At 46.8% G+C, this 133,739-nt stretch overlaps 3 protein-coding genes and 11 gene segments (V, D, J or C); 1 reads left to right on the top strand and 13 right to left on the bottom strand.

Moving 5' to 3' along the window:
- The first annotated feature begins 10,439 nt into the window (after positions 1 to 10,439).
- On the top strand, positions 10,440 to 11,505 carry LOC102399307. The segment is given in 2 exon segments: positions 10,440 to 10,626; positions 10,953 to 11,505. Coding segments are annotated over 2 exon segments (429 nt in total).
- Positions 11,506 to 26,041: 14,536 nt separating this feature from the next.
- On the bottom strand, positions 26,042 to 31,302 carry LOC102402235. The segment is given in 7 exon segments: positions 26,042 to 26,283; positions 26,558 to 26,664; positions 26,819 to 26,836; positions 27,491 to 27,880; positions 30,536 to 30,756; positions 30,914 to 31,022; positions 31,128 to 31,302. Coding segments are annotated over 7 exon segments (1,041 nt in total).
- Positions 31,303 to 35,060: 3,758 nt separating this feature from the next.
- LOC123466045 lies at positions 35,061 to 41,220 on the bottom strand. The segment is given in 6 exon segments: positions 35,061 to 35,303; positions 35,630 to 35,736; positions 35,898 to 35,915; positions 36,323 to 36,712; positions 40,726 to 40,806; positions 41,058 to 41,220. Coding segments are annotated over 6 exon segments (780 nt in total).
- A 3,412-nt stretch (positions 41,221 to 44,632) lies between these two features.
- On the bottom strand, positions 44,633 to 51,404 carry LOC102401260. The segment is given in 5 exon segments: positions 44,633 to 44,870; positions 45,195 to 45,301; positions 45,458 to 45,475; positions 46,140 to 46,529; positions 51,313 to 51,404. Coding segments are annotated over 5 exon segments (585 nt in total).
- A 7,286-nt stretch (positions 51,405 to 58,690) lies between these two features.
- LOC102400939 (anionic trypsin) lies at positions 58,691 to 63,297 on the bottom strand. 4 transcript variants are annotated; one of them, XM_044946989.1, is made up of 6 exons: positions 63,151 to 63,261; positions 62,837 to 62,924; positions 61,265 to 61,424; positions 59,642 to 59,895; positions 59,128 to 59,264; positions 58,691 to 58,894 (listed from the first exon to the last, which is right to left on the bottom strand). In XM_044946989.1, coding segments are annotated over exons 2-6 (705 nt in total). In that variant the 5' UTR covers positions 62,838 to 62,924; positions 63,151 to 63,261; the 3' UTR covers positions 58,691 to 58,741. The 4 variants fall into 4 exon arrangements, with proteins under 4 accessions (XP_044802924.1, XP_044802922.1, XP_044802923.1 ...); XM_044946987.1 differs by lacking the exon at positions 62,837 to 62,924 and having other exon boundaries at positions 63,151 to 63,297; XM_044946988.1 differs by lacking the exons at positions 62,837 to 62,924; positions 63,151 to 63,261 and adding an exon at positions 62,548 to 62,760.
- Positions 63,298 to 66,932: 3,635 nt separating this feature from the next.
- LOC123334826 lies at positions 66,933 to 82,175 on the bottom strand. The gene is made up of 4 exons (XM_045166472.1): positions 82,015 to 82,175; positions 81,338 to 81,709; positions 78,338 to 78,706; positions 66,933 to 67,370 (listed from the first exon to the last, which is right to left on the bottom strand). Exons 1-4 carry the CDS (start codon positions 82,067 to 82,069, stop codon positions 67,054 to 67,056), a joined length of 1,113 nt encoding a protein of 370 aa, XP_045022407.1. The 5' UTR covers positions 82,070 to 82,175; the 3' UTR covers positions 66,933 to 67,053.
- Positions 70,504 to 76,655, bottom strand: LOC102400615. The gene is made up of 4 exons (XM_045166471.1): positions 76,484 to 76,655; positions 75,852 to 76,223; positions 73,376 to 73,747; positions 70,504 to 71,281 (listed from the first exon to the last, which is right to left on the bottom strand). Exons 1-4 carry the CDS (start codon positions 76,515 to 76,517, stop codon positions 70,824 to 70,826), a joined length of 1,236 nt encoding a protein of 411 aa, XP_045022406.1. The 5' UTR covers positions 76,518 to 76,655; the 3' UTR covers positions 70,504 to 70,823.
- A 4,736-nt stretch (positions 82,176 to 86,911) lies between the features above and the next one.
- Positions 86,912 to 87,827, bottom strand: LOC112586592. The segment is given in 2 exon segments: positions 86,912 to 87,436; positions 87,773 to 87,827. Coding segments are annotated over 2 exon segments (534 nt in total).
- A 4,351-nt stretch (positions 87,828 to 92,178) lies between these two features.
- LOC102404724 lies at positions 92,179 to 93,616 on the bottom strand. The segment is given in 2 exon segments: positions 92,179 to 93,258; positions 93,383 to 93,616. Coding segments are annotated over 2 exon segments (354 nt in total).
- A 9,047-nt stretch (positions 93,617 to 102,663) lies between these two features.
- LOC123466084 lies at positions 102,664 to 103,376 on the bottom strand. The segment is given in 2 exon segments: positions 102,664 to 103,052; positions 103,189 to 103,376. Coding segments are annotated over 2 exon segments (423 nt in total).
- Positions 103,377 to 104,337: 961 nt separating this feature from the next.
- LOC123466044 lies at positions 104,338 to 104,910 on the bottom strand. The segment is given in 2 exon segments: positions 104,338 to 104,734; positions 104,862 to 104,910. Coding segments are annotated over 2 exon segments (446 nt in total).
- Positions 104,911 to 109,962: 5,052 nt separating this feature from the next.
- On the bottom strand, positions 109,963 to 111,000 carry LOC123466073. The segment is given in 3 exon segments: positions 109,963 to 110,532; positions 110,662 to 110,751; positions 110,901 to 111,000. Coding segments are annotated over 3 exon segments (540 nt in total).
- An 8,108-nt stretch (positions 111,001 to 119,108) lies between these two features.
- LOC123466083 lies at positions 119,109 to 119,858 on the bottom strand. The segment is given in 2 exon segments: positions 119,109 to 119,506; positions 119,639 to 119,858. Coding segments are annotated over 2 exon segments (423 nt in total).
- A 3,865-nt stretch (positions 119,859 to 123,723) lies between these two features.
- LOC123466094 lies at positions 123,724 to 124,577 on the bottom strand. The segment is given in 2 exon segments: positions 123,724 to 124,049; positions 124,162 to 124,577. Coding segments are annotated over 2 exon segments (375 nt in total).
- Between the last annotated feature and the right edge of the window lie 9,162 nt (positions 124,578 to 133,739).

The following is a 133,739-nucleotide window of genomic DNA, read 5'->3' as shown; positions in this document are numbered from 1 at the left end:
CTCACTGGGCATCCTTTCTGTCAGTCTGAACTACTCAGGCACCTTTTTTTTGATGTTGTACTCAATAGGTTATTAGTAAGAACGGAAGTAAAAAAAAAAAAAAGATGGAGATTGAACCTAAAGACTGTAATTCACTTAAACTGAGTTGGGCTCAGCTGTTGGTACTCAATACATATCACACAAATATATCTGCCTCCAAAATACAACACTCCCGAGCAAACAAAAACTCTCTTGACACTTCCCTCTCCTGCTTTATTTCTCACAAATAATCATTATTATCAATCCAGTGTGCATTTTTCCAACCCTTTTCCCCACCATACGTTTGAATCCCTTATCACAATAAACCACATGCAAATGTCTAGAGGCACCCAATTACTACTGGTTGGACAAATCAATATGTAGATGTATGTGTGTGTGTGTATACAAATAAATTTGTTTGCATGTGGGATTGTGAATGTGTTTTGATATAAATCATATTGCTTTATACATATTGTTTGGCAGCTTGCTTTTTTTACCGAACATCATATCTTGGGACTACTTCCATGGTACCACATATTGCTCTATTTTATTCAACAATACTGATGTGTAGCATAGTATGTTATGGGTATTTATTTGCCCATTACTATACTGATGGGTATTTACATATTTCCTACATTTTGCCATTTATAACCAATGCTATCCCATAAATCCTGGCAAAATTTTCTGCCTACATGTACATGTATTCTTTTGGAATTGTTTCTTTGAAGGGAATTGTTGAGTAAAATGTTCTGTGCATTTTTAATAAACGTTGCCAAATGGCCCTCCACAAAGACATTTGAGTTTATATTCCAGCTGTGAGGGAGAGTCTGTATTTGCCCACATGCTCACCAGTGTCAGATATTATTGATTCTTTTAATTTTGCCAGTCTGATGAGTGAAATGGTGGTTTTTTAAAATTCACATTTCACTGACCTTTAGTTAGATTAAGCGTTTTTCAGTATTTTACTGGCTTTTTCCACTGCAAATCTATTCTTTATACATTTTTTTTTAATTCTTTTTCTCCCAGTTCAGAGAAAGAAATCCTTTCTCTGTCAGTACCCAAGGATTAATTTCCTTAGGTTTCCCTTGTTTCTCAATTAACTTCTTTCTTTAGCATCTTCAATTTTCCTGTCTTCACAGATCGAATCCTCTTGGTTTTCAAACCTGCTGCTGCTGCTGCTAAGTCGCTTCAGTCGTGTCTGACTCTGTGCGACCCCAAAGACGGCAGCCCACCAGGCCCCGCCGTCCCTGGGATTCTCCAGGCAAGAACACTGGAGTGGGTTGCCATTTCCTTCTCCAACGCATGCAAGTGAAAAGTGAAAGTGAAGTCACTCAGTCGTGTCTGACCCTCAGTGACCCCATGGACTGCAGCCTTCCAGGCTCCTCTGTCCATGGGATTTTCCAGGCAAGAGTACTGGAGTGCCATCACCTTCTCCGTTTCAAACCTAATCAGACGCAATTATCTTGGGATAAAAGGCTGTACCGTCCCCTTTAAGTCCTGTCTTGTTTTCTCCACCCCTTCGCTTGACGGATGAATGCTCCACACCTGTTCCTATAGTCAATGATGCCAGTGAGTTCACTCAGTCCTGATTTAGTTGATGGTTTTATGCTCTTTTAGGTACCAATGCCCAGAGAAGGCGATGGCAGCCCACTCCAGTAGTCTTGCCTGGAGAATCCCATGGATGGGGATCCCGGTGGGCTGCCGTCTATGGGGTCTCACAGAGTCGGACACCACTGAAGCGACTTAGCAGCAGCAGCAAGTACCAATCCCATCGCTTTTTAGTTAGCATCTTCTCTTAGCTCCCATGACACCTTCCCATTCTTTCTTACCCCTAGGATTACCTTCTTTCTTTCTCAAGCATTTTTTTTTCTTTTCTTGGCCAAAAAAAGCATGGATTTTTAGCCATTCCTGTTTTTGTAACTTTGTGCTTTACCTTCACCTGTTACTTTGGAAATCTCACCCATTCCCAAAGTTTTAACTGTTGTCTCCATGTAAATGACTCTCAAATCACTATCCCCAATCCTGAAAGTGTGACTCGGTCATGTCTGACTCTTTGTGACCCCATGGACTATATACAGTCCATGGAACTCTTCAGGCCAGAATACTGGAGTGGGTAGCCTATCCCTTCACCAGGGGATCTTCCTGACCCAGGAATGTGTCATTAAAAATCCACTCTTTCATTGTGCTTTCCCCCTCAAGTCAGACCTTGAAACTTCAAATTCAGAGCACTAAATTACACTTATTATTTCCCTCTCTCCTAAATCAATCCTTGTGATTTTATAAATTATTGTAGGGAACAAGAAGAAGAAAATATTATTATCCAAGTAACAGAATTCTCCCTTCATAGAGATTTATTTTGCCTACTAAACACTTTGATGACTCACATTCCCTGAAGGAGGCTAGATGAGAAGGTAACATCAGAAAAGATCAAGCTTATATTAAAAAAAAGTTGGTCATGAAATTAATTTCTAAGTGAGACTGATCCATCACACTTTTGTTTTGCTGGCTATTCTCTTCAAGAGCTTTGTTTGGGGAAGTTCAGGATGAAACAATTCGGGATGGGAAAGGCCATGGAAAGAAAGAGGAGGGAACAGGCAGCTGGTATCCAGAATGGAAATTTGGCAAAAGAACAGATATGTTTAAGAAGGATTTTATGAAGCTTTTCACTTGGTAGAGAATGATAGATTGACCATATTTTTCCTTCAGCACCCTAAAGATGTAACTCTGCTGTCTTCTCACTTGTACTATTTTAAGAAATAGTACAAGAATTCTTTTGTCTTCCTTACTTTGTTCCACTGTATAAAACATGTCTTTATTCTCTGGCTGCCTTTAAGATCTTCTCTCTAACAACAGTTTTGAGCAATTTGACTGTGGTATTCTTTGGTGCATATGTGTCTTTCTTGTCCTTGGTTTTGTCAGACTTCTTAGATTTATAGTTTCATCCAGTTTGGAAATTCTTTTGTCATGATTTCTTCTGAATTTTTTCTTTCTTCTCATCTCTTTCCTCTTTTTCTAGGACTCCAATTTCAAGTATATTAGGCTACTTGAAGTTGTCCTACCACTCTGGATGGCCTATTTACTTTTCAAAAACTCTATTTCATTATAGCTTATTTTTAATGCTTTACCTTAAAGTTTTATATTTTCTTCTGTATTGTCTAATCTGCCATTAATCTCATATAGTGCACTTTTTTCTGTCTCAGACATTGTAGTTTTCCTCTTTAGAAAACTTGATTTGATGCTTTAAAAAAAATATCTGTGTCTCTACTTAGCATGTTCAGTCTTTCCTCTTGCATCTTGAACATATGGGACACAGTTATAATAGCCATTTTTACATCTTTGTCTTCTAATTCTGGTATCTGTGTCACTTCTGGGTTAGTTTTGATTAATTCATTTTTCTCATTATGAATTATATTTTTCTGCTTTGCATGCCTGGTAATTTTTTTATTGCATACCACACATTGAATTTTACCTTTGTGTTGGAATTTTTATATTCCTATACATATCTTTGGGCTCTGTTTTAGAACACAGTGAAGTCACTTGGAAACAATGTGATTTTTTTTTTTAATTGTCTGGCTTTAAATATTTGTTAGATGGGACCAGAGCAGCATATAGTCTAGGATATTTTCCATTTCTAAGTCAAAACACTTCTGAGTTCTCTACCCAATGCCCCATGAATCTTAATTTCTTTTAGTCTGGCTGACTAAAAAATATAGTCAGGCTTCCCTGGTGGCTCAGGCAGTAAAGAATCCACTTGCAATGTGGGAGATACAGGTTCCATCCCTGGGTCGGGAAGATCCCCTGAAGAAGGGAATGGCAACCTGCTCCAATATTCTTGCCTGGGAAACCTCGTGGACAGAGGAGCCTGGCAGGCTACAGCCCATGGGGTTGCAAAAAGTCAGACATGACTGAGCAACTAATACTTTGGCTAGTATATGCAATATTCTTGGCCCTAAGTTAAATTTAGGTCCTGGTTTCCTTAATCTTTGGGGGGAGTTATTTTCCCAAATTCAGAAAGTTTTCTTACACTTACACTCTGAGAGTACTTTGCTAAATACTAAATGTGTGGATCTTCTGAAGAGGGTCTGATTTTTTTAAAATATTGGATGTCAAATATTTGAACTTTATGTTGCTAGATGCTGGTATATTTACATTTCTTTTAAAAATTGTGAACTTTGTTTTGTGACTCAATTAAATTCTATGGAAACAGTTTGATGTTTCCAAGCCTAGCTTTGAAGCTTTGTAAGTTGTGTCTAGAAAAGCCTTGTTTGTTGTTCAGTCTCTGAGTCATGTACAACTCTTTGCAACCCAGCATGTCAGGCTTCCTTGTCCTTCACTATCTCACAGAGTTTTCTAAGACTTGTGTCCATTGAGTCAGTGATGCCATCCAACCATCTCATCCTCTGTTGCCCCTTTCTCCTCTTGTCCTCAATCTTTCCTAGTATCAGAGTCCTTTCCAATGAGTCAGTACTTTGTATCAGGTGGCCAAAGTATTGGAGCATCAGCATCAGTACTTCTAGTAAATATTCAGGGTTGATTTTCTTGAGAATTGACTGGTTTGATCTCCTTGCAGTCCAAGGGACTGTCAAGAGTCTCCTCACCACAATTCAAAAACGTCAGTTCTTCAGTGCTCAGCCTTCGTTATGGTCCAACTCTCGTATCAGTATATGACTACTGGAAAAATTGTAGCTTTGGTTATACAGACATTTGTCAGCAAAGTGATGTCTCTGCTTTTTAATACACTGTCTAGGTTTGTCATAGCTTTAGAAAAGACTTTAGTCGAAACCTAATTTGCATCTACTACTGAGCAATACTCTTCTGAGAATTCTACTCAATGCCCTCCACCCTTGCTGGCAGAAACATCCTCTATTTCGAGCTCCATGCGAGCTCTGGGACGGTTCTGCCTGATCATTTCCAGTGGCCTTTCCCTGCCTGACAGCGGTTTCCTTAGATGCGTGCACTCATCAAAGCAGCTGAGGAATCACTAAGAGCCCTCTGGGGATTCTGGAGCTCTTTTTCTTTCAGCTTTCCTCTCTCTGTCCTGGGATTTTAGCCACTTTAGATTCTGGCCACTCTTTAAGCTCCAAACTCGAGTCTTCTTAACTCAGAGAGACAGGCACTTTCCAGTTTTCAGCACTGCTACCTGAAATAGTTCTCAAGACAGTCATAGGGTCACCCTATTTATTTCATTTCTCTTAGGGATTCTTGTCTTGTGCCACCTGTTGTCCAATTTCTCAAAACTATTTTACTGTATCCTATCATCTTGCATTATTTTCCACTCTCCCTAAACCAATCTTTTCCTGTTCTTCACCTATGTCCTGTACTTTGAGCCTGTGTATCTTTGTCAACCCTTTCCTCCTTTCCTGTTTTTTGCTCTCTTGTTTTTCTCAGTCTTATGCCGACTCAGTCTGTCTCTTACAGGAAAGTAAGATCATCATAATTGGGAGTAATCTCTTTCTTGCTCAAAGGTTTGGGGCTTAATGACATCAACGATTACATAAAGCACACCTGGATAATCCAAGATAATTCCCCTGTTTTAAACTTAATTGATTAGAAGTCTTAATTCTACCTTCGACCTGAATTCCACTTCACAGTGTAACTCAACATATTTACAGGTTCTGGGAAGTAGGAGGTTGGCATCCTTGGGAGGCATTATTCTCCTTTGATCTCTGGTGCGGCAAACAGGGACCCAGAGTCTTATTCTCCCCACCCTGGATATTAGCATAATTATCTGCCCTCTGAACTTCTGAGCTTCCAATTCTGCCCTCCTCACCTCTCTCCCATCTCTTTCCCTGAGCAAGATGCAGCCAGGGACTCCCCGGTGGTCCAGTGGCTAAGACTCTGCACTCCCGCTGCAGGTGGACTGGGTTCGATCCCTGATAGGGGAATTAGATCCGGCATGCTGCAACTAAGTTTGCATGCTGTAACTAAAGATCCCACATGCTGCAATTAAAAGATTCCACACGCTGCAATGAAGATCGAAGATCCATGTGCCACAACTCAGATCTGGTGCAGACAAATAAAATAAATAAAAATCAATATTAAAAAAGATGTAGCCAGAACATAATTGCACAGTGCTAAGAGAACAGACTCTGTATGATTTCGGTACCTTTAGACCATGAAAGTTTTGCACTTTGTTTTATGTCCTTGTAAATAAAATACTGGATACGTTCCAGTGTGTCATAATTTATGGTCTATGGGAACTTGAATAGAATTTGTATCCTACTGTTGTGTGAAAATTGTATAGATCTTAATTATGTTGAATTGATTCACAGTGCTTTTCGGGTCTACTGTATACTTCTATGGGCTCCCCTGATGGCTCAGCTGGTAAAGAATCCTCCTGTATTGCAGGAGACCCTGTTTTGATTCCTGGGCCGGAAAGATCCCCTAGAGATGTTCTTGGGCTTCCCTTTTGGCTCAGTCAGAAAAGAATCTGCCTGCAATGTGGGAGACCTGGATTCTATCCTTGGGTTGGGAAGATCACCTGGAGGAGGGCATAGATACCCATTCCAGTATACTTGCCTGGAGAATCCCCATAGATAGAGGAGCCTGGCAGGTTCCATGGGGTCACAAAGAGTCAGAAATGACTGTGCGACTAAGAACAGCACAGAATATCCTTCCACTTATCTGTATATTCATTCTATTAATTTTTGAGGGTTTGATATTAAATCTTCAATAAAAAAACTCAATTTATCTACTTAAAAATTAATTGTAGTATGTAATGCAACTATATATAATCTTGTTCTGTATCGTCTACATCTCCTGTCAATGTATTATCATACTTTCATCATTTAAAAGAAATAAAAGTTATCCACACACACACACACACGCACAAACCCAAAACAAAACAAGATACAGCCATGTAGGGGCAGCACAGAGAGAGGACAGAGGTTGGGGAGACTGGCAAACATCTCCTTGGGTGATTCTCCTGTCTTCCCCTCAGCCCATATAATTTTTACCTCTTCTGTACAGGAACAAACAGACCCTCAAAGTATCTTCCAATATCTTCCAACTCTGTTGTTTAGAGACAGATTTCAGTTTTTAAATTAAAAACGGAAGAGTTCAATGTATTACCATTCTCTTCATCTATAGCACTTCGTCCTGTCATTAAGAATTCAGTGTTGGGGAGAGAAACCCAACATGGTAACCAAAGGCTTTGAGGAAGGCTTGCCAGAGAGAAGAACACCCGTCCAAGAAAGTGTCCAGGGGAAGGGCAAGGAGAGACCTGTCAGAGCTCAATGTGACCCTTAGCCCAGCTTCTCAGGCTGACCATCTTCAGGAGCCAGAGATGCGGCTCCCCCCTCTAGGAGATCTCCTGTCAGAGTAGAGGGACCGTATCCTCATCTACATTTCAATATATGAATGACTTGGATAATTTGAATGAATAAGCAGTATTGCAGATGGGAGTGGAGAATGACGAGATATTTTTCTATGGCATCAGCCATATGGAAGGGGCTCCAAGCTACTAAGTTGTGACAACGATTAGGGAGTCAGGAGCCAGCTGGCTACTCTCATCTGACTGATAAGTCTCTTCAATCTGCCGTGCCATCTCGAGGGAGGAAGATCGCAGCACTTTCTATGCTTGGCAGTGGCACTGAGCCAAGGCAGCCCATGAGTTACATCAGCTCTCGTGGGCTCAGCAGGACCCACACAGCTTTTGCTGGAGTGAGAGCTTGCCAGCCGAATGAGGGCATGACGTGGTCCCATCCAAAGCAAGAACAAGTCACTGCTCCCCGTATCTGCTGACACCCTCCGTCTACCCTCCCTCTGCCCACCGCCCCACTCAGGAATAACTCAACAAAAATCCCAGGAGCAAAGATGAAGGGCAGAAGGGGACAGAAAAGGAGAGAAGAAGCTGTGTCTGGGCATGTGGGCACATACCACCTCTTGGGTTCAACCATGCCAACCTGACAAGCACAGAGGCATATTGAGTCCCATTAACAGGCTGATAAAAACTGAGAATGAACAATTGTAGTTGGCTATAGCTATTTTTCATCCTATGTTCCAAGTGTTCATGGAATCCACACTATGCTTATCTCTTGATTGATTATCATGTACGTCAATAGCATTAAAGGACTCATTAAATCTGGAAAAGATCAAAAGCCAAAACACTTTCCCACAAATATGGTGCATTCAAATGCCAACCAAAAACATGTGCTGTGGCCGTAACTCTGTTAGAAGCAAGAACCCCAACATTAATTTTAAATTGTGTTCCTGCAGCTTCAGTGACAATAATACATCTTGTACATCATTGTGCTGAGCTGTGATTAGTCATTCAGTCATGTCTGACTCTTTGCAACTCCATGGACTATAGCCCACCAGACTCCTTTGTCCATTAGGATTCTCCAGGCAAGAGTACTGGAGTGGGATCCCGTGTCTTCCTCCAGGGGATCTTCCCAACCCAGGAACTGAACCAGGTCTCCCACATTGCAAGTGGATTCTTTACCAGCTGAGCCACCAGGGAACTCCATGTATCACTAGACCCTGATGAAATGGGGAAGCGTCACACATGCCTGATTGATTGGCTTCGGGTTTATTCTCCCTGTTAGGCCACTTCCACAGCTCCTTTTCCCAGGGACTCACCTTAAACCATTCCACCACATCCAGCCCAAACTGAGTAAGCGTTTTGAAAATGAATCCTTTGGAGGACAGGCCTGGAAAAGGCAAAGAGAAGTGGAGGTTCCCAGGGACCCGTTAGCTGTCCTCCAGGGATCTTGGGGTCCTATGTCTAGGACCTCAGTAGAATGAGGTTATACCAGCTGCCAAGCAGATTCTCACCCTTAGCTGCTGTGAAATGGTGGCTTGACAATGCTTCTCATGTCTCTGTCATTCTCCCAGCCCCACCCTCCATCCCATCGCATGGTCCATCTCCCACTCTTTACCAAAGGCACTGAGCTACCCCAAACAGCCAACACTTGTAAGAGTGCTTCAGCCAAGATGCATGTTCAACCATTTGTAGGTACAGTAAGTCCCTGACATATGAGCAAGTTCTGTTCCAAGAGCATGTTTGTTAAGTCCAATTTGTTCGTAAGTCCAACAAAGTTACCCTAGGTAGCTGGGTAACACAATGAGCTCTATGATACCGCACTGTAATAGGTGTACAATACTTTTCACACATATAATACATCAAAACAAACAAACACAAAAAATAAGCTGTCTTAAAATTTGAGACTTTATTCTTTAAAAAACCAAATCATCCATATTCAAAAGTTGAAATCAAAAAGGTTGTTGCAGAAGAATAAGAATGAAAACAATAGAAAGAAAAAAGCAAGCCACAAGAAAGAGAATGTAGTTAAAGTAAACATTTTTAATCTTACAGTATAGTACCTTGAAAGGTGCAGTAGGGCAGTACCACACTGGCGTACCTGGGCTGGCATTGAGTGAGCAGGCAGGAAGGAGGGTGTGAACTGGCTGGAGGAGGAAGAGGAGGCGTGAGATGGTAGAGCTGAAGGGCCATCGGCAATAGGAGACAGAGGGCAAGCTGCAGTTTCACTCATGCCTAATGCTGATGGAACACAGGTTCGCATGTTTGAAAGTTCACAACTTGAAGGTTCGGACGTAGGGGACTTTCTGTATTACAGTCCTTTCCATTTTACAGATGAGAGCACTGAGGATGAGTGTTTCCTGAGGGTCCCTAAGAGCCCAGATCTATGTGATTCCAAGGCCTCCATTTTCCTCTACCCCATGTTGCACTTGCTGTTATTTAGTCGCTAAGTCGTGTCCGCCTCTTTGTGACCCCATGGACTGCATCACCAACTCAAAGGACATGAGTTTGCACAGCACACCAGGCTTCCCTATCCTTCACTGTCTCCCTGAGCTTGTTCAAACTCATGTCCATCGAGTTGGTGAGGCCATCCAACCATCTCATCTTTTGTCGTTCGCTTCTCCTCAATCTTTCCCAGCATCAGGGTCTGTTCCAATGAGTCAGCTCTTAGAGGATAGTTCGATCTAGTGAGGCTGTTAGAGGCACATGAAGCAGAGAAGCCAACTTTAATCTGCCCATTCAGGTCTCCAGTCCTGTCTGCTGGAGATGAAGAAGAAGCAGATCCCTTGATTGGCTTTCAGAGCAGCTTCTTCCCTTCAGAGCTGAGCTTTTTTGCTTTGAATACCCTGAAGACCTAAATCTCTAGAGCCTCCATCTGCTTTTATCTACTTTTCAGCTACCCAGGTGACATGTCTTCTAGCTGGCTTCTGGCTTCAGACAGACTAAAATCCCCCTTAATCATCCTGCTGGCATTGTTTCTCTGACGGTTACAGAGACCACCGGTCTCCTGGGGGACCCAGGGAGTCATCTCGTGTTTACAGGTAAATAATGAGTCATGAAATATATTTACATACCAGGACTTCAGCAAGATTTCAATAAAGATAACTAGTGCAGGGTAAAGCTGCTTCCCAGGGAGGATGGATGATTCATCACACGTTTAAGAAAAGACAAGCCTCATTTCCTCCCCAGCTTGAGGGGATACATGCTCTGTACTCTGTGATCTCCAAGTGGGAGGGACTTGGCCACCCCTGGGCCCGGAGAAGGAGTGTCAACCACACTAGTGAACTGAAGGTTGCCTGTAGTTATGCCCTGCTGTCTGCTGGCCCTTCTTCTGGGCACTTTCTTAGGTGGGTTCTCCTCTCAAGAGCTCACTCTCTGAATCCAGAGCCTTAGCTTTTGGTTTGACTCCATTTGGTACATGCCTTCAATGGTCTGGAATGAATATGGGAGTTTAGTCTTAGTGGCTGGTGTGCTGCGTCTTGGTTTTCTCCATCTCCAGGAAGGAGTTTGCTTTCTTGGTCTCTTCTTGCCCATGGACCCTTCCCAGTCTACTCCCCATGATGAGTTCTGCATGCCTGAGCCATGGAAGGGCTTTGAACCATCGCTCTCTCAGGATGGGAAGGTGAGCTGGGTGGGTTTCTTCCACCTAAATGGCCTTTTATGCTTCCCGCAGGTGTCAGAGCTCAGACCATCCATCAATGGCCATCCACCAGGGTGCAGCCTGCAGGCAGCCCGCTCTCTCTGGAGTGCACCGTGAAGGGGACATCAAACCCCAGCCTGTACTGGTACCGGCAGGAGGCAGGGGGGAGCCTCCAGCAGCTCTTCTACTCTGTTAGTGCTGGCCAGATAGAACCTAGGGAGTTCCAGAACTTCAAAGCTTCCAGGCCCCAGGACGGCCAGTTTACCCTGAGTTCTAAGAAGCTGCAGCTCAATAACTCGGGCTTCTACCTCTGCGCCTGGAGTCTCACACTGCACTGGGTGGGGCAGACATCTGTGCAGAAACCCCATCCTCTCCCATGCCCTCCTCACCCACTGCAGCAGCCCTCACTCAGGGTCTAGGCGGAGGATGTCTGTCACTGGGTTTCTGACTGTCAGCCAGCGTGAGGGCAACAGTCTCAAGCCAGGGTCTCCAAAAGAACTTTACTACGTTCTTGCTTTTTGTTTAGTCACCCAGTCGTGTCTGACTCTTTTGTGACCCCATGGACTGCCGCCTGCCAGGCTCCTCTGTCCATGGGATTCTCCAGGCAAGAATACTGGAGTGGGTTGCCATTCCCTTCTCCAGGAGATCTTCCCAAGCCAGGGACTGAACCCGCGTCTCCTGCATTGGCAGGTGGATTCTTCACCATGGAGCCACCAGGGAAGGCCCACCACGTTCATAGGGAGAAGGGAAAAGATTTATGTGTGGAGAAACCTGTGACATGCAGGCACACAGTCACATTCCTGACGTGCGGATGTCTCGTCTAGGCTATCATGCCTCAGCCCTGAAACTGTGCTGTTCCTTGCCCATTGCCCTCTTCTCCCACATTCCTGTGGGTCTACGCTGGGAGCTGAGGCTGTGCCTATGCTGACGAGAGACGAGAGGAATAGCATGCACCCGCACTGGGGTGTGATGTGATGTGGGACCAGTGAGCAACTCTGCAGATGCCAACTCAGGTCACCTAATTAGTTACTTTTCATCACCTGGAAAAGTCTCCTGTCCTTGCTCTTTGTGTGAAAAATAGACATCTTGTGGAGGCTTTGGGCCAGGGAAGGAGCAAGATGTTATTGTAGGGGCTACAAGAGTGATTTTGTTAGTATCAGAAATGTGTACTTAGGAACATTGATTATTGTTTTGAGTTTTAGATTTTTTAAAAAATTCCCATTCTATTGTGTCTCCTGCCTCTCCTTATAGCAATGGAGGGAGCAGAGAACCAGATGGTGATCAAAGAGATGCAAGAGACCGGATAAAGAGAGCATGTGTGTGTAAAGGCAAAACCCTGAAAGAGAGAAATTACTTGCATGGAAATAAAGGAGAAGAAAGGCTCATGGGGATGGCTGGAAAGAGATACCCTAGTTACCTTGGCAACTGAGCCTCCTTCCTCATCCCACAGCCCCGCATCCCTCCCTCCTCCTCCTCATTCCTAAAAAGACTTTCTTTTCTAATGTCCCTTCTGTTCCACGAGGGGGCACAAGAAGTCTTAAAATACTCTGTTCCTGGCATCATTTCATTTAGGACAATTCAGACATGTGTTTGTTTTCAGTACCATTTAAATCTGCAGAATAAAATCAGACAGAGACACAAAGCAATCAAGTCAGTATTGAATAACACTCAAGGGTCCTGTTGCACCTTAGGTCTACCATGTATTAAGCGGATATATATGCTGGACACTCAGAGCCAACACAGGGATTAAAAAGAGAAATGGAATACACTCAAGATGGTGCTGGGTATGGTCACAGCATGGCGTAGTTAAGACCCTCGGGATTTGGATTAGCAGATACATACTACTACATATAAAATAGACAAATGCCAAGGTCCTACTGTACAGCACAGATAACTATATTCAATATTCTATGATAAACCATGATGGAAAAGAATATGAGAAAGGATAAATATATATATGTATAACTGAGTCTCCTTGCTGTAACCAGAAGCTAACACAACATTGTAAATCAACTATACTTCAAGAAAAAGCATAAAACATAGAAGTTGCAGGAAAAAAATCAAGGCACTTTTTTTTTCCTCCCCCATGTGTGAAAATTTAAATTTACTAAGTCAATCAGCAATGCTTACAGCCATAAAAATAATACAGCTTACAACTCAAGTTTGGTTCATATTTAGCAATAAACAGCATCTTAAGCCAATGTTTGGATGTTGGTTGATCATTGACTATAAGCAGAAACAGATCTCTCCCTGAAACAGGTTTAGTTAATAGATTTTAATATGTAGGGCAGTTTTAGATTAATATAAACTGAGCAGATAATAAAGTTCTCGTATATGTCCATTTCCTCCCCAGCCTTCCCCGTTACTAATATCTTATTTATGTGAGTGTGGCATGCTTATTATTGATATATTGATATATTATTATTGACTAAAGTCCATGGTTTACATTAGAACTTACTCTTTGTGTTGTACATTTCTGCGGTATTAGACAAGTACGTCGTGTCTTTTATTAACCATTACCGCTGTCATCAGCCGTCATGCAGAAGAGTTTCACTGCCTGACAAATGCCCTGGGCTTGTCTACTAACTTGTCTCTTCTTTCCCTACAAAGCCCGGTAACCACCGATATTTCACTGTCACTGTATTTTTAAGGCCTTTGGGTTTTGAGTTTAAATTTACCAGCTCTTATGACCTTGTGTCCATTTTCTAATCTCTCTGGAATTCATCTTCCTCTCCTGCGAAAATTTCCTTATTGGATCATTAAGTATGTTGATATAGATGGCATTTATGTTATGAAGCCCTATTATAGGGTCTACATTTCAACAGACATTATTTTTGTCTCTGAGTTTACAAGATATTTGGATTACAGCTTACCCAAAAGAGGGCTTCCCTGATAGCTCAGTTGGTAAAGAATTCACCAGCAATGCAGGAGACCTTGGTTCGATTCCTGGGTTGGGAAGATCCCCTGGAGAAGGGATAGGCTACCTACTTCAGTATTCTTGGGCTGCCCTTGTGGCTCAGCTGGTAAAGGATCTGCCTGCAATGTGGGCAGACCTGGGTTTGATCCCTGGGTTGGGAAGATCCTCTGGAAAAGGGAAAGGCTACCCACTCCAGTATTCTGGCCTGGAGAGTTCCATGGACTACATAGACCATGGGGTTGCAAAGAGTCGGACACGACTGAGTGACTTTCACTTTACCCAAAAGAAAGACTTGCTTTTTTTTAAAATTCTCTGAGTTTTAAAGTCTTTGACTGAGTTTGTTATAATATTGCTTCTATTTTATGTTTTGGTTTTTGGTCATGAGGCATGTCGGATCTCAGGGATGAAACCCACACCCCCTGCATAAGAAGGTAAAGTCTTAACCACTGGACCACCAGGGAAATCCCGAAAGACTTGTTTTTTTTTTTTAAAAAAAACTCTCTTAAATTTAAACTCTGTAGTAATTACTAGTATTTTTAAGGGCTAAATATACTTTAATAGAAAAAATATGAAACTTGTACCATATGCCGTGCTTGTTGGGATATTCATCTTTTCTGCTGGGCCTATATGTAGACCCAGAATGCTTCTTAACAGTGAGGTGTTCCAGGGACTCACTACTATTCAAGGGGTATTGTACTATTCAAGGAGAGTTGGTAGAAAGTTTAAAACAGATTATTTCTGTAAGAAATTCAGAAAAGTTCTGAAAAAGCTTCAGAAGGAGAGAACTTTATCTGGAGGTTGAGTTTGGGGACAGGCTAGTATTTAGATAAGCAAAATGACATTCCCAGCAGGAGAGTCAGTTTGAATAGAAATGCGGAGATCTCCATCAATATTGAAAGTGAGGAAGCAGTCCGGATCACCACACAGGGCAATAGAGAGATAGGACTGCATTCACTGGTAAAGGGAGGCTAGTTAAGGAGAGGCCTACAAGCCATCCAAATTCATCAGGACAAGTTACTATCCGCCATGATATCTGCCCCATTCCTAAAGAAGAGTCCTATTTCCATAACTGCTTCCTGCAGTTATGGGAACTGGGCGTCAGAAATCTACAACCATTGTAATGTCAGGAGACAAATGAAACCAGCGCAGGACAGAGGCTACTACTCAGAAATGCGCTCTCCTGCCCGGAATTCATCAATTTCACTCACCCTTTTGGAGAGATGGGACTGTCTCTTTTGAGCAGACCTTCCAGCACCCCTGACTCTGACTCTGTAGGTGTGTCTGGACAACTCTTCCCATACGTGTCATTCCCCAGCCACTGGCACGTGGAAGATCCAGGGCCACAGGCTGGTGGCCAGAACTCCCTTCACATCTGGATCTTAGCCACTTGTGGGATTCATAGGGAGAGACCCTGGGGGCTCTAAGTGGCTTGGGGAATCTGGGGAAGGCCTAATGAGATAAAATTGGGTGACTTCCTGGTTGCGCCCAGGATTACATGCTATGAGCTGAGGATGCTATGGTTCTTTGAGCTGCTGCAAAGCACATCTACCCTGTTACTTATCCGGTTGTGTCCCGTTCTCTCCTTGGAGGTGTTGTGTATGGCTGTGTGTTTTTCTGTTCTCTCTGGGCTGTGTTCTCCCTCCTCCTCTTGCCCAGATGGGATGGACCTTGCCCATCACACAGACCCACAAGGCCTCAGCAGTAGGGATGATGCTGAGAGAAACCCGGTCACTAGGGCACACAGACACCAGCGCAGAGAGCCAGGGACCGTCCCTTTCTCAGTCTGTTGATGACCTAGGGCTCCCTTTCCTCTGAGTCATTAGCACCCACTCTTGAGATGAGTGGAAGGAAGTGGGAGGGTGTGTGTGGAGGGTGGGGGGAGGGAGTTGCCTGAGAGATGTGGGGCCAGAAGGCACCCCAGTGGGGTCCCAGCAGTTATGGCAGCTGCTCTGCCTCCTTCGGTGTCTCCAAAATGCTCCCTGCAGCCTCTGATGTAGCGCGTAACCTCCAGCAGGTGTGCGAGTTGTGTTGGGGGCGGGGGTCTGCACGTGCAGCTGAGGTGCCTGGATCTCCCTCCAGAGACCCTCCCCTCTCCCACTGTAGTTCTATTTCCACTGCCTGGGTGCTCACCAGAGGCCCAGGCAGAAAGGACCGCATGGGAAGAGGGTGAGGCAGGATGTGGTGAGCGTGGTGTTCGAGAAGCTCAGAAGGTGGGGGGTGGGGGAGGGACTTTCACAGGCGCCCCAGATGCAGGACCTGGTAAATGTCAGACCACATCCTGTTGTGAGTCCCCGGGACAGTGCAGGGGCAGGTGTGTGGCTGTTGCTGCTTATACTGATTTTACTCAGAGATAAACAGCTTGACAGACAGCGCTGGGCTCAGACACCCCATCTCTTCCCTCGCTGTCTTCTAAAAGACCCCAACCTGCTGCTTTTACTTCCTGGCCTTTGATTCAAGCCCGTTCTCCTTTAAACACTATTTTTTTTTTCTCTCCTCATTCAAGGAGCTGGACCTCTTTCCAGGTGCCAGGGCTCCAGGTGCCTTTAGTTAACTCTGGGATTCCTGGGTCAGCACCAACTCCCTGACACCATGGACAGCCTCTGAGACTGTCATGCATGTGAATGGTTTGTGTCTGGGAAGAGCTTTCTGCTGCTAAGTCGCTTCAGTCGTGTCTGACTCTGTGCGACCCCATAGACGGCAGCCTACCAGGCTCCCCTGTCCCTGGGATTCTCCAGGCAAGAACACTGGAGTGGGTTGCCATTTCCTTCTCCAATGCATGAAAGTGAAAAAATAAAGTGAAGTCACTCAGTCGTGTCCGACTCCTAGCGACCCCATGGACTGCAGCCCACCAGGCCCCTCCGTCCATGGGATTTTCCAGGCAAGAGTACTGGAGTGGGGTGCCAATTAGATTGCCTGAGTTACCTTTATCATGGTGATTTGGGGCCTATAAACTTTGAACCACTGAATCTGAAGAGCAGAGCTCCAGATTCCTTAGAGATCACTTTGTCCAGTCTCCTCACTTCACAGAGGAGGCAATTGCAGCCCAGAGAAGAAAAATGAGTTGTCCATGCTATGCAGCTATGGAGAGCCAGAAGCCAAAGCCCTGTGTTTTAGCAGCTCCTGGATCTCAGGCAAAGCTTAGGGGAATGTGAACTGAATGTTAAACAGTGATCTTGTTATGAATTTTATGAACCACTTGTGTAAGAATAAACAAGTTACAATGATCAGATCTGAAGTGGCCTGAGGATGGGGAGGTAACAATGAGGAACTGCAGAGTTAGAATCCTGCAGAAACTAGAGAGTTGCAGAGATGAGCTGAAGAAACATGATAAAGTTAAGCACTCCCTGACACCTTGCCCTCCCCCCCTCCCCCGCCAAAAAAAGAGAGGAATCTGAATACCTGAACACAGGAAAGGGACCATGTGTTCACAAGCAGCACATGTGGTGAAGACTCGGGGTTTGAGTCAAAACTGAGCTCTGTGAGTCAATGGGGTGAGTGGGTGCAGACACTGACGAGTTGCCCTAATGGGACCAAAGTAGAAGGTACAGTGAACAGGAAGTGCAGCTCCCTCTTCCCCTCTGTAGGTCAGAAAAGCACAGTAGGAAGATGGAAACAAATGGAAACATTGCAGAAGAGAGTGGCTGGGTTGTGGAGAGAGTAGGAGTACTCAAAACTGTGCCATATGAGACAAAAAATTGAGAGAACTGGAAATGTTTAGCTTGAAAAATGAAGTTTTAGGCTAATAATTATCATAATAGCAGCTAATATTTATTGACAACTGTGGATAACAGCTATTCCTGTTGTGTGAATTAAATAAGATGAAACCACCTTACGAAGTTGGGATTGTGATTGGGCCCATTTTATAGGCAGGAAAGCTGAGTCTCAGAGGTGGTCATTTGCCCAAGATCACATAGTTTGTAAAAGCAGATCTAAGGCTTGGAACTGTGTCTCTTTGGCTTTAACATTCGTGTTCTTTGTTGTCACAATGTTCTCATCTATCTACTGCATCCTTTTTCCATTCTTCAAAGTCAGACTTTTAAAGGTTCTGCTTGTTCTGTCTCTCATAGATTCGTGGACTCAACTAGAGATGGGCATGCTAGTTGTCTTAAGAAGAACTTTCTTAAGAGTATAATTATGACCAATGCTTGTCACGACAATGGGATTTATGGAAACCTAAAGCGGACACAATTCTTCATAGTGCTGTCCAGTGATCAAGTGACCTATCCAGACAGGTCAAGAGTTCTCTGTCCTGGGACAGATCAAGTATAACCAGGGGGAATTCAAGGCTCTGCAATTTATGCTTCTTTACCACCAGAGTATCTATGATTCCAAGATCCAGTCAAGGTCAAGACCCATGGTGGGAGTGAGGGTACACCAGGCTGAGCAGCAGCTACTGGAGTGGCCTACAGCTTGGGTAGGGGTGTCACTCAGGATCACTATCAAGTCACTATTTAAAAATCCACTCCTTATGTCAGCAAGTCTGGTCATGTTGTGGTGGGGGTGGGTCAATGGGAAGTCCTATAGTACAGTCTTCCTGTTAAGACCTGCCCTCACACTAACGGAGGTCAGCTGAGATAAGTAGAGGAAACTTTCGTGGAAATAGTCACAGCTTTGGCTCTTTTTCAGTTCTATTTGCTGATGTATAGACCCATCCTCATCTCTGGGACCCCATTTCCCCAAGAAGCCCTCCTAGGAGTCCAGGTACAACAATGGATGAGAGGGAGGAGAAAGACACACAGCTGGGACCTTGAGGGAGGGCTATAGTGAGCAAAGAACATGTCGTGTGTTGCAGGGCGGCGATTCAGGACTCAACCAAGCACTGCCACTGTCAGTCCCCAGGAGAGGCAAAGAGCATGGTGGCTAAGCAGCCAGGGACTTCAGATCCACAAGAGAAGAAAGTCCTCAGGATGGGAAGGGAGGATATCCAATGCTAGACTGAGGCAGGAAATGCTTTATTTGGGTGGCCGGGATGGGAAGGATGACATGTCACATGATAGGGTCTCAAGGTCCAGAGATCACCTTTCTGGAAACTGTGGGACTCTGCCACAAGTAGCAAGAATGAGTTGCAGTTACTGTTGTTGCCAGGCTTGGTGGCCTTCTGCACTGTGAGTCTTCCTATATGGCTGCAGGGCCATTTCCATGGACATAGAAAAAGGGAATTTGGTGATGAAAGTTTAAGAAGCAGTCAGTGGGATTTATAGTACCAGATCTCATCATCTTATTTGATCAGATCAGATCAGATCAGTCGCTCAGTCGTGTCCGACTCTTTGCGACCCCATGAATCGCAGCACACCAGGCCTCCCTGTCCATCACCAACTCCCGGAGTTCACTGAGATTCACGTCCATCGAGTCAGTGATGTCATCCAGCCATCTCATCCTCTGTTGTCCCCTTCTCCTCTTGCCCCCAGTCCCTCCCAGCATCAGAGTCTTTTCCAATGAGTCAACTCTTTGCATGAGGTGGCCAAAGTATTGGAGTTTCAGCTTTAGCATCACTCCTTCCAAAGAAATCCCAGGGCTGATCTCCTTCAGAATGGACTGGTTGGATCTCCTTGCAGTCCAAGGGACTCTCAAGAGTCTTCTCCAACACCACAGTTCAAAAGCATCAATTCTTCGGTGCTCAGACTTCTTCACAGTCCAACTCTCAAATCCATATATGACCACAGGAAAAACTATAGCCTTGACTAGATAAACCTTTGTTGGCAAAGTAATGTCTCTGCTTTTGAATATGCTATCTAGGTTGGTCATAACTTTCCCTCCAAGGAGTAAGTGTCTTTTAATTTCATGGCTGCAGTCACCATCTGCAGTGACTTTGGAGCCCAGAAAAATAAAGTCTGACACTGTTTCCACTGTTTCCCCATCTATTTCCCATGAAGTGATGGGACCGGATGCCATGATCTTCGTTTTCTGAACGTTGAGCTTTAAGTCAACTTTTCCACTCTCCACTTTCACTTTCATCAAGAGGCTTTTTAGTTCCTCTTCACTTTCTGCCATAAGGGTGGTGTCATCTGCATATCTGAGGTTATTGATATTTCTCCCGGTAATCTTGATTCCAGCTTGTGCTTCTTCCAGTCCAGCGTTTCTCATGATGTACTCTGCATATAAGTTAAATAAACAGGATGACAATATACAGCCTTGACGTACTCCTTTTCCTATTTGGAACCAGTCTGTTGTTCCATGTCCAGTTCTAACTGTTGCTTCCTGACCTGCATCTAGGTTTCTCAAGAGGCAGCTCAGGTGGTCTGGTATTCCCATCTCTTTCAGAATTTTCCACAGTTGATTGTGATCCACACTGTCAAAGGCTTTAGCATAGTCAATAAAGCAGAAATAGATGTTTTTCTGGAACTCTCTTGCTTTTTCCATGATCCAGTGGATGTTGGCAATTTGATCTCTGGTACCTCTGCCTTTTCTAAAACCAGCTTGAACATCAGGAAGTTCATGGTTTACATATTGCTGAAGCCTGGCTTGGAGAATTTTGAGCATTACTTTACTAGTATGTGAGATGAGTGCAATTGTGCAGTAGTTTGAGCATTCTTTGGCATTGCCTTTCTTTAGGATTGGAATGAAAACTGACCTTTTCCAGTCCTGTGGCCATTGCTGAGTTTTCCAAATTTGCTGGCATATTGAGTGCAGCACTTTCACAGCATCATCTTTCTTATTTGATAAGGATTTACAAAGGGAAAACAGATTTTTTTTTTCAAATTTTTCATCAAAGATTTATTGAGCACTTACTATGTACTATGCATTGTTCAAAGATTCTTATCCTTATGGAGCTTATGTAAAGATGTCTTTCCAGGAAGCAAGACAGTTTCAAGGAAGTAAGGGAGAAGCACTACAAAATGACAAAGGACAAACTGGAGATGGTAATCATCAGAGTAAATTTTACTCAGGATCTAGGTAGTCTAATATCACTGGCTTACATATGGGTGGCTTATGCATGAGATACCAAGATACCAAGTGAACTTGGGGATTACATTAAACAAAAACTTACACTAATTACAGTCTGTATATGGAAATAGGTAGCTTTTGAATATCTATAATTAATATCAATTATCTTTTTCCCTGTATCCTTACAGTAGTAATATGAAGTGGTTTGGGCTCACCTTTATTGTAAATTTATTAAAATAGGAATAAAGATACATTTATTACCTTTCTTAGTGACAAAGTGAAAGTCACTCAGTCGTGTCTGCCTCTTTGCAACCCCATGGAGAGTATACAGTCCATGGAATTCTCTAGGCCAGAATACCAGAGTGGGTAGCCTTTCCCTTCTCCAGGGGATCTTCCCAACCCAGGGATCGAACCCAGGTCTCCCGCATTGCAGGCAGATTCCTTACCAGCTGTGGCACAAGGGAAGCCCAAGAATATAGGAGTGGGTAACCTATCCCTTCTCCAGAGCATCTTCTGGGCCCAGGAATTGAACAGGGGTCTCCTGCATTGCAGGTGGATTCTTTACTAACTGAGGTATCAAAGGCAGAGGAACCATTGTTCAAATCGCCAACATCCGCTGGATCATCAAAAAGGCAAGAGAGTTCCAGAAAAACATCTATTTCTGCTTTATTGACTATGCCAAAGCCTTTGACTGTGTAGATCACAACAAACTGTGGAAAATTCTGAAAGAGATGGGAGTACCAGACCACCTGACCTTCCTCCTGAGAAATCTGTATGAGGGTAAGGAAGCAACAGTTAGAACTGGACATGGAATAACAGACTGGTTCCAAATCAGAAAAGGAGTACGTCAAGGCTGTGTACTGTCATCCTGCTTATTTAACTTCTATGCAGAGTACATCATGTGAAATCCCAGGCTGGATGAAGCACAAGCTGGAATCAAGATTACCGGGAGAAATATCAATAACCTCAGATATGCAGATGACACAACCCTTATGGCAGAAAGCGAAGAAGAACTAAAGAGCCTCTTGATGAAAGTGAAAGAGGAGAGTGGAAAAGTTGGCTTAAAACTCAACATTTAGAAAACTAAGATCATGGCATCCAGTCCCATCACTTCCTGGCAAATAGATGGGGAAACAATGGAAACAGATCACCCACCAAGACAGATTTTATTTTAGGGGGCTCCAAAATCAATGCAGATGGTGACTGCAATCACGAAATTAAGAGATGCTTGCTCCTTGGAAGAAAATCTATGATCAACATAGGCAGCATACTAAAAAGCAGAGACATTACTTTGCCAACAAAGGTCTGTCTAGTCAAGGCTATGGTTTTTCCAATAGTCACGTATGGATGTGAGAGTTGGATTATAAAGAAACCTAAGCACCGAAAAATTGATGCTTTTGAGCTGTGGTGTTGGAGAAGACTGTTGAGAGTCCCTTGGACTGCAAAGAGATCCAACTAGTCCTGAATATTCACTGGATATATTGAAGCTGAAACTCTAATACTTTGGCCACCTGATGGGAAGAAATAACTCCTTGGAAAAGACCCTGATGCTGGGAAAGATTGAAGGCAGGAGGAGAAGGGGACAACAGAGGATGAGATGGTTGGATGGCATCACCAACTCAATGGGCATGAGTTTGAGTAAACTCCTGGAGTTGGTGATGGACAGGGAGGCCTGGTGTGCTGCAGTCCATGGGGTCACAAAAAGTCGGGCAGGACTGAGCGACTGAACTGACTGAACCGAACTGTGCTAATAGGAACATTCTTCTTCCGGGCAAGTGACAGTGACTCAAGCAGCCCTTCCCACAGGATTCCTGTCCCCCACCAGGACGTCACCCACCAGGACCAGCTGGATGCTTTCCTTCCTCACCTAATTTCTGAGTAAATCTCTAAAGGTCACAGGGTTGAGGTTCCTCTCCTTGAGAGTTACCCATGGGAAGTCCAGCTGTGCCCTTGGAATGGCAAAAACCCGGGGAATCATAGGCATTTTTCTACAGACGCTTGGCTTGTAAGTCTCTTCAATCAATAAGCATGCTTTGCCCCTGGGCTGCTGTGTGTGACTTTTGGAGTTTGCCCCTGGTCTACACTCTGCCCACAAATCTCCTTAACGGGATGAGGCTTGGATTAGCTTTGAGATTGGAAACGTTGACAGGCCTAGGTCAATGAGGCATTGCTTTAGTGCTTTCCATTCCAGAAATGACTCTGGTCTCAGAAACTCCCCCTGAGCCCCTTTAATTGGAGCAGCTGTGGGTCCTGGTTTGCCGGGACCATCCTGGCTTACCCCTCCTGTCCCAGCGTCTTATCTTTCACCCTCCGTAGCATCCCCATTTGCACAATAAGCAGTGTGATTGCCCTGTATCTAAGCCATCTTTGCTCAGTTTCACCTGAGGAAGAAAAAGAGGGGTTGACTAAAATTGATCCTGAAGGATCTCTTTAGATTCTAGAGAAAGAGCCAGAGGAGAAAGAGATTAACTTCCCAGTGCCTATGAATTGAATGCTGGGGGCAGGGTTGTCTGAGAGAGATGAGGAAAGGACTGTAAAGATTTGGGAAGAGGGGCCTCCCTGGGTCAAGGGAGGGTGGGGACAAAGTGGAGTTTCTCCATCTCTGTGATGTTTCCAGGAGTGAGAAGGTGACAAGCACCAAGTCATGCATCCTCCAGAGGACATTCGTTCCTCACCTTGACACACCCCAGGTGCCCACCATCAACCCCCCACATCCTCCCACCTGCTAATACCACTGCTTTTAGCACCCCAAAGATGACAGCCACTGAACCCACAGACCCTCCTCTGTCCCCGCTACCCCGATCTTGTCCCTACAGCTGGTCAGGTTTCTCCTCACAGGTCTGTTGCACAAACCCTTGCCTCCAGCACTCTGTTCAGTCCACTACTCCTGATCCACAAAACAGCCTGTTCTCTCCAAGGCATTTGTTTTTTGTGTAGCTGCTCATCTCCCCATCTGACCTTTTTGAGGAACCACCATGTGTCTAAAGCGTGGAAGGTGCTGCTTTTATGGGTGCTGGTCTAGAGACTAAACTCAGTCTCCTTTGTTCTGGGATTTTTTAAGTCACCACCAAAACAAGCAAACAACAATAGCAATGGCAAATTAAAAAAAAAAAAAAATGTCTGTGGTTTGAGAAATCTTGAGATACTCTTGACTGTTGGGAAAGTGTAAGCATGTGATGAGCCTCCTAGGCCCTCCCTCACTTGGGCCATGTCCTTTCCTGCCCTGTGTGTGTCAGGTCCAGAGAACCCCTCATCTCCCATTCCTGATACACAGTGTAGGGGGACGGGTAATTTCACGCCCACCCAGAACTTCAGACTGTGACCTGACTGGGAAATAAGATCTTTACAGATGTAATTTGTTAAGACTCTCGAGGTGAAATCCTTCTGAACTGAGGGTGTGTCCCAGATCCAGGGACTTGTGTCCTGGTAAGTGAAAGGAGGGGACTGCACGCAGACACGGGGAAGAAGGACGTATGCATACCAAGACAGACAGTGGGGTGATGCTGCCTTCAGCCCAGGAGGCCAGGAGCTGTCAGAACTGGGGAGAAGCAGCAACGGATTCTCCCTGAGAGTTTTGGAGGGGAGTGCAGCCCTGCCAACACCTTGATTTTGACTTTTGGCCTCGGGAACTGTGAGAGAATGCATTTCGATTGCTTTAAAGCATCAGGTGTGTGATTTTTAGCAGCGCTAAGGAATAAACATGCTGAGGATTCAAGGTGTCCCCAGTCTGTCGCTGTGGGTTCTGCCCTGGCCTTCAGGAGCACCTGCTCTAGGGACACCCAGAGGTTTTGTGAGCGACCGCATGCTCTTGGTCACCACTTGGGCAAAGCCTCCTGAACTGCCCTCTTTAGAAGAATGTGCTACAGTTTCACAGCCTACCAGTCATTTGACCCATAAACTATAGTTTCTTCACCTATGAAGTTGGGAGAAAAAAAACACCTGCTCTTGAGATGATTATGGGGATTGGCTGGGACAACGCATGTGCCAGGGCCCAGCCTGGAACAAAGCAGGCGATGAGGACTCCATCTTTCCCACCATCCTCCAGATTTCAGAACTTTTCTCGTTCCCGACATTCTGCCTCAGCTAACTTGCCCAGGGCCTCCCACTGGTCTGCCTCTGTCCCCTGATGGCATTCCTCTCCTCCCTCCCCCTCCCTGCCCCATGCCTGGTGCAGTGTTCTACCACAAGGATTGTAACCTGCAGGTCGCACTTGCCCCAGTAAGAGAACTGTCTCCCCAAAGAGCTGTCTGCACTCAACAGGCTCCATTTAGGGTGGCCTGGCCTCCATCCCAATGCAAGAAGGAGCTTCTGTTGGAAGGGCTTCAGGGGATAGGCAGCCCAACCCACACTGGACCTCTCCCCATGTCTGCCCCCATGTGTCCCGCCTCTGTGCAATCTCCAGGTTTCATGCTTCAGTGTTTTCAGCTCTATGCTGTCTTTAGGATTCTAACCCAGACCGGCAGAGTAAAACTAAATCTCAAGCCTAAATTCTGAAACCATATAAGATGGAAATGTTAAGAAACAAAGATAAACCCTAAATGCACAGAAAGTGAAACTTGAATTTGAAATTGAGAAATGACCAGACATTCCAACCCACAGGTGGCCCCGTCCTCTGTCCAGCACTGAGGTGGGGGTTATGGTTCCCCTCCATTCATTCTTGAAAAAAGTGAAAGTGTTAGTTGCTCATTCCTGTCCGACTCTTGGTGACCCCATGGACTGTAGCCTGCCAGGCTCTTCTGTCTGTGGAATTTTCCAGGCAAGAATACTGGAGTGGGCAGCCATTCCCTTCTCCAGGGGATCTTCTTGACCCAGCAGACCCAAACTCAGGTCAGCTGCATTGCAGGCAGATTCTTTACCATCTGAGCCATTATCTGCCCTCAATATGCAGGTTTTCCAGAGCCCAACTTCTTGCCTTCAGACTAGCCCTACCCACGGGGGCCCAGAGTGCCTGGATGTAGACCACAGCGTCCCATGAGGATGAACAAGAGGAAGCGGCATTGATCAGAGGGGAGGATCTATCACTCCATATGCCTGTGTGTGTGTGTGTGTGTGTGTGTGTGTGTGTGAGTCACTCAGTCATGTCCGACTCTTTGTGACCCTGTGGACCATGTAGCCCACCAGGCTTCTCTGTCCTTGGGATTCTCCAGGCAAGAATACTGGAGTGGCTTGCCATTCCCTTCTCCAGGGGATCTTCCCGACCCAGGGATTGAACCTGGGTCTCCTGTACTGCAGGCAGATTCTTTACCGAGCCTGAGGGGTAGTGATTTCCCCAAATCAGAGGTAGATCAATGAAGGGCAGGATACCACAGACACTCCTGGACACAATCAAGCCCATCACGACACTTTTATTGATTCAGTCAATTTCAGGTTCGGAGTACAGCACTCCACCTGCAGGGAAGCTGAGAGAAGGGGCAGACATCTGTAAAGGAAGGACATGAGAGACAGAGAGAGAAACTCTTGAGGAACACAGACTGGAAAGACATTAAGGAGAATCCAGGGCCATGATAAAGAATGACTCGGGATGCACTTTTGGAGCTGGTTTCAGGAATCCTTTTTCTTAACCTGAGGAAGAGAGGATGTCGTCAGGATGCCAGGGGCCATGGAACAGTAGGACTGGGTCAGAGGATGCTGATTCTGGGGTCTGATTTTGGGAGGGTTCTCCCCATCCTTCAAAGCCGTGTTCTGTCTGCGATGATCTCTGTACTTTCTTTCCAGTCTGGCAGCCCCACTGTGACTCCACAGAGATGTCAGGACACAGTTCTGATACTCCTCAGCTCCCCTGCATGATGCTCCACACTTTCCTTTCATCACCCTCTCATCCTTCCCCCCTCCTTACCATGGCCATCAGCACCAGGGCGCTGACCAGCACAGCGTACAGGGTGGCCTTCCCCAGCAGGATCTCATAGAGGAGGGTGGCAGACAGGACCCCTTGCTGATAAGATGCTGTTGGCAGGAAGGGAGAGCAGGTAGGGACCTGTGAGCAGGTATCTCTGGCCTCCTCCCCCTCTACCCCTCAACCAGTGTCCATGGCTTCTCTGTCTCTGGTTCCAGAGCAATGACCATGGAGATGGAGACAAAGAAGCAGAGGGCTACTCACCGGAGGTGACGCCACAGTCTGAAAGAAAAAAGGGGAGGGAAATGGATGAGAGATTGCATCTTCTAAAGCAGATTCAAAGCTAAGCCAGCCTTCCTCAGTCTAATAGCTGGCAAGATGCTAAATCTTGGCAACAACCACTTGAACTTGGGAGTGGATCCTGCCCCAGCTGAGCCTTCAGATAAGACTCCAGCTTTGGCTGACATCTGATTGTAGCATCTTGAGATAAATGAGCCAGCTAAGCTATGCCCAGATTCCTGATACATTAAAACTATGAAAGAATAAATACGTGGTATTTTGAGATGCTTAAAACAAAACAAATAAATGAAAAAGACCTACTAAGCTAGCTTTCAGTCAGCACTGACCCCCAGGCTCAGAGCAGCCTCTGAAGTCCCAGCACTGTCTGTGCCAATGTGGCCACAGCATGCTCATCCCCCTGAAGGGGATGGGGACCCACCACTGGGACCCTGAGCTGTGCAGGCGGGTAGGGAGGGGACCCACCAGCACAGCTGAGCTGGGCTGAGGATCTGGATCCGGGGGAGGACTTCGCCTGAGGAGGTGCCCTGTCCCCCCTCTTGCTAGGCTCCCCCCCACCCCTTCACTCTGTGTGCAGCCTTCCCACTCCTCTCCCTGATCTCTCCTCTGTCGGCTCTGACTCCCTCCCGGCCAGCTCACCTGCTCTGCCCCAGGCCTCAGCGCTGATGTTCTGGGTGACGGGCTTGTCCCTGTCCTGTTCCTCCCACTGGTCCTGGTCCGTGAGCCCATGGAACTGGACTTGGCATCGGAAGTGGTTGCGGGGGTTGTGCCAGAAGGCGGCGGTCACCCTCAGCCGGCTGCTCAGACAGTATCTGGAATCATCCTGTGTGGGGTCCTCCTTATAGGGCTCAGGGTCCGTGCTGACCCCAGTCGTGACCTGCTTCCTGTTCACCCACCAGGTCAGCTCCACATGGTCGGGGTAGAAGCCCGTGGCCAGGCACACGAGTGTGGCCTTCTGGGTCCGGGAGATCTCTGCCTCCGAGGGTTCGAACACAGCCACCTTGGGCGGGTAGACCCGGCTCAGATCATCTGGAAGGACAGGGGTGGGGGCCAGGACGGGCCTAAGAGCTGGCTGGGCGTGGTAGGGGCTGTGTGTGTATGTTTTTGTGAGTATATGAGTATGAGAAGGCAGGGAAGGGAGGCTCAGGGTTATCCTACAATAAAATCAGGTAGCAGTATGTCCTGTTTGTTGGGGAGCCACCACCCCACTCCTCTGTTCTTGTTCTCCCTCTGCCTGCCTGTCCCTTGTACTCACCCTACAACAAGCCCGTCTCGTCTGTCTCTAGCCCCCTAAGGTGGCCTTACAAATGGCACTGCCTGACATCTGAGCAATTTTTCTTCTTTCATGTCATTTGATTTCTTATTCAACAAGAAAAACTTACCTGTCTTTTTTTCTCATCATAATTTGTAGTAGTTGTAATAGAGAGCTGGATTGGAACCAAAATAATAGAAGTCAAAGCTTGACAGTGACTTTGCCCACCAACATGTCTTTAGACAACCCCTGAACATCTCTGCATCATTTTTCCTGCTTGTGAAGGGAGCATCCCAACATTGACTGTCCAGAGTGGGGGTGGAGATGGCCTGACATAAGGATGCAGGAAGCCTCTGCCATCAGCTGGGTTAGTTATATGTTAGCCTGGGGGGCTGAGGAGTAGAGGGGATTTGAGTGTAAGGGGCTCATTATGGGGCTGAGGCTTTTTCTTCAAATGACAACATACAGATGGCATATTTTTGTGCACTCACGTGAAGACAGCCTTTTGTATCAGGATGTACTCATGAGAATAGGAGGCTTTTTTCCTTTCTGGTGTCTCACCAGGTCATCCTAGCCATTCCTCTGCCTCTGGGTACCCCAAGTTGCCTCAGCTCGGACAGATCACAAATTCAAGCATCTTCAACCTCCTTTGCCCCTTTGATTCCACATCTTCTGTTTTTCCCTACCAGCAAGCTTCCTAAATATGCATCTGAGATCATCAAGCAACTTCCGCTCTCAGTTGTCTTGATCCAACTAAGCCTCTAGTATGTGGCATCCTGGAGGGCCCCAGGTGAAGGCATTCCAGTTAAAGCCCCTGTGACCCTCTCATCTGACTGGCTTATTGCTTCTGGACCCTCTCGACATACATTTCATCTTGCTCTTTGCATTATATGGATTTTTTTGTTTGTTTCTGAGCAACTCTGTTAAAGGGACAACATCTCAATCTAAAGAGATCTAGTTTAGGCTGAAAGAAATGAAAAAAAAAAAAGTTCCTGTGACACCACATTTCCATGGATGGGATTCCCCGGTAGCTCAGTGGGAAAGAATCTGCCTGCAATGCAGGAGCCGCAGGAAATATCAGTTCGATCCCTGGGTCAGGAAGATTCCCCGAAGAAGGAAATGGCAACCCACTCCAGTATTCTTGCCTGGGAAATTTCATGGACAGAGGAGCCTGGATGGGGGGTGGAGGTGGGGGCTACAGTCCATTGGGTCGAAAAAGAGTCTGATACAACTTAGCGACTGAACAATGATGACAACAACTTGACTTCAGGGCTGGTTTCCTGGGTGTGTGACCTATGCACACATATTCACTCCCACAAGGTCACCGGCTCATTAAAGGACCAGGGCTCCGGACCCAGATGTACCTGTTCTGAAGTCTCCTGCTCTTCTCCACCCTGGCTGATCACAGGAACCCAGCTGTCACTGGGAACAAACACTTCGAATGGAGCCCCACTGGTTCCAACCTAATGAGCCTAACTACAGACATGCTTGCTGTTGCTGTATCATCCAGTAAACATACCAGTATTGAGGGGTTGTTCCCCTCTGGAAGCTCAGTGCTTCCATCACCAAGAGACATTAAAGATCCCTTTCCAGCACTAAGATCCCTTGGGAATGTTCCCAGCCTCAGAAGAAAAAAATATCTCTATTTGAATGTATGTCCTGCACCATCTAGCTGTTTAACCTAGACAACCTGGTGTGAGGAGGGAGATTTCAGGCTGGGGGGTGGTGAGGGGGCTCCATTTGGTGAGTAAATGCCCCCAGTGGCCCAGGTTCCCACCCAGCCCGCATGTGCTGTACACACAGCCTGGGCAGCAGGGGTCTGGACTTAGGTAGAAAGGAAGAGGTTCGAAACCTAAATTTAAATCCAAACTTTCAAACAGTAAATCGACAAACCCCGCTTGTCTTGATTCTTTCCCTCACTATCTCCGGTGGGTCTGTCTCTTTCATGTCTCTTCTCCACTCCTGCTGGTCATCTTGGTTCTCAATTCAGCAGAAGCCTGCATCTCCACCTCCCAGGAGCTGGGCTCCGCAGTGGGCCCAGCTTCCTGAGCTCATCCTGCCTCACCCCTCTCCATCTCATTTTCCCCTTTGCAGCAGCTACCCCGGCTCCTACCCTTCCCCCAGCCCGGATTGCCCTCCTCAGTCTTTTGCTCCAATCAAGCCAGTCTCAGAGTCCTAATTAATCCTCTCTCCATTGCTCACCCGGTCCCCAAATACCCCAGGAAAAAAGGGACTGAAGCCCCCCTTGCCCTCTGTCCGCGTTCCCGGACTAGAGTACCCCTCCCCAGTACCCCCTACCCAATACTCCCCGCCTCCCCTGCAGAGCGGACCCCCCAGAGGCATAACTGGCCAGGCGCCCCAGCCCCAGCGCAGCCCACCCATCTCCGGGGAAGCAAGGGGCTGCGCCGAAAGGAGGGAAGTGCAGATCTCACCTACGACCGTGAGCTTGGTGCCTGGGCCGAAATACTGCTCATAGGAACACGGAAGAAGAGCCCCGCACTCAAACCCTCCCGCAGCTCCCAGCGGCTCCCGCTCGCTTCCCCTGTCCCAGCGCTCAGCTCCAGGGCAGGGAGGGGACCAAGTGCCCGGATCCAACCCGCCCTGACCCCGCCGCCTCCCGTCCCGCCCGCCGCCCGCGGCCAGCCGGCGGACACTCACCCACCACCGTCAGCCAGCTGCCGGCCCCGAAGGTCAGGGCGGCGCCTGCAAAGCACAGCCCCGGGGCGCCCCACAAAAATCGAGGCGCGCCGCCCGCACTCACCTAGCACCAGGAGCCGCGTGCCTGGCCCGAAGTACTGGATCTGAGTCACGGCCCCCCAGCCTCGCGCAAAAACCCTCCGCGCATCCCCCGGGGTCCCCAGCAGCTTCCCGGCTCACCTAGCACCGTCAGCCGGGTGCCCGCGCCGAAGTACTGCGTGTCTGTGCTCACAGCCTCAGGGCTTAGCACAAAAATATCGGTCCAGCGACCCTACTGACATCTGATCGCCCCAGTTCTCTCCTAGCGCCCCAGAGCACCCCACTTACCTAGCACCAACAGCCGAGTGCCCCCTCCAAAATACAGAGGGTTGTTGCTCACAGCCCGGAGGCTCAGGACAAAAACTAGCGCTACCCTCTCCGGATAGCCCGGACTCAGCCCAGATCCCCACGAACCCTGAGAGCAGCCCCGAAGGGAGATGGGCAGCCTCCCGCCTTTATGCATCCCACCGGAGGGAACACTCAGGGACCCCAGCTGCCCTCCTTACCCAGCACAGTCAGCTTGGAACCAGCTCCAAAGTACAGGGGCTCGGTGTTCACACAGCCCTGGGGACCCAGGCGCAAACTTTGCCTTCCCTGAGTGCATCAGGGACAGGGTAAGGCATCCACTCTCCAAAAGCGAGAGTTCACGGGGTCATCTAGTCTGGACATTCCACCCTCCTTCCCCCTGGAGAAGCATTCTTACCTAGCACAGTGAGCCTGGTCCCTGGCCCGAAGTGCAGCTCCCCATCGGAGCACAGTGGGAAGGGGCTGCCAAGAATTCCTCCCTCTTCCCCTCCTCCCCTGGAACAGTCTGGGGCCACCCTCCTTCTCCTCCCTGGCTTCTCTCTCCCGATCTGCCTCCAGAACTAGTGGACAAGTGGTCTGGACATGAGGTCACCTCTGATTTTGCAGAGAAGGAGCTTGACTTGGGGGCTGACATGGTTGTGAAATTGGAAGAGGCACTAGGGGTGGAGGTTTTGCTGGACTGGGAAGTGTTTCAGGCTAGACTTTGCCTCTTACTACTTTTGTGACCTGTAACCTCCCTGGCCTTAGTTTCTCCATCTGAAAAATGGGATATCTTTCCCGCAGGATTTTTGTGCTTAATGAATTTTACACCTGTGATGCTTTTGAACTGTGCTACCAGAGAAGACTCTTGAGAGTCCCTTGGACAGCAAGGAGATTAAACCAGTCAATCCTAAAGGAAATCAATCCTGAATATTCATTGCAAGGACTGATGCTGAAGCTGAGGCTCCAATACCTTGGACATCTGATGCAAAGAGACAACTCATGGGAAAAGACCCTGATTCTGGGAAAGATTGAGGGCAGGAGGAGAAAGGGGTAACAGAATGAGATGCTTGGAAGGCATCGCTGAGTCAGTGGACGTAAGTCTGAGCAAACTCGGGAAGCTTGGCATGCTGCCGTACATGGGGTTGCAAAGAGTCGGACATGACTTAGCGACTGAACGACAAGTACTTTGTCAAAAAGCAAGTTTTATGGAAAGCACTGGTTCTTGATCCCACTCTGACAGCTTGATTCTTCGTGTTCCTTGGAAGCTGAGTGTGGAGCAGGGAGAGGCAGAGGTGATCAGAGTCCAGGTCCCTGCAAGACCACAGAGGGACCGGCTCCAGGGACTTCTCCCAGCCACTCTCCCCATCTTAAACTGGGAGCTAGGTTCTGGGTGGGCTGCGTGGATCTGTTTTCTGAGGCAGGGCTTTTTGTAAAAGCACTTCCTCTAACTGAATCATCGTGGCCCCCCCCGAAGTCCCACAATGTTAAACTGTGATACAAAAATGTCCTCTCCTCTGGTGCCCCTCCTCCAACTGCGCCGCAGAGGCAGGAAGTGCAGGTGGCAGAGGCTGGTCTGATTGAGTGGGGTGAGAGGAGACAGACTCAGGGTACACTGAGAGTGGGGAGGGGCTTGGGGAAGGGCAGGGTGCTAGTGGTGGGGGAGGGGCACAGAGAGGCCCCTCCTGGAACAGATGCCACCCTGAGGAGCTCTCCTATGTCATCAGGGCTCCCCTCTGGGACTCTCTGTGCTCAGGTGCAGACTGGCATTTATAGAGAGGTGGGTGGGAGGACCATCCACAGAGCAGGTGATGTCAGCTCAGGGCAGGAGGACTCACAGCTCTGCACTTGCCCTTGGCTTCCTGGATGGGGCCCAACTCCTCTCCCTTCACTAGTGCACAGATGTTTAGTGTGTGTCTACTCTATGCCCGCCTCATGCTGCCACAAGGATAGAGTCCACTGTCCAAGCGGGAAGCCCCAACCTGCCTTTACAGACTTATGACTGTCATCTCTGAACCTCGCAGCCAGCTGAGTGCAAGGACCAGAAGTCCCTGACCCTGTACTTTCCTATCCCATTCGTACCTCTGGTTCTCATGAACTCTCTCCCACATGGATAACTGAGCCCAACTCTTCCTGTGAAGAGCTGGCTACCTTCTTAGACTCCCCCCTGATGGTCCCAGTCAGAAACTGAGTGCTAGCCTCTGCCTGCGTTTCAGTACACAACTCACATTGCTGCTGTTCAAGTGTTAAGTGTAGACATTGCTGCTGTATGTTAAGCATTTGTACTCATGAATTATCCCCCTAAAGAATAGGGAAACTTCTTGGGGGCTGTGGCTCAGTAATCTTCGTTTTCCTGAACGTTAATGAAAAGCGTTGCAATGACATGTACTTTATATGTAGTCTACTCTGCTGATGCACACATGCTGACAAATATGTATGCATGTTTGTGGCTATATATGCAAACACTCGTGCTAGAATGCATGCATGCATGCAATAGATTGAGGAGGCTGTGTGCTGCAGGCCTGGGGTGGGGGCCGGGGGCGGTCACTGTCTGTTGTAGAAAGGCCTGAAGGTGATATCTGCTCCTGAATTGGGTCACTTCGGGTGAGCTCTCTGATTTATTCATTTCTTTAAAGATGATTTATTGGGTGCGTCCACTGAACCAAGATACTATGCTACATCCTAAAGATACTGTAATAAAATACTCCTTGGTCCTTAAAAAGGTGACCTTCAAGTGGGGGTGTCAGACAACAAAAGGGGTCGTTTCCATCAAGTGAGGTTAGTAGCAGGAAGGAAGTGGGCACAGGGCACTGTGACAGCAAAACACAGAGGGCATTTCATGCAGTCTCATGGAGTAAGGGGCAAGGATGCTCCAGAGAGGGGTACTAGCTGGGGAACATGTCACCTCTGAGTCTGCAAGGATGAGTGGGAATTTGTGTAGGTGTCGTTCCAGGCACAGGAGTGCAGGATGGCCTGAGAGCCAGTGGTTCAGAAGGCTCAGGAGTACTGGAGTGAGAGTGAGTGGGGACAAAGAGGCGGAGGACAATGGTGGGTCTTTTATACCATCCTGAGGACATTGGGTTGCATCACCATAGTGACCGTGTGACAATAAAGAGCTTTGGAAGGATTTCTAGAAATAGCAAGAGGGCTGACCCTTGTTTTTAGGTGCTTTATTTTCTATCCTCCCAGGTGGCTTCCTCCCAGGTATCCTGCAGGGCTCCCAGGTGGCACAGTGGTAAAGAATCCACCTCCCAATGCAGGAGATGTGAGAGACGTGGGTTCGATCCCTGGGTTGGGAATATCCTCTGGAGTAGGAAATAGCACCCTACTCCAGTATTCTTGCCTGGGAATTACGATGGACAGAGGAGCCTGGCAGGCTACAGTCCATGGGGTCACAAGGAGTCAAACACGACTGAGTGAGCACAGGAGTGATCAGGGACATTTTCACGTCTACGTAATTCACTTGAGTGAAATTTATAACTAGCTTTGTAACTTAACCTGGAGACACATCTGCTACTGAGCAGGGATTTCCAAGTCAGTGATGTTTCTTCTTTCCAGCTGGAAACACTCTTTGGTGGTGAAGGAAGCCTAGTAATGCTCCTGGTGAGAGGGCTGAAATGAGCACTCTAGGGTCATGACCACTTGGCAGTGGGCACACCTGTGTGGTTCAGCTCTTCCTCGGAGCACCTTTGTCCAGGTAGGACAGCAAGTTCCTAGAGGCAACATTGCCATTTTTCTAGACTGCTCCAGAGGAAGCCTCTCTCTTCACCAGTCACCCCCTTTCACACGTCCTTAAGTTTCCCTGACAAGGAGGAGCATGTGACACCTCCCACCTGAAAGGACTGGACTCTCCTTGAAGATCTCCTGTTTGTACCCTGACTGGAGTCACACGGGACTTCAGAGATGGACAGAAGAGGTATCTAGATACTCACAAGGCAGAGTCAAGCCAGAACAGGCCATTTTTATTGGTTCAGGAAGTTCAGTCCCCCTAGGGTCTGCCCTGAGTTAGGGAGATCCTGGTGCTGAGAGTTTGGGGCACCCACACATGGGCGTGGATGCTGGGCTGAGTCCACTGATAAGGGCAGCTCTTCAGAAGCACTGGGTAGGAACGGGAAAAGCAGAATTCCCATCAGGGCAGTAACAGGCTGGAAGCTGGCTTCAGGACTCTTTTCTCTTGACCTGAGGAAGAGAAGGTGTGAGGGTTACAAGGAGCCAGGAGTGCTGGGGACCGAGAGGAAGCAGGGTGTCCCACTGACAAGACAGATAGCAGGTCTCCTCCCAACATCCAGCCATTGGGTTTTCTGGTGACCCCAGTTTCTCCTGCCCAGCACGGCTCTTCCACTTGATCACAGAGGTGCAAGGGGTCTTCTGAGGCATGCGGGTGAACCCCTTCTTCCTCTCTGCCCACCTCTGGTCCTGGTGGGGTCTCTACATTCCTAGGCCTGTGTTGCTGCATTTCAAGTGTCCCCTCCAACCTGCCTGCCCCATCTTGGCCCTCTCCTTACCATGGCCATCAGCACCAGGGCGCTGACCAGCACAGCGTACAGGGTGGCCTTCCCCAGCAGGATCTCATAGAGGAGGGTGGCAGACAGGACCCCTTGCTGATAAGACGCTGTTGGCAGGAAGGGAGAGCAGGTAGGGACCTGTGAGCAGGTATCTCTGGCCTCCACCCCCTTTACACCCTCCCCCCCAACCAGTGTCCATGGCTTCTCTGTCTCTGGTTCCAGAGCAATGACCATAGAGATGGAGACAAAGAAGCAGAGGGCTACTCACCAGAGGTGACGCCACAGTCTGAAAGAAAAAAGGGGAGGGAAATGGATGAGAGACTGCATCTTCTAAACCCGATTCAAAACTAAATCAGTCTTAGTCAGCACTGACCCCCAGGCTCAGAGCAGCCTCTGATCAGAGTCCCAGCACTGTCTGTGCCAATGTGGCCACAGCATCCTCAGGGTCATGGAAGGAGGCAGCACTGGAGGGGATGGAGACCCACCACTGGGACCCTGAGCTGTGCAGGCGGGCAGGGAGGGGACCCACCAGCACAGCTGAGCTGGGTTGAGGATCTGGATCTGGGGGTGGAGTTAGCCCGAAGAGGTGCCCTGTCACCCCTCTTGCTGGGCTCCCCCACCCTTCATTCTGCCTTCCCGCTCCTCTCCCTGATCTGTCCTCCGTCGGCTCTGACTCCCTCCTGGCTGGCTCACCTGCTCTGCCCCAGGCCTCGGCACTGACGTTCTGGGTGACAGGCTTGGCCCTGTCCTGCTCCTCCCACTGGTCCTGGTCCGTGAGCCCGTGGAACTGGACTTGGCATCGGAAGTGGTTGCGGGGGTTGTGCCAGAAGGCGGCGGTCACCCTCAGCCGGCTGCTCAGACAGTATCTGGAGTCATCCCGCGTGGGGTCCTCCTTATAGGGCTCAGGGTCCGTGCTGACCCCAGTCGTGACCTGCTTCCTGTTCACCCACCAGGTCAGCTCCACGTGGTCAGGGTAGAAGCCCGTGGCCAGGCACACGAGCGTGGCCTTCTGGGTCCGGGAGATCTCTGCTTCCGAGGGTTCAAACACAGCCACCTTGGGCGGGTGGACCCGGCTCAGATCATCTGGAAGGACAGGGGTGGGGGCCAGGACGGGCCTAAGAGCTGGCTGGGCGTGGTAGGGGCTGTGTGTGTGAGTGTGTCTCTGTTTTCGTGTATGAGTACATGAGTATGAGAAGGAAGGGAAGGGGGCCACAGGGTCATCGTAAAATAAAATCATGTAGCAATATGGCTACCCCGGTGGCTCAGAGGGAATCCGCCTGCCAATTCAGGAAACGTGGGTTCGATCCCTGGGTTGGGAAGATTCCCTGGAGAAGGAAATGGCAAGCCACTCCAGTGTTCTTGCCTGGGAAATCCCATGGATAGAGGAGCCTGGCAGGCTACTGTCCATGGGGTCGCAAAAGAGTCGGACACGACTGAGCGACTGAGGGTGCATGCAAGCAGTGTGGCCTGTCTGTTTGGGAGTCACCACCCCACGCCTGTGTGCTCAGCCTCCCTCTGCCTGCCTGTGCCCGTCCTCACCCTGCCACAGGCCTGTCTCCTGTGTCTCCAGCCCCAGAAATGGCCTTACAAATGGCATCATCCAACCTCTGAGCAAATTCTCTTCTCTTACGTTATTGTTTTGTTATTCAACATGGGAAGCTTATTTCTCTGCTTCTCACCATAATATATGGTAGTTATTAAGCACCGGATGGAACATGAATAATAGAATTGAAGCTTGGAAGTGGCTTTAGATAGTCTCTGGATGTCTCTGCATCATTTATCCTGCTTGTGAAGGGAGAAGTCAACACTGACTGTCTGGAGCGGGGGTGGACCTGACCTGATTTATGGATGCCGAAAGCCCTGCCCTCTGCTGGGAGTGAGCCTGAGGAGCTGACCACTAAGATGACTTGGGGATAAGGAAGTTATTTGATGGATATTTTTTATTTTTTCAGATGGCAATGTACTGATACTATATTTTTGCATACTCATGTGAAGTCAGCATTTGTCTTAGGGCATACTCATCAGAATGGGAGGTTTTCTTTCTTTCCAGTGCTTCAGGTCAACCTAGCCATTCCTCTGCCTCCAGGTACCTCTGAGTTGCCTCAGCTCAGAGAAATTGCTGTCTCCCCTTGTTTTAAATTCAGGCATCTTCAACTTTCTTTGCCCCTTTGATTCCATATGTTCTACTTTTCCCTACTGGCTAGCTTCCTAAGTATGCATCTGAGGTCAACAGAGCAATCTTGATCCAGCTAAGCCTCTGGTGTGTGGCATCCCGGAGGGTCCCAGGTGAAGGCATTCCAGTTAAAGCCCCTGAGGACTTCTCATCTGACTATCTTATTGCTTCTGGACCCTCTAAACCTTTATTGTATCCTGTTCTTTGCTTTGTATTGATTTGTTTTTGTTTGTTTCTGAGAAATTCTGTTAAATGGAAGACATCTCATTCTAAAGAGATGTAGTTTAGCCTGGAAGATTAAAAAAAAAGTTCTGACACTTGCTATTTCCATGGACGTGACTTAACTTCAGGGCTGGCTTCATGGGCGTGTGAACTGTGTAGTCACACAGGACCCCACGCTTAGAAGCCCCCCTGCTTGATATAATATGCTGGTATCACCACTGTGAAATTCTAAATAACTTTTTAAACAAAAGCCTTAGGTGTTCATTTTGAGGTAGCTCTGGGCTTCTTTGGTACTCATTCAGTAAAGAACCTGCCTGCAGTGCAGGAGATCTGGGTTCTTTCCCTTGATCAGGGAGACCCCCTGGAGAAGGAAATGGCAACCCACTCCAGTGTTCTTGCCTGGAGAATCCCATGGACAGAGGAGCCTGGTGGGCTACAGTCCATGGGGTTGCAAAGAGTCGGACACGACTGAGCAGCTAGCACTTCACTTCACTCTCTGCCTTCAGGCCGGTGGCCCTGTGCTGCACTTCCCACCCTGTGACTGTCCCTCTGTCCCGAGGGCTTTACTGGCGGACCGGAGCTGAAATGGAAATGTCCTGCCTTGTTGCATTGACTCCATCAGGCTTTCTGCGCTCAGCCTGGTTCTTCACCCTCCTGCAGAGTCCCTGCCTCTGGGGTTCTACCAGCCCTCCAGGGGCCTTACAGAATTGACTCCTCTGACCCCCTCACCCAGCAAACACTCAGCACTTACTGGGAAAATTACAGACGCATTTTTGAGCCATGTGCGATGCCCCCTGTGACATTGATGTGCTGCACAGAAGGAAGCAGGACCTTCCATACACGGTGAAGCACTGACTACATGGCCCCACGATGAGGGGTAAGTCAGTTTCCCCTCCCTGTTGGTGAGTCCCCGTGGGTGGGCTCACCCATGTGGGTGCACCTGTGTGTGTGTCCTGGTGAGCTTTGGTGGTGTGTGCTTGGATGTGGGCTGGAGAGCCTCAGACAGAACTCTGAAGTTTACCTGTCCTGCTCCCAGCTCACTTCTTACATATAGCCAGCCCTCCTCCCCATGCTAATCCTGCCCCTCCGTTGGCACTGGGTTCCCCTGCTGCCCCAGTGACCGCCTAGGGGAGGGTTGGGGGGAGACCTCTGAATTACAACAGGTCTGCTAGATACTCTAAGATACTCCCCACGCAGCTACTCCTATAAGCCTCAGAGCAGTGTTAGCAGTACGTCTTGTTGATGATTTTCAATCCGAGGGAAGTTTCCCACAGATTCACTTGTCCAAGGTCATCAGATCATTAAAGGACCAGGGCTTGGGGCCCAGGTGTACCTGTTCTGAGGTCTCCTGCTCTTCTCCACCCCGGCTGATCACAGGAACCCAGCTGTCACTGGGAACAAACACTTCGAACGCAGCCCCACTGGCTCCAACCAAACCAGTCTAACTACAGACGCTTGCTGTTACCATAGCATCCAGTAAACACACCAGTATTGAGGGATCGTTCCCCTCTGGAAGCTCAGTGCTTCCATCACCAGGTGACACTGAAGATCCCTTTCCAGCCCTAATATCCCCTTGGGAATGTTCCTGGTCTCAGCAGGAAAATATGTCTATTTGAATGTGTGTCCTGCACCATCTGGCTGTTTAACCTAGAAGACCTGGTGTGAGGAGGGGAATTTCAGGCTGGCGGGGGTGCGGTGAGGGGGCTCCATATGATGAGTAAATGCCCCCAGTAGCCCAGGTTCCCACTCAGCCTGCGTGTGCTGTACACACAGCCTGGCCGGCAGGGGTCTGGACATAAGAAGAGAGGAAGAGGTTCGAAACCTAAATTTAAATCCAAACTTCCAAACAGTAAATCAACGAACCCCCACCTGTTTGGATTCTTTCCCTCACTGCCTCGTGTTTATCTGTCTCTTTCAAGTCTCTGTTCCACTTTCCTCCATCATTCTTTTCCTCCTGGCCGATTCAGTGGAAGCTTGCATCTCTTCCTGCCCGAGCCAGCTCTGCAGGGGGCTCACCCTCCTGGACTCAATCCTGCATGTTCCTGCCCCCCACCCCCAGCTCATTTTCCCCTTTGCAGCTGCTACACCCACTTCTACTCTCCTCTCAGCCCAGATCTCCCTCCTCAGTCTTTTTCTCCAATCAAGCAGCTCTCAGAGTCCTAATAAATTCTCTTTTTCGCCATGGCTCACCAGGTCCCTAATATCTCAGGGAAAAAAAAAAAAAACAAAAAGACCAAAGCCCCCCTTGCCCTACCTCTCTGTTCCAGGACTATGAGAACCCCAATCATGGCCCCTCGTCCCTTGTAGAGCTGACTCCACAGGTGGACAACGTGGCCACACGCTCCAGCCCACCCCACCCATCTCCGGGGACAAGAGGGGCCTCGAATAGAAGGCAGGGAGGCGTTCAGATCTCACCTGTGACCGTGAGCCTGGTGCCGGCGCCAAAATACCGCTCACTGGCTCACAGAGTCCCAGTCCCGCAAGCAAACCCCTCAGAGCATAGCTGCTCGCCCTCCGGGTCCCAGAGCCCGGCTCCAGCGCAGGGAGAGGACCAAATGCCCGGATCCGACCCGCCCTGACCCCGCCGCCCGCGGCCAGCGCACGGGCTCTCACCCACCGCGGTCAGCCCGCTGCCGGCCCCAGAGGTCAGGGCGGCGCCGGGGCGCCCCACAAAAAATCGAGGCGCGCCGCCCGCACTCACCTAGCACCAGGAGCCGCGTGCCCCGCCCGAAGTACAGCGTCTCTGAGTCACGGCCCCCCAGCCCCGCGCAAAAACCCGCCGCTCATCCCCCGGGTCCCCGGGGCGTCCCCGCTCACCTAGCACAGACAGCCGGGTGCCCGCGCCGAAGTACTGAGTGCTTTGGCTCACAGCCCGGGGACCCAGGACAAAAACCAGCGCTGCCCTTCTCTGATGCCCAGACTCAGCCTAGGTCCCCACCGACCCTGAGCGCAGTCCCGAAGGGAAATGGCAGCTGCCCGCCTCTCTGCATCCCACCCGAGGGAACGCTTAGGGACTCCAAATGCCCTCCTTACCCAGCACAGTCAGCTTGGAACCAGCTCCAAAGTACAGCTGCGCGGCGTTCACACAGCCCTGGGGACCCAGGCGCAAACTTTGCCTTCTCGGAGAGCAGCCAGGGAGGCTCCAGTGCCCACTCCCCCAAAGCCAGGGTTTGGGGGGATCATCTAGTCTGGGCATTCCACCCTCCCTCCTGCTGGAGAAGCATTCTTACCTAGCACAGTGAGCCTGGTCCCTGGCCCGAAGTGCTGCTCCTCATAGGAGCACAGTGGGAAGGGGCTGCCAAGAATTCCTCCCTCTTCCCCTCCTCCCCTGGAACAGTCTGGGGCCACCCTCCTTCTCCTCCCTGGCTTCTCTCTCCCGATCTGCCTCCGGAACTAGTGGACAAGTGGTCTGAACATGAGGTCACCCTCAACTTTGCAGAGAAGGAGCTTGACTTGGGGGCTGACATGGTTGTGAAATTGGAAGAGGCACTAGGGGTGAAGATTTTCCTGGACTGGGAAGTGTTTCAGGCTAGACCCTGCCTCCTACTATTTCTGTGACCTGTAACCTCCCTGGCCTTAGTTTCTCCATCTGAAAAATGGGGTAATATCTTCACCAGGGGGTTGTTGTGAGTGCTTAACAAATAACACAACTGCAAGTACTTTGTCCAAGATCAAGTTTTGTGAAGATCCCACTCTGATGGCTCGATTCTTCGTGTTCCTTGGAAGCTGAGTGTGGAGCAGGGAGAGGCAGAGGTGGTCAGAGTCCAGGTCCCTGTGAGACCACAGAGGGACCGGCTCCAGGTACTTCTTCCAGCCACTCTCCCCATCTTAAGCTCGGGGCTAGGTTCCTGATGAGCTGCATGGGTCTATTTTCTGAGGCAGGGCTTTTTGTAAAAGCACTTCCTCTAACTGAATCATCGTGCCCATCCCCCAGTCCCCACAATGTTACACTGTGATACAAAAATGTCCTCTCCTCTGGTGCCCCTCCTCCAACTGCGACGCAGAGGCAGGGAGTGCAGGTGGCAGAGGCTGGTCTGGATGAGTGGGATGAGAGGAGACAGACTCAGGGTACACTGAGAGTGGGGAGGGGCTTGGGGAAGGGCAGGGTGCTAGTGGTGGGGGAAGGGGGCAGAGAGGCCCCTCCTGGAACAGATGCCACCCTGAGGAGCTCTCCTATGTCATCAGGGCTCCCCTCTGGGATTCTCTGTGCTTAGGTGCAGACTGGCATTTATAGAGAGGTGGGTGGGAGGACCATCCACAGAGCAGGTGATGTCAGCTCAGGGCAGGAGGACTCACAGCTCTGCACTTGCCCTCCAACTCCTTTCCTTTCACTAGTGCACAGATGTTTGCTGCTAAGTCGCTTCAGTCATGTCTGACTCTGTGTGACCCCATAGACAGCAGCCCACCAGGCTCCCCCATCCCTGGGATTCTCCAGGCAAGAACACTGGAGTGGGTTGCCATTTCCTTCTCCAATGCAGGAAAGTGAAAAGTGAAAGTGAAGTCGCTCAGTCGTGTCCAACTCTTAGCGACCCCATGGACTACAGCCCACCAGGCTCCACAATCCATGGGATTTTCCAGGCAAGAGTACTGGAGTGGGGTGCCATTGCCTTCTCCAATAGATGTTTAGTGCGTGTCTACTATATGCCCGCCTCATGCTGCGACAAGGATAGAGTCCACTGTCCAAGCGGGAAGCCCCAATCTGCCTTTACAGACTTATGACTGTCATCTCTGAACCTCGAAGCCAGCTGAGTGCAAGGACCTGAATGCTGAGTGCAAGGTCCCTGACCCTGTACCTTCCTATCTCATTCATACGCCTGATTCTCATGACCTCTCTCCCACTTGGATAACTGAGACCAACTCTTCCTGTGAAGAGTCTGCCACCCTCCCAGACTCTCCCCTGATGGTCCCAGTCAGAAACTGAGTGCTAGCCTCTGCCTGCATTATAGTAACTCGCATTGTTTGTATATTAACTCTTTATATCCATGAATTATCCCCTAGTGAACAGGGAAGATTCTTGAGGACTGTGACTTGGATATCTTTATTTTCTTGGAGGTTAATAGCAAACATTGCAATGATATGTGCTTAGCAAGCGGATGGCTATTTACATGCATACATATACAGAGACATATGTGTATATGCACGTGGTTGTATATGAGAGACCCATGTTAGAATGCACGCACGTGTTGCCATAAAGAAGGCTGTGTGCTGCGGGGTTGGGAGGGGGAGGGTCGCTGTCTGTTTCAGGCAGGCCTTAGGGTGATATCTGCTCCCGAACTGGGTCACTGTGGGTGAACTCACTGATTCATTCATTGATTCCAAGATAATTTAATGGATGTGTACACTGAACATGGGCTTCCCATGTGGCTCAGATGGTAAAGAATCTGCCTGCAATGCAGGAGACCTGGGTTCCATCCCTGGGTCAGGAAGATCCCCTGGGAACGGGAATGGCAAGCCACTCCAGTATTCTTGCCTGGAAAATCCCATGGACAGAGGAGCTTGGCAGGTGGCAGTCCATGGGGTCGCAAAGACTGAGCAACTCACACACACACACTGAACCAAGGTACTAAGCCACATCCCATGGCTACTGTAATAAAACACAACTCTGCCATCGTGGAGTGACCTTCAAGTAGGGATGTCAGACAAGAAAAGGGGTAGTTTCCACCAAGTGTGGTCAGTGGTAGGAAGGAGGTGGGCACAGGGCACTGTGATATCAAAATGCATGGTGCATTTCATCCAACATCATGGGGGTGGTGCAGAGGCATAGAGGCTTCTTATAGGGGAAGATATCACTGGTAAATCTTCCAGGATCAGTAGGAGCTTACATATTTGCCATTCCAGGTAGAGGAGTGCAACATGACCTGCAAGCTCAGGGGGTTCAGGGTGACAGGAGTGAGGGTGAGTGTAGACAGACGGAGGACAACGGTGGATCTTTTATGCCATTTTGAGGGCTTTGGGTTAAGTCACCATGGTGACCATGTGACAATAAAGAGCTTTGGAAGGATTTCTAGAAATAGCAAGAGGGCTGATCCTTGGTTTGAGGGGACTTTATTTTCCATCCTCTGAGGACTCATCAGGGGACATTTTCACATCTACTTAATTCACTTGAGTGAAATTTCTAACTGGCTTTATAATTTAAACTAGAAGACACACTTGGTACTGAGAACAGAGTCCCAAGTCAGTGACTTTTCTTCTCTCCTGGAAACACTCCTTGGTGGTGAAGGAAGCTGAGTTGTGCGTGCCCTCAGGGAGGCTGCGTAGGTGACACAAATGGCTTTGAGCTTTTTGGCCATGAGGTCATGACCACTTGGCAGGTAGACACACCTGTGTAGGTCAGCTCTGCCTCAGAGCATCTTGATTAAGTAGGACAGAAAATTCCTAGAGTTAACATCAGCATTTCTCTAGACTACTCCAGAGGAAGCCTCTCTCTTCACCAGTCACCCCCTTTCACACGTCCTTAAGTTTCCCTGACAAGGAGGAGCAAGTGACACCTCCCACCTGAAAGGACAGCAGGGGAATGTCCTTGAAGAGCTCCAGTTTGTACCCTGACTGGAGTCACATGGGACTTCAGAGATGGACAGAAGAGGTATCTAGATACTCACAAGGCAGAGTCAAGCCAGAACAGAGCATTTTTATTGGTTCAGGAAGTTCAGTCCCCCTAGGGTCTGCCCTGGGTTAGGGAGATCCTGGTCCTGAGAGTTTGGGGCACCCTCACGTGGCTGTGGACACTGCGTTGAGTCCAGAGATGAGGGCAGCTCTTCAGAAGCACTGGGTAGGAACGGGAAAAGCAGAATTCCCATCAAGGCAGTAACAGGCTGGAAGCTGGCTTCAGGACTCTTTTCTCTTGACCTGAGGAAGAGAAGGTGTGAGGGTACAAGGAGCCAGGAGTGCTGGGGACCGAGAGGAAGCAGGTGTCCCACTGACAAGACAAATAGCAGGTCTCCTCCTAACATCCAGGCATTGGGTTTTCTGGTGACCCCAGTTTCTCCCGCCCAGCATGGCTCTTCCACTGTGATCACAGAGGTGCAAGGGGTCTTCTGAGGCATGCGGGTGAACCCCCTCTTCCTCTCTGCCCACCTCTGGTCCTGGTGGGGTCTCTATGTTCCTAGGTCTGTGTTGCTGCATTTCAAGTGTCCCCTCCAACCTGCCTGCCCCATCCTGGCCCCTCCTTACCATGGCCATCAGCACCAGGGCGCTGACCAGCACAGCGTACAGGGTGGCCTTCCCCAGCAGGATCTCATAGAGGAGGGTGGCAGACAGGACGCCTTGCTGATAAGACGCTGTTGGCAGGAAGGGAGAGCAGATAGGTACCTGTGAGCTGGTCATCTGTGGCCTCCTTCCCTCATGGCCCCCACCAGGGTCCATGGATTCGGCATTCTCTGATTCCAGAGCAAAGATAATAGGAGATGGGGACATAGGAGGAGAAGGCCACTTACCGGAGGTGATGCCACAGTCTGAAAGAAAAAAGGGGAGGGAAATGGATGAGAGCCTGATCGTCTAAACCTGATTCAAAGCTAAGCCAGCCTTCCTCAGTCTAGGAGCTGGCAAGATGCTAAACCTTGGCAACAACCACTTGAACTTGGGAGTGGATCCTGCCCCAGCTGAGCCTTCAGATAAGACTCCAGCTTTGGCTGACATCTGATTGTAGCATCTTGAGATAAACGAGCCAGCTAAGCTATGCCCAGATTCCTGACACATTAAAGCTATGCAATCATAAATGTGTGGTATTTTGAGATGCTTAAAACAAAACAAATAAACGAAAAAGACCTACTAAGCTAGCTTTCAGTCAGCACTGACCCCCAGGCTCAGAGCAGCCTCTGATCAGAGTCCCAGCACTGTCTGTGCCAATGTGGCCACAGCATGCTCATCCCACTGGAGGGGATGGGGACCCACCACTGGGACCCTGAGCTGTGCAGGCGGGCAGGGAGGGGACCCACCAGCACAGCTGAGCTGGGCTGAGGATCTGGATCCGGGGGTGGACTTCGCCCGAGGAGGTGCCCTGTCCCCCCTCTTGCTGGGCTCCCCCGCCTCCCGCCACCCCTTCACTCTGTGTGCAGCCTTCCCACTCCTCTCCCTGATCTTCCTCTGTCGGCTCTGACTCCCTCCCGGCTGACTCACCTGCTCTGCCCCAGGCCTCGGCGCTGATGTTCTGGGTGACAGGCTTGTCCCTGTCCTGTTCCTCCCACTGGTCCTGGTCCGTGAGCCCGTGGAACTGGACTTGGCATCGGAAGTGGTTGCGGGGGTTGTGCCAGAAGGCGGCGGTCACCCTCAGCCTGCTGCTCAGACAGTATCTGGAATCATCCCGTGTGGGGTCCTCCTTATAGGGCTCAGGGTCCGTGCTGACTCCAGTTGTGACCTGTTTCCTGTTCACCCACCAGGTCAGCTCCACGTGGTCGGGGTAGAAGCCCGTGGCCAGGCACACGAGCGTGGCCTTCTGGGTCCGGGAGATCTCTGCCTCCGAGGGTTCGAACACAGCCACCTTGGGCGGGTGGACCCGGCTCAAATCATCTGGAAGGACAGGGGTGGGGGCCAGGACTGGCCTGAGAGCTGGCTGGGCATGGTAGGGGCTGTGTGTGTGTGAATTGAGGGCGATAAGGAAAGGGGCCACAGCATCATCATAAAATTATACAGCAGGAGGTTCTGTTTGTTTAGGGGTCACCATACCAATCTTCTGCTATTAGTCACCCTCAACTTTGCCCCTTCTTTCTTGCTTACCCCGTGGATACACACTACTGACTGCCTCCTGCTCTCCCTAAGGTGGCATCATATCCTGAGTTTTCTGGCTTTGTTTGAAATGTCTTATTCTTGCAGCCATGTAGGATGATCCATTAAGTGAGTATATCTGTTTTCTTCCTAGCTCAAATCCCTCTTTGGTGCATGACTATCTAATTTTCAGACCTGGAAGTAATTATAGGAGAGCTGGATAAGCCTGGATTTTGAGACAGAAGATTCCTCCTAACAATATGACCTGGAAACCAGACTGACTGCATCTAATAATTATTTTTCTGTTTTTGCAGGGTGTATGTGTTTACCTGTTTGAGCGATAACACATATTAATTAGAATTAGCCATTCTTCCCTGGGATTTCCCAGGTGGCTCAGTGGTACAGAGCGTGCCTGCCAATGCAGGAGACATGAGACGTGAATCGATCCCTGAGAGGGGAAGATTCCCTGGAGGAGGAAATGGCAACCCACTCCAGTATTCTTGCCTGGAAAATCTCATGGACAGAGGAGCCTGACAGGCTACAGTCCGTAGGGTTGCATAGAGTCGGACACAACTGAAGTGACTTAGCATGCATACATATTCTTCCCTAGAAAAGATACTTTTCCTGTTATAGCTGACATGCTTTTCTCTATATTATACTGAACCCACCTTTTGTTTTGCTTTTACATGTAACCTGCTTTGGGAAGCCTATGTGCCTTTGGCTATTATCCTATCTGATGTTTCAAACTGACTCCTACATGGGTGCTGGGGTGTGAGGGAGCTTGCCCAGAATGGCTGGAACCCCATTAAAAAAACTGTTCTGAGGTTGAACCTTATCTTATTTCTTATTTCCAAACCTCCCTACCGACTTTGGAATCCTAGTTCCAGTCACGCATTATATTCAAAGCAGGAAAAGTGTTGAAATGAACAAACCCCAAAGTCTGAAGCCCAGTTCATCAGAGGGTTCCAGGCCCTTTCACATGCCTGACAGATGGAAGAGAATTTTCTGAAATTGTTGGAAGGCAGGCCCTTGTGTGAGGACGTGGAGGAGTAAAGTAAAACCAAAAAACACATCTACCTTTCAAGCACCCTCCGTGTTTCTAAAATGCACTGAGACCTGTGTTTAGCTCTGTTCTGGGAGCGAGTTTGTGGAGCAGAAATGTGGCAAACCCAGATATCTCCACTTTATCCAAGTTTGGGGAATGTTTCTATTGAGAAAATCGAGCCCCAGTTTGTGTCTGTGACACAGTGAGAATACACAGGAATGGAAGGGATGGCGGCATTCTCTGAGTCCTCTACAAAGGATTTGCACACGATCTGTTGTTACTGTTCAGTCATGTCTGACTCTGTGTGACCCCACAGACTGCAGCACGCCAGGCTTCCCTGTCCTTCGCTATCTCCCAGAGTTTGCTCAGACTGATGTCCATTGAGTCAGTCAGTGATTCCATCCAACCATCTCCTCCTCTGTCGTCCCCTTCTCTTCCTGACATAAGGATTTAGTCCCTTACAATTTCAGAACTCCAAGAGACCATCATTGTCATTTCTGTTTTATATTTACATCTCCGAGGGCCTGAGCCAGTTTAGGTCACTTTGCAAATTGCACGAGAGCCCCTCTTCCCCCAGAACTCATGCATTTTGAATCCCGATGATCTGTACTTTCCAATTTCCATCACACTCCCAAGCATGTGCTCCCATCTGCAGGGACTTTCCAATTTCCATCACATTCCCTGTCATGTGCTCCCATCTGCAGGGCAAAGCCTGCTCCAGCTGACCAGTCTGGTAGGAGCTCGGTGGCCCATTCCTCTGGCTGTGTCTACAACTCCAGCCCAGACCCACCTCACCCTTGCCCGCTTCCTCCCAAGGGTTGTGATGGTGTGTTAGTGTTTAATCATGAGCCACTGGCTCCATTATCTCAGCACAGATTCTGAGGCTTGACACTATGGGGCCTCCAAACTATTTCTCCTCCTTCTGCCTTGTCTCTTGCTAAAAGGGTATGTTTCCAGTTGTAACAGCTTGTTCAGGCTTACCTCCTCTGACCCCCCCCCCCCGCAAGCGCAGTGCTCCCCAGGGACACTCCTGCAAGCTCAAGTGATGCTGTGACCTGGACCTCTGCCCTCAGGGCATAGGAGCCCCCCTCAGACCAGCTCAGCCTCGCCAAGCTGCTCCCCCACTGCCTCCTGGTCTCTTAAACCAGCTCCGGATGACACGCATGGCTCTTGGAGACCGGTGGAGACAGAAAGGATGAAGGACAGACAAGGATAGACGAAGGACAAGGAAAGCAAGGACAGGGATCTGAGCTGGAGGGAGGTGCTGGGGGTAGGTTTTAACATAGAAGACAGGGCTATGCGCCAAAAGGGGGTCAACAGTGCAGGATCGGAGATAGAATGGGGGTGGGAATGGAGACAATCAGATAAGAAAGGGAAAGCAAACAGCACACCTGCCAGAACAGGAGCGATGAGGAGTCCTGGAGAACAAGAAGAAGAGCGAGACAAGGCTGGAGACAAAGCACAGCTCCTCAGAGCCCTGGGCCGAGGAGCCGCAACAGACGCAGTGCAGCAAGCTGGAGGTGCTCCCTCAGGAGGGAAAGGTGGGCCTGACCCCCCAGGCCCTTGCACCCCACTTCCCGCCCGATACCTGTCACGGTGAGCCTGGTGCCGATCCCAAAGTGGAGGGGCGAATTGTAGGCCCACAGCTGCAGGTGGCTATGGCAAAACCCCCAGAAACCTCAGGCAGGGCATAAGTCTTAGGTCCTCGAGAGCCGGAATGGCCATTTTTTTCCCTGCCTGGGTTCATGGCGCTGGAGCAAAGGGATGCCACTAGGAGAAAGGCCTAAGCACACTCTGGGGAAAGGGGGGAAAGAGGAAGAAACTTCGGAGGAGACGATCCATGCATGTAAGAAGGAGGGGTGAGCTTAGAAGTGTGAGGAGGCAGCTTGTGGGCAGAAGACTCAGACGAGAAACAGAGGCATCAATTGAGCTGCCTCTAAAGCGAGGGCAGGGGGCTTCCCTGGTGATCCAGGGGTTAAGAGTCTGCCTGCCAATGTAGGAAACACAAGATTGTTCCCTGGTTGGGGAAGATCCCCTATGCTGTGGGGCAACTAAACCCGTGCGCTACAGCTACTGAGCCCAAATGCCTAGAGCTGGTGCTCCACAAAGAGAGAAGCCGCTGCAATGAGAAGCCTGCACACCACAGCTAGAGAGTAGCCCCTGCTGTCTGCAACTAGAGAAAAGCCCGCATAGCAACAAAAACCCAGCACAGTCACAAATAAATAAGATTAATATTAAAAAAAATAAATAAAGAGATGGCAGACCCAGCTCCTCGAAAGCCGCACGGGGATCAGAGTTTAGTCGACCCCCTTCCGTCAGGACAGGGAGGAGAGACAGACACTCCGGTCCCAGAGACAGTGACCCCACCTCCCGGGTCCTGCGTCTTACCCAGGACGGCGAGCCGGGTCCCGTGTCCAAAGTTCTGTGCCTGGTTGCTCCACAGCACAACGCGGGTGTGGCAAACCCCAGAGTCTGGTAACATGGTGCCCTTCCTTCCAGAGACGACCTTCCCCCCAGCACTTCGGGGGGTTCTAGCACCTTCTCTGCTCACCCATACCCTCAGCCTTTTCTCTGCCGTGTTCTCAAGTCCCGGCCTTCTCTAAGGGGAACTTCTAGAACTCCAGCTTCACAGCACACCATCCCCGGGGAAGACCTGTACTCACCCAAGACGGAAAGCTTCGTCCCGTTGCCGAAATAGAATCTATCATTAGTCACACAACCCTAAAGCCTAGTAGGGAAACTCGCTGCACCTCTGAATCCTTCATCCCCCGGTTCACCTGCGGCTCTCCTGTTCCTTTCCTTAGCAGAACTTTAACTCCTGGGGTGGAGGGGCTTTAAAACCGTATAGTGCGGGACTCCCCACCAGCCTTTCCTGTGTCCATCTCCTTTCTGCAGGCGGGAGAAAAATGGAAGGACTGACAGCTCCTGGGCCAGAGGCTCTCCCATCTACCCTGGCTTTGATGGGCATCCTCCAAGGAGACAGGAGATGGACAAGGTGACACCTTTCTAACTGAGATTACTTGCCTCCCGGTAGGGAAACCAGGCTTAGCCGAGCCCGCCCATGAAATTACTGGAGATGGAGGCTGCCCGCCTCATCAAGACAAGAACTCACCAAGACAGGAATTCAGATCTTTCTGATAAGCGCTTTAACCTAGGCACCCAAGACGGAGGCCCCATCTGGACTCTGCCCCTCCCTGCATGTTCCCAGCCCTCCAGTCCTGGCTGGCTTACCTACAGCAGTGAGCCGTCTTCCTTCCCCGCTCCCCACCCCCCCCAAAAAAGTAGAAGTCTCCAAAGCCAAGACTCCAGGATTCACTTCAAAACCTCCCCTCCTCTGCTGAGCACAGCCGGGATTCGAGGAAAGGTTGGGGTGTTCAAGGATCTCTTCCCTCCCAAAGACACCAGCCCCCTTCAAACACCCTGCATAGCCTTCCAGAGCTTTCCAGGGCCCCCGGACCCCGGGACCTGGGTCATCCCTTTCTTCCTACTTTCCCCTGGAGGGAGTGCTCCCTCATGGTACCCACCTGGAGACCCCAGCCTTACCTACAACCGTCAGCTTGGTCCCTGGGCCGAAGTGATAGTCATAACACATCAGAACACAGCCACCCTACAACACACACCTGGGACCGCCCTCCCCTCCGAAGAGCCAGGAAAGACCCGGACTGTGTCTTACCTATAACCGTGAGCCTGGTGCCTTTTCCAAAGAAAACCTCAGTGTTCACACAGTGAAGCGGAGCAAGGAGGAAAGCAGTTAAAGGCGGGCAGAGCAGATGGGGTCTGTGTTGGTGTCTGGTGGACTCTGGGACTGGGAGTCCTCTCCTGTGCTTTATGGATATTGCATGAAAGAATATTTTTGACTCTTGACTCTTGGGGCCTCAGAGCATGGACAGAGTCCATCCACAGGGCCCTGAGCCTCTGTTTTGATTCTTCCTGAGGGTTTGTCACAGGGATGTGGGCCTGGGGATGTGGGCAGGGTCCCAGACATCCATGAGCATCCATGGGGGGGGTGCTGGCATAGTGCTGACTTCTTGTTTCATAGAGCGGGTCACCTCCCATGCACCTTCCCATTGACCTTGCCCTGGGCAGGGAGCGGGTAGTGTGGGAGTGGGATAAAGGGTCTCCCTGAGTCCTTCATCCTTGAGGCCACAGAGGTATCTTCTTACATCTGGCCTTTCTGCCTGGAAGCTTCAGCTCTGATCCAGACCTGTCCTGCTCCGTGGTTTTGGCTTGACAGGTAAATGGTGGGGGGAGGTGGAGGCCTCCCAACCCAAGCCACCGTTGGGCCGGTGACCCAGGAGAAGAGTGAAAGATGATGGGCACTGGGATAGGCAGAAAGGTTTTTGTAAAGGATTCCCATAGGGTTGAATCACCGTGGCCCCCCTGTCCCCACAACGTTACAGCTTTATACAAAAACGGCCCCTCCCATGGGCCCGCCCCTCGGAGAGGGAGTCTGGGAGGATCCACCAGAGAGTTGCCCCCTGAGGACTTTGGAGGGCGAGGAGGTGACATCAGCACTCCGGGTGCGTGTTGAGGGTGGCGGGGGGAGGGGGGGCGGAGGGGGGGAGGTGGGGGGGGGTGGCGGCGGGGGGGGGGGGAGGTGGGGGTGGGGGTGGGTGGCGGCGGGGGGAGGCGGGTACAAACAAGGCCAGGGGGCTCCCTCCTCACCTCGTGCCCTTTCTTCAGGGCCTTCTCGGATCCTCCGAGCTGTGCGCCTTTGTGTCAGGGCTGGTTTCCTCGGTATCCGCCCCTCTGTAGGCTGTCTTCATAGTAGCAGCCCCTTTTATCCCTGGCCTGCCCCTGACGCCAGGCACCCAGAGATCACACCTTTTATCTGAGAATGGGGTCCCACAGAATCCAGAGTCTGCCCCTTCGGCCCAACTCTGAATCCCCAGGGTGGTCCAGAGAACAGGCCACCAGGTACACAGAGGTAGAGCTTTCCCAGGGCTAAAGTCATAGCTGAGAGCTGTATTTCTTTTCTTTTTTTGCATTCACTTTAAAAACATTTTTTTTTTAAATTGGAGGATAATTGCTTGACAGTGTTGTGTTATGTCTGCTGGACAGCAACGTGAATCAGCTATAGCTCAGCTCAGTGCAATGCAATGACCTTGAGGGTGGGATGGGGATGGTGGGAGAGCTGTATTTCTAATCCGTGTGAGGTGAGGGGGGAACCACCTGTGTCGTCGGCTGCCTCACTTCTCATTGCGGACTTCAGACATCAGGGTTCGGTAAAGGGCTTTCCGGGAAACTGAGGCGGAGAACTGGGTGAATACAGCCTCGGGAACATTGAAATGCAATCGCTTGGTCACGTGATCATAGTCAAGGTCTTCTTCCTCTTTTTCCCTAAAGGGCAGAAACATTTTAAACTTTTGCCAGATATTTGATTTTCCCTGCACAGGATGACCTTGAAACTGAAACTCCAGTTGAGTAGTCTCGATTTCATTTCACTAGATGGCGCTTTCTTTTGTGGTCTTTCAGACTATGACTCAATGTCTAGGAGCAAAAAAGACAAACCTGACCACATAATGACAACACACTTTCAGGGGGAACATCGGATCAGATCAGTCGCTCAGTCGTGTCCGACTCTTTGAGACCCCATGAATCGCAGCACGCCAGGCCTCCCTGTCCATCACCAACTCCTGGAGTTCACTCAGACTCACGTCCATCGAGTCAGTGATGCCATCCAGCCATCTCATCCTCTGTCGTCCCCTTGTCCTCCTGCCCCCAATCCCTCCCAGCATCAGAGTCTTTTCCAATGAGTCAGCTCTTTGCATGAGGTGGCCAAAGTACTGGAGTTTCAGCTTTAGCATCAGTCCTTCCAATGAACACCCAGGACTTATCTCCTTTAGGATGGACTGGTTGGATCTCCTTGCAGTCCAAGGGACTCTCAAGAGTCTCCTCCAACGCCACAGTTCAAAAGCATCAATTCTTCGGTGCTCAGCTTTCTTCACAGTCCAACTCTCACATCCATACATGACCACAGGAAAAACCATAGCCTTGACTAGACGGACCTTTGTTGGCAAAGTAATGTCTCTGCTTTTGAATATGCTATCTAGGTTGGTCATAACTTTCCTTCCAAGGAGTAAGCGTCTTTTAATTCCATGGGAACATACATAGAGTCAAAGATAAATGACAATATGGGGAAAGCATTAGCAATTTTCATCATGAGGGCTGATCTCATGATGATGAACTTCTAGAAATCAATAAGAAAATAATCCAGCAGTGCAATAAAAATGAGAAGGTTCCGAAGAAAAGATCCAAATGGTGCTTAACCATAGGGAAAAAAAATCTTGCAATTATAAATGCAAACTAAAATGGCATTGAAATGTCAGTTTTCACCAATTTGAGTACGTGAATAGTGGAAGACAATTCTATCACCAGGCTTCCCAGGTGGCGCTAGTGGTAAAAGAACCCTCCTGCCGTGGAGGAAACAAAAGAGACGGGGGTTGGATCCCTGGGTGGGGAAGATCCCCTGGAGGAGGGCATGCCAGCCCACTCCAGTATTCTTGCCTGGAGAATCCCAAGGGCAGAGGAGCCTGGCAGGCCTATAGTCTATAGGGTTGCAAGGAGTTGGACATGCCTGAAGCAACTTAGAACGCTCTGACATGCTAAATAATACAACTCTTAATGGGAGCAATTTGTAACTATCTATAAATATTATGACACGACTTAGTGACTAATACCACCACCACCATAAATAATACAAATGTTCTTACTTTTTCACCCAGAAATTCAACCTTTGGGAGTTTATCCTGTAATTACTTTTGCATACAAATGAAAACAAGTGTGTAAAATATTTGCATTATTTGGAATAGCAAAGGATTGGGAAAAACGCAAGTACCCATCAGTAAAGGACTAGGTAAATAGATTGTGACACATTCACAAAACAGAATATTATTCAATGCTAAAAATGGATGAAAGTGCTTTATACTGCTATGGAAAGCTTTCTAATATATACTGTTAACTGGATTAAAAACAAGCGGCAGAATAAGGTTTCTATATGCCACGTTTGTCTAACAGAGGAGAAAAATAAGAATTACACTTCTCTGTGTTTCATGCTACATGAAGAAATACTGGAAGTTTACAAAAGAGATGGGTAAAAGCGATTACCTGTTAAGAATAAATGGAGGAGACAGAAGCAGAGTGTAAGTAAAATTGACATTTCTCAGTGTCAACTTTATAGTGTTGGTTTTTGAGCCATAGATAGCGATTTTATTTTAAATGGGTAATAGAGCTATTATCTATATTATGTTAAAGTAAAACAATAAAATTTTAAAAGAAAAACAACAAAATACTACTTTAAGTGATATTTTGAAATCTACCACTGTAAAAAAAAAATACTTGTTTCATTTATAAAGTCATTTTTTTTCAAGGAAGAACAGTTTATATAAGAAGCTGTTTCATGGTACTGAATTTGCTGAATGAATCTCCAGTCACCTAGGAGCCTGGTGAAAAACACATATTTCTGAGTAATCCCCAGGATGTTCAGAGTTCCAAGTCTCTAGGTTAATTAATTCATATTTAAATAAACAATTAGGCACAAAATTGCCGTGGGTATTTACACTTCAGTAATTTACTCCCTAAGTTAGAGTTTCCTTTTGACCTGGGGACTCTCACACCAACTTAAACTTACAAAGAATACCACCCTGCCTTGGTTCCACAACCACCTTTTGTTTTCATGGGGATTGTCTCAACTTTGTCACACTGTTAGTAAAGTGCCCACGAAGCTTTTTGTTTGGTTAAAGTTTAGACAGGTCAGGCAGATGCCACGTGAAGCCTTTCTTCATCTTTGACAGCAGGGGGCAGCCTTTCCTCATTTTTTGGTTCGACTTAACCAGCTGCACTCAGTGTGGCCACTTGAGGGGGCAAGAATGCCATAGTGCTCAGGGGACCCAAGGGAAAGCTTGCTGGTTACCTGTGTGCCTTTCTCAAGGTGGGTGTTGGGATGTAGGGAGGAGACCCGCAAATAATATCTATGTAATTTTTTAAAACTTTTGCACGTGAATTGATCCATTTTAACCCAAACTTTGTCTCCTAATTTCCCAGATGTAACTGAAGTCTGGAGAGGCTAAAGGGTCCCCCAAAGTGGCAGGAGACAAGGAGAAAGGGCTGGAACCAGCACTCCGGCCTCCTCATTTAAAATCTGGGACTCTCCTAGGTGCTGATCCTGAGCCCTAAAGTCCTACTCCTCAGGCAATCTCACCTCCAGTAGCCAGACTGAGAGCTCCCTCCCATGCCTTCTGCTTCAAACCTTGGGCAAGTTACCGGATTTTTTAAAAATTCCAGTCTCCTTAACTGCCTTCAATGAAGGAGACTCGGGTTCCCTGGATAAGGAAGATCCCCTTGAGAAGGGAATGGCTACCCACTCCAGTATCCTGCCTGGAGAATTCCATGGACAGAGGAGCCTGGCAGGCTATAGTCCATGGTGTCGCAAAGAGTCAGACACGACTGAGCAACTAACACTAACACTACTTAACTGTAAAATGGGAATGATGATGATAAAATAAGACCTACCTTACGGAGCTCTTGTGAGACATAAATAATACATCTAAAGGTTTATTGGGCTTCCCAGGTGGCGCTAGTGGTAGAGAACCCACCTGCTAATTCAAGAGACATAAGAGACTTGGGTCCAATCCCTGGGTTGGGAAGATCCCCTGAAGGAGGGCATGGCAATCCATTCTGGTATTCTTGCCTGGAGAAACCCATGGACAGAGCAGCCTGGCGGCCTATAGTCCATGGGGTCGTAAAGTGTTGGACACGACTGAGCGAATGAACGGCAAAAGGTTTATTGGGCTTCCCAGGTGGTGCTAGTGGTAAAGAACCTGCCTGCCGGTTCAGGGAACGTAAGAGACGTGGGTTTGATCCCTGTGTTGGGAAGATCCCCTGGAGGTGGGCATGGCAACCCACTCCAGTATTCTTGCCTGGAGAATCCCATGGACAGAGGAGCCTGGCGGGCTATAGTCCATGGGGTCAAAAAGAGTTGGACACGACTGAAGTGAGTTAGCATGCACACATGCAGAAAGGTTCGTCATGTGCCTGCATATAGTTAGTCAAGGTATTGGTGACTGCTGTTTTCACAGACAGTACTGGTCTAAGGCTCTCTCTGCCACATTGGTTCCCAAGCTCTGACATCCATCAGGATGCCTTGGAAGTCTTGTTAAAAGCAAGCTGCTGGGCTCCGTCTAAGAATTCCTGACTCAGTAGGTCTGGGGTGGAGCCTAAGAATTTGCGTTTCTCCTAAATTCCCAGGTGATTCTGGTCCTGCTGGTCCAGGGACCACACTTTGAGAACTGTTCTTCTGGAAGGCCTTTTCTTCAGTATATTTGCTTCCTCTTCTAGCTCATACTTCATTCATTCAACCTCTGGCTGCCTATTATATCTCAGCTGTTGTTTAATCATTAGACATACCAGGATGAGTAAGACAAGACGTCTTCTATAAGAAGCTCATGGCTGAAGGCCACGGTAGGCACATCCATACACATGTTGATGAGCAGAACTATGATAGAAGTAAGCGTGGAAGAGAATGAGGACTCCTTACTCAGGCCAGGGGGTCATGGAGCCAGTGCAGGGGTGTGGGGAAGAGAACGGGGAGCAGGAAGAGTCAAGGACTTTTCTGAAGAGGGTGAACAGGTGGGTGGGGGTCAGAGGTACACGGCATGTTGGAAGAACCCCCAGCACTTCTGAGCCCTGGGGCACTGCAGGGGAAGGGAGGGGTGAGGAAACCCAGGCTGGAAACAGGCAGGGCCAGAGCAGGAAAAACCGTGCATCTCTGTGATGAGGAGCTTGGCTTCTACTTTGAAAGCTGTGGGGCAGCAGGAAAGGTATGAACCAGAAAGTGAACAACACACAGGATCCCTCTGAGCACAGGCTTAGAAGACTGCAAGGAGATAAGTGCCCCTTAGGAAGTGCTGCAGGCAGGGGATGAGCTGGAAAGATGTTGAGTAGCAGAGCTGATGGGCGGCAGCTGGAGGGCCCATGAGGTAGGGTAGAGGAAGCAGGGGTTGGGCTTGGGGGCTGGGCAAATAGAGGCCAACTCCAGATCTGTCATTTGCTGGACGAGGGATGTGGGTGAACTGACAACCTCGTTTGAACCTCTGTTTCCTTGTCCGTATCTCCGGAATAATAAACACTGCAGAGGTAGAGGGAACTAAATGTGAAAGTGTCTATCAAGGACTCAGGAGGGTGTTCGTATCATCACGTGGGAAGAACAGAAGGCAGGTTTCTCAGGAGAGGGAGGGAGAGAGACCTGGGGAGGTCTCATCTCTCTCAGACACGTGAGCTGGTCCTGGGGAAACAGGGGCCAGCGGGGCCTCCTGCTTCCAGGAGGGAACACGTGCTGGGGACACGGAGGCGACTCAGAAAAGGCCAAGGTGATTGGCAGGTGCTTCCCTAGGCGTGGGGACCAGTGAGCAGAGGTGTGGGATCTTACAGACCATGCCCCACACATGTGTGCATGCATGTACACGCATCAGCCCCACACTCATGACGCAGAGACAAACCACGGCAAATGCAGCCTTTTTGGAATGAAGTTTCTCCAGGGACCCCTCCCCCTGATGATATTCTCTGCGTTCCTTCTCTTTACACGTGGGCTTCCCTGGGGGCTCAGATGGTAAAGAATCTGCCTGCAATGGGGGAGACCCAGTCTCTGAGTTGGGAAGATCCCCTGGAGAAGGAAATGGCTACCCACTCCAGTATTCTTGCCTGGAAAATCCCATGGACAGAGAAACCTGGTGGGTTACAGTCCACGGGATCACAGAGAGTCAGACACGACTGAGTGACTTTCACTTTTGCTGTTAATCCAGTGTGCCCTGGAACACATTTGGGAAGGGGGCGCATTTGTAAGGGGTAGTGCCCTGTCTGACCTCAGGTGGGAGGGTGTTTCCCAGAGTAGGGGTGGGGGTTGACTAAGAAGGTGCACACCTGGGCAGGTAGAGCAGTCACTTTATTAGCATAAGGATGGCAGAGGGGCAGGGCTTTAGCTGTTCGCGGCAATGGTCTCCTGAATCCAGTCCACATAGTTGCAGACCTTGGTGTAGACCCCAGGCTTGCCCTTCTGGGCACAGCCGTAGCCCCAGGACACAATGCCCTGGAGCTGTCCATTGCAAGCCACAGGGCCGCCAGAGTCACCCTGGGGAGGAAGTGATGAGATAAGCTTTATAAACAGAACAAAAGGGAACAGGAGCCACACACAGTCTGAACCTCACAAGACCCTGTTCCCATTGGCTCTGGGCCCCACGCCCTTCTCACTAAGAGAGGCCATAGCCCAGCCTCCCTCATTTCTCCAGGGGACCATCAGCCCACAGCCCTGGGCGTTCACATCCTGCCCCCAGGGAGGCTGCCACACCTGGGCAGGCATCTCACCTGGCAGGAATCCTTGCCTCCCTCCAGGAAGCCAGCACAGATCATGTTGTTAGTGATCTGTCCAGGGTACGAGGCTTCACAGTCGGCGTGACTCAGCAGTGGGGCCTCCAGGCATTGCAGCAGGTCCGGGTAGTTGGCTTTGAGGAACAGGAAGGGATCAAGGAAAGGAAAATGTGGGTTAGGATGGGAAGGGGGATGGCAACCCAGGGTTGAACCCTGAGGGCGGCCAGGAGAGGTCCCCAATGAACATTGAGTTTCCATTCCCGGAAGGCTGGCTGTGGACCCCTCTCTAAAGGTGCTAAGAGCAGGGGCCACATCTGTCCTGTCTTTTGATTCTCGAGCTCAAGTCCGGGACACTTGCCCCTCTCGTACCCAGCACAGAGTCCTGTATGTGTAGTAGGTACTTGATGGGAATTTGTAGATTGGAAGCAAAGACTGGAACCAAGCTCAGGCGATGCTCAGTTCTGGGCAGTGTGGGTAGGTCAGAGGGTGAAGACGTGAGGGTCCCACTCACAGCCACTGCTCAGGGTGTTGCCCCAGCCGGAGATGATGCACTCGGTGCCCGCGGAAGCACAGGCACTGGGCAGAGCCAAGGTGGACACCCGGGCACTGATGACCGCAGGCTTAGAGAGTTTGATCAGCAGGATGTCATTGTCCAGAGTCCAGCTGCTGTACTTGGGGTGGCGGATGATCTTGGACGCGTCGATGAACTGCTCACCACCCTCCAAGACGTCAATGTTGTATTCTCCCAGTCTCACCTGGATGTGGCTGTTGAGGGCAAGCACAGTTAAGGCCTTTTTGTCCACAGGCCCATGTCCCCTAGGGGTTCTTCCTGCTTGCAGGAGGGGGTGTAGGAATGTCAAGGGCTGTAGAGGGGTGGTAGGTCAGTGCAGGTGTGAGACAACAACCTTTATGCTTCAGGGGCCTTGGCAATGGAGAAGGGATACAGTGAAGGGGTCCGGCTAGGGACCATCTGCTTTTCCAGCCGCCTTTCCCACACCCCTCATGCATTCAGTGCCCAGTGCCCTGGGTGCAAATGCACCATGTCAACTCTCCCAGACATCCTTCAACCTCTGCAACCTCTCCCTCCTTTCTTGATCTGGTAAGGGCCACCATCCTGTGTGATCTGATTTGTCTGTCCGTCTGTCCATCTTAAGTTTTTCACTCGTGTCCGACTCTGCGACCTCATGGACTATAGCCCACCAGGTTCCTCTGTCCATAGGATTCTCCAGGCAAGAATACTAGAGTGGAGGTCCATGCCTTCCTCCAGGAGATCTTTCCCACCCAGGGATCAAACCTGCGTCTCTTACATCTCCTGCACTGGCAGCTGGGTTCTTTACCACTAGCTCTATCTGTCATCTAATACAGCATTTCTCAGAGAACAGCCACAGGGCCGGCACCATCAGTCACCTGGGAACGAGTTAGCAACTCAAATTCTCTCTTCTGCCCAGACCCTTGCATCAGGGTTTCCGCATCAGAAACCCTTGAGGAGGGACCTAGCAACATGTGTTGTAACAGGCCCTCCAGGTGATTATTGTGTGCATTCAGGTTGGAGAACCCTTGCTTTTGGGAGTGATTCTCAGTTCTGCCCACGAGTATAGAATTGCCAGAGGCAGAGAGTGTTGAAAACTCATCAATATTCAGACTTGTCCTAAAAATTCTGAGTTAAATGGGAACTAGGAATCATAATAATTTTTTTAAACAAAAAAAAAATATCTTACAAGGTTTTAACATGTAGCCAACTGGCAAAGATTATTTGTGTGAGGTCTTTCCCCACTTTTCCCACTGGCTATTCCCACCTTCAAAATAGTCTGTGCCTACTTTTTATGGGACTTTCCAGATGGCACAAGTGGTAAAGAACCTGTGCCAGCCAATGCATAACACCCGGGTTTGATCCCTGGATTGGGAATATCCCCTGGAGGAGGGCATGGCAACCCACTCCAGTATTCTTGCCTGGAGAATCCCATGGACAGAGGAGCCTGGCAGGTGCCCCTCTTCACCCACAGCTCCTGCCAAGTCAGTTGCCACTGCCCACTTCTTCTTCTCTTTCCCATCATCATTCTGAGCTCTGGACGGACCCCAGCTCTTCCAGAGGGCCCTGGGCAGTGGGCTTAGTCATCAGGGGCCCAGCACTTACTACTGGTAGCAGTGAGCTGCGGACACCACCCACTGGTCACTGATGAGGGAGCCTCCACAGAAGTGGTAGCCAGCATTCAGGGACACCTGGTAAGGGACGGAATTCTCCGCGCAGGTGTAGCCCCCGACGATCTTGTCATCGTCGTCCGAGGGGAAAGCCACTTGAGTGGAAGCAGGGGAGGAGAGGCTGATTCAGCAGGAGGGTGGAGCCCCGAGCCCTGTGGCTGGACTCTGCTAATTAGGATTCCTGACCGAGCACAGGGAGGGGAGGAAGGCCACCAGGGAGCATCCCTGGCTAGTCTCACAGAGGTAGTTCTCCCGAGTCACTGTGTGTCTGCAGGGCACAGAGCTAGGGACCCTGCAGGGGCTCTGGCTCAGACTTCCACTGGGGGCACCAGGGCAAGGACAGTGAACTCCCTTCATGGTGCACTCAGCATCGTCGGGTCTGAATGCGGTCCTCTCATCCACTGGTGCTTCTCTCCCTTTTATTCATCACATGCCTACTCCCCGCTGCGGTTTCAGCCCCAGTTTGTCACGATGGGTTGGCCTCACCAGGGAGATGTGGCTGCAAAGCCTTGGCTTTGCTGTACCAGCTCCTCCCATAGCTCACACCTGAGCAGGGAGCCCAGGCACCCTTTGCTCAGGATAAAGGTGGTTACTGTTATTGGCCAATAGAACAGTGATTCGCAGCTGTGGCTATACATCTGGGAATCTTAAAACTACTCAGGAAGCTTAAAAAGTCAGTGCATGGGTCACAGCCTCAGGCCAATAAACAGGACTCCACCCTGAGTCACCTTCTGTCTCCCCAGGAGCATCCAAGGCTAGGAACAGCTCAAGTGGAGTTACCTACGGTTGTCACGGCCAAGCCTTAAGGCCTGGCTCATTTCACAGACTGATTCCACCTGGTTTGCCTTTCTCGCTTCTCCCAACAAAGCCCCGAAATGGATGGACGAGAGGGATGGGAGTGGAACCGGGCAGAAGGTGAGAGAAGTGAAGTTAAAGAGAGCCCCAGAGTGGGAAGGAGGGGTGCTGGCCAGGGAGGGGAGAACACACACAGGTAGAACAGGAGAGGCCGGAGGAATGGTGAAGCGTGTATCTCTGCCAGGAAAGGGGCTAGTGGAACCTGAAGCGATGCGTGGGACTCACCAGCAGCTCCCACAAAGGCAAGGATCAGCAGGGGATGCATGGTGGAGAAGTGTGCTTGCGTGGCTGGTGGCGAGCCTTTATACTTCCCGAGGAGAGGGAGGGGGTGGAGGGGGACCACCCCTCCCAGGACAAACACACCTGCAGCTTCCCTTGTCCTGGACTCTTGCATCAGTTCTGCTGTGTTTGGCCACTCTGTGGATTCATGGCTTAAGGTGATAAGGAAACTTACTTTCTGAGGACACAGAGGAAGACTAGCTGACTCTTAGGAGGATGTTCTGGGGTTAGGCATACAGGGGAAGCCAAGACTCCGCTTCCCACAGCTGAGCCTTCTTAAACCGAGCGGATGATGGAAATGAGGAGGAAGGGAAGGCAGAATGACCTGGGACCCTGGGGATCCTCTGACCTCATGGAGATTTACTCAACTTACTTTAAGGAAGGGCTGATATTAGTAGCAAACTTGGCCACTTGGTATCCTGAAGTCCCATGAGGGGAAAGAAGTCTTGCCTATGTCATACCTGTACACAAAAAGAACCTGGTCAAGTCTAAACTATGGGGTCAGAAGGTCAAAGCCCAAGCCTTAGGCAACCAGGACCCTAATACCAAGAAGTCATGAGAAGGGAGAGGCAGAGTTTCTTGTGAGTCTGGGCTTCAAGCTGGCTCTCCTTCCTACCAGAGCTTGAGGGACTGGGTTGGGGGAGGCATTTGGAGGGAGGAGAGGCCAAGGATTAAGTAGGTATTTACCTGATGCACTGGGGTAACAAGAGACCGGTGTCGTATTCCTCTTCTTCCTCACTATCAAGACGCTTGTCCTTCTCATCACTCACGCAGCCTTGGGTTCTCTTTAAGCAGCCTCCTGGTCACCCTGGGAGCCTGTACTAACGGTGATGAAAATTGCCCCCACCTGCAGCCTGAGCCAGAATTATATGTTCCGGATCAGATTTTAGAAAAAGGGTTTGAACAATGGTAAATCTCAGTCCTTATCAGGGAATCAGCAGTAGGTAGAGAAACTGGTGCACGATAAAGGTTGAGAATGTGTGCCCATGCGCTCAGTCGATCCAACTCTGCAGCCTCTAACCCACCAGGCTCCTCTGTCCATGAAACTGAGTGATTAAAAACAACATTGAAGGTGGGGGGATTCTGGAATTTTCTTTTCTTTCTTTTTTTTTTTAATGCAGTGAGACTCTTTTGCTGGGCTCAGTGCAGAGTGAATCTTTCTGGAAATGATCTCAATTTGCAACCTGCCATGCCCGTCAAGACAGAATCTTGTAATTTAATGAGGCACCACTTGGCCAGGGGGGTATAGAGATGTAACTAGCGTCTGTGCTGGAACCTAACCATGTGAGCCAGGTCGACAAGCTTCCTATGAAGAGGCTTCTCCTGCTCACCTCCTCTGAACTCGGGGCTCCTGTTGGGCAGGAGTAGGCAGAGTCTATATAGGTACTCTCGGAAAGGTAAAAATGAGTGAATGTTCTGAAGGTGGTGAACAAAGGCAGAAAAGCTCAGAAGTCTGGTGGCAAGACAGGAAGTAGGCTGGAAGGACAGAAAATGGAAATAGAGTGAACAGGGAGAAATGGGGGGGAGTGTGGGCTCTTGGGTGGAGAGGGACCCACTGGGTATCTTCTGGTCTGGTGCCTGGCACAGCTGGAAGCCAGCTTCTCCACGACAGGACACCCACTCCTCAGAGCTGCACACCCTCTAATCCCTGACGGGCTCCTCTCGAGGTGGCAATACTGCTGTATTTGTATAGCGCCCAACAGCTTTTTGGTGAAGGCGATGGCACCCCACTCCAGTACTCTTGCCTGGAAAATCCCATGGACGGAGGAGCCTGGTAGGCTACAGTCCATGGGTCGCTAAGAGTCGGACACGGCTGAGCGACTTCCCTTTCACTTTTCACTTTCATGCATTGGAGAAGGAAATGGCAACCCATTCCAGTGTTCTTGCCTGGAGAATCCCAGGGATGGGGGAGCCTGATGGCCTGCTGTCTATGGGGTCGCACAGAGTTGGACACGCCTGAAGCAATTTAGCAGCAGCAGCAACAGCTTTTAAAGAACTTTCACACACACAAGCAGCGGTGGTATGCTGATTTTCCTTTGTGTTTAATTTCAAGCTTCCCTTTTCATGTTTTCATCATGAGGTGCGCAGAACAACATTATTTCCTGTTACAGAGGCTGAGACCAGGTGTCAGAAAGGTTCCGTCTTGCCTGAGAACATAGATCTAAAAATGGCGGAGCTGACCTCAAGGCCGCCGGAGAACAGGGAAAGTGCTGTGAAGTGTGGGAATCACTGCAGATGGCAGCTCAGGGGTCAGGCCAGGGAACAAACTACATCCGGATCCCTCCTGATGCTGGCTTCCCTGGCAGAGGAAGAAGCTTGAATTAATCTGGCACCTGGCACCACCCCCCAGCCCCACCTTGCCATGGCCTTGGGCCCCTCTGGGCCACGTCAAAGGCAGGTTGTGCTCACCCAGTTGTGGATCCTCCATCGCAGAGGCTTTCTTTTTGGAGAAATATCATAAAATATGCTATTTTGTTTTGACCCCTTGTCGTGGGGTCTTCATAGGAAGCCTGGCTTTAGAGGATGAGAAATGTCACATCTGTTTCCTTTCCCAGCCTGCGGGGTGAAGGTAGGGGGCAGAGGGGGCCGGCTCATGTTTTGGGCCACCATCTGCTCAGATAGATAGGTAAGAGCCTCTGTCCTCTCTGTTAGAATGACTTGGTTCATTTCTAGTGGCCTTACATTGCCTAAACTCACTTTCTGTAGCGCTCTTCTCCACGGCAGTCCACATGGCTAGGCAGATTTTTCATTCTTCTGAATCCTATTTATTGACTCAGTGTGTGAGTTTGCTAGGGCCGCGGTAACAAAATAATGGCAGAAATCCATCTTCTCACAGTTTTGGGAGCTGAGAAGTACGTGATCAAAGAAGGTGTTGATAGAAGAAACTTTTCATATATTGAGTCATGGAGAAGTCATTCTGCTTATACATGAGTTAACTTGAATTTTATACCAACTAAAACAGCCTATTTGTGGCCTATCAAACATACACTGTACATCTGCTTTACTTAGTAAAGAAAAGTACTTTACTTTTTAAAAGTGCTTTACTGACCGGAAGTAAAAGATGTCTGTGTTAAAAGACAAAGTGCCCCCCTTCCTGGGACACCAGGGCTGGTGCTCCTTTGATGACACAACTCCCTTCCCAGGGGCCAGCTCCATACTGACTCACTGAGTTCCTGCTGATCTCTTTTTTCAAACCTGGAGGGAATGTATTCCTGACTTGCTTAATGTTCTTTGTTCTGCCAAGATATAAAACTGGGCTGAAAACCCTGCTTCTCTGGAGCAGCTCCTCCGAGTTGTCTTAGAGGCTGCCTTTCGGGTTCTAGGCTTCTGTTTGGCTTAAATAAAACTTGTTTCTATTCCTATTTCAGATCATTCATTATTTTTGTCAACAGGGTTGGTTTCTCCAGGGGTCTCTCTCCTTGTGTTGCCGACGGTCATCTTTTCACTGACTTCACATGGCCTTTCCTCTGTGGGTACCTCCCTAGTGGCTCTCCTTATATATCCTAATCTCTTCTGATAAGAACAAGGTCAGATTGGCTTAAGGGCCACCCTAATGGCCTCAATTAAATTATTTATTTAAAGATCCTATTACATTCTGAGGGACTGGGGGTTAGGATTACAACATATAAATTTTGGAGGAACACAGTTCAGTCCATAGCACTAAGGAAATATTTACTGTGTTCCTATAATGTTCCTGTAATTTTTCTAACCTGTATGGAAACAGCAAGGAAGGTAATAGTAAAAGGTCCTTTCTTTCATGGCATCTGGGTGTATTTACAGACTTTCCTGGTGGCTCAGCAGTAAAAGAATTCACCTGCCAATGCAGGAGATGCAGGTTCAAACTCTGGGTCGGGAAGATCCCCTGGAGAAGGAAAATGGCAACCCACTCCCATATTCTTGCCCGGGAAATCCCATGAACAGAGGAGCCTATCTGAATACAATCCATGGAGTTGCAAAGAGTTGGACACAACTTAGTAACTAAACAATAACAATGTGTATTTATGCATGTGCATGTCCACACATATGGAAGGAGATATGACTGTGAGAGGCAGACAGTACATTAAAAAATATATATGTATCTTTATATATATATATATATGATGTGTATATAATATATATAGTTGATCTTTGAACAAGATGGAATTTGAACTGCACTGGTCTACTTATACATGGAATTTTTTTTCAATAACTATTGTAGTGTTACATGATTTGAGGTTGGTTAAATACAGGATGTGGAACTTTAGATACAAAGGAGTGCCTACAAGGTTATATGTGGATTTTCAACTGTGCAAAGGGTTAGTGTCCCTAATCTGTACCTAGTTCAAGGATCAACTATTTATATCAAATTATAATGATTAATTGATTATATTCCAATGATTAGATCATCGGAAAAGACCCTGATGCTGGGAAAGATTGAAGGCAGGAGGAGAAGTGAACGACAGAAGATGAGATGGTTGGATGGCATCACCGACTTGATGGACATGAGTTTGAACAAGATCTGGGATTTGGTGATGGACACTGAAGCCTGGCAGGCTGCAGTCCAGGGGGCCACAAAGAGTCGGACATGACTGAGTGGCTGAACTGAACTGACTAATGATTAGGCGTTATTGAAATAGGATAAAGTGATAATAAATGTGAGTAACTGGTGGCTGGGTCCACAGGTACTATGTGAGCATAGAAGGTTAGGAAAGCTCTCTCTGGGGAGATGGTATTTGAGGTGAGACCTGGATAACAAGACGTCAGCCCTGTGAAGGTGGGGAAAGGAGTGCTTTCGCCATTCCCTGCCCAGTCTACAACAGAAATAAATTGATACATGGACTTCCCTGGTGATCCAGTGGTTAAGACTCCACACTTCCAAAGCAGGGTTGAGGGTTCAATTCCTGGTTGGGGAACTGAGATCCCACAGGCTGCATGGCACAGCAAAAAAAAAAAAAAAGAGAGAGAGATAGAAATAAATTGACACCTACAATGACTGCTTTTTAAATTAAATTACCATATCATCTAGCATATGGATACTTCACCTTGGTATTAATTTTAATGTAAAAAGTTGTATTTAAAGGAGGGTCATTGATACACTGAAAAATTCTTATAAGTTAATGTAAGCTCTATCTTTTGACACAGCATTTATGAAATATTGTTGGGTTAAGAGAATGAATTATAAAATACATATCATATTATCTAATCTCATTTAAATAGTAGTTTTAATTTTCCTTAGTTTAATAATCTGTTTATTTTAGAATATGCATTAATTTTGTTAAAAAATAGTTAAAATAAAGAGAAACAGTTGCAATAATAAATAAAAATTTCCCAGAGAGGGCAATACTTAATCTTGAGGATGGAATTGTTAATGGTAAAATGTCATGTGTCACAGTGAGAAATAAATTTAGATATTAATTAAAATGTGTGTTTTATCTCTACCAGGCACAGTGCTGTGTGGTTTACATGGATGACTTCATCTCACTCTTATGAAAATCCCATTCCTTGTATTTTTGCATCACTGTTATCCTCATTTTATATATGAGGATATTATATGTATGAATATGAGATTGTGTAACTTGTTCAAGGTTACATCTGGTGAGGAAGCAGGGGGGCCAAGTTTTAAATTCAGGTCTGCCTGAGGACAGAGATCAAGTTCCTAACCACAGTGTTTTTACTGCTTCTTAGGAGAAAATTTTGCCATCCTACAGGAGGGGTCTCACAGTCCAACGCTTATCTGTAGGTGAATTTGCCCACTTCCTAGGGAAATGGGAGCAGGAAACAGGAAGGGAAGCCAGCATTTTTGATCCATTCGATCAAACAGGTGCACATGTGGATCCTGGTGACCAGGAGAGTCAGCATGTGTACAAACTGGCTGAGACCCACCGGACCTTGTACAGCACCAGGAGCGTGATGGGAATTGCTCCTTCCTCAAGCCAGGATGCACGAACAGAACACACTTAGTGACAGGGAAACTACAAAGCTAACCTCTCAGGCAACTGACAGGGACTTTTCTTGGTCTTCTTGGCTTTGGCTGGAGGGATTATAAATAGTTTCCTCTGAATATTCATGGCCACCGAGTAGTCAGCCCACTGGGGTTTCGCATAGACACTGTATGGCCGTAAAGATGGACACTGAGAATTACAAAAGAAAACAAGTCTGTTGCATCCCAGTTGCTTGACAGAGCCAAAAATATATATTTCCTGGAAAGCCTACCTTTACTCCAAGATTTAGGGGATTCCCAACGATAAATTTATAATATCAAATTACATAATGCATAAGAAATAAGCCACTCTGAGTGACAGGCCTCAGAAACCACCAGAAAACTGAGGTTGGCAAGAATAAATAAAACTTTCAAGTAGAAGTTTAATTTTCTTCAGTGCTCAGTCATGTCCAACTCTTTGCGACCCCATGGACTGTAGCCAGCCAGACTCCTCTGTCCATGAGGGTTCCCAGGCAAGAATACTGGAGTAGGTTGCCATTTCCTACTCCTGAGGATCTTCCTGACCCAGGCATTGAACCTGCCTCTCTTGTGTCTCCTGCATTGGCAGGCGGATTCTTTACCACTGTGCCACCTATCCTTAGAGAAATAAAATACACGTGGAGCAAGGTTCTTTAAAAATGACTACTCATCAGATTTCCCTTGTGGTCCAGTGGTTAAGAATCTGGCTGCCAAGACAGAGGACATGGGTTCAGTCCTTGGTCTGGGAAGCTCCCATGTGCAGTGGAGCAATTAAGCCCATGCTCCACAACGTGCTCTAGGGCTCACGGGTCAGAATGACTGAGCCCACGTGCTGCAACTACTGAAGCCTGTGTGCCTTAGAGCCTGGGCTTCATAACAAGAGAAGCCACCGCAAGGAGAAGCTCTCGCGCTGCAGCTAGAGAAAGCCCACATGCAGCAATGAAGACCCAGTGCAGCCAAAAATAAGTGGTTAATTAAAAAAAAATGACGGCTCACGTATGTGAAAGACCCAAGTAGATTTCCTAGACATGAAAATAAAGTTTAAAAAGCCGATTGGAAGGTGAAACAGGTTATTGGAGCTAAGGTGTGAATCAGTAAATGGGACAGAGAGTCTAAAGGAATGACCCCCTAACACAGTAGACAGAAGCAAAATGGGGGGAAATGTGAATGAATGGCTAGAGTCTAGATGACACTGAAAGAAAGCTGAACACAGGCTAGATCTATCCTTCGGGACTGAAGTTCTGGACCTGCTGAAGATTTTCCTTCGCCACCACCGTTCAGAACCACACTTGTGTTAAAATGGAGTGATGATTCCAGAATAAAGTGCAAGCCTACCCAGAAACAGGCTCATGGCTTTTCAACTAGGGAACAGGGAAATTCCCACAGAACTATAGAGTGAGGGTAAGGTGTGGGTGTAATAAGAGTATGTATCATAAAACTGGGACTTGCTCTTGCAATTGAATTGTGCCTCTTTCCAGCTGTGCTAGAATTTGGTCTTGATTATACATTTTCCACTTCATAACAGAATACTCCACGCATCAACTTTACAGTTCTGCAGGTCTGCTGATGTCCAGTTCTGAATGTCATGATAAGCCTTTAGTAAAGAGCCAAGAGCAGTTTTTCAGAGGGAGAATAGTTATCGGCAGGTAGAAGGGAGTAAAGCATGACACAGAGCTCTGTGCATCTGCCTCGTGATTCTCACTCGGGAATGTCAGGAGCTCTACAGAGCACTGATATCTGCCACAGGCACTTCAAGAACAACTGAGCCTCCTTGGTTTATGACCCTGGTGGCTGAGAAGCTTCCATCATAGCCTAGTTCTGCTACTGGGCTCTGCCTTGAACTGGCCCAGCCTTACAGATTGTATAGTAAATGGACCAGTGTAGCATACCCAAGAATAGTATATGTTAACTCCAGAATCCAGAGTGTCCCACGAAGCATTGTGCCTCTTTCTCCATGTCTGGAAACAGCTCGCCTCTCACTTTGGAGGACATTCCAGCATATCTCACACCTCTGCACTGCTCAGAAGCTCACCAAGGGGGCAGATCCCTGAATTTTTGCAGATGTACATTGGTCTGCCATCCATATATCATACCAAGGCATCTAGAGGGCTTTATAATTCCCATTGCCAAGAACAATCAGCATAATGCCATCAGTATAATGGACCAGTAAGATATAAATATGACTAAGTGCATTCTGAACTATATTAATAGAGAACAGGCTAAATATAGCTCAGAGATAAAATACTTATAGGGTATTTCTGACTCTGCCACTTTAAGGCAAACTGTATCTGATTGTCTTTACTATTTCTAAACACTCCCCTGGGAGAAATTTTATCCTCAGCCTCCAGTAGTCACCCTTCCTGTCTGTGGATGAAGTCCTCCAGCTGATCCCCCAGTTCCCTCCTCATCCTCAGCAGACCATTCACACCGACCCCACCCACCAGCACACAGGCAGCTGCCTCTGTGGTTTCCCCCCTCCAGTCTGCCTCCCAGGGATCTCAGGCTCACCTGGCCGGGAGCTGGGTGGGAGGGAGAGAGGTTCTTGCTGAGACCCTTGATCTGTGCCCAGCACTGTGTCTGCAGCACTGCAGAAATAAGAGCTGCTGTCTTCGGAGCTCACGTTGCTCACAGTCAGAGTTGAGAACTCCAGTTTTGGGCGGTCAATGGGAAACTTGGCCTCAGTAAACCCCCTCTCGTAAGTAGCCTTGGAGCCCTGATTGGCAGTAGCCATCAGCACCAAGCTCTGTCCTGGAAGCTGACGGTACCAGTACATCCAGGTGAGCTGGCTATCAACCTGACGACACTCGATCATCACGGAGGTCCCGCGTTGAGAGATGGCCCTGCTTGGCTTTTGAGAGAGGAGAGCACCGAACACAGAACCTAGATCCGGAGAGACAGAAACACCCGTGAGAGCTGACAAGCTTGTCCCCAGGCAGGAGGGTCTCCTATTATTTGCTCCAGTCTCACTTTGCTCCCAATCAGCCCTGGAGCACTGCCTCCACTCTGGATTTGTTCTTCCAGCTGTTATTGTGTTAGGATTCCCTAAACGAACATCTCTCCCATCCGCTGACTGGGGGCCTCAGACCCTCTACTCCTCAGCATGCATATTCACCCCAAATTTCCCCCGGGATAAGGCCGTACCCAGTCCCAGGAGAAGTAGCAGAAGAGTCAACATCCTTAGGTGACAGCCTTGCCTCTCAGCAGAGAAAAGGAGACGTTCTTCCTTCACCACTGTGTAGTTCTTCCCTACTGACTCTGTTCCTCGCCTGTCCCAGGAAGCCTAGTTTCTGCAGAACATGGAGACAATTCTTCTGCCCCCTAGTGGAGCTGTGTGGCTCTTCATTTGGGCTGGATCTTTATTCACTAGGCTCCCAGCCTCCAGCTTTGGTCTCATCACCACCCTCTGCCACTCCCCATCCATCATTGTTGAGCACCACTCATGTTCTACTCCTTGGTATAAAGCAAGAATGGGATGCAGTATTGACCTCAGATAACTCAAGGTAAGATTTTAGAATACTAGGGTAACATAACTCAGGATTGCAACCGTTGGTTGAGTATTTCGGTTATTCCAAACTGACCTGATTTTTCTTTCCCTGATACCTACTCCAGTAAACTGACTCCTATTCCTGAATACATTCCTTTTAATAAACGGAGATCCAACCAGGCCATTCTAAAGGAGATCAGCCCTGGGTGTTCTTTGGAAGGAATGACGCTAAAGCTGAAACTCCAGTACTTTAGCCACCTCATGTAAAGAGTTGACTCATTGGAAAAGACTCTGATGCTGGGAGGGATTGGGGGGCAGGAGGAGAAGGGGATGACAGAGGATGAGATGGCTGGATGGCATGACAGACTCGATGGACTTGAGTCTGAGTGAACTCCAGGAGTTGGTGCTGGACAGAGAGGCCTGGCATGCTGCGATGCATGGGGTCGCAAAGAGTGGGACACCACTGAGCACCTGAACTGAAATGATACATTTTCCACTTCATAACAGAATGCTCCACGCAACAACTTTACAGTTTTGCAGGTCTGCTGATGTCCAGTTCTGAATGCCATGATAAGCCTTTAGTAAAGAGCCAAGAGCAGTTTTTCAAAGGGAGAATAGTTATCAGCAGGTAGAAGGGAGTAAAGCATGACACGGAGCTCTGTGCATCTGCCTCGTGATTCTCACTGGGGAATTCAGGAGTTCTACAGAGCACTGATATCTGCCACAGGCACTTCAAGAACAACTGAGCCTCCTTGGTTTATGACCCTGGTGGCTGAGAAGCTTCCATCATAGCCTCGTTCTGCTACCGCATTCTGCCTTGCACTGGCCCAGCCTGACAGATTGTATAGTAAATGGGCCAAAGTAGCATACCCAAGAGTAGTATAGGTTAACTCCAAAATCCAGAGGGTCCCATGAAGCATTGTGCCTCTTTCTCCATATCTGGAAACAGCTCGACTCTCATTTTGAAGGACATTCCAGCATATCTCACACTTCTGGACTACTCAGAAGCTCACCAAGGGGGCAGATCCCTGAATTTTTGCAGATGTACATTGGTCTGCCATCCATATATCATACCAAGGCATCTAGAGGGCTTTATAATTCCCATTCGCCAAGAACAATCAGCATAATGCCATCAGTTTAATGGACCAGTAAGATATAAATATGACTAAGTGCATTCTGAACTATATTAATAGAGAACAGGCTAAATATAGCTCAGAGATAAAATACTTATAGGGTATTTCTGACTCTGCCACTTTAAGGCAAACTGTATCTGATTGTCTTTACTATTTCTAAACACTCCCCTGGGAGAAATTTTATCCTCAGCCTCCAGTAGTCACCCTTCCTGTCTGTGGATGAAGTCCTCCAGCTGATCCCCTAGTTCCCTCCTCATCCCCAGCCGACCATTCACACCGACCCCACCCACCAGCACACAGGCAGCTGCCTCTGTGGTTTCCCCCCTCCAGCCTGCCTCCCAGGGTTCTTAGGCTCACCTGGCCGGGAGCTGGATGGAAGGCAGAGGGGTTCTTGCTGAGACCCTTGATCTGTGCCCAGCACTGTGTCTGCAGCACTGCAGAAATAAGAGCTGCTGTCTTCGGAGCTGGCGTTGCTCACAGTCAGAGTTGAGAATGCCAGGTTCGGGCGGCTGATAGGAAACTTGTTTTCAGTAAACCCACTCTCGTAAGTAGCCTTGGAGCCCTGATTGGCAGTAGCCATCAGCACCAAGCTCTGTCCTGGAAGCTGACGGTACCAGTACATCTCGGGGAGCTGGCTATCAACCTGACGACACTCGATCATCACGGAGGTCCCGCGTTGACAGATGGCCCTGCTTGGCTTTTGAGAGAGGAGAGCACCGAACACAGAACCTAGATCCGGAGAGACAGAAACACCCGTGAGAGCTGACAAGCTTGTCCCCAGGCAGGAGGGCTCCTACTGTTTGCTCCAGTCTCACCTTGCTCCCAATCAGCCCTGGAGCACTGCCTCCACTCTGGTTTTGCTCTTCCAGCTGTTACTGTGTTAGGATTCCCTAAACGAACATCTCTCCCATCCGCTGACTGGGGGCCTCAGACCCTCTACTCCTCAGCATGCATATTCACCCCAAATTTCTCCTGGGATAAGGCCGTACCTAGTCCCAGGAGAAGTAGCAGAAGAGTCAACATCTTTAGGTGACAGCCTTGTCTCTCCGCAGAGAAAAGGCACTAACACATCAAATTCAAGATCTTCTTCCTTCACCACCGTGTAGTTCTTCCCTACTGACTGTTCCTCGCCTGTCCCAGGAAGCCTAGTTTCTGCAGAATATGGAGACCATTCTTCTGCCCCCTAGTGGAGCTGTGTGGCTCTTCACTTGGGCTGGATCTTTATTCACTAGGCTCCCAGCCTCCAGCTTTGGTCTCATCAACACACTCTGCCACTCCCCATCCAACATTGTTGAGCACCACTCATGTTCTACTCCTCAGTATAAAGCAAGAATGGGATGCAGTATTGACCTCAGATAACTAAAGGTAAGATTATAGAATACTAGGGTAACATAACTCAGGATTGCAAGCGTTGCCTGAGTATTTCGGTTATTCCAAACTGACCTGATTTTTCTTTCCCTGATACCTATTCTGATAAACTGACTTCTATTCCTGAATTCATTCCTCTTAATAAATGGAGATCCAACCAGTCCATTCTAAAGATCAGCCCTGGGTGTTCTTGGAAGGAATGATGCTAAAGCTGAAACTCCCATACTTTGGCTACCTCATGCAAAGAGTTGACTCATTGGAAAAGACTCTGATGCTGGGAGGGATATGGGGCAGGAGGAGAAGCAGATGACAGAGGATGAGATGGCTGGATGGCATGACCGACTCGATGGACGTGAGTCTGAGTGAACTCCGGGAGTTGGTGCTGGACAGGGAGGCCTGGCGTGCTGCGATGCATGGGGTCACAAAGAGTTGGACACACTGAGCGACAGAACTGAAATGATACACTTTCCACTTCAAAACAGAATACTCCGTGTGTCTTCAACTTTACAGTTTTGCAGGTCTGCTGATGTCTTATTCTGAATGCCATGATAAGCCTTTAGTAAAGAGCCAAGAGCAGTTTTTCAAAGGGAGAAATGTTGGCAGTAGAAGGGAGTAAAGCATGACGCAGAGCTCTGGGCATCTGCCTCATGATTCTCACTGGGGAATGTCAGGAGCTCTACAGAGCATTGATATCTGCCACAGGCACTTCAAGAACAACTGAGCCTGCTTGGTTTATGACCCTGGTGGCTGAGAAGCTTCCATCATAGTCTCGTTCTGCTACCGAGCTCTGCCTTGCACTGGCCCAGCCTGACGGATTGTATAGTAAATGGACCAGTGTAGCATACCCAAGAGTAGTATATGTTAACTCCAAAATCCAGAGGGTCCCATGAAACGTTGTGTCTCTTTCTCCATGTCTGGAAACAGCTCGCCTCTCACTTTGGAGGACATTCCAGCATATCTCACACCTCTGCACTGCTCAGAAGCTCACCAAGGGGGCAGATCCCTGAATTTTTGCAGATGTACATTGGTCTGCCATCCATATATCATACCAAGGCATCTAGAGGGCTTTATAATTCCCATTCGCCAAGAACAATCAGCATAATGCCATCAGTTTAATGGACCAGTATGATATAAATATGACTAAGTGCATTCTGAACTATATTAATAGAGAACAGGCTAAATATAGCTCAGAGATAAAATACTTATAGGGTATTTCTGACTCTGCCACTTTAAGGCAAACTGTATCTGATTGTCTTTACTATTTCTAAACACTCCCCTGGGAGAAACTTTATCCTCGTCTCCAGTAGTCACCCTTCCTGTCTGTGGATGAAGTCCTCCAGCTGGTCACCCAGTTCCCTCCTCATCCCCAGCCGACCATTCACACCGACCCCCACCCACCAGCACACAGGCAGCTGCCTCTGTGGTTTCCCCCCTCCAGCCTGCCTCCCAGGGTTCTCAGGCTCACCTGGCCGGGAGCTGGGTAGGAGGGAGAGAGGTTCTTGCTGAGACCTTTGATCTGTGCCTAGCACTGTGTCTCCAGCACTGCAGAAATAAGAGCTGCTGTCTTCGGAGCTCGCGTTGCTCACAGTCAGAGTTGAGAACTCCAGTTTCGGGCGGTCAATGGGAAACTTGTCCTCAGTAAACCCCCTCTCGTAAGTAGCCTTGGAGCCCTGATTTGAGGTAGCCATCAGCACCAAGCTCTGTCCTGGAAGCTGACGGTACCAGTACATCCAGGTGAGCTGGCTATCAACCTGATGACACTCTATCATCACGGAGGTCCCGCGTTGACAGATGGCCCTGCTTGGCTTTTGAGAGAGGAGAGCACCGAACACAGAACCTATTCCAGAGAGATAGAAACACCCGTGAGAGCTAACAAGCTTGTCCCCAGACAGGAAGGTCTCCTACTATTTGCTCCAGTCTCACCTTGCTCCCAATCAGCCCTGCAGCACTGCCACCACTCTGGTTTTGCTCTTCCAGCTGTTACTGTGTTAGGATTCCCTAAACGAACATCTCTCCCATCCGCTGACTGGGGGCCTCAGACCCTCTACTCCTCAGCATGCATATTCACCCCAAATTTCCCCCGGGATAAGGCCGTACCCAGTCCCAGGAGAAGTAGCAGAAGAGTCAGCATCTTTAGGTGACAGCCTTGCCTCTCCAAGAGTAAAGGCACTAACACATCAAATTCAAGTTCTTCTTCCTTCACCACCGTGTAGTTCTTCCCTACTGACTCTGTTCCTCGCCTGTCCCAGGAAGCCTAGTATTTGCAGAACATGGAGACAATTCTTCTGCCCCCTAGTGGAGCTGTGTGGCTCTTCACTTGGGCTGGATCTTTATTCATTAGGCTCCCAGCCTGCAACTGTGGTCTCATAATCACCCTCTGCCACTCCACATCTATCATTGTTGAACACTACTCATGTTCTACTCCTCGGTATAAAGCAAGAATGGGACGCAGTATTGACCTCAGATAACTCAAGGTAAGATTTTAGAATACTAGGGTAACATAACTCAGGATTGCAACCATTGGCTGAGTATTTCGGTTATTCCAAACTGAACTGATTATTCTTTCCCTGATACCTACTCCAGTAAACTGACTCCTATTCCTGAATTCATTCCTCTTAATAAACGGAGATCCAACCAGGCCATTCTAAAGGAAATCAGCCCTGGGTGTTCTTTGGAAGGAATGATGCTAAAGCTGAAACTCCAGTATTTTGGCCACCTCATGCAAAGAGTTGACTCATTGGAAAAGAGTCTGATGTTGGGAGGGTTTGGGGGCAGGAGGAGAAGGGGATGACAGAGGATGAGATTGCTGGATGGCATCACCGACTTGATGGACATGAGACTGAGTGAACTCTGGGAGTTGGTGCTGGACAGGGAGGCCTGGCGTGCTGCGATGCATGGGGTCACAAAGAGTCGGACACGACTGAGTGACTGAATTGAACTGATATATTTTCCACTTCATAACAGAATACTCCGTGTGTCTTCAACTTTACAGTTTTGCAGTTCTGTGGATTCCTAGTTCTGAATGCCCCGATAAGCCTTTAGTAAAGAGCCAAGAGCAATTTTTCAAAGGAAGAATAGTTATTGGCAGATACAGGGGAGTAAAGCATGACACAGAACTCTGTGCATCTGCCTCATGATTCTCACTGGGGAATGTCAGGAGCTCTACAGAGCATTGATATCCACCACAGGCACTTCAAGAACAACTGAGCCTGCTTGGTTTATGACCCAGGTGGCTGAGAAGCTTCCAATATAGCCTCGTTCTGCTACCGCATTCTGCCTTGCACTGGCCCAGCCTGACGGATTGTATAGTAAATGGACCAGTGTAGCATACCCAAGAGTAGTATAGGTTAACTCCAAAATCCAGAGGGTCCCACGAAGCATTGTGCCTTTTTCTCCATGTCTGGAAACAGCTCGCCTCTCACTTTGGAGGACATTCCAGCATATCTCACACCTCTGCACTGCTCAGAAGCTCACCAAGGGGGCAGATTCCTGAATGTTTGCAGATGTACATTGGTCTGCCATCCATATATCATACCAAGGCATCTAGAGGGCTTTATAATTCCCATTCGCCAAAAACAATCAGCATAATGCCATCAGTTTAATGGACCAGTATGATATAAATATGACTAAGTGCATTCTGAACTATATTAATAGAGAACAGGCTAAATATAGCTCAGAGATAAAATACTTATAGGGTATTTCTGACTCTGCCACTTTAAGGCAAACTGTATCTGATTGTCTTTATTATTTCTAAACACTCCTCTGGGAGAAATTTTATCCTTGGCCTCCAGTAGTCACCCTTCCTGTCTGTGGATGAAGTCCTCCAGCTGATCCCCTAGTTCCCTCCTCATCTCCAGCAGACCATTCACACCGACCCCGCCCACCAGCACACAGGCAGCTGCCTCTGTGGTTTCCCCCCTCCAGCCTGCCTCCCAGGGTTCTCAGGCTCACCTGGCCGGGAGCTGGGTGGAAGGCAGAGGGGTTCTTGCTGAGACCCTTGATCTGTGCCCAGCACTGTGTCTCCAGCACTGCAGAAATAAGAGCTGCTGTCTTCGGAGCTTGCGTTGCTCACAGTCAGAGTTGAGAACTCCAGTTTCGGGCGGCTAATGGGAAACTTGTCTTCAGTAAACCCACTCTCGTAAGTAGCCTTGGAGCCCTGATTGGCAGTAGCCATCAGCACCAAGCTCTGTCCTGGAAGCTGACGGTACCAGTACATGAAATTGACCTGGCTATCGACCTGACACTCGATTGTCACGAAGGTCCCGCGTTGATGGATGGCCCTGCTTGGCTTTTGAGAGAGGAGAGCACCGAATACAGAACCTAGATCCATAGAGACAGAGACACCCGTGAGAGCTGACAAGCTTGTCCCCAGGCAGGAGGGTCTCCTACTGTTTGCTCCAGTCTCACCTTGGCTCCCAATCAGCCCTGGAGCACTGCCTCCACTCTGGATTTGTTCTTCCAGCTGTTACTGTGTTAGGATTCCCTAATCGAACATCTCTCCCATCCGCTGACTGGGGGCCTCAGACCCTCTACTCCTCAGCATGCATATTCACCCCAAATTTCTACCTGGATAAGGCCATACCCAATCCCAGGAGAAGTAGCAGAAGAGTCAACATCTTTAGGTGACAGCCTTGCCTCTCCGAGAGAAAAGGCACTAACACATCAAATTCAAGTTCTTCCTTCACCACCGTGTAGTTCTTCCCTATTGACTCTGTTCCTCGCCTGTCACAGGAAGCCTAGTTTCTGCAGAACATGGAGACAATTCTTCTGCCCCCTAGTGGAGCTGTGTGGCTCTTCACTTGGGCTGGATCTTTATTCACTAGGCTCCCAGCCTGCAACTTTGGTCTCATTACCACCCTCTGCCACTCCCCATCCATCATTGTTGAACACCGCTCATATTCTACTCCTCGGTATAAAGCAAGAATGGGATGCAGTATTGACCTCAGATAACTAAAGGTAAGATTTTAGAATACTAGGGTAACATAACTCAGGATTGCAAGCGTTGGCTGAGTATTTCAGTTATTCCAAACTGACCTGATTTTTCTTTCCCTGATACCTACTCCGGTAAACTGACTCCTATTCCTGAATTTATTCCTCTTAATAAACGGAGATCCAACAAGTCCATTCTAAAGGAGATCAGCCCTGGATGTTCTTTGGAAGGAATGATGCTAAAGCTGAAACTCCAGTACTTTGGCCACCTCATGCAAAGAGTTGACTCATTGGAAAAGACTCTGATGCCGGGAGGTATTGGGGGCAGGAGGAGAAGGGGATGACAGAGGATGAGATTGCTGGATGGCATCACCGACTTGATGGACATGAGTCTGAGTGAACTCCGGGAGTTGGTGCTGGACAGGGAGGCCTGGCGTGCTGCGATGCCTGGGTTCACAAAGAGTAGGGCACAACTGAGCGACTGAACTGAAATGATACATTTTCCACTTCATAACAGAATACTCTGTGCGTCTTCAACTTTACCGTTTTGCAGGTCTGATTATGTCCAGTTCTGAATGCCCTGATAAGCCTTTAGTAAAGAGCCAAGAGCAGTTCTTCAAAGGGAGAATAGTTATTGGCAGATAGAGGGGAGTAAAGCATAACACGGAGCTCTGTGCATCTGCCTCATGATTCTCACTGGGGTTGTCAGGAGCTCTACAGAACATTGATATCTGCCACAGGCACTTCAAGAACAACTGAGCCTGCTTGGTTTATGACCCTGGTGGCTGAGAAGCTTCCATCATAGCCTCGTTCTGCTACCGAGCTCTGCCTTGCACTGGCCCAGCCTGACAGATTGTATAGTAAATGGGCCAGTGTAGCAAACCCAAGAGTAGTATATGTCAACTCCAAAATCCAGAGGGTCCCACGAAGCGTTGTGCCTCTTTCTCCGTGTCCAGACAAACAGCTTCCCTCTCACTTTGGAGGACATTCCAGCATATCTCACACCTCTGGACTACTCAGAAGCTCACCAAGGGGGCAGATCCCTGAATTTTTGCAGATTTACATTGGTCTGCCATCTATGTATCATACGAAGGCATCTAGAGGGCTTTATAATTCCCATTCACCAAGAACAATCAGCATAATGCCATCAGTGTATTGGACCATTATGATATAAATATGACTAAGTGCATTCTGAACTATATTAATAGAGACCAGGCTAAATATCAGATCAGATCAGATCAATTCTCAGTCGTGTCCGACTCTTTGCGACCCCATGGCCAGGCCTCCCTGTCCATCACCAACTCCCGGAGTTCACTCAGACTCATGTCCATCGAGTCAGCGATGCCATTCCGCCATCTCATCCTCTGTCATCCGCTTCTCCTCCTGCCCCCAATCCCTCCCAGCAGCAGAGTCTTTTCCAATGAGTCAACTCTTCGCATGAGGTGGCCAAAGTACTGGAGTTTCAGCTTTCCAAAGTAATCCCAAGGCTGATCTCCTTCAGAATGTACTGGTTGGATCTCCTTGCAGTCCAAGGGACTCTCAAGAGTCTTCTCCAACACCACAGTTCAAAAGCATCAATTCTTCGGCACTCCGCCTTCTTCACAGTCCAACTCTCACATCCATACATGACCACAGGATAAACCATAGCCTTCACCAGACGAACCTTTGTTGGCAAAGTAATGTCTCTGCTTTTGAATATGCTATCTAGATTGGTCATAACTTTCCTTCCAAGGCTAAATATAGCACAGAGATAAATTACTTAAAGGGTATTTCTGACCCTGCCACTTGAAGGCAAACTGTATCTGACTGTCTTTACTATTTCTAAACACTCCTCTGGGAGAAATTTTATCCTCAGCCTCCAGTAGTCACCCTTCCTGTCTGTGGATGATGTCCTCCAGCTGGTCCCCCAGTTCCCTCCTCATCCCCAGCCTACCATTCACACCGACCCTGCCTACCAGCACACAGGCAGCTGCCTCTGTGGTTTCCCCCCTCCAGCCTGCCTCCCAGGGTTCTCAGGCTCACCTGGCTGAGAGCTGGGTGGAAGGCAGAGGGGTTCTTGCTGAGACCCTTGATCTGTGCCCAGCACTGTGTCTCCAGCACTGCAGAAATAAGAGCTACTGTCTTCGGAGCTTGCGTTGCTCACAGTCAGAGTTGAGAACTCCAGTTTCGGGCGGCTAATGGGAAACTTGTTGTCAGTAAACCCACTCTCATAAGTAGCCTTGGAGCCCTGATTGGCAGTAGCCATCAGCACCAAGCTCTGTCCTGGAAGCTGACGGTACCAGTACATCGAGGCGAGCTGGCTATCAACCTGATGACACTCAATCGTCACGGAGGTCCCACGTTGACAGATGGCCCTGCTTGGCTTTTGAGAGAGGAGAGCACCAAACACAGAACCTAGATCCAGAGAGACAGAAACACCCGTGAGAGCTGACAAGCTTGTCCCCAGGCAGGAGGGCCTCCTACTATTTGCTCCAGTATCACCTTGGCTCCCAATCAGCCCTGGAGCACTGCCTCCACTCTGGTTTTGCTCTTCCAGCAGTTACTGTGTTAGGATTCCCTAATAGAACATCTTTCTGCTGTTCGATTGGGGTCATCTCATCATCTCATTATGATCCTCATGAGAGGGTCATGTCATCCTCTGACCCTCTACTCCTCAGCATGCATATTCACCCCAAATTTCCCCCGGGATAAGGCCATACCCAGTCCCAGGAGAAGTAGCAGAGGAGTCAACATCTTTAGGTGACAGCCTTGCATCTCCGAGAGAAAAGGCACTAACACATCAAATTCAAGCTCTTCCTTCACCACCGTGTAGCTCTTCCCTACGGGCTCTGTTCCTCGCCTGTCACAGGAAGCCTAGTTTCTGCAGAATGTGGAGACAATTCTTCTGCCCCCTAGTGGAGCTGTGTGGCTCTTCACTTGGGCTGGATCTTTATTCACAAGGCTCCTAGCCTGCAACTGCAGCCTCCACCACTCCCCATCCATCATTGTTGAACACTACTCATGTTCTACTCCTTGGTATAAAGCAAGAATGGGACGCAGTATTGACCTCAGATAACTAAAGGTAAGATTTTAGAATACTAGGGTAACATAATTCAGAATTGCAACTGTTGGCTGAGTATTTTGGTTATTCCAAACTGAACGGATTTTTCTTTCCCTGATTCCTGAATTCATTCCTCTTAATAAATGGTGCCCCCCACTGTCTTGTTGTCTAGGCTCAGAAGTTCATCTTCATCATCTCTTTTCTTCTCACCTCCCTCATTTATTAGTTCACAACTTAAGTGCACTGTACTTCTTTCATCTCTCACGTCTCCTCCTCATTTTGATCATTTCAGTTATAACTATTTGGTTCCTCTTTACTTAATGGCTATTTGTGGGAGACCTGGGTTCAATCCCTGGGTTGGGAAGATCCCCTGGAGAAGGGAAAGGCTACCCACTTCAGTATTCTGGCCTGGAGAATTCCATGGATACAGTCCATGTGGTCACAAAGAGTCGGACATGACTGAGCGACTTTCACTTTCACTTTTCTGCTATTATACTGCAGCTCATTGTGGACCATAAGACAGATCTCCGTCTGTAAAATTCGGCCACAGTGCTATGGTCCATTTAATCATCCAGTTGTTTCTTCTATCATGCATCTTCCTGAAACAGCTTAATACTTGTGTAAAAGCTAAGCCAGTCTTTTTGAACACTTACTCTGTTTTACACATGTCATTTCAGACTGTCTATAAATTAGGGTACTTAGGCAACTATGATCCCATATTTTACAGATTAGGCAAGTTTATAGATTTAGTTCAGTTCAGTCGCTCAGTTGTGACCAACCCCTGCAGCCCCATGGACTGCAGCACTCCAGTCTTCCCTGTCCTTCACCATCTCCCAGAGCTTACTCAAACTCATGTCCATTGAGTTCGTGATGCTATCCAACCATCTAATCCCAAAGATTTTTATGTAACCTAATCAAGTTCACATAATTTGTGACTAAGCAGCAGAAGCAGGACACGGATCCACGTGTACGTGACACCAAAGTTCAAAAGCTAGCACAGGTACAAGAGGTTGCCTCACGCTCAGTTACTCGTGTCTTAGTAGAGTAGAAGCTGGTGGATGGCTGACAACTATAGACCTAATGCCCTAAAGGAAATGAGGGATCTCTAGAAAGAGATCCCTGCAAAACGAACTTAGTTCTTTGATTCTGAGATGCCATCTGTTGTAAGATGTACTTTAAAATAACTTTTGTTGTTTTGGGGTGGTGGTTAATTCTAATATGTTAGTAATAAAAATTGATTATGGGATTTGCCAATATTTTAGAAAAGTAAAACTGTGCAAAAAATTTCTATTAAAAAGGAGGAAATGTGAACCACAGAATTGAACCGGAGTCTCTTGCACTGTAGGCAGATTCTTTGCCAGCTGAGCTACCAGGTAAAAGGTATAGAATAATCCAATTTTTTCTTGACATGAAACATTAACTACATTACAATCTCTTGGTCAAATATATCAAACGTTCTTCCAAAATAACCCAGTCTTCTTCTGTTTTAGCAATCCTAAATTCTTCAGACAATTGCCTAGTGATTTCCTGTGAGGGCACAAGCAAGAGTCTAAAATGGAAGAAAGCCCTGATGCCCTGTTCCGTTTCCCAGATGTAATGAGGCGCTGCTCAAGGGTCAGGTGGATCAGCACAGGAGTGGGGGTCTTCCCACTGTTGAGAGAGCTCCAGACAAAACACTCTTTGGGCCCTGAGGTGGGGAGGAGGTTGTGAGAGGGAGCTAGGATCTAGAAGCACCTGAAGCTGAATTAGAGGGGAAAGTGTCCCCGGATTCCCCCTCCTTCTCCTAGGAGGAGGCCTCAGCAGAGGAGCTGAGAAAATCCTCCACCCAAAGCCCAAGGCCTCAGCTAAAGAGACCTAGAAATGCAGTTCCAGGGCTAAGGATGCAAATACTATGAAAAATATATATTTAAAAAAACTGTATTTATTATTTATTTGGCTGCTCCAAGTCTTAGTTGAAATCCGTGGGATCTTCAATCTTGGTTGTGGTGTTGGAACCCTTAGATGCAACATGCAGGATCTATTTCCCTGACCAGGGATCAAATTCCAGCTCCCTGCCTTGGGAGTGTGGAGTCTTAGCCATTGAAACACCAGGGAAGTCCTGAAAAAGAATTTTTAAAAATGTTAATTTGTTAATTGCTTTTTATTGGAGTATAGTTGCTTTACAATATAGTGTTAGTTTCTACTGCATAGCAAAATGAATCAGCCATAAGTGTACATATCCCCTCCCTGTGGACTTCCTTCCCACAGTGCAATTAAGTAGAGTTCCCTGTGCTGTATACAACAGGTTCTCATTGGTTATCTATTGCATACATAGCATCAATAGTGTGTATGTGTCATTCCCAATGGCCAGCCCCGGGGTCTGAGTTCTTGACTGCAGCTGCCTCAGAGACTGCAAGGCAATGGCCCCTCTGAAGCTACCATCTCCAGAACTTGCTCATTTCTCAGACAGAACTAAAGAGAGGTCTGGAAATCTTGCATTGGCTGCTAAAACTTTCTGGCCTGGCAGTAACGTGTCACTTATACTTATTGCTCATTCTCGGCAACAAGCCTCATGCCCTGCCCCACCTCCAACCTGCAGAAGCCAGGAAGTACAATCCCATCATGTGTCAGGAAGTGGGGAAGCCAGAAATATGTGGGGGACAGCACTCATGATTGTTGTGTGTGAGTGTCTGTGTTAGTTGCTCAGTTGTATCCAACTCTTTGCGACCCCATGGACTGTAGCCCACCAGTCTCCTCTGTCCATGGGATTTCCCAGGCAAGAATACTGGAGTGGGTAACCATTCCCTTCTCCAGGGGATCTTCCTGACCCAGGGATTGAACCTGGGTCTCCTGCATTGCAGGCAGATTCTTTACTGTTTGAGCCACCAGGGAAGCCCTCGTGATTGTTAGTCACTCATAGAATACAAATCTCCTCCGTCTCCTTCCTATGAGAATAGGTTTGATTAGATTATTTTAGATATTTAGATATTAGATATTGATTAGATTAGATCATATTAGAATATGAGATAAGTTTGATTAGTTATCTATCTCTCTCCCATGCTGCCCATTAGTTTAGGCAATTCTGGCCTTGTTTCCTGTTCCATGAATAGACCTGGATGCATTTCAGTAAATCAAAACCATCATAACCTGATTGTAACTGGTTCAGGAGGGAACATGAGACATAATGCAGGTCGATGAGATGCTATGAGAGGTTGCAGGGCCTTTGGGAAAAGCTTTTCTCATTCTTCTAGGTCAGCTTCTAGGAGTAACTCTCTTCTTCCTGGAGGTGAGGGAGAAAGTGAGGGAGCCCTGCTGTGACCTCGTTACAACTGAATTCTTACCACCTCCTGCATCCTAGCTTATTCCTTCTCTCAGAACTTTTCAGTCATTACTGACCACTCAGAGAATGTGGAGAAAGATTCCTTTTTCTCAGTTTTCCTTTATAGGCTGAATGAACAGAATTTGGATTCCCCAAACATTCTCTGGAATCAGCACATATGGTTGATCAAGTTTATCTCAGGGAAGGGTTGACAGTGTGTGACTGTCCTCAGTGGAGAGTAAAGCTACTCAGAACTTCCCTGGTGGTCCACTGATTAAGAATTCTTCTGCCAATGCAGGGGACACAGTTTGGATCCCTGGTCTGGGAAGATCCCTCATGCCTTGGGGCAAATAAGCCTGTGTGCCACAACTGCGAAGCCGTGTTCTAGGGCCCGTGCATGCCACTACTGAAGCCCGTGTGCTTAGAGCGCGAGGTCTGAAACAAGAGAAGCCACCACTAGGGGAACCTGCACATGGCAGCGAAGAGTAGCCTCGGCTTGCGGCAACTAGAAAAAGCCTGCACAGCAATGAAGACCCAGGACAGCCAAAAATAAATTAAAAAAAAAAAGAATAAATAAATAATAAAATTTTTAAAAATATTTTTTAAAAGTGCAAAGATACTGAGCAGGGTAGCAAATGTATAGTAAAAGGAAGAGGATAGGAAAGGAAAGGAAAAAAAGGATTTAACCAATGCTAGGATGGCGGGGCCTGGTGGGCTGCCGTCTATGGGGTCGCACAGAGTCGGACACGACTGAAGCGACTTAGCAGCAGCAGCAGCAGGGCATAAACAGCTATACTCCAATAAAATTGTTTTTAAATGTTAAACTCTAATTTGTAAACATGTTTTTTATTTATTTTGCTTTTTATTTATTTTTGGCTGTGCTGGGTCTTCATTTCTGCGTGCAACAGTCTTGCCTGGTAAATTCCATGGATGGAAAAGCCTGGCAGGCTACAGTCCCAGGGGGTCTCAAAGAGTCAGATATGAATGAGCACAAGCACAACAGCAACGAAGCTCTAATTTGCCTTTGTAAAAATTCTAAATAGATGTTTAAAAAATTACATCACCACTTTTTATAACCTGAGACCCTTACAGTTGAAATATAATTTCAAAGACTAATACATTAATAATAATAAAAAAAAAATGGTAGGGGAGAAGTTCCCTGGTGTGGATCTGAGAGAGGAGTCCTCCTGGTGTGGGTCGAGTTTCATGACTTGAGGTTGGGAACAACATACAAGATTGGGCAGGTCCACTTCGGAATGGCCCCTGACTTGGAAAAGGGTGGTGACGGGGGCTTAAAAACTAGCCTGTGCTGCCCTGGCCAGGAAGTGTGGCTGTGGGCTTGGTCCCTCCCTACTGTCTGCCTTTCTTCCAATGGGCACACACGTGCCGTAGGAGCAGCATAACTCGGGCCCCGACTCAGGGTCCCCCCACCCCGCTTCCTGCATCTGCCCTTTTTGTGCAGAGAGGATGTGGCCGTGCCGCGCTGTGGATTCACTGCTGGCGCAGAGGTACATAGACGTCTGGTTGGTGGTGGCAGACTCCAGGGTCAGAGGGAAGCTCTCCTTCTTCTTTCTAGAGACGTTGTACCCATGGGGCACATGTCCTTCCTCAACCATGCCAACACCGATTGAGAAATGGAGCAGCTGCAGCCCCAGAGCTGGGTCTTGTCGGTACCAGAACATTCTCTCATGGTCCATGTTCTGTATACACTCTATCATGACTTTCTCTCCCCTCCTTTTGACCAGATATCTTGGAGTTTGGGTTACCTGTGCATCCATGAGGCCTGTGAAGGAGGATGGAGGAGGTGAACAAAAGAGGCCATCAGGAAGCTTCCCTGGTGGCTCAGTGGTAAAGAGTCTGCCTGCAGCTCAAGAGACCAGAGTTCGATCCCTGGATTGGGGAAGGTCCCCTGCAGGAGGAAATGGCAACCCACTCCAGTATTCTTGCCTGGGAAATTTCATGGACAGAGGAACCTGGTGGGCTACAGTCCTCGGGGTCACAAAGAGTCAGACATGACTAAGCATGTAGGCACGCACAGGAAGCTTGTTGAGAGAAAAATCTTGTATCCAGGGTCTAGAAGCAATGGGACAGGGGTTTGCCACCGACTTTCTGGACTCACCTACTCCCAGGAAGCAAAAGGCATAGAGGAGCCCGATTCCCATGGCAGGTTCAAGGCAAGAGGGTCCTCTCCCAGACCCAGGCTACAGGGGGATGAGCTATGAAGTCATGGTCCTGCCCAAGCTCATGGTCCCTCAGCCACTCAGATTCTAGAGAGTCAGGAGGTGCTAAAGTGAAAGCCAGCCCTTTCCCTTGGGGGCTACATGTGTGTGTGTGCATGTGTGTAGAAAAAAGTTAACCTTGTCTGATCTGTGGAAGGACCTGCTTACAAGGTTGGTATTCAGCTTGATCCCGAATCGGCCTGGGAACTTGAATTTCCGGAGTGTTCTCATGATTTGATAACTGGTGACTGTGGTTTATTTTACCTAGAGTGCTTGCACAAACAATGTAGCTTATACTGTAGCTTATACTGTTGTGTTTCTCTGAGTCTGGAATTCAGTATGTGCTAGACAGCAAGGCCTGTGAGCTGAGCCCTCTCAGTTTGCTGGGGATCCCTTAATAAAGCTCCGTAGAAGGGGCAACTTAACAGAAACTTATCTTCTCGCTGTTCTGGAAGCTGGAAGTTCAAGATCAAAGTGTCGGTGGGTTGGTTTCTCCTGAGGCCTCTGTCCTTGGAGGGCTGGTGGCTGTCTTCTCCCCTGTCCTCACGTTGTCTTGCTTCTTTGTGTGTCTCTGTGTCCTCATTTTTCCCTCTTGTAAGGACACCAGCCACACTGGCGGATGGCCCATCCCCGTGACCTCATTTAATGTGGATTACTGCTTTAAAGACCTTCTCCCCAAAGACTGAATGAATTAGTTTTCATCAAGACTGGCAGAAAGATTAAGTTTGTAGAACATGGCAAATTGAGTTTGAAGTACCAATGGAGATTTCAAGTGACATTACCATATAGAAAGTTGCGTTGGGCTGAAGCTCAAATTAGGTAACTGACTAGAATACTGAATCTGATAGTTGTTAGAATAGAGAGTTTTATTAAAGTGATGAATTTGAATGATGTTGTTCCAAGAAAGTGCATAAAGTAATGAGAAGAGAGAAAGAGAAAGGAATATTGGAAAAAATTGATTTAATAGAAGAATACAGAAATAGTAGTCTACCAAGGACATTGACAGTGAGTGAACCAAAAATTAAGAAAACATGAGTAGTGTTCTGCCTTAGTCTGGCTGCTTTAACAGAACTTCAGACTGGGTAGCTTATAAATTACAGAAATTATTTCCCACAGTTCTGGAGGTTGGAAGTCTGAGATCAGAATGCTTGCATTATTGGTGGGTGCTCTTTTCTGGTTGTAGACTTCTTGCAACCTCACTTGGTTAGAGGGTGGGCTAGGGAGCTCACTGGGGTTTCTTTCATAAGGGCATTAATTCCATCCATGAGGGCTCCATTCTTTTGACCTAATCATTTCCCTGGGCTTCCCTGATGGCTCAGTCATTAAAGAATCCACCTGCAATGCGGGAGACCTGGGCTCAATTCCTGGGTTGGGAAGATCACCTGGAAGAGGGCATGGCAACCCACTCCAGTATTCTTGCCTGGAGAATCTCCATGGACAGAGGAGCCTGGCGGGTTGCAGTCCATGGGGTTGCAAAGAGTCTGACATGCTGAGTGACTAAGCATACAGTAATCATCTCCCAAAGGCCCCACCCCCAATACCATCACATTTGCAACTAGAATTTCAACATAAATTCAGGGTAGAGGGGGAAACGTAAACATTCAGATCATAGCATATTTTAGCTCTAAAAATCCACCCAATTTTGTAGATATTTCTTTAGTATGTGAGCAATTATTTGAGGTAGAGGTTAGGCACCAGAAAAAGATTCCATAAGGAAGACCAAGACTGAATTCCTTCAAGGAACAGTTTAAATTAGAACTCTCCTGGTCCTAGGAACAAAGAGAAAACTGGTGCCCTAGGGCAGGTCTAAGTCAAGAATAATGGTATGCCAGCTCCAGGCTCAGCCCACTCCAGTATTCTTGCCTGGAGAATCCTGTGGATGGAGGAGCCTGGTGGGCTGCTGTCCATAGGGTGGCACAGAGTCGGACACGACTGAAGTGACTTAGCAGCAGCAGCAGCAGCTCCAGGCTCTGATACAATGGAGGGCACCGGGTTTGTGGATTCTATATCAGTGCAAAGGGGTCTGTCAACATCATTGTCTCAGAGTCTCTCTTGAGATAGGGTTCACTTATGATGACTTCCAGGAACTAAGAATAAGTTATTGGATATAGGCTCTATTTCACAGGAAGCAGTCTTTGGGTGTCAGTCTCCACTGACATCTTTGATTTAATTAGTATAATTCTATTTATATTGAGAATATAATAAAAGTGGGGCTTCCCAGGTGGCACCAGCGGTAAAGAATTAGCCTGCCAATGCAGGAGAAGTGGGGGTTCAATCCCTGGGTGAGAAAGATCCCCTGGAGAAGGACATGGCAAGCCACTCCAGTATCCTTGCCTGCAGTACTACAGACATGGCTGAACACAGCACAGCCATAAATAAAAGGTATAATCTGGCTTGGACCTAAAGAGCAACAATTATTGTAGTTCAGAAATACCTTGGGTAAGTCTTGCAAAAAAGAGAGAATGGTCCCGGAGAAGTCTCTGTGTATGACAGCGTGTGATATTCCCAGGAGAGAACTCACCTTGAAGTAAGGGTAGGTATGGAGCCTGGCAGGATAAACTTACCCGGTAATACAGCCATAGTTCTTGAAAAGATGAGCAGATTCTAAGCTAAGCTGGGTTTTACTGCCTGAATTTGTGTCTTGGATGAGGTCCTCTGTCTTCCCTTGCTTCAAGTTAAAATTATTATTTTAATGGTTGGAGTGTATGTAATTGAATGAAACTGTGTGCTAAAATCTCAGTACGACGTTAGAGATCAAGACATAGATCTGTAGTCTTGCCCCTACAGCACTGACAAAGAAAAGGTTGAGCCAAAGGCTTTCTCTTGTATTTTCATCAATAGAGATGACACTCGGCAGGAAACTTCCTACTGGGCGTGATGATGGAACCCACTGGGAAGAATAAGAGGGTCTTGCTGTATTGAGCTGCAAAGCTGAAGCATCTGCAGTGGCCGACAGGTATTTTAGGGCTCAACAGAAAAGAATCCAATGGATACAGTGGTACCAAGAGAGGCAACATCCTTGTTGGATGACATATAGCACAGAGTAAATGGGGGCTGCAGTAGAGGAGGAATAAAAGTACCCGAGGACATGATTTATCTTGTTTACGTACCCAGGTGGAAACCCCTGGCATTTCCCCAAGGTAGGTGTGGGAGAGGACTTTGCAGGGGACTTAGATCCTGGACAAGACAGAGAGGTATTGGGAAGATGATTGAAAAGAAGACCAATTCCTTTATGCATATAACAGGACTCTCTTCAGGCACTCTGGTAAGTACAGGGAAAAGTAACCAGTATAGGCATGGTCCCTGCTCTCGTTGACTTTGCCTTTATTCATATGAATTTTAAATAGCAAACAATGGAGTGTGTTAATTGCCCTGAGAATAATAGTTTAGGCTGTCTTTAGAGCACTTCCCTAGTGGCTCAGACGGTAAAGTGTCGGCTTGCAATGCAGGAGACCTGGGTTCGATCCCTGGGTTGGGAAGATCCTCTGGAGAAGGAAATGGCAACCCACTCCAGTACCCTTGCCTGGAAAATCCCATGGACGGAGGAGCCTAGTAGGCTACAGTCCATGGGGTCGCAAAGAGTCAGACATGACTGAGCAACTTCACTTCACTAGAGCACATAGCAGAGGAAATAATCCCATGAGGGATTCGAGGAAATCTTCATGAGGAAAAGACTTCTGGATTGGTATGTGGAGAAATCATCAGCTAGGTGTCCAGGTAGAGAGGGAGAGGGAGAGGGAGAGAGTAAACACTCTCTGGGAGAGTGAACATTACTGGTGAAGATCCAAGAGTGAGTCAGCGTAGCATGGATTTGGGGACCTGAGGGAGGTGGACTCTCTCTCCTTGAATGGAAAGCAGGTGTGGTAACTGAAAGAGGACGTTCCTCTTAGGAAGGTGGTGGTTTAGTCCCTCAGTCATGCCTAACTCTTGAGACCCCATGAACGGTAGCCCGCCAGGCTGCTCTGTCCATGGGGTTTCCCAGGCGAGAATACTGGACTGGGTTGCCATTTCCTTCTCCAGTTAGGAAAGTGTGTGTGCGAAGTCACTTCAGTCGTGTCCAGCTCTTTGAGACCCTGTGGACTGCACCCCACCAGGTTCCTCTGTCCATGGGATTCCCCAGGCAAAAATACTGAAGTGGGTTGCCATGCCTTCTTCAAGGGAATCTTCCTAACCTCAGGATCAAACCTGCATCTCTTATGTCTCCTGCATTAGCAGGTGGGTTCTTTACCACGAGTGCCACCTGGGAAGCCCAATTAGGAAGGAAGACAGGTGCAAAGACTGCATCTTGGAGGGTGCTGAGAAGCTTGTGAACTACCATAAACTTGTGACTTTAAGTAAATGAAAGACACTGATGGGTTTTAGGCTCCAGAGTGGTTTGTGGGTGGGGGCAGGGAGCACATTGGAAGGTGGTGGGAGACCACATATCAGATCACAGTGTTTTCAGTGAGATTAGGAAAATTGGTAAAATTTGCAAGGAATTTAATACTAAGAAGCATGCAGGCGATGGTGGTGGATTAAGTGTGGAGGAAGAGTATGTCTGAGATGGTGAGCACGACTCCTACATCTCTGGCTTGTGTGTTTGGCTGGATGGCAGACCACTTGCACAGATGAGGGAAATGGGAGAGATATTAGATTTAGTTAACAACTTAGATGTGCTATTCTCCCCAAGTGTCAAAACCTCCAGTAATAGGTCCTAGCAGGTGGGATTGAAATTTGGTTGAGTGATTGGGCTGAAAATGAAATCTTCAGTTTGGGCTACAGTGAAGCTCAGTGAGGACGAAGGATTGCAGTATGCATAAAATTCCTTTTCTAGGAAAGAAATTCTTTACCCTTGGTGCTAGACTTCACACAGGGAGCGTGTCCTGCCTACACTTTGAAAAGCTCATGGGTACTGGAAGTAAGAGGGGAACACGTTGCCAAGGGGTTGCCTTGCTCAGACCCCCCAAAGCTGGGGAGGCAAAGGAGGACTCCTGGAGTCTCTGATGGTGGGGAAGTTTGTCCTCTTGGCTGGGTGGGGCCTCCCAAGGGAGGAGCCTCCTCTCTTGTGGCTGCCCTTTTTGTGCAGAGAGCAGCTGGCTGTGTCACGCTGTGTATTCACTGCTGGCACAGAGGTACAAGGAGGTCTGGTTGGTGCTGGCCAACTCCAAGGTCAGGGGGAAGTTTGGTTTCTCTTCTCGAGAGGCAGTGTATCCATCAGGGATATCTCCTTTTTCAATAAACCCAACATTCCTTGAAAAGTAGATCAGCTTTGGACCCAGCCCTGGGTCTTGTCGATACCAGTACATCACATCGTGGTTCATATTCTGAGAACAGGTCAATGTCACCCTCTTTCTGGTCTCTGTGATGCGGTGTCTTGGGCTCTGGGTCACATCAGCTTCCAGGGGGCCTGTGGAGGAAGGAATTAGCAAGAGAAAGCTGAGGAGGCACCTGGTGCTGCAACCTTCACAGAAGGACTTGAGCTAAAACCGGCAAGCTACGGCCAAGGCTTGCCCATGGGTTCTGGGACTCACCTGCTGCCAGGAGACAAAACAGGAAACAGCCCAGGAGCTGGGGGCCCATGGCAGCGTCACTCAGGCTCTGCCTGCCCTGGGGGCCCTAGTTGGTTTCTGTGATGTCTGTCTGCAGTTACTTGACCCTCATTTTCAGGAGAGCAGCTCCTCCCATTTCCTTAGAGGGCTGAAGGGTAACACAGGTCCTGGCCAATGTGGGTTGGCAAGACTTGCAGTCACTGGCATTTTCCTTGCCCTCCTCTGGTTTCTATCCATTTGACATCTTCTTATTAGCACACTCTTGTCAAAGTTGAAAAATATTTCTGTATTTTTATATCTTTATCATGAAAATCGGTATAACATATTTGGTCATCACTTAGATATGTGAGAACATGAAACTTCCACTATCATCAAAGCAACAGTTTTCTACCTCAGAAGCTTTCATTTCTACTCTGTAGGAAAAAATTTCAAGATTATTCCTATCTTTGACTATCCTTTGATGTATTTTTTAGCCACGACCTTTTGAAAGTATCTCCAGTGTAAAAACTTATCCAAGTCCACTTTATGGGTTATTTTATCAATCTGTATTCAGTTCAAGATCCTAGACTCAGGGCTCTTTTCTTGTTAGCAGATTAAATTTAGTAGTAGCCAGTGTAAGTTGGCATCATTGACTCAATGGACATGAGTTTGGGCAAACTCTGGGAGATGGTGAAGGACAGGGAAGCCTGGCTTGCTGCAGTCCATGTGGTCACAAAGATTCAGACATGACTGAGTGATTGAACAACAGCAATGGTGTAAGTAGCTTCTTTTCTCAAGGCTGGTGCTAGATGGATCTTTCTTCCTTCTCTTTTCTCTCCTCTTATGCTGCTGCTGCTGCCACTGCTAAGTCACTTCAGTCGTGTCCAACTCTGTGCAATCCCATAGATGGCAGCCCACCAGGCTCTCCTGTCCCTGGGATTCTCCAGGCAAGAACACTGGAGTGAGTTGCCATTTCCTTCGCCAATGCATGAATGTGAAAAGTGAAAGTGAAGTCGCGCAGTCATGTCTGACTCTTTGCCACCCCATGGACTGCAGCCCACCAGGCTCCTCTGTCCATGGGATTTTCCAGGCTAGAGTACTGGAGTGGGTTGCCATTGCCTTCTCCCTCTCCTCTTATAGGAACTGTGAAAGGCAGAGAAGAGATCTGCCTTCTTCAATAACCGCTTACTTTTACCAACCAGTTCAGTTTCTTTGCTGCTTATGGGCTGTGGCTTTCCTGGTTTGTGATCTCCAGATGGGAGGGTTCTGTCACTGGATATTGCATTGTAGCCAGGCTGTGTTCTCTGCTCTGGATCACAGTCATGGGGAGCTCTGCCTATAACTGGGGTGTCATAGCATCTTCTTAGCTCCTCCAGCCACTCACATATCGCTCCTTTTCCAGGACTCAATGTCCTTCCTGCATTGAGGTGACTTTCCTGGGATTGCTGAGACTATTTCCCTGCTTTGAACACCTTTGAGTTTTTCTTGAGCTTTGCTGGAAACAAAATATTCTTGGGCAGAAGGAGGAGAAGGAAAGACACTGCCCCACCCTCCTAATTGCTTCAGCCACAGCTAGAGCTTTGCTGAATCACTGTCATCTCCAGGCAAGAAATGGGTCCTCATCTCAAACCTCAGAGATGGCTTTCTTGCCCCCAGTCCCCTTCATGGAGGAGTGAGTTCAGGGCCAACAGTCCCTATTCCGTACGAATAAGGGAGATGCAGCTGCTGTCATGACATTAACTCTGCTCTAAGGAGGAGTGTTCTTTCTTTTTCTATTTCTGTGCCATTCCTTTAAAAAAAATTATTTTTGGCTGCACTGGGTCTTTGTTGCAGTGCTTAGGCTTCTCGTTGTGGTGGCTTCTCTTGTTGTGGAGCTTGGGGTCTAGGGGCACACAGGCTTCAGTAGCAGTGGTCCACCGGCTTAACTGCCCTGCGCCACGTGGGATCTTCCCAGACAAGGGATCGAACCGGAATCCCCTGCATTGCAAGGTGAATTCTTAACCACTGGACAAACAGCCCTGTGCCATTTCTTTTTGGAAAAGATGGTGGGAATCAAAATTGGCTCTACTTCAGTCCTAGGCAGTCCTCCGAATATCCTAGCTATGGGTACAAGTGTTCTCGAAGAGGGGAAAAATTCTCATGAACCTGCCTCAAGTAAATAATTTTGTATTACTCAGTAAACCTTATCATTCCAAATTGCATCATTCCAAATCTTTCAGTTTGTCTACATTCACAAAGATAAACTCACAATGTATACTTTTATCCATTGGATTTTCCAAATTCTGTGGTACTTTCAACACCATGCTGCTGCTAAGTCGCTTCAGTCGTGTCCAACTCTGTGTGACCCCATAGATGGCAGCCCACCAGGCTCCCCCATCCCTGGTATTCTTCAGGCAAGAACACTGGTGTGGGCTGCCATTTCCTTCTCCAACGCATGAATGTGAAAAGTGAAAGTGAAGCTGCTCAGTCATGTCCGATTCCTAGCGACCCCATGGACTGCAGCCTTCCAGGCTCCTCTGTCCATGGGATTTGCCAGGCAAGAATACTGGACTGGGTTGTCATTGCCTTCTCCATTCAACACCATAGAGGTGGATAATTACAGCTCAAAGATTTATAGTTTATCCCAAGCACTTCCTATATTAGATTAACCCAATATTTAGGAGGCAGCTGCTTCTATATTCCTAGCAAGCCATAAGCTAATTCATTCTCCTCGGACACATGCTTCTTCCCCCATCCCTGTCCTGTTGACTGTGAAGCTGTTCTGGTTTCTTCTTTCTCAACATCAAGCAAAACACTGAAGTGATGCTGTTAACCTGAGTCCCCCTTATCCATGTACTAGGAACCAGTTCCTATACCTCCTCACCCTTCCTTCTCAGAATTTCCTTCTGATTGTTCCTTCCCAAGGCCAACACACTCAAGAGTTTTGGGAACTTCAGTTCCCCAGCATGGGCCAGTCTCCTGTGTCCCTAACAAAGGGAATGAGAAGAAAACAGAATCCTCGAGATGTCCAGGAGCTCCGAAATGGCCCCTCCATCTTTTGCACTTTAATGTAACACCTTTTACTCAGCACTGTCCATCTCTTTCTGTTTTTCCCTGAGCCTCTTCAGTAATTGGTCTCAGCCTCCTCTCTGAGGCTCTGCTTAGTAAACTCTGCTGCATCTCTCATCTTCCTCCTGGCTGACAATTTCTTGACAATAATAATCATGCTTGCCTCTACCCAATTGAGGAAATATCTCTTTAAAATCCCTGCAAGTAGAACATATTTGTTCCTTTAAATACACAGCATTTTTTTTATGACCTCTGGATGATCTTGAGTATAGAAACAGACTACAGAATTTTCACCACCCTTTTACTTCTGGTGACTGCAGCCATGAAATTAAAAGATGCTTACTCCTTGGAAGGAAAGCTATGACCAACCTAGATAGCATATTAAAAAGCAGAGACATTACTTTGCCAACAAAGGTCCATCTAGTCAAGGCTGTTGTTTCTCCAATGGTCATGTATGGATGTGAGAGTTGGACTGTGAAGAAAGCTGAGTGCTGAAGAATTGATGCTTTTGAATGTGGTGTTGGAGAAGACTCTTGAGAGTCCCTTGGACTGCAAGGAGGTCCAACCAGTCCATCCTAAAGGAGATCAGTCCTGGGTGTTCATTAGAAGGAATGATGCTAATGCTGAAACTCCAGTACTTTGGCCACCTCATGCAAAGAGTTAACTCATTGGAAAAGATCCTGATGCTGGGAGGGATTGGGGGCAGGAGGAGAAGGGGACAACAGAGGATGAGATGGCTGGATGGCATCACCGACTTGATGGACATGAGTTTGAGTGAACTCCAGGAGTTGGTGATGGACAGGGAGGCCTGTCGTGCTGCAATTCATGGGGTCACAAAGAGTTGGACACGACTGAGCGATTGAACTGAACTGAACTGAAGCTATTTTCAATTTTGAGGAAATCACTCTATGTTGTATATTTTCCTATACTATATGATTTAACCTTCAAAAATCTAGTGAAAGATATTTGTATAGAGTTTTATTTTTAAAATAAATTTTTATTGAAGTATAGTTGCTTTAAAATGTTGTGTTACTTTCTGCTGTGCAGCAAAGTGAATCAGCCATGTATATACACACGTCCCCTTCCTTTCAGACTTCCTCCACATTCAGGTCACCACAGCGCATTAAGTAGAGTTCCCTGTGCTATAGAGTATGTTTTCATTAGTTCTTTATTTTATACATGATCTTACTTGAGTTTTCTTTTAATTGGTGTTACAGTATTCAATTTTCAGTTCAGTTCAGTTCATTTCATTCACTCAGTTGTGTCTGACCCTTTGCAACCCCATGGGCTGTAGCACGCCAGGCTTCCCTGTCCATCACCAATTTTATTCAATTTTATCAAACATTTGTCAGTACCTGAAATTTAAGTTTCTATTAGTTCAGTTCAGTTGCTCAGTTGTGTCTGACCCTTTGTGACACCATGGACTGCAGCACACCAGGCTTCCCTGTCCATCACCAACTCCCAGAGTTTACTTAAACTCATGTCCATTGAGTCAGTGATGCCATCCAACCATCTCATCCTCTGTCATCCCCTCCTTCTCCCATCTTCAATCTTTTCCAGCATCAGGGTCTTTTCAAATGAGTCAGTTCTTTGCATCAGGAGGCCAAAGTATTGGAGTTTCAGTTTCAACATCAGTCCTTCCAATGCATATTCAGGATTATTTCCTTTAGGATGGATTGGTTGGATCTCCTTGCAATCCAAGGGACTCTCAAGAGTTTTCTCCAACACCACAGTTCAAAAGCATCAATTCTTCAGCTCTCAGACTTCTTTATAGTCCACCTCTCACATCCATACATGCTGCTGCTGCTAAGTCGCTTCAGTTGTGTCCTACTCTGTGCGACCCCATAGACGGCAGCCCAATAGGCTCCACTGTCCCTGGGATTCTCCAGGCAAGAACACTGGAGTGGGTTACCATTTCCTTCTCCAATGCATGAAAGTGAAAAGTGAAAGTGAAGTCGCTCAGTCGTATCTGGCTCTTAGTGAGCCCATGGACTGCAGCCTACCAGGCTCCTCCATCCATGGGATTTTCCAGGCAAGAGTACTGGAGTGGGGTGCCATTGACTTCTCTGCCACAGCCTTGACTAGATGGAAGTTTCTATTAAAGAACATATTAGTGCTCTCTAGTGGAATAACTGGAGAAGGAAATGGCAACCCACTCCAGTATTCTTGCCTGGAGAATCCTGTGGACGGAGGAGCCTGGTGGGCTGCTGTCTATGGGGTTGCACAGAGTTGGACACGACTGAAGCGACTTAGCAGTAGCAGCAATGGAATAACACTGCAGTAGGCAAAGTAATGGCTCCTTTAAGGAGCTCAAGTCCGAATCCCCATAATCAGTGAATGTTTATATTCAAAAGGGAATTAAGGTTGTGGAAGCAATTAAGGTTGCTAACCAGCTTGTACTGAGCTATGGACAGTACTCTGGGTTACCCAGGTGGGAGCAACTGAATCACATGGGTCCTTAGGAGCAGATCGCCTTTCCCAGCTGTGTTTAGAGGAAGACGTGCATCTGGAATGAGAGTCAGACAGACTGAATGCTGCTGCCTTTGAAGCTGGAGGAAGGGAGCCATAGGAAAGGAGAGGCTTCAGAAAGGAACAGAGTTTAGCCAATAGACTGATTCTGAGTGAGACCCGAGTTGGACTTCTGACCTCCAGAACTGTAAGATAATAAATTCTGTGTTGTTTTAAGCCATTGAATGTGTGGTAACTTGCTATGGAAGCAACAGAAAACAAATACAATCACCAACACTAAAAATGCGTGGCATGATGTGGCAAAGCAATTAGGATGGAAAAAGCAAGGAAAGTGTAAACAAAACAAAAAGACAACTTATGGACTGGTATAAAATATTTGCAAACAATGCCATTTAAAGGGGTTAATTTCCAAAGTATACAAATAGCATATACAACTCAGTCTCAAAAAAAACAAGCAACTTAATCAAAAAAATGGGTAGAAGACCTAAATAGACATTTAGAATGCCAACAAGCACATGAAAAGATGTTTATCATTGCTAATTATTAGAGAAATGCAAATTGAAACTACAATGAAGTATCACCTCATCAATCAGGATAACCATTATCAAAATCTCTATAAACAATAAATGCTGGAGAGGGTATGGAGAAAAGGGAACCCTTATACACTGTTGGTGGGAATGTAAATTGGTTCAGCCACTATGGAGAACATTGTGGAGGTTCCCTAAAAACTGAAAACAGAGTTACCGTCAGTTCAGTTCAGTCATGTCCAACTCTTTGCAACCCCATGGACCAGGCTTCCCTGTCCATCACCAACTCCCGGAGCTTGCTCAAACTCATGTCCATCGAGTCGGTGCTGCCATTCAACCATCTCATCCTCTGTCATCCCCTTCTCCTCCTGCCTTTAATCTTTCCCAGCAGCAGGGTCTTTTCAAGTGAGTCAGTTCTTTGCATCAGGTGGCCAAAGTATTGGATTTTCAGCCTCAACATCAGTCCTTCCAGTGAACACTCAGGACTGATCTCCTTTAGGATGGACTGGTTGGATCTCCTTGCAGCCCAAGGGACTCTCAAGAGTCTTCTCCAACACAACCAACACCCTTGGACAGAAAAGTGAATGGACTTCTGATATGCTCAACAACAAGGGCAAATCGCAATCTTCTGCTCTTTGGAGGGTGACTTCATGTGTCACACCTCCTTGCTTTCCTTGACAGCAGCACCCTGGTGGCTCTGCACTACCTAGCAGAGACTGTCAGATCAAAGGAAGGAATTCTTCCCAGGGGAACAGTACCTTCCTGAGGCTAGAGATGACTGTGGGGCTCCCTGCTGGAACTTTCTAATCGTAAACCTGCGGAGATGAGGCATTAGCAGAAATGGAGTTTGTCAAGAGCAGAAATTGGTAGCATCCTCCTTTAAAAGTGCATCATCTGATTCAAGCTCCCATCCTTAGCCCTTTGCCTCTTAGACTGATCACAGAGTAGCTTTCTTCATCAGCCCTCTTCTTGCAGCTGCTTGGCAGTAGGGCTCTGTATTAGCTTTCTATTCCTGCTATAACAAATGTTTACCAAATCCAAGCCCACTCTGCTCACCACAGGATCAGCCAATAAATCGGGAGATGAGGTGTTGCGATAAGGAATAGAGACTTTATTTGGAAAGCCAGCAGACCAAGAAGATGGCAGACTAACGTCCCCCCAAAATCATTTTATCAGGGTTTGGATGCCAGTTTCTTTTACAGAACAGAGAAGGGGAGAAGGTGAGGAAGTAAAGTAAAAAGGCCATTAGTTTGTCCTGGCTTGGCCAGCATTGGGGGGTGGGGGGAGGAATGTGTTAGTTTCTGCTTTCCTATAGCCATTCACGGGTGCTGCACGCTAAGTCACTTCAGTAGTGTTGATGCTCTGCAGCCTTCTGGTCTGTAGCCCTCCAGGCTCCTCTGTCCATGAGCTTCTCCAGGCAAGAATACTGGAGTGGGTTGCTGTTTCCTGTTCCAGGGGATCTTCCCAACCAGGGATAGAACCCGCGTCTCTTTATGTCTCCTGCATCGACAGATGGGTTCTTTACCACTAGCGCCACTGGGAAGCCCTGTGGGCAGAATCACATTGTCTCTTTGTTCAGTAAGCTGAATGAGCCACTTATTTAACACTCAGGCAGAAGGGCAGGGTTCCCAGAGTCAGGCCATTATGTATGATTATAATAAGAGTAACAAAAAGCAAAGGTTTAAGTCAGAGAAAGGGACCCAACCTGGAGTCAGGTTTTGCTCTTCACTGTTACAAAATTATCCGAACTCAGTGGCTTAAAACAACATAAATTAACTATCTTACCATAGGTTAGAAGTTTGACATGGGTCTCATTAGGTTGAAATCAAAGTATGCAGGGATTTGTATCTTTCCTGGAGCTCTAGGGGGGAATCTATTTCTTTGTCTTTTTCAATTCCTAGAGACCACCCACATCCCTTGGACCCCTTCCTCCATCTTCAAAGCCAGTCACAGCAGATGGAACCCTCCTCAAAGTACACAGATGCCAGGGGCTGTTAAGGGCCTATGTGTCTAGTTGGGTCCACAGGATGATTCAGGCGACTCCCTATCTCGAGGTCAACTGATTAGCAAATTTAACTGCATCTACAAATCTAATTCTCTTTTTTCATGTAAGGGATCCAATCAGTCCATCCTTAAAGGAGATGTTCAGTCCTGGGTGTTCATTGGAAGGACTGATGTTGAAGCTGAAACTCCAATATTTTGGCCACCTGATGCAAAGAGCTGACTCATTTGAAAAGACCCTGATGCCGGGAAAGATTGAGGGCAGGAGGAGAAGGGGACGACAGAGGATGAGATGGCTGGATGGCATCACCGACTCAATGGACATGAGTTTGGGTAAACTTCGGGAGTTGGTGATGGACAGGGAGGCCTGGTGTGCTGCAATTCATGGGGTCGCAGAGAGTCAGACACGACTGAGTGACTGAAGTGAACTGAACTGAACGTATTCATAGGTTCCCAGGACTAGGGCATGGACAGTTGCTTATCACAAAACACTCTTCTTTGGGGGAACTACATGGTAAACTTAAAATTCTGCTCCTTAATAATCCTTGAAGACAAACATATTTCATTTTCTTTTTCACTTGCTACTCCTTCCCCTCACACACAAAGTAAGTTTCTCCTCTCTCTGGGTGGTCCTAAATCCACACATTGTCTGAAAACTTTTCACTACCCTCTGGGTCCTTTTACTCAGGCCATTCCATTTCTGGGTATGCATGCGTGCTCAGTCACATCAGCCATGTCTGACTCTTTGCGACCCCATGGGGTGTAGCCCATCAGGCTTCTCTGCCCATGGGATTGCCCAGGCAAGAATACTGGAGTGGGTTGCTATGCCCTCCTCCAGGGGATCTTCCTGACCCAGGGATCGAACTTGCATCTGCCTGTGTCTCCTGCATTGCAGCCAGTTTCTTTACCCGCTGAGCCACCTGGGAAGCCCTTCCATGTCTGAGGTCATCTCAGTCCCCTACCTATTTTCCTATACAACATGATAACTCATTGAGAGACTCACTGAAGAATCTTTGAAGATCTTTGTAGATCTGAGGGTCCCTTTTCCTTAATTGAACAGAATTCAATTTCATCAAAATTTTCTTACATCTGAATCTGAAAATTGAAGTCTGAGCCTGTAGTCAAGTGGAATATCGAGCAGAAACAAAGGTTTTGATTACAATAGGAACAGAGTTAGAAGGACAAGAATGGGAAGAGGGGAGTAAAGAATAGTAAGGTCAGGGCAGGACTTAGGTGCAGGCTTTTGAAAAACTTCTAGTTGGGGTCAGGAATCTTGAGGACCTCAGTCTGCCTCTCTTTTTGTGCAGAGAGGAAGCAGCCGTGCCATGCTGTGGATTCAGCGCTGGCACAGAAGTACACAGATGTCTGGTTGGGGCTGGCAGACTTCAGGGTCAGGGGGAAATGTTCCAACTCATCTCGAGAGACGTGATACCCCTCAGGGACATCTCCTTTCTTAAAGGAGTCAGGGCCAGTTGAGTAATAGATCAGCCGAAGTCCAAATCCCGGATCTTGGCGATACCAGTACATTGCATAATGATTCATTTTCTGAGAACACTGTAGAGTCAATTCCTTTTCAGCCTCCAAGATCCTGCGCCTTGGGAACTGTGTGACTGCAGCATCCTTAAGGCCTGTGGGAGATAAAGCAGGGATGACAGAAGGACAGGCTGGGGAGGGGAGCCCAATGCTACAGTCCTGAGAAGACATTTGGTTGCCGGAGCCTGGGAAGCCAGTGACCGCGGTTCCTCACCTATAATCAGGACTCACCTACTCTGAGAAGCAAAAGAACAACAGAGCAGAGGAGCCTGTTGTACATGGTAGCCTCAAATGAGGAATGCTGTTTGCCCCTGAGATGAATTTAGTCTCTGAAACCAACATGTTTCATCTGCTTCCTGGCCAGAGACCACACCCTCTTCCCCCACTGCTTTAAAAAGGAGCAAAAAACCTCTTAGACTTGATAGAACATGATGATTTCATTTATCTGTCACAGACAACTGCATTGTTGCCCACTGTCTGAGTAGCAACAGATCTATTCGAGGTTCCACGTCTGGTCCCATACAGATAAAAATCAACACCCCTTGGATTTGTTGCATCCAAGTAAGAAGAAGCATTGACCTGTGAAATGGCTTCCCAGTGGGCAGGGTGGTCGCTGAAGAAATTCAGGGCTGAATAAAGAGAAGAGGTTGGAGGGTTTTCTTTGTAGGCACCATTCCCATTCCTTATGCCTCATGTAGATTTTGTTAAAATTCCATTAAATTAGAGGTAGAGGTAAGCTTCCCAGATGGCTCAGTGGTAAAGAATCCTCCTGTCAATGCAAGAGATGCTGGAGACGTGGGTTCGATCCCTGGGTCGGGAAGATCCCCTGGAGAAGGAAATGGCAACCCACTCCAGTATTCTTGCCTGGAAAATCCCGTGGACAGAGGAGCTTGTCAGGCTACAGTCCACAGGGCTGCAAAGCACTGGATATGGCTGAGCAACTGTGTACACAGAGTAGTGAAAATAATCAGTTCAGGTCCTTCTATTATTTCCAGCTCAAAATCACAGAAGGAGACCTGAAGTTGTGAGAAGGGGGACTGAGGTGGGGGAAGGAAACGACTTCGAGTTGCTGTGTGTAAAGAAACAAGTCTGATGTGAGGAAGGAACCATTAACCAGAGACAGACAATCTGTGGAAGAAGTCAAAGGAAATGTTTCCTGTTTCTTAGCTAGCAAAGGCTCCCCTGCAGGTGTCTATTAGGCAACTATCAAATTAATATCCCACTTATCTTGAGGGACACAATTTATTCAAGTCTCACTGGGCAGTGTAGTCAGAGGCAGGGGGGAAGTCAGTCCTGACTGACTGGGCCCTTCCCCGGCTTGGGAGACACTGACCCAGGATCGCTTTCTGGCCAGATTGTTGCTCAGGCCACACAGGCCCCTCAGGGCTGAGGTGTCCAGGAGATTTGCAGTAGCTTCCGTAGTTTGAGGTGAGGTTTAAGCAGGTGGGACTTCTTCGCTTTTGTGACTGCCTTTTTGTGCAATCTGTGGGGGCCTGTGTCGTCACCGCTGGCGCAGAAGTAGCTAGATGTCTGCGAGGAGTTGGCGGTCTCTAGCGTCAGGGGAAAGTGCTCTTTGCTTATTCTGAAGAGCGCTCTCCTTTCTCCATGGTATTTACCCTGTATGAATAATGGATCAGCTGCAGTTCCATTCCTGGGTCTTGCTGATACCAGTACATGTTGTCAAGGCCCATAGTTTGAGAACATTCTAGAGTAATCTTCTTTCCCTTCCCTATCACACAGTATCTTGGGGTCTGGTAAATATCAGCATCCAAGAAGCCTGAGAGAAAAAGACAAAAATTGGTCACAGAGTCCAAGATGGGCCTTAATGCTGAAGCCGGAAGCAAACCTAGCACAGAGAAAGATGTTCCTTTTTGATTTTAGGGAATTCTGCGTCTGTGACTCACCTGCTCCCAAGAGGTAAAGGGCCACAGAGCAGAGGAGCCTGACAGCCATGCCGCAGTCAGGGCCAGGAGAGTGCCTCCCAGGTCCAGGGAAGTGGGATGGGCAACTGGTGAAGTCATCAAGACTGTGATGGCAATGTTGCTGCATTTCTGGGCCCCACATCCTGTTGGTAGCGTGGTGTCATGTATATCCCTTTACCCATCAGAAGACGAATATTTTTGTTCGCTTGTCTCATCCACAACAGGCTAGCTGCTTGGCTTATCTTAAGTCTCTACTCTTTTGATGAAACATTAAATCACACCTGTTTTAGAAACTATGTAGATGAGGACACCAAAGCTCTGAAAGCTTATAATAGGAGGATTTTGTCTAATTAGGGAGGTTAGAAAAGGAAGTGATGTTTGAGATGAGTTTGGAAGGATGAATTGGTCAGAAGTCTACAAAACTGAGAGAGAAGAACATTCAGGCAACAGAGTGGCTCGGTCAAACATGATGCAGGAGAGCATGTTGTGAGGATTAATTGAGGCAATACATACGAAGCATTTAAAACAGTGACTGGCCATCACTGAGTTCTCAGAAAATATGCTGTTATTATTGTGTGATAACCACACATTGTTCTCTGTCTCATTTCTCACTACTTGGTGTTCAGATTTCATCCACTTTCTCAACTTAGGCTTCATGATATTAGGTTCATCTTTCTTTTAACTGCATTGTCAATTGCACCAGAGCAGAAATTGAGATCCACAGTTTTTTCCAGTACAGACTTTGGTAATGTTGGCTAAAAAATTTTGGGTGTTGCTGCAGTAAACAGCTTCCAAACCAGTCTCCTCTCTCCTCTCTTTTCTTCATTTCATCTCAAGAAAAAATTTTAGCTTTGACTGTGAGTCACAGAGGTTAATCCCAGGATCTTTTCCCTCTTGTTCCCTTTGCCCCAGTTCACTAGAAAACACAGCTGACATTCAATAAAATTCTTGCATAGAGGCTGCTGACCTGGGGTTTTGGATTTTGACTATTATGGATTCGTTATTTGAGGATCAGGGCTTCCCAGGTGGCTTAGTGGTAAAGAATCCTCCCACCAATGCAAGAGAGATGGGTTTGATTCCTGGGGTGGGATGATCTCCTGGAGAAGGGAATGGCAAGCCACTTTACCATTCTTGCCTGGGAAATCCCATGGACAGAGGAGCCTGGCAGACTAGTCCATGGGGTTGCAAGACAGTCAGACAAGACTTAGAGACTAAACAACAACAACAATTTGAGGACCATTTCTTCAGTCTTCACTTATTGTATGTAACACCTATAGGCTCCTGCTCACTCTGGGTCTCTCATACATCCTCAAGAAATATAACAATTATAACTGACCAAACCCTGACCAAACCTCTTGTTCCATTAAGGGCTCCTTTAAGACAAGTTATCATTCAAATCATTAGTGACATTTATCCTTTGCTTTTACTTTGAAGTTGATCTTACTTTAATAGAAAGTCGCCAGCAAGAGAAACATAAATGAAAATTTACTGCCACCTGCCGAAAATAAGGTGGAATTGGTGAACAGATACTTAATGACTTGGGAGGATTCTTTCTGATGAATTTTAAAGAAACAGGAAGGAGAGAGACTTTCGGTTGTTCCAAGTGTGAGAAGGTTTTGGATAAGTGATGAGTTGGTAAAAGTTCTTAGCAGCGACTGGATATAAAATCTGTGTCTCACAGTAGAAGTGATTAAAGAAAGAGGGAAGAATGACGGGGTACAAGTTGGGTTGGGAGTAGATATGAGAGAAGCTCAGGTCCTCAAATGAAGGGATGCTCGAAGGCAGGGATAAACATCTACCCCTTGTTTCTCAATCCAAGAATAACTCACGAATGACTTACCTTTCTGGTATAGCTAAGGAAGTCTCTGGCTTCCCAGGTGGCTCAGTGGTAAAAAATCTGCCTGCCAATGCAAGAGATGCGAGAGATGTGGGTTTAATTCCTGGGTCGGGAAGATCCCCTAGAGAAGGAAATGGCAACCCACTCCAGTATTCCTGCCTGAAAAATTCCATGGACAGAGAAGCCTGGCAGGCTACAGTCCATGAGGTCGCAGAGTTGGACACAACTGAACAGCTGAGTAGACACCCAGGGAGGTCTCTGCAGCAACTGCTGAGAATTTCTAAATGTCAACACTTGAGGATGCAGGAATCATCAGCCATAATTGTCACATACGTCTCTATACACTTTTGGTCCAGCTTCTCTCACTTTCCACTCTTCTTTGTCTTCTTATATAATTCTGCTTAAAAGGACTGGTAGGTCAGGGGGTGCGGAGCACTTAAATACACATGTGCCAGAACTCAGAAAACATACTACCTGGAAGAAAATCATGAAGACTACTTGAGACATATTTGAGTCTATTTTCCTTCCCTGCCTCCATCCCTCCTTTTCTTCTATCATTTCTTCATTAAGTCAAACATTGCACTCAATCTAGGGATACATAATTGGAGGGACATGACTCTGAAACTGAAGAATATAGAGTCTTGGGAAGAGTGAGTATAGAAAGAATGATGGAAGAATGCACTGACTATGGTAGTTTTGAAATAGATAGGAGCTGAGACTTCTTTGTAGGAGTCAGGAGAGCCTCTATGGATAAGCTAACCTCTGAGCTCAGAATGAAAGGATGTTCAGGAGTGAGCCCAGTGGTCAAGAAGTAATCACCCATTTCAGACACAGGAGAGAGTATTGGCAAAGGTGTGTGTGTGTGTGTGTGTGTGTGTGTTTGAAGTCGCTCAGTCGTGTCTGACTCTTTGCAACCCCATGGACTGTAGCCTACAAGGCTCCTCCGTCCATGGGATTTTCCAGACAAGAGTACTGGAGTGGGGTGCCATTAGCTGTGCAATTCAGCTTGGCCTCTTCAGGGAAACACAAAACCTTCAGTAGAACTAGACTATAAGTGCTGGCGTGGATTTGGAAGACTTGGCTATATTTTTAGATAGAGACTCATTTATAGAGGGCTTTGTGCACCAAGTAAAGAATGAGAGACCCAATCAGGCTGGTGGGAATGTCCAAGATGGAAGAAAAGCAGACACAGGGAGAGGCTGGTGGGGCATTGAGAAGGGCGATGTATTTCTCCTCGGTCACAGGTGACAAGGGCCTGCATGAAATAGAAGCAACAGGGGAGGAAAGGAGCAGATGAATCTGATAAATGTGTGTATCAGAGACTGTGATAGTCTCCTGTCTCCCCCTTCAGGCATGAAGGACATTCTCCCCCATCTGTAGGAGCACTGCTGGCTGAACACCCTCCTTGTGGATTGTCTTGGCTACCGAGGCACCTCTTCCCCCGAGGGCATGCCTTTTCTCAGGGCCACTATCCCAGTGACATGGCTGCAGTGGAAATGAGCTTAAGACCTGGGCCCCTCACCTTAACTTTGGATAGTTCTATGGTCACACAACTTCCCAGCCCCCTGGGGATGTAGCTTAGGCCTTTGTTGAGGCTGCAAGGCAGCCCCACTTCCCCTTCTTCCTTCCATCCATGTGGCTCATAAGTCACTTTCTAATAACTTTCCTGCACATTAATGCCCCCTGCAATGTCCATTTTCCAAGAAACCAAATCTATGACAATGTGCCATATAGAAGTAATAGATTTATCAAGCAAAGCAATGTGAGGACTAATGGAAAAGAGGAGCTCAGAGGCACTGCTCCAATCACTGACACAGAAATACAATACATTGGCCAGAATGGATGCAGGTAGGGGTGGAAAGGCAACCAATTCAGCAATAAATTACTTGACTTTGAATTGTGGAGCATCCAGCTGGAAGTGGCCAGTAGAAGGTTGGATTTACCAGTTAGGAACTTATGAAAGAAATTGTCATGATCATGGATGGAAAGGTTCAGTGTTAGTCACCCAGTCGTGTCCAACTCTTTGAGACCCCAAGGACTGTAGCCCTTCAGGCTCCTCTGTCCATGGAATTCTCAAGGCAAGAATACTGGAGTGGGTAGCCATTCCTTTCTCTAGGGCATCTTCCTCTCCCAGGGATTGAACCTGGGTCTTCTTCATTGCAGGCAGATTCTTTACCCCTGCACCACCTGGGAAGCCCACGAGAAGGTTAAGGATGAATATTTATAATGAGGAAGAAAGAGGGCAAAAGAAAAGTCTAGGAAAATCTACCACTAAAAATGTTCAGTAGACAAATTGAACAGTTACAGTTTATGAAATAAAGATAAATTATTATTACAGATGAGACTGCTGAAGAAGTGTGCATAGAAAAGCTGGGAACAAAAGTCCACAGAAAACTGATTTCTTTTTTAAAGGGATAGCAGATGAGATAAAACTCATAAAGGAGAATGAAACAAAGAACTATGACTTTTCCACCAATTAGAACAGGTAGAAAATAAAAGAAACTGGGCTCTTTGTGTCTGAACTGTTATCAGGTCCTGTGGATTCTTCTGTGGAAATAACTGAGGCTTATGAGTTAAGAAGACAAACCCCTCGAGGAAGGCTTAGACCTGATTCTCAAGCAGACTTTTGCATCATACTTAGCAGCCTTTGATTAAGCACTTTTGTGTCTAGAGTTCACTGGCTCCTAGTAGGATCCTCCTCACAGGGCAGTCAGGGTTTTTTCCAATGTCCTGAGAGAAAGGGCAGTCTCCTAGCTCCTAGCTTTGGCTCCATGCTGGACAGCAGGCAAGTATTTTGGAATTCAGTAAATCCAGAAAATGAAGCGAGTCTATTTGCTCCTGCAGGTTAAGATCGATCTCAGCAGAGATCCATGTGTCAGGCAGTAGGTGAAAAATAACTTTTATAGATCACATTCTCCAGTGACTAACTTCATCTTCTGAGTCAGATTTAATGGTGATTAAATTTACTTAGAATGAAGTTTTAGAAAACGAGTTAGTCAGTTTGTTCTTGATATAAAGGCAACCAACTACAGACCTAAAGAGTAGGCTTGGAAGGGATGGGATGAGAAAGGGCTGGCAGGATAAAGGGGCTGTCGGCTTTAACAGAATGGATGAGGATATAGAAAGGTGGGTTGGAGACAGACACCAAAGGACCATTAAAAGCCACAATGTGGAAAAGCTAATAAGAAACGTTTTTATTAAAAATCACAATGGTGTTCCCAAACGCTCAGGCTCATTCTCCCAGGAGAACAGTATTGGGCTGGCCACTACCACTAGAAAAAAAAAAAAAAAAAAGAGGTTCAGTAGGCAGGGGAGGTAGGATCAGTCTAGGCTGGGGTTTAGGAGTCACCCCATGGCCTGGGGACACTGACCCAAGGTGGCCCTAAGTTCAGACTGGGGCTCACACAGCATAGAAACAACCTCTAAGGAACCCACACCGCACATCAAGGAAGTCTGTGTGCCCTTCCAAGCAAACACAGCGGTCTTTCTGTGTAGAGAGCAGGTGGCCAGGAAGCACTGTGCAAATATTGCTGGCACAGAAGTAAATGGCCGTCTGGTTGGGGGTAGCAGGCTCTAGGTAGAGGGAGAATTTTGCCTTCTCCTTACGAGAGACATTGTACCCATCAGAGACATCTCCTTTGTTAATATCATTGATACCATAGGAGGAGTAGATCAGCCGGAGCCCCTGCCCTGGGTCTTGTCGATACCAGTACATGGACTCATGGTCCTTAGTCTGAGAACATTCCAGTACAGTGCTCTTTCCTGTGTTTGCGATCCTATTTCTTGGGGTCTGGGTAACACCAGTATCCATGGAGCCTGTGAGGAAACAAGAGAGAAACTAGAGCAGAGCCTAGGAAGGGACGCCTTGCCATGATCTCAAGGAAGAAGCTTCAGCCACGACCCAGGAAATTTAAGGCAAGGGTTTCCTGTGTTTCCCAAACTCACCCGTTCCCAGGAGACAGAAGATCACACAGCAGAGGAGCATGGAGCCGATGGTGGGGAGAGGCAGGATGAAGATGGTCTCAGCTTTGAGTGCTGGGGGAACAGGGCATGGAAATAGGAAATTGTAAGGATTCTGTTAGCAAAGTCATTGCCCCTCCCAACTTAGCAAGTCTCAGAGAAAGATGCAGCCACACCCTTTCCCATCACATCCCCCAAGGCCCTAACTTTCTTCACTCCCTTACTTCTTAGGTGGTGCTTTGGCTTATTGTATATCATATCAGCAGATGCTGAAATTTTTATTCCTTCCTCTTCTCTGCCATCTGTCAGAGAGCAAGGTCTCTGCTTCTCAGACCTTATCTATTTCAGTCATTCAAGGAACCATCACCCTCCCAGTTAGCTAGGCAACAGAGAACATTCAGAATCTTCTCAAACAAAAGGAGTCTAGTCTCACTGGAAGTTTGTGTAACTTTTCTATTTTTCTGCATTTATTTTTTTCTAACTCAGGTCTAGATAAGTTTTGCAACTTGAATATACGTACTGTGAAGTTTGAGAATTTTTTTAAAAGAAGGGCAATGTGATAACTTTGTTTCAAATTGCTACAGTTCTTTAAATGGCTGATGCTTTTCTGGTCAATGTTTTCAAGGTGCGTATCTTTATTGAAAGTATTGGCGCATGGCAGGGAGATAGTCACTTAATATGGGCATAGATTTCAAAGAAATACTAACATCTTCACTCATATTTTGAATAACTGTAAATGGTTCCTTCAAGAGAAAGAATTTCAGCATAACATAAATTGTTCCTGATTTTAGGAGGCAAGTGCTCAGGATTTCAAGACAACATACTACAAATAATACCATAGTTCAGCTATGATGATCTGAAGCCCTTTGTGACATAATAAGCAAATGGTGTTTGCTGTTTGAGCTTGTCCTGGCTCCACCCAGTCTGTGAATATATCATGGCATCCCACCACAGTCAATCCCACTTCATCTCACATTGGGCAAGCCTTCTTTCTAATGTTTTTTCTTTTGGTTATGAAAATTTCTAACATATGCCAAGTAGATATAATCATATAATGAACTTCCATGTCCCCACATTTGATGTTTTTCAGTTGCTCAGTCATGCCTAATTCTTTACGACCCCATGGGCTGCAGCATGCCAGGCTTCCCTGTCCTTCACTATCTCCTGGAGTTTGCTCAAGCTCATGTCCTTTGAGTCGGTGATACCATCCAACCATCTCATCCTCTGCTGTCCCCTTCTCATCCTGCCTTCAATCTTTCCCAGCATCAGGGTCTTTTCCAATGAGTCAGCTCTTCACATCAGGTGGCCAAAGTATTGGAGCTTCAGCTTCAGCATCAGTCCTCCCAGTGAATATTCAGGATTGATTTCCTTTAGGATTGATTGGTTTGATCTCCTTGCAGTCCAAGGGACTCTCAAGAGTCTTCTCCAATACCACAGTTCAAAAGCATGAACTCTTCAGTGCTCAACTTTCTTTATAGTCCAACTCTCACATCCACACATGACTACTGGAAAAGCCATAGCTTTGACTCTACAGACCTTTGTTGGCAAAGTAATGTCTCTGCTTTTTAATACGCTGTCTAGATTTATCATAAACTTTCTTCCAAGGAGCAAGCATCTTTTAATTTCATCCCCACATTACCTGGCTTCAATAATTACCAACTCATGGGGACTTCCCTGTGGTCCAGTGGTTGAGTCTGCCTTGCAAATGCATAGATCAAGGATTCAAACCCTGGTCTGGGAACTAAGATCCCACATGCTGTGGAGCAACTAAACCCATGCACCACAGCTAGAGAGTCCTTATGCCAATAAAGATCCTAAGACTTGATGCAGCTAAATAGAAAGACTGGGGGAAAGTTTTTAAATTAGCATAAAAATAATAATAATTACCAACTCATGGCCTCTCTCATTTATTCCCAATTTGCTTCTCTCTCTCTTTTGTTATTTTGCGCAGTTCCTGATTTATTTAGGAGCACCCAACCACATTTCCCAGCTGGTGCACCATTCCATGTGACACATCCCAGTGTTATCTTCCTTCTCTCTCTTTCTGGTAGACAGTTCTCCATTAATCATGCCAACAGAAAAGTGGATTCATTCCAGTAAATTGCTTATCCTGGTGTTCAATTAACACAAACAGGGTAATTGTAATAAAGATGATCACTTCTGGTTTGTCCTTAATTGGAAAAATATAATTGCCCTAATTTGCAATTCTTAAGCTTAATGTTTTGCTGCCCCCTGCTGTAGGCAGTGATTTGACCAGAATAGAGATTTAGGAGGTGAATATAACCTGCTATCAGACTTCCTAGGTGGCACTAGTGGTAAAGAATCTGCTGATTCAAGAGACAAGAGACGCGGGTTCGATCCCTAGGTCAGGAAGATCCCCTGGAGGAGAGCATGACAATCAGTATTTTTGCCTAGAGCATCCCATAGACAGGGGAACCTGGAAGGCTACAGTCCCTAGGGTTGCAAAGAGTTGGACATGACTGAAGCAACTTAGTAACAAAAGCAAAAATAACCTATCATTGGGAGTCACATCAGTTGAGAGAACAGGGTAATTGGGTCCAACAGAGTCCTACAGGAGAATTTTGGAGTTACACATGACAGACGTGAGGCAGAATCTATGTCTGAGGAGGAGTGAGTTACTATGATCAGAAGAATGAATGGAAGAGACATACATTGGATGGGAAAGGAACTGAAAAAGACACTCTTATTTCTGGGCAACCAAGAGGATCCTTGGTGTCATGGACCAATATTTCCCCTACTCTGGGTGGTTCGTATGACTCTCAAATCTTATCTATAGCTCACTTTTCCTCTGACTTATCTTCAGAGCTTTCAGAGCATGGGCCTCTCATTCTCACCAATGTACCATGCTCTTTGCCAGCTGTGTGCGGTGTGTCCATAAATGTGATCCTACGGATGCTGAAAACGGTCTTCACTTGTAATTACTCAACTGTATAACAAACATCCTCTGGCAAAAAGGATGCCAAAGGAGAAAGGGTTTTTTACTACTGGTTCCTGCTTTCTGTCATAAGATATTTTTGCCTACCTTCAACTCACAAAGGTGTTTTCCTAAGCTTTCTTCTAGAAGATTTGTAATTTTAGCCTTCACACTTAGGCCGCTGATCCATCTGAAATTTATTTTTGTTTATGGTATGCTGCTGCTAAGTCACATCAGTTGTGTCTGACTCTGTGCAATCCCATAGACAGCAGCCCACCAGGCTCCCCCATCCCTGGGATTCTCCAGGCAAGAATACTGGAGTGGGTTGCCATTTCCTTCTCCAGTGCATGAAAGTGAAAGTGCAGTCACTCAGTCATGTCCGACTCTTCACGACCCCATGGACTGTAGCCTACCAGGCTCCTCCGTCCATGGGATTTCCCAGGCAAGAGTACTGGAGTGGGTTGCCATTGCATTCTCCTGTTTATGGTATGAAGTATCAGTAAAGTTCATTTCTTTCCATGTACTCATTCATTTCAGTTCAGTTCAGTTCAGTTGCTCAGTCGTGTCTGACTCTTTGTGACCCCATGGACTGCAGCACGCCAGGCTTCCCTGTCTATCACCAACTCCCAGAGCCTGCTCAAACTCATGTCCATCGAGTAAGTGATGCCATCCAACCATCTCATCCTCTGTTGTCCCCTTCTCCTCCTGCCTTCAATCTTTCCCAACATCAGAGTCTTTTGCAATGAGTCAGTTCTTCTCATCAAGTGGCCAAAGTATTGGAGTTTCAGCATCAGCATCAGTCCTTCCAATGAATATTTGGGACTGATTTCCTTTAGGATGGACCGGTTGGATCTCCTTGCTGTCCAAGGGACTCTCAAGAGTCTTCTTCAATACCACAGTTCAAAAGCTCAACTCTTTGGTGGTCAGCTTTCTTTATAGCCCAACTCTCACATCCCCACATGACTACTGGAAAAACCATAGCTTCGACTAGATGGACCTTTGTCAGCAAAGTAATGTCTCTGCTACTTAATACGCTGCCTAGGTTGGTCATTCCAAGAAGTAAGCATCTTAATTTCATGGCTGCAGTCACCATATGCTCTGATTTTGGAGCCCAAGAAAATAAAGTTTGTTACTGTTTCCATTGTTTCCCCATCTATTTGCCTTGAAGTGATGGGACCAGATGCCATGATCTTCATTTTTTGAATGTTAGTTTTAAGCCAGCTTTTTCACTCTCCTCTTTTACTTTCATCAAGAGGCTCTTCAGTTCTTCTTCACTTTCTGCCATAAGGGTGGTGTCATCTGCATATCTGAGGTTATTGATATTTCTCCAGGCAATCTTGATTCCAACTTGTGCTTTATTCAACCCGGCATTTAGGCTCATCCATTTACCTCAGCATTATTTGTTGAGTATATTGCTACCTTAATGCACTGAAATTTTCAATCCGTAAACAAGGGTTATCTTTCCATTTTTAAATTTTCTTTAGTTTCCATTTGTGATGGAACATCATTCGCTAAATTTATTTCTGCTGTTGATACTATCATATACAGAATTGTTTCCTGAAGTTTATTTTTCACTTGTTTGCAACTAGTATAAAGACACTTGATTTTTTTATATTGATTTTGTATCTCTTGATCTTTTGAAATTCACTAATTTTTTCTATCTGTGGCTCATTGATTCTTATATAAACAATCAGTGAAAGTGAAAGTATGAAAGTGTTGGTTGCTCAGTCGTCCACCTCTTTGCAACCCTGCAGACTGACTGTAGCCTGCCAGGCTCCTTTGTCCATGAAATTCTCCAGGCAAGAATACTGGAGTGGGTTGCCATTCCCTTCTCCAGGGGATCTTCCCAACCCTGGATTGAACCCGGGTCTCCTGCATTGCAGGCAGATTCTTTATCATCTGAGCCATAAGTAACGCTCTATAAACAATCATGTAATCTGAAAATGGTGACAATTTCACATCTTCCTTTACAATATTTAGGATTTCTTTTTCACTTTTGTTTGGCCCTATGACACTGGTTAAGACCTCCAGTATAATGTTGAAGAAAAGTAAGCAAGCTTATCAGGTCCTACAGTGGTTTATGGAGGTAGGGCAATTAAGTAACAATTATCCATTTTGACCTGAAGTCAAATTCCCAAGTTATCTTTATGATAATTGTAGAATCTTTATACTGCTTCTTGCATTTTTTTAAAGTTCTTGATTCTTGCTGTCAAACTGACATCATCATGTGAAAGTGAAAGTGTTAGTCGCTCAGTCGTTTCCGACTCTTTGTGACCCCATATACTGTAGCCTACCAGGCTCCTCTGTCCATGAATTCTCCAGGCAAGAATACTATGCCCTTCTCCAGGGAATATTCCTGACTCAGGATTGAACCTGGATTTCTGGGACCGTAGGCAGATTCTTCACCATGTGAGCCACAAGTAACCCTCTGGCTAGGCTCTTGATGAAACTGGATAACATAATTCATTTTTTAAGTGTTTCAAAGCATTTTTTCACAAATTTTTTTTTCCCAGATTTACATGAATTTTTTTCGATGTATAGTTTCTCATTTCCTATTAGATTGTTGGTTTTTTTTTCTTTTCTTAAATCTTTACCTTCACCTTCATGGTTAACACTGATGGTTTCTGAATATTACTTAAAATTTGTTTCCCTAAATTTATTTCTCAGAAATTGGCTTTACGTTATCCAAAGGAAAAGTGCACTTCAAACAGCATATAACACTCATGTTTTTCATTTAAACATCCATAATGCGCCCTAAGTCCGCATGTTCTGTGAAATGTATTTTTCAGGGCTCCTTTCAGCCCTCTCCTTTTCCAGAGACTGAAACTCCATGGAATTCAACCAAATTTCTCAGTTGTGTTAAGCCTCAGTGAAAGAGGGTTGTTCTGGAAGTACTGGCGGAGTTAAAATGGATCAGCTGGCATATCAAGAGTGATGAAATCGGTGATTTCACGGATGGGCTCTGACTCTAAAATAGATAATATGAGGACAGATAAGATAAGAAAGATGTGTGTACTTCTGCTGCCCCTTGGAATAGAATTCAGTTAGAATTAGAAAAATGGAGGGAGAGAAATTAGTCTGAATCACGTGTACGCCAGGGAGCACAAAGCATAGCTGAACGGACTGAAGCATTTTTTCCAAATTTGCAAATGAATGGGTAATTATTGACGAGTGATGGGCAGTTTTGGATGCGCAATCGTTGGGTGCTTTTCTATGCCACACAACGACAAGAGTGAAGATGGAGGAGACCACAGTTTGGATGTGCAGGGGACCTGAGAATGGGGGAAGAGAAGCTGGGAGCAGGTAACAGAGCTCACCTGCTCAAGAAGAGAGACCACCTCTTCCCCACACTCAGTGGTTCTTTGAAGCCTGGGATGGGGATGAAGCCACACAGGGAGGCGGTATTTCAATGTTTAAAGGAGAAAAGGGACTAGGATATAGCATATCTCAGCACTGTCTGTCCGTCGCTCCTTTGTTTCTGCTAAGCACCCGTTAGCCTTGTATTCAATTACATTGTGCTTAATCTAGCTCCAGCTGACTTCTGTTACTTCCTTCCAATGTAATAAGTCACCCATTTCCTGACCTGGGCCCATGGTGAGCTTATGCATGAAGAGGAAGTAACACTTCAGTGCCGTGGATTGACTGCTGGCACAAAAATACACCGCCGGGTCTCCTGGCTCAGAAGACTGGATTTCCAGGCTTCAAGGTGAGTGTGGGGAACATGTAGCTGAGAATTGCTTCTTGGACCAACTTGATTTGATCAAGGACTTGTTCATTCTGAAAAGAAATAAAAAACTCCAGCTCTTTTTTCTAGATCCATTGATACCGATTAGAAAAATATATGTCCTTTGTGGGGAATATACTCCATCCTTGCTTTCTGTCCTTTGCTTTGACCAAGTGTCCTGGAGTCTGGATAACTCTGACATCAATAGAACCTGTAGAGAAACTATAGACAAAATCCAAGAGGGACCCTGACAAGGAAAACACTTGGTTGAGGGAGTTGGCAAGCCCAGAGCAGGATTTTTTCTCTGTGCTCAGGACTCACCTGATCCCAGGAGACAAAGAGCTACACAGCAGGGAAGCTGTGGCCCATGGTCGCACTGAAGAAGCATAAGGGTGAGGTTTTAAAATCTCCATCAGCAACCTTCTGGTGATGAGATCACTTTCTAGACTCATAATCGTGTTACTGGGCAGAACATTTCATGGTATCAGGAGAAAAGCTTTTATCCTAGTTCAGAAAATATAGCTAGTTTATATTTCATTTGATTAAAGTTTTCATTTGTTAAAATGTTTATTTTAAGCTATTTTATATTTATTGTTACTAACAGAAATAATACTAGTTGTGGTGGAAGGGATTTGGTGCTCTGTGGCATATGATATTTTCCCAGACCAGGGATCAAACCTGTGTCCCCTGCATTGGCAGGCAGATTATTAACCACTGGACCACCAGGGAAGCCCCTCATATTCTACCTTAATTCCCTCTTTTTTTTCTTCTTTCTCTTAAACATTCCATGCCTTGATCAATCCCCATACAGTTCATTCCTGTCTTCTTTTATCTCCTAAAGGAAATAGAATACCACAATATATATTTCCAAGTATTTTACCCCTACCTAAATCTGTATTTTGGGTGGACTTTTCTGGTGCCATAGTTTAATCCTTTATAGGCTGAATTCTACAGAACCTGAATCTCTAACCCAGCTCTATTGACGTCTGTGTATACAACTGCCTATTTCCAATTTTTATCTCATTATCCAATAAACAATTCAAACTCTACTATCTCAAGTGGGGATTGCTACTGAAAACATGGCCCCATTTTATCTGACGTTGCAGCTTTGTAAGGAACCAAAGTTATACAAAGACCACTGAAAAACTGTATTGATTGCCTGTCTGCTAATGACAGCTGAATATTTTTCTTATTTCGGTTTCCTCTTTCGAGCAACAACCTATCATATACGTCTACACTTACATCCGTGAAACCAGAAACTCATCTTGTTAAGAAACTCCACCCCATCCATCTCTCAAAATTATTCTACTGGATAAAATTTTTATCGGTTGATTAAGTTCTTTCTCTTCTGTAATTTTTTCAAAGTATGACTCATTAATACGAATGTTCTACTCACAATCACATCCATCTCATGAAGCTCAAATGCTCTTAGCTTTCTCTAATCCAACCAGACAGAACTGGCCTGTCTTCCTCAGAGCTCCCAAAGGACTTCTGATTATAGCATTGCTATTATATTGTATTATTATATACTATACGATTTCATAGATTATTATATTCAAATCCATCATAATTATTTCCTTACTAGGCTGTCAGCTCCTTAGAGAAAAGATCTGTTTTCTACCCAGTTTTGTACCCTTTGTATTTAGAAAAATAGCGGGACATAGGAAAATGTCAAGAAAAACTGTTGATAAGCGTACAAGGAGTGATGAAAACACAAAGGAACAAAGTGTATCCTCTGGGTCTATTCTGATGAGTTCCTGATTAGGAATTCAGAGTGTGAAGGGAAAGGGTACTTTACAAGTTTTTAGAGGGAGGCTGTATCGGGGGCTGTAGGGCTGGAGTGGGTTTGTGCACAGGTGAGAGGTGGCCGTGCTCCATTGTGGTGCCCCCAGAGCAGAGGTACACAGCTGTTTGGTTGGTGTGAGCCGACTTCACAGTGAGAGGAAACAGCTCCTGCTTCTCTCGAGAGACACTGTAGCCTTCAGATAAGTCTCCTCTCTGAATATCCTTTACAACCGTAGAGTAATAAATCAGCTTCAGACCCTGCCCTGGGTCCTGCCGGTACCAGTACATGGCACTGTAGCCCAGGTTCTGTTTACACTCCAGGGTCACATCCTGGCCAGCCTCAGTGAGCAGGAATCTTACCTGGTAGATTTCAGCATCCATGGGTCCTGTAGGATAAAGATACAAAGGCTGGTGATGACACCTAGAAGGGAGCCAGACACTGCTGTGAGATGAGGTGCCGAGTGGGTGGGGGTCTGCACGTCCAGGACCAGACTTTGCTGACTGGGTGTTGGGCTCACCTGCTCCCAGGAGACAAAGGGTCAGGTAGAGGGCCCAGCTACCCATGGCAAGGACTGTGTCTTTGTATAACCCCAGATGAAGTGTGAGGGAGGCCAAGGGCAGAGGCTGGAACCTAGAGCTCCCCCTGGCTCAACATGCAGAATTTGTCATTGCGGTCAAGTGACTGTCGCAGCTGAGCTTGCACATGGAGACACTGAGAACGATCAAGACACTTGCATTTTCCCTTCCACCTAACAGAGCTGTTTATTATATCCCTTCTAAATGGACAAGTGCCTAGTGGTGAGGAGACTGAATCTCCCATTTCCTGGTCAGAGTCACAAACAGACTGTGCCTGTGCATTCACCATGATGAAAACTAGGAAAGGAAAATACCTACCATGTTCAGAGTCTATGGCCTCTCTGTCAACTGTTTGATTTCCCATTAACACTGTTAGTGGGGGAACGCCAAACACAAGAAGAGGTTCAGAGGTTTTGCTATAACATAAAGCCAGTTCTCTCTGTCCTCTGTATTTATTACAAATAATTGATACAGTTACTTCAGCCAAAGCTGAAGCTCAGATACTTTGGCCAACTGATGCAAAGAACTGACTCATTAGAAAAGACCTTGATGTTGGGAAAGACTGAAGGCAGGAGGAGAAGGGAATGACAGAGGATGAGATAACCATGGCATCACTGACTCTATGGATTTTGAGCAAGCTCCGGGAGTTAGCAATAGACAGGGGAGCCTGGTGTGCTGCAGTCCATGGGGTCGCAAAGAGACAGACACGACTGAGTGACTCAATAACAAATTGATACAGTAGAGATGAAGCAAAGGTGAGTTGGGTAATTTTAGCAAAAATCAAAGGGCCCTAAACCCACTCCCACCCCCATGTCGGTGGATTAGAGCAAGAGTTTGGGAGAAAACCTGGGCTTGAATTCTGGCCCTGCCAACTAGCAGCTATGTCAGTGGGCAAGTCTCTTACCCTCCCCTTGATTTTCTCACCTGTAAAATGGATATAATGAGCATCTGCTTGAAAGTTGTTCTAAATATTATATACAGAATCTAGAACAGTTCTTAACACAGAATAAGCACCATATTTGTGTTTACTATTATTATTTTCTGGACTTTTTATTTCATTAAGAGGACTTAGGAAGCTAATACTACATCCAGGTAATTCAGATATTTACTGACATGGGATTGTGCAAGCTCACAAACATATCATTTTCCAGCACTGAGCTGAAATTTATGCAATACGTTTACATTCGTTGCATAAAGTCATTTATTCCAGACTCTTAGATAAATGATAATGTGGTCATAGATGATTTCTTATCAAATGTTGTTATTTTGGTAGATAAATGTTTGTTTTATTTTTATATCCGGGGGTCATCTGTGATAAAAGACAATTTTATGATGAAACTTGTTTGGAATCTGGTGGTTCAGACACTGTCGCTGCCACTTTCTGGAAGAAAGGTACATGTGTGAGTGTGTGTGTATGTGAGAGAGAGAGATACAAAGGGAGAGGAAATGACGTATGATTTAGAATGCGAATGATGAGAAAGTGCAGCCCTGGGATAGAACTCTGAGAAAGAATGCTGGCTGAGATCTCACTTGCAAATATTGGGTCCAGGCTTGAGGTTGAAAAGCTCATCTGTAAAGTTGAGGATCTCATTCTTCACACAGGAGCACTTTTGGTGATTTGTTAAATACTAGGCACTGCTTCTGAGAATAATGTTTTAAACTCATCAAGTAGGATATACAGTATTACAAAAGATACCAATTATTCTGAAATGCAGAATAAATGCAAATGTTGTCAAGATATCTTCAAGGAAATTTATGAGATATATATATATATATATACATCTTAAAAATTCATTTAATAAAACATATCCTGGGGGACTTCCTTGGTGGTCCAGTAGTTAAGAATCTGCCTTCCAATGCAGGGGACATGGGTTTGATCCCTAGTCTGGGAACTAAGATCCCACCTGCCATGGGGCAGCCAAGCCTGTGTGCCACAACTAGAGAAAACTGTGAGCCCAACAAACAATCCCCCGTGCTGAAAGTAGACACAATTCAGCCAAATAAATAAGTAAATGTTGAATATATATATATATTCTGAAGTATATCTGAAAACTGGCAAGATTTCCAAGCAGGGAGTGATGAGAGTAATGATATTTACTCTATGTAATGGGATATGAAAATATCTGAAAATTTCATACCAACTGTCATACACATCAAGTGTTATAATACACAAAAAATTTATGCAAATACCCTGTGATTTCCATTATTGACTTTGTCACAGCTTCTACTAACACTGCTCTGGTTTATTCACTACGTCTATCGTGAACTAAAAGCTGTATTTTAGTTAGACGTTAGTAAAAATAAAGACTCATTTCCCCACTCAGATTCATGGATTCCTGAATTCTATCCTTGTACCCCTTGGAGGTCCATGGGTCTCAGGTTAAAAATTCGTGTGTTAGAAGAGAACAAGAATTATTAGGAAGTTCATGTATCCTGAGAAATATTTTATCTACAGTGCAAGTTCAGATTTGTTAAAGGGGTTTGATTAAAAAAATAAAACACTTTTAGACTGATTGACAGACCTAAGTCATGACAAGAACAGGACTTACTAGATTGTGTTCTAGTCCTGGAAATATGATTCTTACAGACACGAGGTGATACCTCCTCTCAGGTGTGGCTCCTGGTGAAAATGAATCTTCACTTCTGGAGAAGGTGTTTTTATATAATATGCTAAAGTTGAGACATCAGTTGAAAATTGTAAAGACTAAAATGAAATGGGCTAATGTGAAGTCTTGGGAGAAAGTATTTTAATCAATAAACTCCTTCTGAGTATTAAAAGGTATATTTATAATACATTAAAAAATAAATTTAGGAAAAACAGGAAAAAATCAACAAAATATGTAAGGTGTGTTGGATAAAAAATACAGAGCAATGCTGAGAGAATTTAAAGACCTCAATAAAGCAGCATGTGGGGACATTTGGAAAGGGGGAAATATTCTGTATCTTGAGTATCATGCTTGTTATTGTTGTTTAATCTCTAAGTTGTGTCCAACTAAGAGTGTCCAACTCTTTGGCAATCCCATGGACTGTAGCATGCCAGGCTCCTCTGTCCATGGGATTTCCCAGGTAGAGTGGGTTGCCAGCTTCCTCCTCTAGGGGGTCTGCCTCACCCAGGGATCAAACCCTTGTCTTCTACTTTGGCAGGCGGATTCTTTACTATTGAGTCATCAGGGAAGCCCATCAGGTAGGTCTCCCGTGTGTGTGTGTGTGTGTGTGTGTGTGTGTGTGTGTGTTTGTAGCTTAGTCGTGTCCAGCTCTTTGCAACCCTGTACACTGTAGCCCGCTAGGCTCCTCTGTCCATGGGATTCTCCAGGCAAGAATACTGGAGTGGGTTGCCATTTCCTTCTCTAGCAGATGTTCCCCACCCAAGAATCAAACCCAGGTCTCCTCCATTGCATGCAGATTATTTACTGTTTGAGCCACCAGGGAAGCCCTATCATGTAAGTTACATGGGTCTGAAAATTTATCATACATGTTAAAATATATACTTGAAATGGGTATATTTTATTGTGACTATGTTATCTCAAAGTGCTTTTAAAACTTATGTGATTATAGTATTCAGGAGGTAGGGAGTTGTTGAGTTTCTTGCTCAGTTTCTGTGGCAGGAACAGCTGAGAAAAGCAGTGATGAACCCTGAGGAGTCTCTGGATCAAGGAATGTGCAGAGCCAGGAGATCAGGGTACCCCTGCTGATTATCCTTATTCCTGCAGGCACTGTTTTGCAAGATGAAAAGCACAGAAGTGCATATTTTAATAAAGATTGTTAGGAACCCAGCAAGGTCACATCCTGTGTCTCCTTTGCCAGATACCCTGCAACCTGGGGAATCTGAGACCCCTTACAGCTTCCTGCCTCATCCTTGGGTTTGCGTTCCCACCAGCTGTTTTCCACCTCCCCTTCTGCTCATTCTGTGTGGCCATTTACAGATTTTCCCTTCTGCTTTATGCTCTTTCAAGGTGGGTTTCTGTTAGTTCCTACCCTCCTACGACACCACTGATTTCCTGAGCTGGGTCCACGGTGAGTTTGTGCTCTAAGAAGAGCTGACGTGCAGCACTGTGGACTGGCTGCTGGCACAGAAATACAGAGCTGAGTCCGCTGGCTCGGTGGAGTTGATTTCCAGGCTGCAGGGTGAGTTTTGGGGGCACTTGGCTGAAAATCGCTGTTTGAACAGAGCTGTATCTTCCATCATGTTTTGATTCTGAAAGTAAACCAAAAACTCAAATGCTTCTTCCAGCTTCTTGCGATACCAGTAAACGTAAGCGTGTCCTTCTTTGGGAACACAATCCATCTTTGCTCTCTGGTCTTTTCCTTTGATCAGATGACTTGGACTCTGAGTGACCTCAGTGTCCATGGAACCTGTGAGGAAAGAGACAGATGGTGTAGTGAAAGCCCAGGAGAAAGCCTGATTTTGCAACCACAGGAGAAAGTCCTGAGATTGGAATCCAACAACTTCACAACAGGAACTTACCTGCTCCCCAGAAAAAAAGGGCCACACAGCATAGGAGGCCGAGGCACATGGCTGGCTCAGGGAGAAAGCAGAGCAGTGGCTTTTTCTCTGAGGCGCTCCATCTCCTTCAGCACCCCCTTGTGACGTGGTCGGTTTCTGTGGTCATCATAGTCCCTGGGTACCTGCTGCTGCTAACATTTCTTAGGCTTAGGGGAGGGAAAGCTGGTGAAACAACTAGCTTGAATTTTAAACTGCTTTAATTTTTTTCCTGAATCTTCTCTTTCATTATCCTCTAAGTAAGATCACACATCATTAATTTATTTGCTTTTCACATCTGTCAGTTTGCCTCCTCCCATCCTCACTTCCCTCTCAGGCAATGAAACATACAACTTGCCGTACGTCAATCATAGCTGCTTCTACCACACTTACAAAATCATGCAGCTGCTATTTAAGTTAAATGTTGAACTTATAAAAATTATATTTCTGTTGAATATGCAATGCATCTGAAAGTGAAATTCGCTCAGTCCTGTCCGACTCCTTGTGACCCCATGGACTATACAGTCCATGGAATTCTCTAGGCCAGAATACTGGAGTGGGTAGTGTTTCCCTTCTCCAAGGGATCTTCCCAACCCAGAGATCGAACCCAGGTCTCCCGCATTGCAAGCGATTCTTTACCATCTGAGCCACAAGGGAAGCCATGCATCTAGGTAAACACGAAAATGAATGATCTTGCCTGAACCAATCAGCTTAGGAGTTAGAGTATCCCTGAGACTTTTTCAATCCCTGTGCTTTTTTTTTTTTTTTTCCTTTGATTTTTATGATTCTTTCTCTACCCCATCCAGGTAACCATAACCCTGAAGTTTATATTTTTATTCACTTGCTCTTCATTATAATTTATGTTAGGGCTTCCCTTGGGGCTCACGTGGTAAAGAATCCGCCTGTAATGTTGGAGACCCAGGTTCAAACCCTGGGTGCAAAGATATCCTTGAAAAGGGAATAGCAACCCACTACAGTATCCTTGCCTGGAGAATCCCTTGGACAGAGGAGACTGGCAAGCTATAGTCCATGGAGTCACAGAGTCAGACATTAATGAGTGACTAACATGCTAAGAGTCTATAAATTATATATTATTTAACATTGTATGTCTGAAATGTATCTAAGGGGGATCAGTCTCTTCATAATTTTTTTCTGTAACATGCTTTTTTAAAAATTCAACATTATGTCTACAATATTAATTCATGTTATTACATACAATTTTCGATAATTCCCTGGTATGTAGGATTCTATTCTATTTGTCAGAATTTATTATCCATTCTTAAATTAATGCACACTGGTGTTTTATTTTCTCCAGATTTTGATGCTACTGCAAATAGGACCTCATTCTTAGGTATGCCTTTACATACTTCGGTGCAAGATTTTCTCTACACCAGGTAATATAGTAATCAAGCATTCGGGTCACCACGTCAGCTTAACATATTAATAACAACAGAAAATGCTTTCTAATCTATTTAAGTCAAATACATAGTCAAGTGTTTTCAAATGTTCCACATCTAAGACTCGTTTGGCATGTAATGTTCCTTGAATTTTGCCAGTCTAATGGGTGGGTGACAGAGGATGAGATAGTTGGATGGCATCATTGACTCAGTGGACATAAGTTTGAGCAAGCTCTGGATGACAGTGAAGGACAGGGAAGCTGGTGTGCTGGAATCCATGGGGCTGCAGAGAGTCAGACATAACTTAGCAACTAAGCAACAAATGGGTTGGAATGGTATCTCACTGTAGTTTTTGTTCACATTTTTATGATTGCTAAGGAGGCTCAACGTAGTTTTTGCTTTCATGGGCCACTGGTGTTTTCTGTACGCTGTCTTTTGCTTATATTACTTTTTGGTTGATTAGCTATTATTTATTTGTAACAATTCCTTATATATCCCAGGTATAAACTTTTTCATTGATTTGTGCTGCTAATATTGGGTTGGTCAAAAATTTCATTGGGGTTTTTCCATACTCTGCTACAGAAAAACCTAAATGAACTTTTTGGCCAACCCAATGCTTTTCAATTTGTGACTTGTGTTTCAGTCTTTAGGATGCTTTTTTGGGGTTGATATTCCTTTTTTAGGAGAATCTATATTTTTCTTCGGGGGGGCGGGTATGCATTTTGTAATTCTTTATAAGCAATGCTCCTGCAGTCGAAGTTCATAAAGATATACTCCCATGTTACTTGTGAAATAGTTAACACTTTGGATGTTGAATTTAAGCATTTAATCCTTTCATAATTCATTTTTGCTTATGCTGTGAAAATTGGTTTAAATTAATCTTTCTTTGGGAAGCAACCTGTCCTACAAGACCTCATTGTATATTGCATTATTCTTCTACATACCTGCAATGATGGCTCTATCAGATGTAAACTGGCTATGTATGCAAGGGCCTATTTTTAATCTAGTACTTTCCAATTGTCTATTTTTACCTTTTGCGTTATCCTAAAGTACAAAATAATTTGAGGATTTGAAGGGAAAGTCCCCTTTGTACTTGTTCAATATTATCTTCCCTATTCTCTCCGCCTTTCACTTAAATTTCAGAAGAATTTTGTCAAGTCTTATGAAAATATCTTTTGTGGTTTTGCTTAGTGCTACATTGAACACATATATGGGAATACTCTTCCAATTGGTTGACTTTCATGATCATGGTACGTAGCTTCACTTAGTTCAGATCTTCAAAATGCTTTCCTCTAAAATTAAAAAGTTTTCTGAGTTAGTTTTATTTAACAGATAGATCTGTTTTTTTATGTATTTTATGTTATGTTAATAAGTGGTCTCTCTCTTTAAAAAATATATTTTAGCCATTTCTTGCTATTACATGGAAATAACTGACTTTTTATATTTATGCTAAATTGGTTAAATGTTGTTAATAATGCAATGCTTTTTAAGATTTCTTTGGTTCCTCTAAATTTGCCATCTGTAATCACTTTTCCCCCTCCTTTTCTCATTCTCACCCTTTTTTATTGTTCCACTGGCTGGAAATTCAATACAATCTTGGCTAGAAATTGTGGTTGCATTCATTTACTTATTGATCAGTTATGTTTGACCCAGACAACTGCAGATACTGGTATGTGGTAGATGCTATGGGGGTTACAAAGTGTAAGGTCAGACTCTGCTATTAAAATTATTATTGGCATGCCAGGATATTTGCAAATCATTCTCTCAACTGTTACTGGACTAAGCCATGTTGGCTGACCCACAGGAAGTCAAAACACGAGATGCCCAGGTTTGCAGCAGAGAAGGGGTTTGTTTGCAAGACTCCAAGCAAGAAGATGAAATTAAAAGATGTGTACTCCTTGGAAGCAAAGCTATGACAAACCTAGACAGCATATTAAAAAGCAAAGACATTCCTTTGCTGACAAAGGTCTGTATAGTCAAAGCTGTGGTTTCTCCAGTAGTCATGTATGGATGTGAGAGTTGGGCTATAAAGAAAGCTGAGTGCAGAAGAACTGATGCTTTTGAACTGTTGGAGAAGACAAGAGTGTTGGAGAAAACTCTTGAGAGTACCTTGGACTGCAATAAGATCAAACCAGTCAATCCTAAAGGAAATCAGCCCTGAATATTCATTGGAAGCACTGATGCTGAGGTTGAAGCTCCAACACTTTGGCCACCTGATGCGAAGAACTGACTCATTGGAAAAGACCCTGATTCTGGGAAAGATTGAAGGCAGGAGGAGAAGGGGACAACAGAGGATGAGATGGTTGGATGGCATCCCTGACTTGATGGACATGAGTTTGAGCAAGCTCTAGGAGTTGGGGATGGACAAGGAGGCCTGGCATGCTGCAGTCCATGGGGTCACAAAGAGTCGGACACGAATGAGTAGCTGAATTGAACTGAACTGAAGCAAGAAGATGGGAGAGCAGATCTCATATCCTCCTCTCTGCAGCCAAGGGACTCAGGCACATATGTGATCAAGAATAAAGAAACAAGGCTGTCTCAGGTATGAGGTGCATGGGGATCATGGGGAAAGATGATTGGGAAAAGGTATGGTAATCCGGATTCTGCACAGGGGTAACTACGCTTACAAGTCTCTGCAGGTTCATAAATGAAGTCTCTCAGCTTGATCTGAGGGTGAAGTTTTTGGTCCTCTAATGTTAAAAGTCACCAAGCAGATACTTGCTTACTTCCAGTTGGAGGATCTCTGGTTCTATTCATTCCTAACCAGCTCAACTGGAAGTAGACACAGTTGAACTACAGGCAGCTGATTCCAGGTCCTGGAAAACAAGTGGGACAAACATCTCCTTGTTGAGACTTACCTGCCCCTTGGAGGCTATGCAAGTCTTAAAAAGACTGAAGGCAGGTGAGGGGCCTTTGACTAATCATTACCCACAGTTGTACAGCCACTATTAAGAGATCTCTACTTGAGTTCCATGCAGCACTCAATAACTTCTCAGATGGGAGGTCAATCTGTGCCTGTGCTTTGTGCTCAGTTTTACAGAAAGACCCGCATCATCCCCTAGTGGTCAGTTTTTGCAAATCTTCTTCCCACTTGGTCCTAACCCATGGCTGTGGTGAGTGAGCAAGTGACAACCGCTCATTCCTGTCCCACTCTTTGTGACCCCATGGACTGTAGCCCACCAGACTCCTCTTTCCATGGGATTTTCCAGGCAAGAATATTGAGTGGGTTGCCATTCCCTTCTCCGGGGATCTTCCTGACCCAGGGATTGAACCTGGGTCTCTTGCATTGCAGGCAGATTCTTTACCATCTGAGCCACCATCCATCCTATATGGCTATGGTAGCCCTCTCAGTTCTCCCCTTCTGTTGCCTCCTGTATTCTCAGCCTATGCTTTTTGCACACTGTCCTTTGTAGTTTCATACTCTAGCCAGGATGATTTTAAAAAATACACATGTGCATGCACACCCACATCAACAAACACTATCATGCTTACATGCTTACTACAGAAGTCAAATACCTAAAATCTTAATGGCAGGGCAAGGGGCATCTGAGAACACTCTGTACCTTCTGCTCAACTTGTCTGTGAACTTGAAACTGTTCTGGGAAATTAAGGCTATGAAAGATCTCAGGGACTCATATCGAATTGTATGTTAAGTTCCATAGCATATACTCTGATTTGCAAGTTCATGGACGATCTGATGCTGATGTCTGCCTGCCTCTCTCCTGTCTCACCTCTCGCTCACCTCCTTCCTCTCTCTGCTCCTCTCACATCACTGCATCTTCATTCATTAAGCACACCGGTTTCTTTCCTACCTGAACAATTTTGCACCAGACCTTCTATCCATGCTTGTCTGGTCTCTATCTCTAGTACCACTTTGTAAACTCCAACCCATCTTTGGGATGTCATTGTAAACACGATTTTCTTTTAGGAAACTTCTCTGTAACTCTATTAAGTCTCCTGGGTCATAAAAAGTAGCAACTGGTAGTTCAAATACTACCCTGCCCAAGTCCCACTGATAGAAGGGACACCGGATCCCAATAAATATTTTTTTCCATGAATATGAAACTTTATCAGAGCCATAGACACAGAAAGTAACAGTTGCTGAGGCATTTTATGCCTGTCTTTTAGAAAGAAGACTTATGAGCTTCTGTTGCTTAGCAACAGGGGAGGAAGGTTTCTGTTCTTACTAAACTGCACTTGATTACGTCTTCTCTTATCCCCTCTGAGCTCATCTAACAATCCTTTCCACTAATTCCCTTTAATATGTAAGTTGCTATTCTAAGCAAGAGAAGGAAATGTCAACCCACTCCAGTATTCTTGCCTGGAAAATCCCACAGACAGAAGAGCCTGGTGGACTACAGTCCATGGTGTTGCAAAGAGTGGGACACGTCTGAGCAAGCATACATGCACTGTTCTAAGAGCCCTTTTGGCTTGAATTACATTTACTTACCTTTTATTTATTTTTAACAGCTTCCTCCCAACCCAGAGTTCAAACCCAGGTCTCCAACCCAGGTCTCCCACACTGCAGGCGGATTCTGTACCCGCTGAGCCACAAGGGTAGTCCAAGAATACTGGGGTGGGTAGCCTATCCCTTCTCCAGCGGATCTTCCTGACCCAGGAATTGAACCGGGGTCTCCTGCATTAAAGGGGATTATTTACCAACTGAGCTGTCAAGGAAGCCCTAGATTTACTTACTTTCTAATTATTTTTAACAGCTTCATTGAGCTATAATTTATGTACCAAAACTGCACATATTTAATGTACACAGTTTAATGAGTTAGCATCAGCTCGGTTCAGTTCAGTCGCTCAGTTGTGCCCAACTCTTTGTGAACCCATGGACTGCAGCACACCAGACCTCCCTGTCCATCACCAACTCCCAGAGTTTACCCAAACTCGTGTCCATTGAGTCAGTGATGCCATCCAACCATCTCGTCCTCATGAAATTTCAATTTAACAACTCCCCATGTCCCCTTTCTCCAAAGACATTAGCAACCAGTAAATGGCAGTATTTTATTTCTTTTAAGATCTAAGCAGTATTCTATTATGTGTGTGTATATATATATATATATATATGTAAAGCACATACATATATATTATATATATGATGGATCCCTTCATCTGTTGATTGATGCTTAGATTGAGACATCAGTTGAGAAAGGTAAATACTACATTGAATAGCACTAATGAGAAATCTTGGCAGAAAATACTTTAATAAATAAATTTCTTATAAGCATCTAAATGTACTTTCATAAAATGATTCTTACATCAGGAAAATCTCTGGGAAACGTTAAGAAAATATATGCAGGGGATTTTATTGTTCAGTCGCTCAGTTGTGTCTACTCTTTGTGACCCCATGGACTGCAGCATGCCAGGCCTCCCTGTCCATCACCAACTCCTGGAGTTTACTCAGACTCGTGCCCACTGAGTCGGTGATGCCATCCAACCATCTCATCCTCTGTCATCCCCTTCTCCTGCTGTCTTCAATCTTTCTTAGCATTAGGGTCTTTTCCAATGAGTCAGATTTTCACATCAAGTGACCAAACTATTGCAGCTTCAGCTTCAGTATTAGTCCTTCCAATGAATATTCAGAGTTGATTTCATTTAGGATTGATTGGTTTGATTTCCTTGCTGTCCAAAGGACTCTCAAGAGTTTTCTCCAGCACCACATTTCAAAAGCATCAATTCTTTGGCTCTCAGACTTCTTTGTGGTTCAACTCACATCTGTACATGAATACTGAAAAACCATAGTTGGACAATATGGACCTTTGTCAGCAAAGTGATGTCTGCTTTTTAATACACTGTCTAGGTTTGTCATATCTTTTCTTCCAAGGAGCAAGCGTCTTTTAATTTCATGCCTTCAGTCACCATCTGCAGTGATTTGGGAGCCCAAGAAAATAAAGTCTTTCACTGTTTCCAACTTTTCCTCATCTATTAGCCATGAAGTGATGGGATTGGATGCTATGATCTTATGATTAAAAAATAAGAAGCCAAACTTAAAAAACTTAAAAAGACCTCAGTAAAAGAGCAAGGAGGGACTTTCAGGGGAGGGAGAAGTATTCTGTGTCTTGATTGTCATGCCAGCTATCTATGCTGCTAAGTCGATTCAGTCGTGTCCGACTCCTGTGCGACCCCATAGACGGCAGCTCACCAGGCTCCCCCGTCCCTGGGAATTCTCCAGGCAAGAACACTGGAGGGGGTTGCCATTTCCTTCTCCAATGCATGTAAGTGAAAAGTGAAAGTGAAGTCGCTCAGTTGTGTCCACTCCTAGCGACCCCATGGACTGCAGCCTACTAGGCTCCTCCATCCATGGTATTTTCCAGGCAAGAGTACTGGAGTGGGGTGTCATTGCCTTCTCCGGCCAGCTATCTATACAGGTGCAAAATCTCGTCAAAAAGTATTGAAACATATACTCAAATTGGGTGCATTTTATTGCAGAGTTGTTGCTTTTAAAGCTTGTGTAATTGTAGTATTCAGGACCTAAGGAGTTGCTGAGTTTCTTGCTCAGCTCCTCTGGCAGGGACAGCTGAGAGAAGCAGCCATGAACCCCTAAGGAGTCCCTGGGTTTGGATCAATTAATGTGCTGAGCCACGTGATCAGGGTGCCTCTGTTGCTTATCCTTATTTCTGAAGGCACAGTTTTGCCAGGTGAAAAGCTCAAAACTACACTTCTTAATAAAAATTATTAGGAACCCATCAAGGTCACATCCTGTGTCTCCTTTGCCAGATACCCTGCAACCTGGGGAATCTGAGACCCCTTACAGCTTACTGCCCCATTCTTGGGTTTGTGTTCCCACCAGCTGTTTCCCACCTCCCCTTCTGCTCATCCTGTGTGGCCATTTACAGATTTTTCCTTCTGCTTTATGCTCTTTCAAGGTGGGTTTCTGTTAGTTCCTACCCTCCTACTACACCACTGATTTCCTGAGCTGGGTCCACAGTGAGTTTGTGCTCTAAGAAGAGCTGACGTGCAGCACTGTGGACTGGCTGCTGGCACAGAAATACAGAGCTGAGTCCGCTGCCTCGGTGGAGCTGATTTCCAGGCTGCAGGGTGAGTTTTGGGGGCATTCAGCCGAAAATTGCTCTTTGAACACTTCTGTGCCTTTCACAATGTCTTGCTTCTGAAAGTAAACTAAGAACTCGAGTGCTTCTTCCAGCTTCCTGTGAAACCAGTAAACATTAATATGTCCTCTTATGGGGACACAATCCATCTTTGCTTTCTGGCCTTTTCCTTTGACCAGATGACCTGGACTCTGGATGACCTCAGTGTCCATGGAGCCTGTAAGCAATTAGACAGAAAGTTCACAAAAAGCCCCTGAAGGAGCCTGATTTTGCAGCCGCAGGAGAAAGTCCTGAATCTAGAATCCAAGAGATTCACCTCACCTGCTCCCCAGATGAAAAGAGCCACACAGAACAGGAGACCAAAGCACATGGCTGGCTCAGGGAGAAAGAGAGCAGAGGCTTTTCCTCTTAGGCTCCTCCTCCCCCTGCAGCACCTCCTTATGACATGATCTCTTCCTGTGGTCATCACAGGCCCACGTACTTGAGAGTCTAACTGGGAGGGCAGGGAAGCTGGTGAAACAACTAGCGTGGATTCCAGACTTTCAATTGTCTTTTTTCCTGATTAGGCTCTTTCATCATTTCTTTAAAAAAAAAAATCGGTTACATCAATAACTTCTTTGCTTTTTCTCTTGTCTATCTGCCTCCTCCTCTCCTCCCTTCCCTCTCAGGTAATGAAATACAGAACTTGCTGTACGTCAGTCCAGCGTCCACTGCACTTGCAAATTAACAGAGTAGCTATTTTATATTAACAAGCCAAATTTTGAACAATACAGAAGTATTTGTGATGGATATATCAAGCATCTAGAGAAATAATAAAATGAGTCATCTAGCCTGAAACTGTTAGCTTAGCAGACAGATTTTCTCTGAGACTTTTTAAGTCCCTGTGTTATTTTTCCAGATTTTATCATTCTTTCTCTACCAGGTCTTGGAAAACATAATCTCAACGTTCCAGTGTTTACTCACTTTCGTTCCATTTTCAGTTTTAGACTTGTGTAAGAATCTGTAAGTTACATACGAATCAGTATTTTATGTCTTTGAAATTTATCTAAGGGGTTTATTCTGTTTATACTTTTTTCCGTGTCATTTTTTTCCTCAGCATTATGTCTGTGAT

This window comes from Bubalus bubalis, chromosome 8, assembly GCF_019923935.1.
Source record: "Bubalus bubalis isolate 160015118507 breed Murrah chromosome 8, NDDB_SH_1, whole genome shotgun sequence".
NCBI classification, from domain to species: Eukaryota; Metazoa; Chordata; class Mammalia; order Artiodactyla; family Bovidae; genus Bubalus; species Bubalus bubalis.
Note: the sequence above shows the minus strand (reverse complement) of the source record. Positions and strands in the feature narration are given on the sequence as shown.

What these genes read in the sequence shown, in the direction of transcription:
- LOC102400939 (XM_006051550.3), bottom strand. Translation starts at nt 62,578, where the DNA reads ATGCAAGAGTCCAGGACAAGGGAAGCTGCAGGTGTGTTTGTCCTGGGA. An exon ending in TGCCTTTGTGGGAGCTGCTG is followed by an intron (nt 61,425 to 62,409) that starts GTGAGTCCCACG and finishes CTTCCACTCAAG; the next exon opens with TGGCTTTCCCCTCGGACGAC. An exon ending in GCAGCTCACTGCTACCAGTA is followed by an intron (nt 59,896 to 61,264) that starts GTAAGTGCTGGG and finishes TGCCCTCAACAG; the next exon opens with CCACATCCAGGTGAGACTGG.
- LOC102400615 (XM_045166471.1), bottom strand. Translation starts at nt 76,517, where the DNA reads ATGCTGACTCTTCTGCTACTTCTCCTGGGACTGG. An exon ending in GCTACTTCTCCTGGGACTGG is followed by an intron (nt 76,224 to 76,483) that starts GTACGGCCTTAT and finishes TCTCTGGAATAG; the next exon opens with GTTCTGTGTTCGGTGCTCTC. An exon ending in TCCATCCAGCTCCCGGCCAG is followed by an intron (nt 71,282 to 73,375) that starts GTGAGCCTAAGA and finishes CTCCGGATCTAG; the next exon opens with GTTCTGTGTTCGGTGCTCTC.
- LOC123334826 (XM_045166472.1), bottom strand. Translation starts at nt 82,069, where the DNA reads ATGCAAGGCTGTCACCTAAAGATGTTGACTCCTCTGCTACTTCTCCTG. An exon ending in TCCACCCAGCTCTCAGCCAG is followed by an intron (nt 78,707 to 81,337) that starts GTGAGCCTGAGA and finishes CTATGGATCTAG; the next exon opens with GTTCTGTATTCGGTGCTCTC. An exon ending in TCCACCCAGCTCCCGGCCAG is followed by an intron (nt 67,371 to 78,337) that starts GTGAGCCTGAGA and finishes TGTGCCATGCAG; the next exon opens with CCTGTGGGATCTCAGTTCCC.